This window comes from Cololabis saira, chromosome 20 (genome assembly GCF_033807715.1).
Source record: "Cololabis saira isolate AMF1-May2022 chromosome 20, fColSai1.1, whole genome shotgun sequence".
Taxonomy (NCBI): domain Eukaryota; kingdom Metazoa; phylum Chordata; class Actinopteri; order Beloniformes; family Belonidae; genus Cololabis; species Cololabis saira.
The window spans coordinates 33,545,650-33,655,627 of NC_084606.1; the positions used below are offsets into that span (position 1 = coordinate 33,545,650).

Genomic DNA, 109,978 nt, shown 5'->3' on the forward strand with positions numbered 1-109,978 from the left:
TATATATATATATACATATATACATACATACACACATTATAATGAATATATCAGCTATGAAAACGGTCTGCCCTTAAAAATAATAATAATTATCATATATGCTGTTGTATTAATTGCTGTTTATATGTTTAATTTTTTTTTATGTTCTAATTTAGTTAGTTTTTTTTTTTTTTTTTTAATAGTCTATGAAGAAGGCACCTCACTACTCCAGGATCAAATTTTCATACCTAAAATTTGTGGGTTTTTTTTTAAATAAATTATTTTTATTATAATTTATTTTAATTAATTAATCTAATTTATTATAATATAATTATTATTATAATTTTATTTTAAAATAAAAAAAATGTTTAAATTTAATGCCGAAGCATGATGTGTTAAACAATTGTTAAACACATCATGCTTCGGCATTAAATTAAAAAAAAAAAAAAAAATTTAAATACTCAAAAATTTTAGGTATGAAAATTTGACCCTGTCTGTAAAACGCCACCATATTCTGATCTGAAACCACTAAACCTCCTCATAGCATTTTACATTTACAATCATTTAGCATATTTAATTATTGAAAGATTGGTTTGGTATAACAAGGTTTACTCGTCTTTTCACATTTATCTTTATCTACGTTTGTATTTTCTCAGTAAACTTGGCCGAGTGCAGACCTGCTAACTTAAACAATAATGAATGTGTATAAAAAACCCATTTACAGGCACAGTTCTATTTATTACCCTATTTACAGATAATTATTAAAATATACTTTATTTTGCATTAGTCAGGGCCTCGGACAGACATGTGTCGACATGTTCATAGATGTGTGTAATTCTCTCTTCCTCCCAGGAGATGGCGCACTAACATTACATTGGTTGCCACTGCGGAAGTAGATGTACACATATCATACTGTATGTCTGTGGCTTGTGCAGGGAGATAAGACCCCACACAGTCCTGACGTCAGTTAAGGCCAGGATGCTGCCCCAGATAGTGACGGCATGTTTTTATTTTTTTTTATCCCTCTAAGTGAAACCAGACGTTCCACATGTTAAAAGTTACCCTCTCACGGACCATTTTCTGCATTTTCCCTACAAGGAAACAAGAGAATAACTCAAAGAGGTTTAACATGGCGTTTGTTTTATTTTCTGAAATACATTTTTTTCGATGAGAGCAAATAGCATAATAAGGAAACAGTTGTAGGAAACAGTTGATAAAAAAAAAAGGCAGATTCAGCCTGTATTACTGAGGCGTATGGTACAGATTAACAGTAAAAGAGTAAACAAACATCTGCATTAAACACTGTACATGTTTTGGATCATTTTTCCTTTTCTATGCAAAGGAAAATAAGACAGTTTTAGTTAGTGGCAGTGTATTAGTTAGCTGCAGTGGATTAGTCAGCAATAGTGGCAACATGTCACAGGAGGCACAAGAACAAAGATGCATATTAAACAGAACCAAAAGGGCATTTTGAAAAAAAAAAAGAAAAGGAAAACACACCGTGAAGAAGGTTAAAGTTCACACTTGGGTCTCTGGTACACAACAGATGTTAATGTTTGAACTATTAACTAGTGCAGCAGACCTCAACTTCTGCTTTTTATTGCTCTTTTACATACATGTTTCTCCTCCTTTTTTTCACCCTAAATTTGCATTATTTCATTCCTATATTTTCATGCTGCCCTACAAAGAACACACAGGTGTCCAGGTGAGAAGCTGAAGGGTGGGGTTAAGGTGTAGCAGTGACATTCTTGCTAACCCCATGCTATAACCAATGCAACCCATTTACTCTCACAGCTTGTTGTGCACAACAGGGTCTGACAACACAAGTGTGAAAACCATAAAGAGACAAACGAAGCTCTGTGGTGAACGTGTGAACGTGTTAACTTGGGTAACTTAGGCAGGTCTGCACTCTGTCAAGACTTCCTTGCACAACTTCTCTCTTCCCACCCAACACTTCCTCATTTGAGGAGCACATTTTCTGTTAAACTTTAGAAAATGCTAGAAAACAGAAGCTAGACCGATGCACAGGCTCTTTTGAATCAAATGGTGACAATATTAACGTGGTGTTATTCACCAGATATAATGTTTACCATTTCATACACGTTTTTGGTGTTTTTACATGCTAAAATTAGCGAGTTAACACCAAACACATCACACGGATGAAGATGCTGGGAATGTCAGCCGATATTTATTCATGAGAATGAGCACTAATTAAATTAAACTTCTGGATCTGAAGTGATGAAAAGTGATCACTAAAGTCCGGATGGACTGAGAGTGTCCGGAGAAACTTTAACGACTACAAAGGTGGACCTGAAGATGTGCCCTACCATCAGGAAGCTGGTGTGAGCATCGTATAAACAAAGCCAAGGATATACTTTTATAAAACTAAAGCTACAAGAATATTGCACCGAGACTAGATGTTCTACAATGTCTTCATAAAAGATGAACAATTTATCAAAAATATCAGTGTGTGAGTATATTTTTTACATGTGGACAGGGGAAGAAAAACAAACATTCAGGGTCAGGGTGAATTTCACTTCAAAGCTGAACAAACATCTGTGGACGGTGTGGAGTTTAAAGAACACGAGTATCTGCTGTTACATTTAAATCCCAAACTATTCAACCTAATCAAGAGTTGATTAGCTCAGAATGTCCACGTGTCTATAAATGGATCGTGGGACTGGCACCGAACAAGTGTAAAAATAAAGTACAGACAGAGAATAATATGAGAGGACCCTTGTGGCCGTGCATTTGCTTCACCTCTTCTTCTTTGTCCTCGGCTATGAAAACACCGAGCTGCGCTGGTTGGCCTCCCCGACTTTCTCGAAGAACATGAAATCCTGCAGAGCAGCACAAAAAATGTCAAATTAAATTAACAAAGAACCACTGACAGTTAATTATCCCACAGCTAATTAATAAGCAGTTAATTATGACCTCAGGTGAACAGCAATGTTTGACACAGCAGCAATAAGAACAAATACAAAGGGCAGATGTTTATCCGTTTTAGGAGTAAAACTGTGGAACTCATGAGATAACGACCTTAAACTAGCAAACTCGATAAAAGCATACAAGATATTATTCAAAGCAAAGGTAATGGACACATATATAGGAGCACAATAAGCAAACAAAGAAGAATGTACACATGCATGAGATTAAATGACAACTTAAATTGGTTTTGTCGGTTTTCCTTAGCATCTTTTCACTTTTTGTTTTCAGAGCTATCATTATTATTATCATTATTATTACTATTACTATTATTACAGTTATTATTATTATTATTATTATCATTATCATCATCATCATTATTTTTGTTATTATTATTATTATTATCATAATCATCGTCATTATTTTTGTTATTATTATTAATATTATTATTATTATCATCATCATCATCATCGTCATCGTCAATATTTTTGTTATTATTATTATTATTATTATTATTATTATTATTATTATTATTATTATTATTATGTGTAGCCTCATGATACTTCATTTGTTCTTTTTGTATACAGGACTGTCTCATAAAATTTGAATATTGTGATAAAGTTCTTTATTTTCTGTAATGCAATTAAAAAAACAAAAATATCATACATTCCGGATTCATTACAAATCAACTGAAATATTGCAAGCCTTTTATTATTTTAATATTGCTGATTATGGTTTACAGTTTAAGATTCCCAGAATATTCTAATTTTTTGAGATAGGATATTTGAGTTTTCTTAAGCTGTAATCCATGATCAGCAATATTAAAATAATAAAAAGCTTGCAATATTTCAGTTTATTTGTAATTAATCCAGAATGTATGACATTTTTGCAGACAGTCCTGTATTCTATTCTGTTAAAAGGTGAGCAAGACAAGCTTTATGCTTCAAGCCCAGACCTTTTCGGTCAAAATAATCACAATGTTGACCAGGGAAAAACCTGTGCTATCTTGTTTGTTGATTTTTATGTTTGTGATTGACCAAAATAAATATTAACTAACTAACTAAGTTGTGGTCACTAAGATCTGGGACGCACAATCAGGAAACAGGCGCCCATGAGGACAGCTTTCATCTTCACGTCCAAGTCCAGTGGGAACTGGATGCCAAAGTTGTCAGTGTCGGTGAAGACTTCCTTCAGGAGGCCGCTCCACTGCTTGCTGATGCGACCGATGGTGTGATCGCCATCTTTCCCCTTCAGCTGAAAACAATCAAAAGAAACACTGGTGTTCGTCACAAATGTTCTGCATGTCGACCTATGGAGTGAAACTGTGGAACAGTCTGAGCATGGAGCTAAAACAAAGTCAAAACATATCACCATTTAAAAAAAGATACAAAGAAACAATCTATTCAAAATACAGATGCGAATAAACATGTAGATATGTACATTTATTAATATATGTAGATATATAGATGTATATTATGGATATAGATATGTTATATGTAGGTATGTATATGGATATATTGAGTTGTATTATACGTAGAGTATTTGTGTATCTATATCTCCATTAATATATATATTGATTTATAGTTATATATATGTAGATATGTCGATAAATAGATTTATAGTATTTTTTATGTATATAATTGGAAGTAAATATATGAACCAATGTATATATAGCATATCTACTCTCATATAGTTATTAAAGTATATTGTTATACCATTGCTGTCTATTGTTCTCTATTATATTGTAGTATTATAGTAAAGTAATGATAATGTAATACTATGCATTATAATTACTTCTATTAGTACATACATACATACATACATACATACATACATACATACATACATACATACATAGTAGCACAACTAAATGATGGGTGTTTGTTTGTTTTCTTTTGTTTGCCTTGATTTGTTTGATTTGGACTATATTTATATATACATATAATTGAGTATTATATCACTGTATAGAACAGTTATTAAAGTAGGTATGGGTGTTTTATAAGTAAGCTTATTGAAACTCGTCTTATTATATGTAAGGATCAGAGTGCGAAATACGGGGGGGTTCGGGGGGGTCCGACCCCCCCGAAGGACTCAAAAGCCAAATTTAGGGGGGGTCTCAATGTTGTCAAAAAAATAAATAAATTAGGCTATATAATATAATATGATAATTTGATTGTCACTAATGGTCAATTAAATATGTTTAAGAGATCACCATATCAAGTATTCACAATTCCAAACTTTTATTGGTTTAACACAAGTCCTGCACCTTTATGTATGCAAATTAGCCATGTGCGCCAGCAAAGCGCAATGACGTAGGCCGGCTAGTTGAGATGCCACAATAACATGGCTAAGCGGAAGCTAACCCAGAGGGTGTCACTTGCACACTTTGGGTTCACATCAAAAAAGGTGTCAGTGGCAGCCAGAGATGAGGAGAGAGACGATGTCACAACAGAGGGTCCCGTTCCTCTCCCACCCTCTGTTGAAGGAAGTGAAGTCGAGGCCGAGAGCTCCGGGGCAGATGCTACTGCGCTCCCGCTGCTAGCAGTGACTTGCTTTAACTTAAGGTAAGAGGCCAGCCTGCTTAATATGGCCTGAACCCACTTGAGAGCTAATGTTTTTTTTTTAATTATTGTTATTATTATTTTGCGTTATGGCCTGTTATGAGTGTGATTTGTGAATGTGTAAGCTGCGTGAATCCACCTGTTGAGAGCCATCATGTTTTTTTTTTTCAATTTTGTGTGATCACCTGTTATGAGTGGAATTTGTGAATTTGTTCACACAGCTGTGTTAAAACATAATTTCCTGGATGGTTACATAACGTTAAATAATCAGTCATCATTGTGCAGGCTGAGGATCTCTTTAAGTGCACTGATTGCACGTCTCCGATAGTGGCATTTGTTGTTATTACTGTTATTTGAATGCACAATTCCTTTTCATTGTATTTTTTTTTATTTATCTAAAAAAATACATTAGCCTATTTGATTTGTTTATTCGTTTCTGCAATGCACTGGTCGTGCACCAGTGTCTTATACCTGGCATTTATTCATTAAGTGCACTGTGCACCAGTGTGGTGCCAATTAATGTCTTTTATTTATTTTAATTATCAGATTTAATTTGTAAATAACATTCTGAATCGTAATGCACAATTTTGCCTCCTATTAGTAAAACAACGTGCATCTAAAATGGTTAAAAGTGTGCGTGTATTTGTCATAGGCTATAGTAGGCTGATTGTATTGGTTTATTGCATAGGGCCACACTGTTTAAAAAACAAAAAACAAAAAACAAAAACGCGAGTTAGGGACCCCCCCGAATATGGATGGGTATTTCGCACACTGGTAAGGATGTTAGATGTAAGAATGTATGTAAGATTCAGGGGTAGGACTCGATAAGTGCTTACTTCATTCCTACTCCGTATATATATATTTGTATTCTGTTTTTTTTACTTTTTTGTACTCTTTTTTATCTTGCATGTTCGAAATAAAATCTTCAAATCAAATCAAAATAAAATCTTCGAATCAAATTCAAAATCAAAGTCAGTATGCTGTAAAGTTCTGTCAACATCTTTCTGCCAAAAATAAAAAAGAAATTCCAACTATTGCTTCGTTCCCATTCCCTCAGTGCAGATTTCTGTGTGCACCTCAAAGTTGACGTCCCCACAGCAGTTGCAGGCGAAGCAGGGCCCATCCAGTTTCATCACGGTCTCCTTGTTTGGTCCGAGGATGGAAAACTTTGGCAGACAAGGGTGCCAGTCCTGTTGGACGTAGCCCACGGTCGTCCCCGGCGGTGCCTGGACCTCCATCTGTAAATCACACTCTTAAACTTAGACATGCCACACACAATTAGGACGGTATCCTGACCTGGCAAACCTCAACTATAAATAAAGCATCACGAGGGGATGGAGTTCTTCCCACGCGACAGCAGGAATGGGAGCTGAGACTTTAACGGCTCCATTGTGAAACCTCGTAACAAAGGTAACGCATCTCACATGGTTCCTGTCTGAGAGGTGAACAGAGAGCTGCAGTATGTGAGAGTGGCGACTTGGGCCCGAGCCAGTGGGAACGCGCCGTGGACAGACCGCTATGATGTGATTAAACGGGGAGGGAGCTCTCAGAGGAGGGATGTCAGAGGAGGGAAGTCAAGGAAGTAATCAGGTTGGACAAAGAGCCATTCATGGTCCTGACTGAGCGCTGCAGGAGGAGACGGGTGCGCGGAGACGCAGATACACGACCGTCAGCAACAAGGCGGCAAGAGCATATTTACAACCGTTGCATTTTTATCAGACCTGGTTTTAAAAAAACTAAAGGATAATTTAAAAAATACATATTTCGATCTACATTATAGGTTATCACATTGCCTGCCTTTTTTAAACTGATCTGTAGTGTTTGAGGCTATCTCACAAGCCAATATTTCAAAATCTGCACAAAAAAAGCCAGAAATTCACTCTTAAATTATGTCACCATCTGATACTTGACTCCTTTTATTGATGAACTGTAGAAAAAAAAACAGAATGAAAAAAACCTGATCTGTCCTGTCCCACCCTGTCTGTGATTTGCAGTGGTACCACATGAAGACTCATTTTTAACTTTCACTGTGGAAGGACGTAAATGAATGAATAGATAAAATACACAGGTCTTAAAGATTTACTAAAAAGTAGTGAGCACTGATTTTCTTCTTCTTTTGTTTTTAATTCATGTTCATGTAAACATGAGACGAGTTACAGCTGAAAAATATTTGTCTGAAAGGATTTGTAAAAGAGCAGGCGCTTCAAAAAAGGATTTAAATGAAATACTTTGCATGATGCGTCGTCTGAGAATAGTGTAATATAAAGAATTGAAAAAAGTGTGAGTGCATGGCCGCATTGTTCACGGTGCTGCCGCTTTGAAGACAGAGAGGCAGACAAAGAGACTGATAGAGAGAGATGGACAGACAAACAGAAAGCGGGATAGAGACAGAGACACAACCAATCAGAGAAGCATGTGACGTAGCCAACGCAGCAACCAGCATCATCACAAGACATCCAAAAGGAGTGCAGTGCCAGCGCAGTTTTGCAGTCTAAAGATGTTTTCAGGGTCGTGGCTCTTGGACATTCCTGTATGATCCATTACATTAAGCCACCCCCACCCTCTCCCCCGTCTCCGCTGCAGCTGTTTCATGTGCTCTGTATTGATGGAAACGACTGGGAGGGGCACCAGATCCATTTTACACAAGAAAACTAATATCAAGTAAGTGGCCACCGCTGGCCGGGCTAATGATGCATCCTGGCTCTTCGCTTAAACGGGCCCTATTATGAAAAACAGGTTTTTTTCTTGCTTTAACATATATAAAGTGGTCTCCCCTCAGCCTGCCAACTCAGAGAAGGAGGAAAGCAACCAAATTCTGCAGTGTCTGTACAGCTGCCCGGATGAGCCGTCCAGTGTGATGTGGCTTCTACGAGCCGTTCAGATTCTGCACCCTTTCATTACATAACCAAAATGCAAACCACGCCCACAACTATAAAACCGTGTAACTGCATGCGAGCGTCCGACTATCGTAGCACTGCGTGACATCGGACGCTCTCTGTCCATCTCCCTCCAGCAGCTGCCACTTTATTGAGGTTTTTGTAGTGAAATGAGGAGGAATCATAGAGATAACTTCTCATTTCAACTAACTGGATCAGCCGTTTCCTACAGCTTTCAACTGGCTTTCAACGCGAGCGACAGGAAGAAAATAGAAGCAGGGCGTCCGGCGAATGTTCAGCTCAAAACGGCGCGCCGCATCGCGCTGCGGCCAGTTAGGACAGTTTAACAGAAAATAAAGCAATGGAATTGATTTTGTCGCTGACGCTCGCTCGCGTCGCATGAAGTTAAGACACGGTAACTCCGCCGCCGGGTCGGACCCCCCCGATTAACCCTTGAGCCCCCCTGAAGGACTCAAAAGCCAAATTTAGGGGGGGTCTCAATGTTGTCAAAAAAATAAATAAATTAGGCTATATAATATAATATAATAATTTGATTGTCACTAATGGTCAATTAAATATGTTTAAGAGATCGCCATATCAAGTATTCACAATTCCAAACTTTTATTGGTTTAACACAAGTCCTGCACCTTTATGTATGCAAATTAGCCATGTGCGCCAGCAAAGCGCAATGACGTAGGCCGGCTAGTTGAGATGCCACAATAACATGGCTAAGCGGAAGCTAACTCAAGAGTGTGTCACTTGCACACTTTGGGTTCACATCAAAAAAGGTGTCAGTAGCAGCCAGAGATGAGGAGAGAGACAATGTCACAACAGAGGGTCCCGTTCCTCTCCCACCTCTGGTGAAGGAAGTGAAGTCGAGGCCGAGTGCTTTGGGGCAGATGCTACTGCGCCCCCGCTGCTAGCAGTGACTTGCTTTAACTTAAGGTAAGAGGCCAGCCTGCTTAATATGGCCTGAATGTTTTTTTTTAATTATTGTTATTATTATTTTGCGTTATGGCCTGTTATGAGTGTGATTTGTGAATGTGTAAGCTGCATGAATCCACCTGTTGAGAGCCATCATGTTTGTTTTTTTTTTATTTTGCGTGATCACCTGTTATGAGTGGAATTTGTGAATGTGTTCACACAGCTGTGTTAAAACATAATTTCCTGGATTGTTACATAACGTTAAATAATCAGTCATCATTGTGCAGGCTGAGGATCTGTTTAAGTGCACTGATTGCACATCTCCGATAGTGGCATTTGTTGTTATTACTGTTATTTGAATGCACAATTCATTTTCATTGTATTTTTTTTTATTTATCTAAAAAAATACATTAGCTTATTTTGTTTGTTTATTCGTTTCTGCAATGCACTGGTTGTGCGCCAGTGTCTTATACCTGGCATTTATTCATTAAGTGCACCAGTGTGGTGTCAATTAATGTCTTATTTTAATTATCAGATTTAATTTGCAAATAACATTCTGCATCGTAATGCACAATTTTGCCTCCCGTTTGTAAAACAACGTGCATGTAAAATGGTTTAAAGTGTGCGTGTATTTGTCATAGGCTATAGTAGGCTGATTGTATTGGTTTATTGCATAGGGCCACACTGTTTAAAAAACAAAAAAAAACAAAAAAACGTGAGTTAGGAACCCCCCCGAATATGGATGGGTATTTCGCACACTGCATAGAGATAACTTCTCATTTCAACTAACTGGATCAGCCGTTCCTCATCCATGACCGTTTCCTACAGCGCTTTCAACCGGCTTTCACCGCGAGCGACAGCAAGAAAATAGAAGCAGGGCGCCCGACAAATGTTCAGCTCAAAACGCCGCGCCAAGCAGTTAGGACAGTCCAATAGAAAATAAAGCAATGGAATTGATTTTGTCGCTGACGCTCGCTCGCATCGCATGCAGTTAGGACACGGTGTTAGGACACGGTGCTAGGACACGGTGTTAGGACACGGTGTTAGGACACGGTGTTAGGACACGGTGTTAGGACACGGTGTAACTCCGTCGGCCGGAGCTTCCGCCATTTTTCCGTAGCGGTGTATCGCGTCATTCAGGCAGCCAATCAGCACAGAGCCTCATTATCATAGCCCCGCCCACTCAGAATCCTGCATAGATAATGAGGTTAGAGAATGGGAAGATAAAGACATGGCTCAGAGGCAGAATTTCTAATTTATTTATCAAAAACAATCAAAAGCTTGTTTTTAAGACATTCAAGGCCTGTTTAAAATAGGTATTAGATGCCATAATAGGTCCCCTTTAAGTCAGCCATCACGCCACCACACAATCTTTGATTGGGTGACGGATTTATTCCCCATCAAAGCTTCCTCAATCAGTCAATGAGTCAAATATTAGTCCTAATGCCGCAATAAAACCTCACCTATGTAACACGAATAAGATAAGGATATTTATCTACTGTGTATTTGCATTGATTGCTTGGGGCAGTTTGGCACTTCAGTTAAACATTGTTGGTTTACTGTAGGTGCGATGAATCAATACGAAGCTATTAACAACTTTGGAAACATTCACAACCGTCATTTATAAGCAAACACACACAAGTAGAAAGATTCAGACCTCTTGCAGGCAGCAGGGACACCAGCAAGAGACGCAGCGGAAAGGCCGGATGAGGCGAATGACCTCCCTGTCCATGACGTCCTTGATTTTCATGTCAAAGCTGCGCATGGAGCCGCAGCAGTTCCTCGTGCAGCAGTCGTTTTTCTCCTTGGCCTTGTAGATCTTTTGCCCGAGGCTGTTCTTTATCTCGTACTGATTGTTTGTCTCGAAGCCAATGAATGCTGGGTGCGGTTTGAAAACGGAGGGAGGAAAAGTTGAATCACAGCATATGAGTTAAACAGTTCAGCAGACATGTGGGACACTTCCTCATGATGACTAGTGAAATGAATGAATGACCAGTGAAAGAGAGATCGGTTTTACCTTCCAGGAGCTCAACTTTTTGATGGATCAGGATCTGGTCGATCTGAAACAAAACAAGAAAAAAGACCCACAAGTCCCGTTTAACACTTCAGAACATAATAATCTTGTTTCTCATGTGATAAACGTTGTAGACATTTAACATGAAATGCAATGCAAAGAAGTATGTCATGTATTTACATAAAACCACAGGCCACCGCCACTATCAATGTACTGTATGCACACATTTCTTCTCCTTTGAGTTATTTGCTTTGGAGCCAAAAAAAGCAACTTCAATTTATTGTGAGTTGGTGCTTCGTTAAACACCTCCAGATTGTTTTCACAAGAACAATACAGGACATGAACTTTGTGAATTCCAAGAACAGAGGTCATACTTTGTCTTGCCCGTAAAAAATGGTTTTAAGAAGCACAGCAAGATGCAGTAAACCAATTTGAATAATCATAAACAGAAGCCCGATTTCTTTAATTGTTTTCTAGTATAAACACCGTTTACGTTAACGTGTGAGATTTTATTTCAGCAACAGATAAGGGAACAATAAAAATTTTAAAAACAATGCCATGTTTCCTGTTCACGATGGGCAAATACTTAAAATAATGTTTTAGGGAGTTGCCTGATACAAGGAAGGAAGGAAGATTCAAACATGAGATATAACATTCCAGTAGCAGATCTAGACTATTATTTTACATGTGGTGGCAAACGGGTGCCAGGGCTCTGGACAGGGACAACATCAGCGCATTATGAAGAAATTCTATTCTATGTACACTTCTTTATGCTGCTTCTTGCAGGGTTTTGGGGAACGTCTTTAGATTAGGTTGCACTGGTGCACCCCTACGGGAGAGTATCAGGCCCACTGAAGAATTCTGACTTTAATATCAGAATTTAGAGATGGGTGATATTTTACCGTTCACGATATACCGTCAAAAAAATTCCTCACAATAAGAATTTGTCATCTAAAAACGATAAATTCCCGTTGATGACGTTTTTGTGTAAAGCTGATTTATGGTTCTGCGTTAAATCCACGCACAACGTACGTGAAGGAAGGAAGGAAGGAAGGAAGGAAGGAAGGAAGGAAAGAAACAAACAAGGAAAGAAGGAAGGAAGGGAGAAAAGAGGAAGGGAAGAAGGAAGGAAAGAAGGAAGGAAGGGAAAAAGGAAGGAAGGAAGGAAGGAAGAAAAGAGGAAGGGAAGAAGGAAGGAGAGAGCAGGAGGAAAGAAGGAAGGAAGGGAGGAAGGAAGGAAGGAAGGAAGGAAGGAAGGAAGGAAATGAGCCTGAAAGAAAGAAAGAAAGAAAGAAAGAAAGAAAGAAAGAAAGAAAGAAAGAAAGAAAGAAAGAAAGAAAGAAAGAAAGAAAGAAAGAAAGAAAGAAAGAAAGAAAGATAAATTCCTGTTGATGACGTTTTTGTGTAACAAACATGGCGGATCTGAGAGCGAGATAGATTTATTGTTACAAAGATGTTGAATTGGTATTTTTTTTATTGTCATTTTTATCGTTATTGGGATAAATGCCAGAAATTATCGTGATACATTTTTTAGTCCATACCGCCCATCCCTAATCAGAATTATGTTTTTTTTTCTTCAGTGGTCCTGATACTCTAACTTACATCCATTTGCACCTTGATATGTCTGGGAAAAAAAAGCAAAAAAACATAGTGATAGAATTACCAAACGCAGCTAACACTGTTACCACAGGATATGGTTAAATACAATTAGAGTAAAAATAAGATTAATTGTAAAGCTTCACACATCTAACCTTTTAAAACAGAGGATTTTTTCTTAAAGCACGTTATTTTATTGAGTATTGTCTTATGTGGCTACACTTGAATTTTGAATGGATAAGAAACACATATCACTTGGTTCAGCTGAAATTGAGGGTTGTTGTTCTGACTCCCTGCCATCTGTTTCCACCTCATCTTCATCACTTATGCATGAGCAAAATCACACGTATTTGTCCCATTTTCTGAACCTGACACCCTTTTGTCTTCATCCCTCCCACCACTGTCTTCTTGTTCGTCTTCTTCCTCGCGTTGTTGCTGCTCTGTTCCTCCCTCAGTGGCTCTCCCCACATCTGAACCTCCTGGATTCTCCTCCACTCTCTCTTCTTCATTTCTATCCCTTTCTTCTGCTGGCTTCTCATGGTCGCTCCTTCCTTTTTTGCTAAAATAAGTTATATTTCTGTTTTCAAATGTTGTCTTAGAGGACATGAAGCCTTGAGGCTGAAATCTAAACCTTTTCTGGCAACAAAATAATTATGCTTTCTGATTTGCCGATAGGTTGGCAACTCAAAACGTGCTCTGAGCTGCAGGAGCGCTGGGCTCATCGCAAAGTTTAAGATTAAGATTCCCAGAATATTCAAATTTTTTGAGATAGGATATTAGAGTTTTCTTAAGCTGTAAGCCATGATCAGCAATATTAAAATAATAAAAGGCTTGCAATATTTCAGTTGATTTGTAATGAATCCAGAATGTATGACATTTTTGTTTTTGTAATTGCATTACAGAAAATCACAATATTCTAATTTTTGAGACAGTCCTGTAAATAAATTTAACTTGAACTTAAAAATAATTGAAAATATCCCCTGTGGGGTGTGGAAGCTTATTTAACCAACAGACATTTGCCAGTCCGCTCTCTCCACCTTCATGACTGGAGGTCTGTCACACAGATAAGATGAAATACGCATCTGGGGGGGCATAACTAAGTATTTTAGGGGCCAAAGATTATCTTTTATAGTTTTAAAAAATTATAATTTCATGCCTTATTTCAATGCATTGGGGAGTTTTTGAGCTTCTACCGCGCGTCCATTGAGAGCCTGCTGACATACTGTATCACAGTCTGGTTGGGTAGCTGCAGCACAGCGGACAGGGAGACTCCAGAGGGGGGCCAAGACGGCACAGGAGATCGTTGGCTGCCCTCCCTCTTCCCTCCCACATGGACATCTACACCTCCCGCTGACTCAGCAGAGCCAGGAATATCATCAAGGACGGTATGGTACAGGGGTGTCAAAGTATGGAATACATATTCCCATTTAGCAAAAAAACGGTTTTAAAGGATGTCTGAAACACCACTTAATTTTTGTTTTGTAAATGGAACTGCTCCGGCATAAGTAATGGATGTGCTGAAAAATGTTATCGTCTTGTGTAATCTCCTTGAAATAATTTTTTGTTTTTGTTCATTTGGTTTGTTATTTAGTCATTTATTTTTTGTTTGTTTCTTAATTATTAAATTGTACTCTATCGTTTTTCATATATCCGATCATTTTTCTTTTGTGTAAATTCTTTGTAATTTTCCTTTAATTTCTATCATCTATTCATCGATATCATGTGACGTCACACAGTACTCGCAGCGCCATCTTTAGGACCGACTTTCTGCATTCCGTCTATCTGTTGTGCCGTGGGATGCGACAATAATAAGTCTAAAAAAACGGGATTGACCTTTTATCAGTGCTTTAAGTGGGCCGTGGGATATTGTGATGTTTAAATGTTCTTTTATTTTCTTCCTTTCACTCGTGTTGAAAGCCGGTTGAAAGCGCTGTAGGAAACAGTCATGATGAGGAACGGCTGATCCAGTTAGTTGAAATGAGAAGTTATCTATGATTCCTCCTCATTTCACCACAAAAACCACAATAAAGTGGCAGAAATAAATAATATCCTATTATTATATAGGTCCCAGAACATCGGACGGGAGGGAGAGAAAAGGTCCTGTAAGTGGGGGAAAAAAAAAACAATTAATAACTGCGTGTGGTGACGCAATCAAACAGCGAACAGCGTGGAATGAGCGGCGTGTTCATGGTGTTAAATGCAGCCAGCATGTCAGCATGTCAGATCATTACTGAGATGTGGGAAAAAAGCAGAGGACACGAGATCCAGGCTGAGTTGGATTTGGGAGAGCCGCTTGGTGATGGAGACGTCACGGGACGCACCGCGCAGGAGATCGGGAGCGCAAGATGAACATTTGCATTAATAATATAATAAATCATATTTTATATTTTATGTTTTAATAAAGTTTTATGGTGACATGATGATATGCTTTTACTTTCTAGAGTAGTAACGTTACTGAAAAAGTGAACTGCCTTCTTACTTTTCATTACATAAACGTATCCTGTGCAGGCAATTCAATGCTATTCATCACCAGACTGTCACTTACCTTTCTTGTTACCACGAACATTTTTTTGGCCTCCACATGATGAAGTTTGGCATCTTTAACCCATCATGATGTGAAGTAGCGGTAAGCTTTGGTACTTTAAAAGCTTTGAGAGCTTTGCCGGTGTATGGAGAAGGATTGTGGACCAGGTAGATATATATGTCCGCAAACGACAAATCTGGCAGGTTTTTGGCAGACTGGAGTGGAGTCAGTAATTGATTAGATATTAGATACGGATCGAAACCTAAAGTGTCAATTTTCTGTAGATACCATTGCTGTTCTTCGGGAGTTAAGTGAGTTATTAGGTGAGACGTCATATTGGCTGCGCGACAGAAAGGTCCTCGGTCGGTCCTCAAGATGGCGCTGACAACAAAAAATGTCACGTGACTGAAACCCATGAATAGATTTCTAACTGCTCATTTGTATATTTTGTTTTTATAAGTATGATATTAAATTTTATGTTAACTATAGGTGGAGGCACCTGATAAGCTCTTTTGACTTGATTTGTGTAATGTTTAACTGTGCAAATAAATAAATCTAAGGACAGCTCCCACCGTGGCATTGCACTGTCTGACCTGTTGCCCTCAGGGAGGCGCTACAGGTGCGCCAGGACCAGGACAAACACATTCAGACACAGTTTCTTCCCGAAAAGCCATCGCCACCCTAAACTTTAACATGACGTAATTACAGGGCGACCCCTCCAACTGGACTTTCTGCAATAATTTTAACGTGCAATAACAATACCTCCTGCCGTTCTATGTCATCTACATATACATCATACTTATATTTTGCACCTTTTGTATTTATTATTTATATGCATATTTGTTTCTACTATTACGTGTTGCACTGAATAGTGAGATACTCCAGTTTCATTCCACGTATGTATAGCTCACTGTACATGTGTAAATGACAATAAAAGGAATTCCATTCTAGAGTAGTCAGAGTAGCATTAAAATTAGGCGGGCAAGGGGGGGGCAGCTGGCCCCCCACTCAAGAGCATTGCCCCCCTGTAGATCCGCCCCTGCCACATTCCTGCATGTTTAAGCTAATGAACAGCGAAGGTTGTTAAAAATAAAATGATGATTTCTTTTTTTTTTTTTTTACCTTGTCTGCACACATATTAATGGTTGATACCATGCCGGTAAAAACCTAAGGCATATGTGCATTATAACTATATTTAATATACATATGCATACATACACATACATATATATACACACATACAAACCCAATGATGATTTCAATGTATTTAGTTGTTCTCATCCCCAGAAAAACTAAACTAAACCAGCGTCATCATTACTGGTTAGACAAGACACAGAACCCTGTAACTTTTGCAAACAAGCACATCCTAATTCCTTTCCTCTTTTTTTAAGCAGTTTGAAATATTGATATACTAAAGTTGGAAATATAGCGGAAGTGTCAGCTGCAGCTCATCTGCTTTAAAGTGGCTGTCTGTCATTCCGTTGCCAAAAAAGTGTCTGAGCTGCAGTGAAACATCAATGGGCAAGAGGAGGAGGACCGTTTGGACGGGACTGCTGATTTGGTAATTCAATGATTTGATCAGTCGGATTCCTCTGAACAACTGATCAGCGGCCAGATGAACTGCTGTGCGTGTCACAGAACGGACCCAGAGGTCGTCCAGGCATGACCCAAACACATCTGCCGCCAGATAAACGGACAGATGGAAACGACTGAAAATTAGGCCTGTGTTGAAAAAATCGATTTTCCGATTCTAAATCCATCCATCCATCCATTATCTATACCCGCTTTATCCCTTGCGGGGTCACGGGGGTCTGCTGGAGCCTATCCCAGCTCATTTCAGGTGAGAGGCAGATTCTAAATCGATTCTCATATTAATTCCTAAAAATCGATTCTTATGTCTAAAGATCGATTTTTTTTTTTTTTTTGCCAGGTGAACTTTAATCCCAGCAGTCGGACACAGTTTGTCATGACACTTCTGAAAAATGCCAGGTGCTCCATGGCAATATGTGTGCGTGGTGACAGAATAAATTAGATAAGCTAAAATGATTTGTTTACTGCATGAACTGTTGCAATTTCTTTCTTTTTTGCACTTTAAATGGATATTGAAAGGCCTGTTTGAGTTATTTATTTCTTAGTTATTTCACAATAATTATTGTGAAATTATTATTTCACTAGTAATTTTACAGTCATATAATTCAGGCAACAGCTCAAAAAACATTTTAAATAACACTAAGCCAAATCAATATCGAATCGGATCGAATCATGATAATCGATTTTGAATACCGGTATTAAGAATCGGAATCGAATCGATTCTTGACATTTGAATTGATATCCAGCCCTACTGTAAATGGTTAAACACTACGTACCTGCGTGAGATACTCCAGCCCGGGTGGGACCCCGACAGCCTGGGCAGGAGACCCGGCGGCGGGGGCCGGAGCCGGGGATATCCCCCCGTGCGGGCTTCCATACTCTGGCCCTTGACCCGGCTGATACATGACGGGAGCAGGAGGACCCTGATTGTAGCCCATGTTCCCCATGCTGAAGCCTGGTGGAGGGGCTTGACTGGGGTCTCCGTAGCCCCCCGTCGGAACGGGATACGGGGGCGCGGACTGGCCACCGTGCTGAGGCATCGGGTAGGGCGGCTGGTTGGGAGAGCCCGGGTAACCTGAAGAAAGAAGCAATGACATCTGCTCACCTTTTACAGATTTATGCTGTAACTGCGTTTATATGAAAAGAAATGATGCATCTTGAAATCTAAAGTGTATAGAAACAAAATGCAAAGGTCACAGCAGGTGTAAGAGATTCATTACATACGAGTCACAAAGAATCTTTGCAGGAGATGTTGATTTTTTTAATCAGATGTGAAGCGTAACTGTTAGTTTGTGATCTGTAACATTCATTATCAAGCGTCTTGTAACTTTTTCTGTTTACTTTGGTAATTGAGTTCATCTACAGTATTTATTGCTGGGGGATTTTGAAATATTTGGCTCCATTTGTGTATTTTTGCCATGTTTTGGTGAGAAGTTCAAGCTTGGTTTTTATGCAGCCGTTAGCGTTGGGTTGAGTATTTTCATGACTTTGTTACTCTGAGGTTTGGCTCTGTGGTAGTTGAGGCGGCTTTGTTTAACAGTCTTTTCCCTCAAAACAGAGTGGCAGAATGGCATTGCATAGTGATCTATTACGGGTAAGTTTTTTTAACTGCTGCACTCCATGATTTGTTTTTCGCCTTCCTCTTTCTGGGGCTTTCCAGGTCTAAAGGCTACACAGAAGAACCACTAAGCACCAGAGCTTTACCTCCCTTCAGAGGGATTCCTGCAGGAACTGTTTTGAGGAGGGAGACGTTACGCCCCTCCTCATCCCTGCTGACTTTTGCAAGAGCAATGCAAAAGTCCTGGAAGACAAAAGTAAGGTTGCTTACTGAAGATGGCAGTAGTCATGATGCGTGTATGTGTGGCTACGAGTCAGCCATAACCTGCTCATAACCGTCGTGTGTGATTAATGTAGTTCGTGTTGCATGTTCCTGAACGCACCACCAAACCAATAGTCAGCAGAGCCACAATGCCACAAAAACATATTTATAGGTGAGCAAGTAGCACAACACCACAGCCTCTACTGTGGTTTCTAAGGATCACATCTACAGATCTCATTCTGACTGAGCACAACCAACTCCACTCACTCCAGGTAAGAGCAGCATTGCTTTTTTTTTATATATTTTTATACCCGATCTTTTCCCATTTTTACCACCCCGTGCTCTTACCTATTGTCGCTTTTGCACTGGTACCACCTCAGCTCGGTTCTACCCGTTTTGCGCTTTCGCACTAGGGCTGAGACGTGTAAAGCCGTTCCAAGTCGGTACTTTTTTCTGTAACCATTTCAGCCAGGTTCTTTGCGGGCTGAGCAGGGACTATTTCTGACGTCACCACCCTCCACGCCTCTGATTGGTCAGGGGGCGGGGCCGTCAAACGTTTGAATCAGGAAGCGGGAGTCAGAGCGAGGCGACCCGCGACTCGCAGCGATTTTATTATAAAGCGCAAAACGTCTGTTTGGTGATCCAACTCTGAGGTGCAGATGTTCATAAACCTGGTGGCTGTCGAGAAAAAATTAAAAAAGCGATGTAGACGGGCTGTTTTACTCTCAGCCGCTCCCGGCTCCAGCTGATTTCTCATCAGCGCCGACACAACAAAGGTGTTGCGCAATCGAGTACGTCACAGCAGCTTCACCCAAACCTCCCCGCTTCTCCCCTGGCTGTGCGAAAACACACGAGTAGAGCCGTGTAAAGCCGCGCCGAGCCGAGTCGGGCCAAGTAAGTCCTAGTGCAAAAGCGGCATAAGTCATCCTCCACCAACCCAGTGAGGGCCCTGCATTGATTCCACTTTCCTCTTTCAATTCCTCTTTCCACCTAGGGGTAGTGACGAAAAGTAGTGTAGTGGCTATGAATTTGTCCCTACGTTTGTAGGGTTTTCCTAGGGACAAAAAAATTCCCCAGAATGCTTTTCGTCGTCATTTTCGGACTGAATCCAAAAAAAAAAAACATGGCGGACATTTTTTATTTTTTATTGAATAAAATCAATATTTTGAGATAGTTTCTGCATAAAAATGCGTTTTGATTACATTTCTAGCGAGAAATATATATTTTACTTTCATAATATTCATTCAGTGAATGTACATAATCACTCGTTTCCCGTTTGCCGAAGATCACGCCAGAATAAAGGGATTTATGGTTCTGCGTTACACCAACGCAGGCCTACGGCGTAGGTTACGTAACCTACGCTGTAGGGTCTGCGTCGATGTTATGCGGCGATCACGTCTGTACTCCGGCTGTGAGCTGCTGCTCCCCGGGGCCGGCGGGTCTTATCATCCCCGAAACAAATTTCTTAACAGGCGTTATTTGGATAAACTGAGCCCAGGTTGGGGATCTTAACAGTTACTTTTACGCCTGAAAAAATATTAAAACTTAATAAAGTGCCATATTAACAGCGCTACAACTGAAATTAAAACAGCTTTTGGCTCTCAGCTTCCTGATTAGGAATAGGGATGAAAACGAGGGGTAGTGGGAGTATTGGGACAGGGCCCTGGGAAGATCTCAAGTGCCCTAAAATCTGTCCCTTCTTTTTTAGGGGTAGTGAAGAAAAGAAGGGCGAGTGAAAGAAAGTAGGGCTAGTGAAGAAAAGTAGGGGATGTATTGGGATTGGGCCTAGCTACCAAGGGAACACGGGGAGAACATGCAAACTCCACACAGAAAGGCCCTTTCTCATGGGGGAACTAACACGCACTTCAGCGCCCACAGCGTCCCCGGCGGGAATTGGACCTTCTTGCTGTGAGACGGCTACACTACCTGCTACACCACAGTGCCTCGAGAGCAGCATTGCTGCTTTAAATTCAGTTTTTCTTTGAGCAGCATGAATGAATTATATTCAACAATTAAAAAGAAGAAGTGTTTTGGGGTATTTCACCTTAAAGCTTCTTTGTAAATCAGATGTTTACCCTTTTCTGCCCATGACAAAAGCATCTACTCAGCATTTAAAAAATCATCATAAAGAATGCTAAGAAACTGTCTTCAAGACATTTTAAGAATGCTGATCTCTCATCCGAGGTTTATCAAAAGTGCATATTATACTAATTTACAATTCATCCTTTAATTTTGGGAGCTATATTAGAAGATATACACAATTTTGGGTTTAAAACCAGTATTATTCTTGCAGCCCCTCTAGTCACAGTCTGGCTGAAACCGTCAGTTTGAGCTCCTGTCTCTTTAAGACCACCAACCTCAACCTCTCTTTTTAACAGTTGTATAAAAAGGTCAGCATCTGTAATTGTGTTTCACAGTTCCTGGTTGTTTAATCATACTTAAATTAACTTTCGGTGAATGAGTAAACCCTTGAGGAGTTTATTAAACAAAAGTGCCAAAGAGGATTCTGCAGTTAGAACTTCTGAAATCAGATTTTCTGTCATTTTCTTATTGTCAGTTACAAAAAATACAAAAAAAAATTAGGTAAATAAGAGATTAAATTGGGTTATGAGCTTTAATTCAAAACAAAACATCAGTCGACTGCCTGGAAATTAAATTTCACACTTATTTATTTAACAATGAATCAATACAATAAGCTGACCAATGAAAGAAGTTAAGATAATCATAAAGATGATTTTTCCTTTGTACACAGCGGTTGACTCATGTACACCTGTTTGTGGTTTTAAAACAGAACTGATGACGACAATGTTTTCCATGCTCCATTACCCTAAACCTCCAAAACCAGTTTCTCCACAGAAAAAAGTCAACTGAAAACGTTCCCATGTTTACATTTCTGCTTGATCTCTGCACACACCATTGGCATGGGTCTGCTGGGGTGTGTGTGGGAGATATTTTCTGTGGGTTTTAACATCCTCTCACTATCTACCTGAAATGGGAAGTGATAAAACGCCACACACGCAGGTATAATTCCCCTAATTTTAATGAAACAGAAACATCAGATCAGTGACTCTGATGACAAATGGGTTGATTTCAGAGGGCCTTTCAGCTGAAGCTCAGCAGTGACTTTAAACCAACATGTTAAATCCCACAAGCTCCAATTTAAGGCAAGGCAAGGCAAATTTATTCATATAGCACAATTCAACACAAGGTCATTCAAAGTGCTTTACATTGATATTAAAAGCAGCAAGACATAATTAGACAGTAAATAACAAATAAGATTGAAAAAATTAAGAATAAAATTATAAGAAAAGAAGTAAAATAATAAAAAGCCCAAGTTGTTAAAAAGTAAGGGCAGTAGAATACAGCAGGTAAGTTTAATTTAGGAGTACGCTTCAGTAAACAGTAATGTTTTTAGGTCTGATTTAAAGGAGCTGACAGTTGGAGCAGACTTCAGGTCTACAGGAAGTTTGGTTCGGTGAATTTAAACCAATTTGACAATTCTCTGCCACAATGCCTGTTTCCAGGTCTTATTTCACACAACTGACGAGAATTAAATTTCTATACAGTCAAAACGTACAAAGACCGGCTCAATGGCAAAAATTACGTTTCTATACAGTCAAAACGTACAAACACCGGGTCAAATACAATATTACAAAGTAATCTGTGCCGATTTGTGCGGTGAATCAAACCAATTTGACAATTCTACGTCACAATGCCTGCATTCAGGGCTTATCCATAACTTTGCGCAGTTTTCAAAAAGTATTTAATTTAAGAGTACGCTAAAATAACAAATAAAATGAAATAAAATGATAAGAAAAGAAGTAAAATAATAAAAAGCCCAAGCTGTTAAAAATAAGGGCAGTAGAGTACAGCAGGTAAGTATTTAATTTAAGAGTAGCTTCAGTAAACAGTAATGTTTTTATCCTGATTTAAAGGATCTACAGTTGGAGCAGACCTCAGGTCTACAGGAAGTTTGTTCCACCGGTGAGGAGCAGAATAACTGAACGCTGCCTCACCTTGCTTGGTTCTGGTTCTGGAACCACAACAAACCAGATCCAGATGAACCTCAGGGGTCTGGGAGCTCCATAGGAACTAACCGATCAACCATGTATTTTGGTCCAAGACCATCCAGGTCTTTGTAGACCAGCAGTAAGATTTTAAACTCTATCCTTTGACTCACTGGAAGCCAGTGTAGTGGTTTCATGACCGGTGTAATATGGTCCAGTTTCCTGGTGAAATATGGTCCAGTTTCCTGGTGTAATATGGTCCAGTTTCCTGGTGTAATATGGTCCAGTTTCCTGGTGTAATATGGTCCAGTTTCCTGGTGAAATATGGTCCAGTTTCCTGGTGTAATATGGTCCAGTTTCCTGGTGTAATATGGTCCAGTTTCCTGGTGTAATATGGTCCAGTTTCCTGGTGTAATATGGTCCAGTTTCCTGGTGTAATGTGGTCCAGTTTCCTGGTGTAATGTGGTCCAGTTTCCTGGTGTAATGTGGTCCAGTTTCCTGGTGTAATGTGGTCCAGTTTCCTGGTGTAATGTGGTCCAGTTTCCTGGTGTAATGTGGTCCAGTTTCCTGGTGTAATGTGGTCCAGTTTCCTGGTGTAATGTGGTCCAGTTTCCTGGTGTTTGTAAGGACTCTCCAGCGTTCTGGATCAGATGCAGCTGCCTGATTGATTTCTTGTTAAGGCCTGTAAAGATGCCATTGCAATAATCCAACCTACTAAAATGAATGCATGAATGAGTTTTTCCATGTCTTGTTTAGACAGAATCCCCTTAATTCTAGCAATGTTTTTTAGGTGGTAATAGGCAGATTTAGTGATAAACTTTAGATGGCTGTTGAAGTTCAGGTCTGAGTCAATAATCACACCAAGATTTCTGGCTTGATTTGTAGCTGTCAATGACATGGAGCCAAGGTGAACGCTGATCTTTTCCCTTTCATTTTTAGGGCCAAAAATGATCACCTCTGTCTTTTCTGCATTTAGCTGGAGAAAATTCTGCCACATCCACTCATTGATTTGATGAATACAGTTACACAATGAGATCAGGGGGCTGTAGTCATGTGGTGACACTGAAATATAGAGCTGTGTGTCATCCGCATAAGTATGGTAGGAAATGTTGTGATGTTCCATAATCTGAGCTAGGGGTAGCATATAGATGTTGAATAGAAGCGGTCCGAGAATGGACCCTTGAGGAACCCCACATGTGATCTTGGTTCTCTTAGACTCATGGTTTCCAAATGACACAAAAAAGGCCCTATCATGCAAGTAAGATTTAAACCATTGAAGCACAGTGCTGGTAAGTCCCACCCACTTTTCCAATTTAAATTATAGAAAAAAGTCTGGAAGCAAAATAAAAAAATCCCTTTTGTACATTAAGAAAAGTCTGAAGTCAGGGGAAGAAGTATGCACTGATATATGGGAGCTCCAGAGCTTCCTGTTGCTCCACCTACTTTCACATTCCCTTCCCTATTTTTCAGGAAGGAAAAGACACAAAAAAATATAAAGAAAAAAATTTGAACTAGGATACTGGCAGCATGTGTCTTCAAAAGCATGAGCACACGACACGGCCACACAATGGTACTTTCAATTTCCTGGAGCTCTGGTTTGTTTTCTTTTTCCACCCACGGGGATGACTCTGCATTACTAAAAACATGTAAATGTTGCTTAGCAGGAATTCTAGAGATACCCGTCACATTTCACAACCCTGGTAGCTTGAAATCTCTCCAGGCTAAGGGAAAAAACCCGGATAAGAGCAAGGTGCGGGCATGTTAAGTAAGGTCAGTGAGTGGAAACTATGAAACAAGATCCTCATCATTACAAAGGAATGACAAAAGCATCATCATGGGGGTGTTTTTTAGGTCATGAGCAGAGAAGCTTTGAAGAAAAACAAAAAAGTGCAGTTTTTAATTAAGAAAGTGAGACATGTTTTCAGTAACTTTAGTCACTTACCAGGAGCGGACATTATGGGGAGGCGGCTTTAAATGGAGAAAGACGACGTCACACTTCCCGTATCACTCCCTGGTTTTCTCTGGGAAACTGAGAGCCGAGAGGAAGAGGGGAGGGAAGGAGAGGAGGGGTTTGTGATACCAGCCAGAAGGATGGGAGGGGGTTTCAGAAATAATAACAATAGGGTCTTAATAAAGCTTGTCATGCCACTGACCCTCATTGCACAAACGTTTATGAGCGCGATTTTACTATCACGATTGCAGAGGCCAAGTGTGGCCAATAACCATAAAATATTATGCACGGAGAGAAAAAAAAGGAAACCCTGGAACAAGAAAATACGTTTTTTGTTCATGAAGCAGCAAGTTTTAGGTGTAAAAGCTGAAAGCAAACAAAGATTTCAACATGTTTTATCAAATGTGGAGCTGAGATCGTTACTTTTACCGCTTTATTTCACCCAAGCTGCTAAAACTAAAAGTATATAGTGGACTCAAGTACAGTCCGATCGTACTGCGAGGTCAAAGAAACTTTTTTTTAATTTAAATAACAATTTCTAACTCAGAATCTTCCGCATGCAAGCAAACCCTTCAGTGCTGGGTTTAACTCCTCATTCGCTGTTTACCCCAATGTACAGAAATCTCACCTTCTTTGCAACTGTCCCGACAGCAGTGAAAGTATAATCAAGTCAAGTGAAGTAAACGCTGAGGAAAAGACGATCGACGGAGTGAAAGATGCGTCTTGTTTCTTTCTCAACCTGTTTGTCGTTACTGCTGTTGCTATGGCCACGCCTACTGGCGGACCTTTCCTCCTCCTCACGAATCAAAGACATTTAATAAAGCTTCAGTGGACGGTTGATTATCCAAATATATATAGTAATGTATGGATTGTGTCTGTTTTGAGGGAAATGGTTTATCAACGGCCAAGTGATGTTTAACTGCTCTCTGTGATCGTTACAGTTGCAGATTTCATGTCAGGATCTGAGTTAATAACTGCAGTTACAAGTAGGCGGGGTTTCATCTGGCAGACGCAGTACCAGAAACAGCCACAAGAGGGCAGCCAAGATTAAAAAAATACAATCACTGTTGTCTGATCCAGCCTCTTGCCCAGGTGAGCACTGGAATATTTATTTTACTCCACATGCAATTGTTCTCAGGTGATTGATATCGTTTACAAGTTATTTCTAAATGATCACCATTTTTTTACTATCCTTCAAGATGAGATGAGATTTCAGGATACAGAAGTTACAGAGGAGTCAACATTTTTACTTATTTTCTTTCTTACTGAAATGTAAGTAAACAATTATAAAAAGTCATAAAACCTTTTTCCTGAAAACACTGCAACAAAATGGAAAACAGATGCAAAGTAAGAGAAAAAAAGCTACAGTTTTACTTTAGGGTCCAAAACATGAAAACAATATACATTGAAGCGGTTCAGAGTTGAAGCAGAATATGGGATCCGGTTTGGGAACCACAGGATTTCATCTCTGCTTTTTGCAGATGATGTTGTCCTGTTGGCTTCATCAGACCGGGACCTTCAGCATGTGCTGGGGCGGTTTGAGGCCGAGTGCGACGCGACAGGGATGAGAATCAGCACCTCCAAGACCGAGGCCATGGTTCTCCACCGGGAAAGGGTGGCGTGCCTTGTCCGGGTGGGTGGGGAAGTCCTGCCTCAGGTGGAGAAGTTCAAGTATCTCTGTGTCTTGTTCACGAGTGAGGGAACGATGGAGCATGAGATTGACAGACGGATCGATGCAGCGTCCACAGTTATGCGGTCGGTGTACCGGACCGTCGTGGTGAAGAAGGAGCTGAGTCGAAAGGCGAAGCTCTCGATTTACCGGTCAATCTACACACCTACCCTCACCTATGGTCATGAACTTTGGGTAGTGACCAAAAGGATAAGATCGCGGATACAAGCGGCCGAGATGAGTTTCCTCCGCAGGGTGGCTTGACGCTCCCTTAGAGATAGGGTGAGGAGTTGGGTCACCCGGGAGGAACTCGGAGTCGAGCCGCTGCTCCTTCACATTGAGAGGAGTCAGCTGAGGTGGCTTAGACATCTGTACCGGATGCCTCCTGGACGCCTCCCTAGGGAGGTGTTCCAGGCATGTCCCATTGATGACCCAGGACACGCTGGAGAGACTATGTCTCTCGGCTGGCCTGGGAACGCCTCGGACTCCCCTCGGAAGAGCTGGAGGAAGAGCTGGAGGAAGTGTCTGGGGTGAGGGAGGTCTGGACATCTCTGTTGAGACTGCTGCCCCCACGACCCGGTTCCAAATAAGCGGTGGAGAATGGATGGATGGATGGATGGATACACAGTAACAGTTAGAATAAAACATTTTTTACATCTTCTAAAATCAGTTGCTGCGGGATGGCAGGGACTGAAGGTGAAGCCTGCAAATGTGCAGGTGAGTGATGAGCGGATTCAGACCAGGTGGTTAATTGCAAAAGCAGGGCAGGTGGGGAGGAGAATTAGGGAGCCAGAAACTGTCATGCCACTGGGTTCATGACAAGATGTCTTCTTGTGTTACAACTCAGTGCTGAAATACATTTAATAATATAATAATAATGGATATCTCTACTGCTGGACTGGGTGATGTGTTAGGAATTAAATGATGCCAGATCATTTGATGGAAGTGAAAATGATCAACCTACAGAAGGTTGAATTCAACGAAACCCTGTAGATCAAAATAATTAATTTTGCTGAAATTTCACTGCAGCAACTCAAGCGGGTTCTCAGGAGTATTCACAGAAACATAATGTCCCAGTATGATGTCTCAGTGCACACAAGGCCCACTAGAGGACGCTAGGCCCACGGGCCACCCTCATGGTGCCTATCTCTGATTGTTTGGTCAGAGACATTCGCACCAGCGGCCGGCAGGAGGTGATTTTGTAGGTCTCTGGCAGTGCTGGTCCGGTACCTCGTTGCACTAAAGAGCAGATAGTGGTCTTATGTCACTTCAATATGCAGAACATAAAAATCCATGGTGGTGACCCCTAAAAAGGGAAAAGCCAAGAAGAAAATAAATTACTATAACATAACAAAATAACACATAAAAAATAAATAAATAAAAAAGAGAATAAAGGACACTTGAAAATCATAGTGTAAGATCAAGTTCGTTCAACCCCTGGGACATCAATCTGACACCATGGAGGGAGAATGTTTCATTTAATTTCCAATAAACTAGTGTGGAAATCACATTACAACAAATTATAAAATGCATATCAATAAATATGTGTGATTTGATTTTTACCCTAATTTTTGTATTTCTAGTTTAGCAGTGTACAGATACATACACGTCTATAAGTGTTTTCATGTACAACCTAAAAATAAACAACTGACATGGCATTGCAGTGGGGGTGCATTTTTTACCTCCCCCCCAAAAAATATCAGTGTCAGAGGATATTTTTAACATGTGGGCAGGGGAACAAAAACAAACATTCAAGGTCACGGCGAATTTCACTTCAAAGCTGAACAAACATCTGTGGACGGTGTGGAGTTTAAAGAACAAGAGTATTTGCTGTTAGATTTGATATAACATTCCAAACTAGTCAACCTAATCAAGAGTTGATTAGCTCAGAAGTCCACGTGTCTATAAATGGATCGTGGGACTGGCACCGAACAAGTGTAAAAATAAAGTACGGTAAGAGTATAATATGAGAGGACCCTTGTGGCCGTGCATTTGCTTCACCTCTTCTTCTTTGGCCTCGGCTACGAAAACACCGAGCTGCGCTGGTTGGCCTATCCGCCTTTCTGGAAGAACATGAAATCCTGCAGAGCAGCACAAAAAATGTCAAATTAAAGAAAGAAAGAGCCACTGAGAGTTAATTATCCCACAGCACGACCAGTTGTGGTCACTAAGATTTGGGACTCACAATCAGGAAACAGGCGCCCATGAGGACAGCTTTCATCTTCACGTCCAAGTCCAGTGGGAACTGGATGCCAAAGTTATCAGTGTCGGTAAAGGCTTCCTTCATTAGGCCGCTCCACTGCTTGCTGATGCGACCAATGGTTTCCTCGCCATCTTTCCCCTTCAGCTGAAAATTATCAAAAGTAACACCGATTTTCATCACAAATAGTCGATAATCTGTGAAGTCCTGCCAGAAAAAAACTATTATTTGTGTCCCATTTCCTCAAATTTCTGTGTGCACCTCAAAGTTGACGTCCTCACAGCAGTTGCAGGTGAAGCAGGGCCCCACCAGTTTCATCAGGGTCTCCTTGTTTGGTCCGAGGATGGAAAACTTTGGAATACAAAGGTCCCAGTCCTGTTGGATGTACCCTATGGTGGTGCCCGGCGGTGCCTGGACCTCCATCTGTAAATCACATGCTTAAACTTAGACATGCACCTAAATGCCACACACAATTAGGACGTTATCTTGACCTGGCAAACGACAACTATAAATAAAGCATCACGAGGTGATGGAGTTCGTCCCACTCGACAGCAGGAATGTGAGCTGAGACTTTAACTGCTCCATTGTGAAACCTTGTAACAAAGGTAACCCATCTCACAAGGGTTCCTGTCTGAGAGGTGAACATGGAGCTGCAGTATGTGAGAAACATTGGAGTATTCAGTTAAACCTTGTTGGTTTAAGTGTGATTAATCAATATGAAGCCTTTAACAACTTTGGAAACATTCACAACCGTCATTTATAAGCAAACACACACATGTAGAAAGATTCAGACCTCTTGCAGGCAGCAGGGACAACAGCAGGACATGCAGCGATAAGGCCGGATGAGGTGGATGACCTCCCTGTCCATGGTGTCCTTGATTTTCATGTCGAAGCAGCGCAGAGAGCCGCAGCAGTTCCTGGTGCAGCAGTCGTTTTTCTCCTTGGCCATGTAGATGTTTTGCCCGAGGCTGTTCTTTATCTCGTACTGGTTGTTTGTCTCGAAGCCAGTGAATACTGGGGATGGTTTGGAAAGGGAGGAAAAGTTGAATCACAACAGTTCAGCAGACATGTGGGACACTTCCTTGTGATGATGCAACGACCAGTGAAAGAGACATCGATTTTACCTTCCACGAGCTCAAGTTTTTGATGGATCAGGATCTGGTCGATCTGAAACCACATAAGGAAAAAGTCCTGTTTAACACTTCAGAACATAATAATCTTGTTTCCCATGTGATAAACTGTGTAGACATTTTACATGTAAGGCAATGCAAAGAAGATATGATATATTTACATAAAACCAAGGCCACCGCCACTATCAATGTACTGTATGCACACATTTCTTCTCCTTTGCCTGAGTTATTCACTTTGGAGCTATAAAAGCAACTTAAATGTATTGTGATTTGGTGCTTCATTAAAAACCTCCAGATTGTTTTCACAAGAACAATACAGGACATGAACTTTTCGAATTCCAAGAACAGAGGTCATATTTTGTTTTGCTCGTAAAAATGGTTTTAAAAAGCACAGGAAGTTGCAGTAAATCAGTTTGAATAATGATAAACGGAAGCCAGATTATTTAATTGTTTTCTAGGACAAACACATGTGATGTTTTATTTCAGCTCGACAGAGAAGGGAATATTGAAAATTAAAAAACAATGCCATGGTTCCTTTTCACGAGTGAGCACATACTTAAAATAATATTTTAGGGAGTTGCCTGATACGAGGAAGGAAGGAAGATTCTAACAGAAATATAACCTTTACCACTTTCCTACATGTTTAAGCTAAATGAAAGGCAATGGTCATTAAAAGGAAAAAGATGATTTAAATGCATTTAATTGTTATCATCCCGAGAAAAACTAAGTTAAACCAGCACTGTCATTACTAGTTAGACAAGACACAGAACAGCAAAACCACAGCCGGCCCAAGGCATGAGAACCGTTTTAGAGCTCCAAGGCCACTAGAGGGCGCCCAAGAGCAATTAAACAAAAATAAAGTAATTTATTTTTTCAATGTATCAAAATAGCGATTTCTATTTGATCAAAGATATATTGTTGTACAACAACACCATTTCAACAGAGTGCTGCTGCTGATGTAGACCTAGTGATTATTATTAATGCCTCCGGAACTAATGCTTCCTGCACCGGTGCCGCCAAAAATTAAAAAAAAAAGCGTAACGCCGGCTCCCGCCTCCCGACATGCTCACGGCAGATCCAACACACAGGTGGTCAGGCGAAATAATGTCGGAAAAAAGGACACATCCATCTGGGGCAGAGAAAAGAAAAGGAAGAAAGAGTAAGAGGAGAATTTTTTTTCATTAGTATAGTGGTTCTTATCTTTGTTTATTATTCTATTATTTATTTTAATGGTTTTATTATTAGGGCCCGAGAACTGACAGTGCGAAGGCCCTATTGTATCTGTAGGATTTTTTTTTTTTTGTTTGTTTGTTTTATTTTTATTTTTTTTTTTCCTTCTTCCGACGAAATGAGGGCCTTTTTGCCCCCCTAAACGTGCCCCAAAAGTCACCAAATTTTGTACAAAAGCCAGGCCTGGAGAAAAATTTGATATTTAATGGTTTGCATTAATGGGCGCGGCAAAATGGCTGTGTGGTGCCCCCTTCAAAATGTATACAATTATACAATCGAGCCCGTCGCCCCATATTGACATAGAAAAACAAAATTTGCTACACATGTACAACATGTCAAGACGCACCAAAAAGTCTCTTGGACCAATACCCTAACAACAACAGGAAGTCAGCCATCTTGAATCAAATGACCGATTGTTCGCCATTGTCACACATCATATTTGAACGAACTAGTCTTAGGGATTTTATCACACCGACTTCAAATTCCCTCAGAATCATCTTCAGACATTGGAGATGAAAAGTTATCAAAATCGTTTTCCTATGTTATTCCTGGTTACCGTGACAACGCAGCAAATTTCCATGTCTCGCCATGAAAAAGGAAGCTGCTATAACTTCAGCATACTTTGTCCAATCTGCACCAAATTTCTCATGCTTCATAAGTGACCCGCCCTGAACACACCTGCACTACATATTGACTCAGAATCATAGTGCCCCCTACTGGCAACAGGAAGTTATTACACATCATATCACGGACATTTTCAACCTGTCTCTGGCCCAAGCTGTCATCCCACCCTGCCTGAAATCAGCCACAATCATCCTGACCCCTAAATGTCACCCACTGCAACTCTCAATGACTTCCGCCCTGTAGCACTCACCCCAGTCATCACCAAGTGCTTTGATCATCGGCTGCCCTCTGCCCTCCCTGTCTGACATCTACAGCTCCCGCTGCCTCAGCAGGGCAAGGAACATTTTAAAGGGCAACACCCACCCCGGTTTCCACTTATTCGACCTGTTGCCCTCTGGGGGGCGCTTCAGGTCCATACGAACCCGAACAAACAGACTCAGGGACAGCTTCTTCCCCAAAGCTGTGAACTTTCTAAACCAATAAGCTACCTCACACTGTGCAATATTCTTCATCCATTCAAGTGCAATATTCTTCGACTCATTCATGTGTATTATTATCCTCTCATTCACTCATTTTCATAGTGTATGTATATATATTTATGTTTCCTGTTCTCATTTTGTTGTTTACACAGTCTTTGTTTAGATAGTCTTTGCATGTGTGCACTTTTACGGAGATGCTGCCTAATCTCATTGTACCAGTATAATGATAATAAAGGCTTTCTATTCTATTCTATTCCTAGGGATTTTATCACATTGACTTCAAATTCGCTCAGAATCATCTTCGGACATTGGAGATGAAAAGTTATCAAAATTGTTTTCCTACGTTATTCCTGGTTGCCGTGACGATTCGGCAAATTTCCATGTCTCGCCATGAAACAGGAAGCTGCTAAATAAGTGAGTCTGATGTCTTGTATTCTTCAGCTATCTAAAATACACAATTTTTTTATGATTTACCAGGCACATTAGGTGTATTTGCACAATGTATCGGTATCGAATCGGTATCGCCGATACCAGCCTGAATTTTAATCATTATCGGTTCGGAAAGGACATCGGAACAAAGAAATATTTTTTCTTTCCTTCAGTCTGCTGCAGCATGAATGTTGTATTTTTGGGGCAAAGTACCAGTCTGTACAGTTAGTGAGGCCAAGGCTATATCTTGCTGCTCTCAGCAGTTTTGGTTTAATCAAGTGGCCAAGGCTATATTTTCCATCACAATTCGTATTATTATTGCATTGGTATTACTTATGTTTCTGATTAATTTACAGCAACAGCATACTTTTAACGTGTAACACATTCATGAGTAGAGACATGTCAGGCTGTCACTAGGATGTGAACAACCCTGCCAGAGATGCATTGAGTTTATTCACATGACTACTTTCCATTCACTACCTACCTGTGTGAGATACTCGAGCCCGGGTGGGACCCCGACAGCAGAAGCCCCAGCAGCGGGGGCCGGGGATATCCCACCATGCGGGTCTCCATACTCTGGCCCTTGACCCGGCTGATACATGACAGGATCGGGAGGACCCTGATTGTAGCCCTTGCCTTGACTGGGGTCTCCGTAACCCCCCGCAGGATCGGGACATGGAGGTGCGGAGTTGCCACCAGACATCTGGTAGGAGCCTGGGTAACCTGAAGAAAGAAGAAATGACATCTGCTCACCTTTTACAGATTCATGCTGTAGCTGTGTTTATATGAAAAGAAATGATGCATTTTGAAATTTAAATTGTATAAAAAGAACATCAAAGGTCACTGCGGGTGTGAGAGAAAAATTAATTACAGACGAGTTACATTCAACCATAAATGCTGTGAAACAAGCTTTTTAGGAGATGGTGATTTTTTTATCACATGTGAAGCGTTATTGATCTCAGATCAATACGACATGTGAAGCAGCAACAATAACGTCCAATTCTAATCATGGAATCAAAAAATTACAACAAAAGGCATAATGCAGAGAAATCTCTACAATGACTGAAATGTTAATAAAATAGTGTCTTAGCTACTAGGAATTAAGAGTAATGTGTTTTTGTTATTATGCCCTTTTGTGTTGAAGTTACTTATGGATGTTAATAGTTTTGTGAAGACAGTAACTGTTCATTTCTGTTTGTTTACGGATCTGTTACATTCATTCTCAAGCGTCTTGTAAATTAAAAATGGTAAACCATTTTCCTTGGTCAAGACTAGAGCAGCTCGTCTCAAACAAAACTTTGTTGTAGATATGCTGCTAGACATACGCTGCAGGGAGACACCAACATGATCCACTGAGCGGTGCCCCTCACCCCTCCTTATCTCCTCTTGTTCTCTTTCTTTTCTTTAGATCAACCCTCAGTTGTTAATTAGAAGTATCTCATCACCATAACTGTTCTCCAATGTTCTTGTAGTTTGTTGTGCTGGTCTGTCGCCTATTTTTCTCTTCTGTGCGTGTTTGCAGGCCAGAGCTTCAGGAGCTGCATGATATCCTGCACTCCCCCCTTCTGACCACCTCAGTATCCATCCATCCATTTTCTATACCCGTTTTATCCTTTGTAGGGTCACTGGGGTCTGCTGGAGCCTATCCCAGCTCATTACAGGTGAGGGGCAGGGGTACACCCTGGACAAATCGCCAGTTTATCGCAGGTCCTTATACGTATATAGACAACCATGCATGCTCACACTCCACCCCAGTGTCTGATTTCTAAATTTGTCTATATAGTCATCCCTGTAGTACACCAGCTTACCATTGTGTGTCTCTCATCTCTGTTCTTCATTCTCTCTGTCTGATCTCTCTTTTCCTGCTCTGCCCAGCGAGACTCCCCCCTTATGAGCCAGGTCCTGCTCAAGGTTTTTTTCCCACCTAAAGAGGGAGTTTTTATTGCCACTGTTCGGCTTAAGGTTTTTCTCCCACTAGGGGAGGTTTTAAGGCGGGAATATACTCTACGCAGGTGGCTGCGTATCCTGCGTACCCTGCGAACGTGTCTGTTCATGCTCCACTGCGTACGTCGCGTACCACCCGAGTAGAGCATGTCATACCGATGGTGACCGATAGGGGGGCAGTAAGCAGAGCAACAGTTGGAAAAGCTACTTATATTAAGTAGCAGAAGTAGTAGCAGCAGCAGCGGTAGCAGATTAGAAAAACGAACACTTTTACAGGACAATATTGGATGATGTAGGAGATTATAACATCGTGTGAATGTGTTTGAATGTGTATGAATGTTTGGTGGTGGTCGGAGGGGCCGTTTGGCGCGATATGGCAGCCACGCTCCCGTCAGTCTGCAGGGCAGCTGCGGCTACAGACGGAGCTACCACCGGGGAGGATGTGTGTGAATTAATAATGATCTCTGTAAAGCTCTGGGTGCCTAGAAGGAAGCTAAAGAAAACCACAACATTATTATTATTATTATTACTCTTTTTTTAATGTGTATTACTTATTTATATTACTGTTTTACCCCCTTCCCTGTATGTGTGTGTGTACTTCTGCTACGTGAGTTTCCCCGTTGAGGGAGTAATAAAGGACTATTTTATCTTATCTTATTATTGCTTATTATTAAAAATGGATAGTCTTTCCAGACTAATTTATCCAGCATTCTCCTTACCCATCTCAACAAGAATGACGAAACAATAAATCCAGTTAATTTTAGGTTCATATGGAGAAGTAGATGTCAATATAAGAAAGATTAACATGGTAAAAAAAATGTATTGTTCCTAATATGATTCCAAGTCATTCATTTGCAAGTCATTCAATAGTATTTTTATTGAAGACAGAGTATTTAAAATAAAATAAGTCCCGTCAATTGACTCCCGGCTCCCGGCTCCGCTTCCTCCCGGCTCCGGGAGGCACCGAGGCTCGGCGCGTACCTCCGCCGGGGCTCAGGCACCGAGGCTCGGCGCGTACCTCCGCCGGGGCTCGGCCGCCGGGGCTCGGCCGCCGTGGCTCGGCCGCCGGGGCTCGGCGGCCGGGGCTCGGCGGCCGTGGCTCGCCATCCGCGGTACTCCCGGGGACTCTAGTCCCGCAGCACCAGTGAGTATTTTGACCGGAGAGATTATAAAATACCGGACTTCGGCATATTTTACCGGACAACGGAAACCCTGGGGGGAAGTTAAATATTGCATAAATATATGCACGGGGAACTTTCTCCAGGGGAGAGCAGCATAATCGTGCCAGCCGGGATCAGACCGGGAACAGCGATACTAGCGGCCAGAGCGAGAACTGCAGGTCGCGTACGCGTTCAGTGTCTTTTTGAGAACGTGCACGTCGACGCGTCAAATGTACGCAGGATACGCAGGATACGCGAGACGTGACGTCACGCGTATCCTGCGTCTCGCGTACGCGTTCTGAACTGCAAGTATAAACGCGGCTTTACCTGCCATTGTTTATGTAATAATGTTCCGGGTCTCTGGAAAGCGCCTAGAGACAACTGTGTTTTGTTCTAGACAGTATACACAGTAAATAAAATTGAATTGACAAAAGATTCACAACTGGATTACTACTCGCTACTTTTGACTGAGTAACGAGTGACTTTTTCTGTTTACTTTGGTAAATGGCTTACACTTGTATTGGGCTTTCCAGCAGTACTCCTACAGCATCAAAGCACTTCACACTGCAGACATTCACCCATATACATACTGGTTGTTGGTGGAGCTGCCATGCAAAGGCAATGGTCTGACAACCGGGAGCAACAGGGGGTTCAGCGTCTTGCCCAAGGACACATTTGGTGGGCCATTTTGGTGGGACACTCGGGCTCGAACCACTGACCTTCATATTCATAGGAGAACGCTTTACGCTCTCTTCTTCCATTTATTGCTGGAAGATTTGTGTGTTTTTGCCTGCGTGTCACTTATTTAGCATGTTTTGGTGAGAAGTTCAAGCTTGGTTTTTATGCAACCATTAGCGATGGGTTCAGTAGTCCTATTTTCATGACTGTTTCTTAGGTTTGGTTCTTTGGTAGTTGGGGCTGCTTTGTTTAACAGATTCTTCCCTCAGAGCAGGAATGGCAGAATGGCTTTGCATAGTGACCTATTTAAGTTTTTTTAGCTGCACATGATTTGTTTTTCCTCTTCCTGTTTCTGGGGCTTTCCAGGTCAAAAAGCTGCACAGAAGAACCAGTAAGCACTGGAGCTTTAGCTCCCTTCAGAGGGATTCCTGGAGGAACTGTTTTGAGGAGGGAGACGTTAAGCCCCTCCTCCTCATCCCTGCTGACTTTTGCAACAGCAATGCAAAAGTTCTGTAAGACAAAACTGAGGTTGCTTAATGAAGATGGCAGTAATCATGATGCATGAATGTGTGGCTAGGAGTCGGTCCTGCTCATAACCGTCGTGTGTGATTAATGTAGTTCATGCTGCGTTTTCCTGAATGCAACCAAACCAATAGTCAGCAGAGCAGCAATACAAGCAAAAACATATTTATAGGTGAGCAAGTAGCGCAACACCACTGCTAGTGTGGTTTTTAAGGATCGCATCTACAGATCTTGTTCTGACTGAGCACAACCAACTCCACTCATGAGAAACTTTCGCGTGTTGGTTGATTAGGATCCAAACGCAGGAGAGACCAGGAGGCAGAAGTTCCAAAAGATGGTGATTTATTAATCCAAAAACAAACCAAAAGCGCTGCTGAGCAGGGTTAAGAAAAGGGCTTTCAAGAAACTGACAGGACACGAGTAGGGTGGAAACCTTACGGACCAGCAGGGAGCAAGGGAAGGACAAGACAAGATATACACAGAAGGGTTGACGAGACACAGGTGCAGACAATCAGGGCAGGTGGGAACAAGGGAAGTCAAGACAGAACCGAAACACAGACACGGGTTTCAAAATAAAACAGGAACTGAAACCAAACCATGACATTTTTAATCTCCAGGTGAGAGCAGTGTTGGGCCACAGTCCTATGTGAACATGGGAAGCCTTAATTTCAACTTTAAGGCCCAGCTCTGAGGCCTCATTCTGAGACCAGCCTCGATTTCTCAAAGCTGACCACATGGTTTGAACAAAGGAAATTAAGGAATGACTCCAAAGCCCAACGGGCTTTGCAGTTCATCGCCTTTAGAGGTGTCAAAAGGGGGCGGGATTGAAGTCACGCGCGTACAGTAAGGAAAGGGAATCTTTCAGCAGGCCCTGCTGATGCAAGGCTTGTCCCCGCTGGTGGTTAAATAGCACTGGCTTCCCGAACCTCGTGCTCTTTTCTTCAAGGTTTCCAAGCTCTTCCATGGAGCTCTCCGTGAGTTACAAATGCTACATGCTCGCCAACACAGAGACGAGGACAGCCAAGGAAAGAGCAGCTCTTCACCAGGACCCCCTGCGGAGCGTAACCTCCCAGCTGTCCACCAAGGAACGCTGGTCAGCTTCCCAAATCTCGCTCTCTCCGATTTTCTTCACCGTAAGGGAAACATCTACTACACCTCATCTCCAATCACCGTGACCAGCATCAGCCGAGGAGCATCCCACCAGCTGTGCTCGTGAAAGCCCACTCGCCCACCCGGGTTAAAGCGGATTTACCCTCAAACGTTCCGACAAAGGGGGACAGGGACCGTGCGCACCGAGACAACGTGACCAGGCTAAGATGAGCAGGAAAGAGGGGCCGCCCGGCTGCCAGCGGCGCTGCATCATTTGTCTCCGAGAGGCAGAAATAGAGAGGGAATGGGTGCCACTCACACTGAGCCACCAGTGGGAGCGTAAAATCAGTAACCTGTGGACCGGGGCCAGAACCAGGAGTTTGATAAAGGTACCGGTTGGTGAGAGACCACACCCATTTCCAAAGCGGTTGGCGTGATTGTGTTTGCATTGTTGGTTTGCTCATGACTGTGTAAAGTGCCAACGGTCTCTCATGCAGACCAACGGCCGTTACGTTTGTGTACTATATTGTTACGGTGGTGAGAGATCACACCAGTTTTCCTTTCCTTTTTACTAACCCACACGGACAAGTTAGTACCCCGGCCATCAGGCCTCCGATACTTTCAGTCCCCACTGGGTGGAGAAACCTTCCCCCCGTAGATTTGAAAAGCGCGCGTCTGCTATCTCTCTTTGAGGTCTTACGTGACGTGATGCTGTTCGCCATTTTCCTTTTGGTCCACATTGCGTGACGTTGTTCGCCATTTTGGTTTGGTCCACGTGACGTGACGTTGCTCTGACGCACACACACATACTGACGCACACACACATGCGCTGACACCCACACACACACACGTAGATGATCTGAAGTTTGTGTTTACTGTTAGTTAGTTATTGTTTTTGTGTAGTTTAGCCATCAGAATTGATGGCGTTGTTTTATTATCTTTTAACAATTGTGTAAGTGTTTTTTTGTGTTTAACACTTGATTCATTTGAATGAGAGAAGTTGTTTGTGTTTATTTTGTCACATTTGTCACAACTGCCGGTTGCAAAGGTCTGTGCTCGGACTCCTCCCTTCACTGTTATTCTGTAACCACCCCCCCCCCCCGCAACAGGCTGGCACATATGGAATACCAGTTACTTTGAGACTGATTTTGCTGTTTAGTTATTATTTTCCTAATAAGTTAAGTTTTCATAAATAATCTTCTTAATAATTATTAATAATAATCGAAAGACAATTATTAATAACTCTTTAATAACAGAACCAGGACCCCCTTTTTGGCACAACAGCAGCATTGCTACTTTAAATTCAGTTTTTGTTTGAGCAGCATGAATGAATTATATCCAACAATAAAAAATAAGAAGTGTTTTAAGCTTCACTGTAAATCAGATGTATTCCCTTTTCTCCTGATGACAGAACCGTTTACTCAGCATTTAAAAGATTATCATCAAGAATGCTCATCTCTCCCATCCCAGGTTCATCAAAAGTGCTGGATGAGGAGTGAGGATTCTGTAGTTAAAACTTCTGAAATCAGATTTCTTTCGGTCATTTTCTTCTTGTCAGTTATTTAAAAAAAATATATAGGCTATGTAAATAAGAGATCGAATTGGGCTGTGGGTTTTAAAATCCTCTCACGCACACATCACATCTACTTGTAATGGGAATTAATAAAACGCCACACACGGAGGTATAATTCCCTTCATTTTAATGAAACAGAAACATCAGATTAGCGACTGTGATGATACATGTGTTGATTTCAGAGGTTTCTGGCCGTGCCTTTCAACTGAAGCTCAACAGTGACATTAAACCAACACGTTAAATCCCACAAACTACAATTAAGTTCATTAAAAAAAAATCTGGAAGCAAAATACATTTTTAAAACCCCTTTTGTACATTAAGAAAAGCCTGAAGTCGCACAATCATGAAAAACAAGATCCTCATCATCATTACACAAGAACGACAAAAGCATCAGCATGGGATTTTTTTTTTTAGGTCATGAGCAAAGAAGCTTACAAGAAAAACAAAAAAGTGCAGTTTTTAATAAGAACGTGAGACATGCTTTCAGTTAAATTAAATTAAATTAAGTCACTTACCAGGAGCGGACATTATGGGGAGGCGGCTTTAGATGGAGAAAGACGACGTCACACTTCCCGTATCACTCCCTGGTTTTCTCTGGGAAACTGAGAGCCGAGAGGAAGAGGGGAGGGAAGGAGAGGAGGGGTTTGTGGTACCAGCCAGAAGGATGAAACAAGCAAAATAAAGATTTCAAATATGCTAAAACAAAGATGTTTTATCAAATCTAAAGCTATGATCATTACTTTTACCACTTTATTTCACCCAGGCTGCTAAAAGTGTAAAACTATATGATGGACTCAAGTACAGTCAAATCCTACTGCAAGCTCAAAGAAACTTGTTTTTATTTAAGGAACAATTTCTAAATCAAAATCCTCCACATGAGAAAAAAATAAATAAATCTTCCACATGCAAGCAAATCCTTCAGTGCTGGGTGTAACTTCTCATTAGCTCCTGTTTACCACAATGATGTACAGAAATCTCACCTTCTCTGCAACTGTCCCGACAGCAGTGAAAGTATAACCAAGTGAAGTAAACGCTGAAGAAAACACGATCGACCGAGTGAAAGATGCGTTTTGTTTCTTTCTCAACCTGTTTGTCGTTACTGCTGTTGCTATGGCCACGCCTACTGGCGGACCTTTCCTCCTCCTCACGAATCAAAGACATTTAATAAAGCTTCAGTGGACGGTTGGTTATCCAAATATATATACTAATGTATGGATTGTGTCTGTTTTGAGGGAAATGGTTTATCAACGGCCAAGTGATGTTTGACTGCTCTTTTGTGATCGTTACAGCTGCAGATTTCAAGGCAGGATCTGATTTACGGTAATGGATTAAATGCAGTTACAAGTGGGCGGGGTTTCATCTGGCAGACGCAGTACCAGAAACAACCACAAGAGGGCAGCCAAGATAAAAAAATACAATCACTGTTGTCTGATCCAGTCTCTTGCCTAGTTGAGCACTGAAGTATTATACTCCCACTCCACAATTCTTCTCACGTGATTGATATCTTTTTCAAATTATTCCTAAATCATCTCCATTGTTTTATTAACCTTAGAGATGAGATGAGATTTCAGGATATAGAAGTTACAGAAGAGTCTACATTTTTACTTATTTTATTCTTACTAAATTGTAAGTAAACAGTTATAACAAAAGTCGGTTACTCATTGTGTCATACACTTTAAAAAAAAAAATTCCATTACAAAATGCCCAGACATGAAAAAATAGGTAAAAAAAACACCAGCCTTTCCTTTACTATCATAAAATACATAATATTTTGGAAAATGCAACATTTTCAAAACTTTCTAGAAAACACTTCAATAAAACAGAAAACAAATGCAAAGCAGGAGAAAAAAGCTACAGTTTTACTTTAGGGTACAAAAACTGAAAACAATATAAAGTGAAGCAGTTCAGAGTTGAAGCAGAATATGCTTTGCCGTCAGCAATGATAATGGAAACAAAAGGAGGTGCGTTCATGGCCTCTGCTTCCATGGAAATGGTGCAGCACATCCATATTTGAGACATTAGGACAGCAGTTTTGTATCACTTTTGGACTTCTAAGAAGGAGGTGGACAACCAGATGGAGACGTCTGTCATTTCCATACAATGTCTATACATTTACAAAGTTTAAACCACTTTGGCGTTCCTGTAAGGACCCTGAATGTTGTCAGAGGCTTGTAACAGCAATTTATTTTGATGTAGGTTGATTGCCAACAGTGCTAACAATAATAGCTATTATGCTGTAACTACACAGTAACAGTTGGAGTAAAACATTCTTTATATCATCTTAAATCAATCGCTGCTGGATGGCAGGGACTGAAGGTGAAGCCTGGGTATATGTGCAGGTGAGTGATGAGCGGATTCAGACCAGGTGGTTCATTGCAGAAGCAGGGCAGGTGGGGAGGAGAATTAGGGAGCCAGAAACTGTCATGCCACTGGGTTCATGACAAGATGTCTTCTTGTGTTACAACTCAGTGCTGAAATACATTTAATAATATAATAATAATGGATATCTCTACTGATATGGACAGGGTGATGTGTTAGGAATGAAAGGATGCCAGATCAGAGGGTTGAATTCAACACCATGTAAATCAAAATAATTCATTTTCCTGAAATGTCACTGCAGCAACTCAAGCGGGTAGTCTGGAGTATTGGCAGAAACATAATGTCCCAGTATGATGTCCCAGTGCACACAAGGCCCACTAGAGGACACTAGGTTTGGTTGTTTGGTCAGAGACATTCACACCAGGGGCCGGCAGGAGGTGATTTTGTAGGTCTCTGGCAGTGCTGGTCCTGTACCTCGTTGCAGATAGTGGTCTTATGTCACTTCAATATGCAGAACATAAAAATCCATGGTGGTGACTCCTAAAAAGGGAAAAGCCAAAAAAATGACTATAAATTAACAAAATTACAAATTCAAAAAATAAATAAATATTCATTGTTTTCTTTAAATAAAAAGGAACATTTGAATTTCATAGTTTGAGATAAAGTTCGTTCAACCCCTGGGACATCAATCTGACACCATAGAGGTGGAATGTTTCATTTCATTTCCACTAAATTAGTGTGGAAATGAAATTACAACAAATTATAAAATACACATCAATAAAAATGTGTGATATGATTGTTACCTTAATTTTTGTATTTTTCTAGTTTAACAGTGTACAGATACATACATGTCTATAAGTGGTTTTGTGTGCAACCTAAAAATAAACAACTGACATGGCATTGCAGTGGGGTGCATTTTTTACCTCCCCCCCAAAAAATATCAGTGTCAGAGGATATTTTTAACATGTGGGCAGGGGAACAAAAACAAACATTCAAGGTCACGGCGAATTTCACTTCAAAGCTGATCAAACATCTGTGGACGGTGTGGAGTTTAAAGAACAAGAGTATCTCCTGTTAGATTTGATATAACATCCCAAACTATTCAACCTAATCAAGAGTTGATTAGCTCAGAATGTCCACTTCTCTACAAATGGATCGTGGGACTGGCACTGAACAAGTGTAAAAATAAAGTACAGACAGAGAATAATATGAGAGGACCCTTGTGGCCGTGCATTTGCTTCACCTCTTCTTCTTTGTCGTCGGCTTCGAAAGCACAGAGCAGCGCTGGTTGGCCTATGAGTCTTTCTGGAAGAACATGAAATCCTACAGAGCAGCACAAAAAATGTCAAATTAAAGAAAGAAAGAGCCACTGAGAGTTAATTATCCCACAGCACGACCAGTTCTTGTCACTAAGATCTGGGACTTACAATCAGGAAACAGGCGCCCATGAGGACAGCTTTCATCTTCACGTCCAAGTCCAGTGGGAACTGGATGCCAAAGTTATCGGTGTCGGTGAAGACTTCCTTCATAAGGCCGCCCCACTGCTTGCTTATGCGACCGATGGTTTCCTCGCCATCTTTCCCCTTCAGCTGAAAATAATCAAAAGAAACACTGGTGTTCATCACAAATAGTCAATCATCGTGTCACTATTGGACTTCTAAGAAGGAGGTGGAAAACTAGATGTTAAAAATATGCTCTGACACTGTGAAGTTCTGCCAAAAATAAAAAAGTCCAATTATTGTTTGTGCCCATTTCCTCAGATTTCTGTGTGCACCTCAAAGTTGACGTCAGCACAGCAGTTGCAGACGACGCAAGGCCCCTCCAGTTTCATCAGGGTCTCCCTGTTTGGTCCGAGGATGGAAAACTTTGGCAGAGAACATAAGTGCCAGTCCTGTGTGATGTACCCTATGGTGATGCCCGGTGGTGCCTGGACCTCCATCTGTAAATCACATGCTTAAACTTAGACATGCACCAAAATGCCACACACAATTAGGACGTTTTCTTGACCTGACAAACAACAACTATAAATAAAGCATCACGAGGTGATGGAGTTCGTCCCACTCGACAGCAGGAATGTGAGCTGAGACTTTAACTGCTCCATTGTGAAACCTCGTAACAAAGGTAACGCATCTCACATGGTTCCTGTCTGAGAGGTGAACATGGAGCTGCAGTATGTGAGAGTAGGGGCTTGGAGTATTCAGTTAAACCTTGTTGGTTTAGGTGTGATGAATCAATATGAAGCCATTAACAACTTTGGAAACAATCACCCTCATTTATAAGCAAACACACACAAGTGGAAAGATTCAGACCTCTTGCAGGCAGCAGGGACAACAGCAAAGCGCGCAGCGTAAAGGCCGGATGAGGTGGATGACCTCCCTGTCCATGGTGTCCTTGATTTTCATTTCGAAGGGGCGCAGAGCGCCGCAGCAGTTCCTCGTGCAGCAGTCGTTTATCTCCTTGGCCTTGTAGATGCTTTGCCCGAGGCTGTTCTTTATCTCGTACTGGTTGTTTGTCTCGAAGCCAGTGAATACTGGGGATGGTTGAAAAGGGAGGAAAAGTTGAATCACAACAGTTCAGCAGACATGTGGGACACTTCCTTGTGATGATGCAACGACCAGTGAAAGAGAGATCGGTTTTACCTTCCACGAGCTCAAGTTTTTGATGGATCAGGATCTGGTCGATCTGAAACCACATAAGGAAAAAGTCCCGTTTAACACTTCAGAACATAATAATCTTGTTTCCCATGTGATAAACTGTGTAGACATTTTACATGTAAGATAATGCAAAGAAGTATGTCATATATTTACATAAAACCACAGGCCACCTCGCCACTATCAATGTACTGTATGCACACATTTCTTCTCCTCTGCCTGAGTTATTCGCTTTGAGCTATAAAAGCAACTTAAATGTATTGTGATTTGGTGCTGTTTAAAAACCTCCAGATTGTTTTCACAAGAACAATACAGGACATAAACTTTGCGAATTCCAAGAACAGAGGTCATACTTTGTTTTGCTTGTAAAAATGGTTTTAAAAAAGTAAATCAGTTGCAGTAAATCAGTTTGAATAATGATAAACGGAAGCCAGATTATTTAATTGTTTTCTAGGACAAACACATGTGATGTTTTATTTCAGCTCGACATAAGGGAACATTAAAAATTAAAAAACAATGCCATGGTTCCTTTTCACGAGTGAGCACATACTTAAAATAATATTTTAGGGAGTTGCCTGATACGAGGAAGGAAGGAAGATTCTAACAGAAATATAACCTTTACCCATGTCCTACATTATTAAGCTAAATGAACGGCAATGGTCATTAAAAGGAAAAAGATGATTTAAATGCATTTAATTGTTATCATCCCGAGAAAAACTAAGTTAAACCAGCACTGTCATTACTAGTTAGACAGGACACAGAACAGCAAAACCACAGCCGGCCCAAGGCATGAGCGCCGTTTTAGAGCTCCAAGGCCACTAGAGGGCGCCCAAGAGCAATTAAACAAAAATAAAGTAATTTATTTTTTCCATGTAATAATCGCAATTTCTATTTGATCAAAGATATATTGTTGTACAACAACACCATTTCAACAGAGTGCTGCTGCTGATGTAGACCTAGTGATAATTATTAATGCCTCTGGAGCTAATGCTTCCTGCACCGGTGCTGCCAAAAAAAAAAAAAAGCGTAACGCCGGGCCCGCCTCCCGACATGCTCAAGGCAGATCCAAAACACTGGTGGTCAGGCGAAATAATGTCGGAAAAAAGGACACATCCATCTGGGGCAGAGAAAAGAAAAAGGAAGAAAGAGGAATAGGAGAAAAATGCCGCCATAAAGGTATGGTGCATCATGGCTTGCCTGGTAGGCTCATGATTATCAAAGAGATTTGTGTGAATAGCAAATTAGCTATCTAGTTAAAAACAGAGAAGTGTATCTTTTAACAGTAACTTAAATCATGCTTACATGTTTGTTTTGTGTAGCTTTAACTTTGAGTTGTTTCTCGAGGTTGGCCTTACATATTTCGTTGTTTTTTTTTGTCTGTTTGTTTCTATAAAACAAAGTTTTTACTAATGTTTAATAGCAATAGACATTAACATCACTATTTGCGAGCGATATGATTTTGCATAAGGCCAGCCATTCTCAGCCATTCTCAACCTTGCGGTCGCGAGATGACCAAATCATGTTGAAAAAAATATATGCGTTGGTCTCAAACAGGGATATATTACTAAAAACCAGTTGGAGTAGTCTGTACACCTAAACAACAACAAACCTGTCTAACTTTCTGATTACTTTCATCGGAAAAGAATATTTATGTTTTTAAATACCTGACATGTTTCAGCGATTACTTCCGCCTTCATCAGAGTCACCTCTGATTGAAGTGCCGCCTTTGGTGACTGATGAAGGCGGAAGTAATCGCCCAAACATGTCAGGTATTTAGAAACCTAAATATTCTTGTCCGACAAAAAGAATCAGCAAGTTAAATTGTAAAGCCATGGACAAAATTAACTTTATTAAATCGGTATTACTTATGTTTCTGATTATTTTACAGCAACAGCATACGTTCAACGTGTAACATATACATGTGTAGAGACATGTCAGGCTGTCACTAGGATGTGAACAACACTGCCAGAGATGCATTGAGTTAATTCACATGACTACTTTCCATTCACAACCTACCTGTGTGAGATACTCGAGCCCGGGTGGGACCCCGACAGCGACAGCCCCAGCGGCGGGGGCCGGGGATATCCCACCATGCGGGTCTCCATACTCTGGCCCATGACCCGGCTGATACATGACAGGACCAGGAGGACCCTGATTGTAGCCCTTGCCAAACCCTGGTGGAGGGGCTTGACTGGGGTCTCCGTAGCCCCCTGCAGGATCGGGACATGGAGGTGCGGACTTGCCACCGTGCTGAGACATCTGGTAGGGTGGCTGGTGGGTAGAACCCGGGTAACCTGAAGAAAGAAGCAATGACATCTGCTCACCTTTTACAGATTAATACAGTAACTGTGTTTATATGAAAAGAAATGATGCATCTTGAAATTTAAAATGTATAAAAACAACATGCAAAGGTCACTGCAGGTGTGAGAGAAAGATTCATTACAGACAAGTCACATTCAACCTTAAAGGGGACCCCCATGACTTCAGTGCCCACACCCTGGGTGGGGTTGGTGAAAGGGCCTTTCTGTGTGGAGTTTGCATGTTCTCCCCGTGTTCCCTTGGGTAGCAATGTGAGCTATCCTCACAAAAACTTGCACACAGTCCTGGGCTATATATGCCCCCTCTGGCCAACAGGGGCGCCAGATGGGGTGGGGAGGATCCGGCCGGAATAACGTGATCCTTCCACGCGCTACGTCCGGCCGGAGAAACCCCACCCTGTCTGGTGAAAAGATGCGGCCTGTTCACTCCTCAGGTTAAGGAGGAGACCTGAGCTCAGTGCAGGGCCCCCCGGGGTTGGTAGAGGATGGCAATGCCCAGGACTGTAGCTTAGGTAGGAACACTGGGTGATATAATGGGGGAAAAAACCGGGATAAAAATATTTAAAAAAAAGAAAAAAGGTTTCTTCCCAGCTAAAGAGGGAGTTTTTTATTGCCACTGTTTGGCTTAAGGTTTTTCTCCCACTAAGGGAGTTTTTACCTGCCATTGTTTATGTAATAAAGTTCTGGGTCTCTAACTGTAACTGTATTCACCAAATCAATGAGTGGATGTGTCAGAATTTTCTCCGGCTAAATGCAGAAAAGACAGAGGTGATCCTAAAAATGAAAGGGAAAAGATCAGCGCTCACCTTGGCTCCATGTCATTGACAGCTACAAATCAAGCCAGAAATCTGGGTGTAATTATTGACTCAGACCTGAACTTCAACAGCCATCTAAAGTTTATCACTAAATCTGCCTATTCCCACGCTAGAATTAAGGGGTTTCTGTCTAAACAAGACATGGAAAATACTCATTCATGCATTCATTTTCAGTAGGTTGGATTATTGCAATGGCATCTTTACAGGCCTTAACAAGAAATCAATCAGGCAGCTGCAGCTGATTCAATATGCTGCCGCCAAAATCCTTACAAACACCAGGAAACTGGACCATATTACACCAGGAAACTGGACCATATTACACCAGGAAACTGGACCATATTACACCGGTCATGAAATCACTACACTGGCTTCCAGTGAGTCAAAGGACAGAGTTTAAAATCTTACTGCTGGTCTACAAAGACCTGAATGGTCTTGGACCAAAATACATGGTTGATCTGTTAGTTCCTATGAAGCTCCCAGACCCCTGAGCTTCATCTGGATCTGGTTTGTTGTGGTTCCGAAGAACAAGAACCAAGCAAAGTGAAGCCCTTATTTTTTTAACAACTTATGCTTTTTATTATTTTACCTATTTTCTTATCATTTTATTTGTTATTTAAGCATACTCTTAAATTAAATACTTTTTTAAAACTGCGCAAAGTTATGGATAAGCCCTGAATGCAGGCATTGTGACGTAGAATTGTCAAATTGGTTTGATTCACCGTACGAATCGGCACAGATTACTTTGTAATACTGTATTTGACCCGGTCTTTGTACGTTTTGACCGTATAGAAACGTAATTCTCGTCAGTTGTGTGAAATAAGACCTGGGAACAGGCATTGTGCCAGAGAATTTTCAAATTGGTTTAAATTCACCGTACGAATTGTTACAGATTACTTTTGTAATACTGTATTTGACCGGGTCTTGGTACGTTTTGACCGTATAGAAACATAATTCTTGCCATTTTAAGAATGAGATGTACCTGCTGTACTCTACTGCCCTTACTTTTTAACAACTTGTGCTTTTTATTATTTTAACTCTTTTCTTATCATTTTATTTCCTTTTATTTTTTATTTATGTTTTAATTGTGTCTTGCCGCTTTTAATGTTGATGTAAAGCACTTTGAATTACCTTGTGTTGAATTGTGCTATACAAATAAACTTGCCTTGCCTTGCCTTACTACTCGTTACTTTTGACTGAGTAACGAGTGACTTTTTCTGTTTACTTTGGTAAATGGCTTACACTTGTATTGGGCTTTCCAGCAGTACTCCTACAGCATCAAAGCACTTCACACTGCAGACATTCACCCATATACACACTGGTTGTCGTCGGAGCTGCCATGCAACGGCACTGATCTGACAACCGGGAGCAAGTTCAGCGTCTTGCCCAAGGACGCATTTGGTGGGCCATTTTGGTGGGACACTCGGGCTCGAACCACTGACCTTCATATTCTTAGAAGAACGCGCTACGCTGTCTTTCATTTATTGCTGGGAGATTTGTGTGTTTTTGCCTGCGTGTCACTTATTTACCATGTTTTGGTGAGAAGTTAAAGTTTGTTTTTCTTTTAACCATTAGTGATGGGTTCAGTAGTCCTATTTACATAACTGTTTCTTAGGTTTGGTTCTTTGGTAGTTGGGGCTGCTTTTTTTAATCAGATTCTTCCCTCAGAGCAGGAATGGCAGAATGGCTTTGCATAGTGATCTATTTAAGTTTTTATAGCTGCTGCACTACATGATTTGGTTTTGCCTTCCGGTTCCTGGGGGTTTCCAGGTCTAAAGGCTACACAGAAGAACCAGTAAGCACCGGAGCTTTAGCTCCCTTCATAGGGATTCCTGCAGGAACTGTTTTGAGGAGGGAGACGTTACGCCCCTCCTCATCCCTTCTGACTTTTGCAACAGCAATGCAAAAGTCCTGGAAGACAAAACTAAGGTTGCTCACTGAAGATGGCAGTAATCATGATTACATAACATAAGTGTGCGTGTGTGATTTTTTATCTGAGCGCAACCAAACCAATAGTCAGCAGAGCCACAATGTGAGCAAAAACATATGTACAGATGAGCAAGTAGCACAACACCACAGCCTTTACTGTGGTTTCTAAGGATCACATCTAAAGATCTTGTTCTGACTGAGCACAACCAACTCCACTCATGAGAAAGTTTTTAATCTCCAGGTGAGAGCAGCATTGCTACTTTAAATTCAGTTTTTCTTTTAGCAGCATGGATGCATTATATTCAACAATAAAAAAGAAGTGTTTTGAAGTATTTCACCTTAAAACTTCTTTGTAAATCAGATATCTTCCCTTTTCTGCTCACACCGTTTACTCAGCTAAGATTATCACCAAGAATGCTCATCTCCCATCCCAGGTTCATCAAAAGTGCTGGATGATGAGTGAGGATTCTTTAGTTAAAACTTCTGAAATCAGATTTTTTTTCGGTCATTTTCTTCTTGTCAGTTATTTAAAAAATAAATAAATGAGAGATTGAATTGGGTTGTGGGTTTAACATCCTCTCACGCACACATCACATCTACTTGTAACAGGAAGTGATCAAATGCCACACACGCAGGTATCTACCTGTTCTGTTTCATTTTCATGAAACAGAAACCTAAGATCAGTGACTGATTTCAGAGGTTTCTGGCCGTGCCTTTCAGCTGAAGCTCAACAGTGACCTTAAACCAACACGTTAAATCCCACAAACTACAATTTAAAATCGGTTTACATAATCTGGAAGCAAAATACTTTTTAAAAGCCCCTTTTGTACATTAAGAAAATCCTGAAGTCGCACAATCATGAAAAACAAGATCCTTATCATTACACAATAACGACAAAAGCATCAGCATGGTTTTTTTTTTTTTTTTTTAGGTCATGAGCAGAGAAGCTTTGAAGAATAAACAGAAAAGTGCAGTTTTTAATAAGAAAATGAGACATGTTTTCAGTAACTTTAAGTCACTTACCAGGAGCGGACATTATGGGGAGGCGGCTTTAGATGGAGAAAGACGACGTCACACTTCCCGTATCACTCCCTGGTTTTCTCTGGGAAACTTTCTCTGAGAGCCGAGAGGAAGAGGGGAGGGAAGGAGAAGAGGTTTGTGATACCAGCCAGAGGGATGAAAAAAAAAATTAAACAAAACGAAGATTTCAAATATGCTAAAACAAAGATGTTTTATCAAATCTAAAGCTATGATCATTACTTTTACCACTTTATTTCACCCAGGCTGCTAAAAGTGTAAAAGTATATGATGGACTCAAGTACAGTCCGATCCTACTGCAAGCTCAAAGAAACTTTGTTTTGTTTTTATTTAAAGAACAATTTCTAAATCAAAATCCTCCACATGAGAAAAAATAAAAAAATCTTCCGCATGCAAGCAAATCCTTCAGTGTGGGGTGTAACTCCTCATTAGCTCCTGCTTACCACAATGATGTACAGAAATCTCACCTTCTTTGCAAATGTCCCGACAGCAGTGAAAGTATAACCAAGTGAAGTAAATGATGAGGAAAAGACGATCGACGGAGTGAAAGATGCGTCTTGTCGTTTCTTTCTCAACCAATGTCGTTACTGCTGTTGCTATGGCCACGCCTACTGGCGGACCTTTCCTCCTCCTTCAAGACAGGATCTGAGTTATGCAATGCAGTTACAAGTGGGCGGCGTTTCATCTGGCAGACGCGGTACCAGAAACAACCACAAGAGGGCAGTCAAGATTAAAGAAATATATATATATACAATCACTGTTGTCTGATCAGTCTCTTGCCCAGGTGGAGTATTTATTATACTCCACATCCAATTCTTCTCCGGTGATTGATATCGTTTTCAAATTGTTCCTAAATCATCTCCATTGTTTTATTAACCTTAGAGATGAGATGAAATTTCAGGATACAGAAGTTACAGAAGAGTCTAAATTTTTACTTATTTTTTCTTACTAAAATGTAAGTAAAAAAATATAAAAAAAAGTCATATTAAAGTTACTCATTGTGTCACACACTTTTTTTTATCTTTTTTTAATGTTATATTCCATTACAAAATGCCAAGACATTAAAATATAGATACAAAATAAACACCAGCCTTTTCTTTACTATCATAAAACATATTATATTTTGGAATATGCAACATTTTCAAAACCTTCCAGAAATCACTACAACAAAATATAATACAATTGCAAAGTAGGAGAAAAAAACTACAGCTTTACTTTAGGGTCCAAAAACTGAAAACAATATAAAGTGAAGCAGAGTTGAAGCAGAATATGCTTTGCCGTCAGCAATGATAATGGAAACAAAAGGAGGTGCGTTCATGGCCTCTGCTTCCATGGAAATGGTGCAGCACAACCATATTTGAGACAGTACGACAGCAGTATTGTATCACTATTGGACTTCTAAGAAGGAAGTGGACAACCAGATGGAGACGTCTGTCATTTTCATACAATGTCTATACGTCTACAGAGTTTAAATCACTTTGGCGTTCCTGTAAGGACCCTGAATGAATGTCAGAGGCTTGAAACAGCAATTTATTTTGATGTAGGTTGATTGTTCACAGTCCTAAAAATAATATCTATTATGCTGTAACTACACAGTAACAGCTGGAATAAAAAATTCTTTATATCGTCTTAAATCAATCGCTGCTGGATGGCAGGTTAGTGAGGATAGTGGAGCTTATATAGCTTCTTGATTGCTGAGAAGCTGCAACTGGGAGAGCAGGTGAGTGGAGTGAGTGACGAGGTGGGCGTGGCTGGCAGATGGGGTGAGCACGAGAGAGGGGAGTGGAAAAGTACTGAAGGCAGATCAGAGCGGAGGACTGACCATGACAGAACCCCCCCTGAAGGGACGGCTCCTGACGTCCCAAAAAGCAACACCAAGCTGGGTGGGAGAAGGGGGCCAGGAGAAGGGCCTAATACTCTTCAGAGCCAGACCAGTCCATCACCTCAGCTGGGTGAGCGGAGGGGGTCAGGGGGAGGGAACTCTCGTTGTCCGAGGATGAGTCCTCGGAGGAGGAAGAGACCCCCTCCACCTCCGAGACGACCGGCATGGAAGGGACCGATGGCCCAGGATGAGTAGCCCTAGCAGAGGAGGTTGACCTGGAGGGTAGGTCAAGGTGTTCCCGATGGAAATCTGCGATGAGACGAGGGCAGAGGATGTGACCAGCAGGGACCCATGACCTCTCCTCCGGACCATAGCCTTCCCAGTTAACGAGGTATTGGAGCCCCCAGCCACGACGGGGGGAGCGCAGCAGGCGATGAACAGTGTATGCTGGTCCTCCATCGATGAGACGAGGAGGAGGTGGGGGAGGAGGAGTGGGGAGCACCAGTGGGCTCCCCAAAACTGGCTTGACCTGAGAGACATGGAAGGTGGGGTGGATGCGCATGGTCCGGGGGAGTTGAAGTCTCACTGTGGCGGGGTTAATGACCTTCAAGATGGGGAAAGGGCCGATGAACCTGGGAGCCAACTTCTTAGATTCCACCCAGAGAGGGAGATCCCGGGTGGAGAGCCAGACCTTCTGGCCAATCTGGTAGGTCGGCGCCGGTTGGCCAACAAGCAGTAGCGGTCCGAGGCTCGGAGAAGGGCTGCTCGAGCTTGGGTCCAGGTGCGGCGACAGCGACGGATGAAGGCCTGGACGGAGGGGCAGGTGATCTCTCCCTCAAGTGCCGGGAAGAGTGGTGGTTGGTACCCGTAGCAGCATTGAAAGGGGGAGAGACCGGTGGCTGAGCTGATGAGGGAGTTGTGGGCGTACTCGACCCACAGGAGTTGCTGGGACCAAGAAGAGTGGTTCCATTACACCACACAGCGTAGTGCTGTCTCCATTTCCTGGTTCATGCGCTCCGTTTGGCCATTGGATTGGGGGTGAAACCCAGAGGACAGGCTAACGGAGGCCCCAAGCTAAGTGTAGAACTCCCGCCAGAAGATGGAGGTGAACTGCGGACCCCGGTCAGAGACCACATCTATGGGAAGAACATGGAGACGGAAGATGTGGAGCAGGACCAGCTGAGAAGTCTCCTCGGCAGAGGGGAGTTTGGGAAGAGGAATGAAGTGTGCCATCTTGCTGGACCGGTCAACAACTGTGAGAATGACAGTGTTACCACCAGAAGAGGGAAGACCAGTGACAAAGTCCAGGGAGATGTGGGACTACGGATGCTGAGGCACTGGGAGCGGATGCAGAAGCCCAGCAGGGGACTGATGAGAGGGCTTGTTTTGGTTACAGACAGGACAGGCATTGATGTACTCGCGAGTGTCCTCCTCCAGCGTGGCCCACCAGAAGCGTTGCTTCAGAACATTGCAAGTCCTCCGGATCCCAGGATGACAGGAAAGCTTGGAGGCGTGAGCCCACTGGAGGACATCCGATCTCAGAACTGGAGGAACAAACAGACGGTTAGGGGGACAGGCGCTGGGACCAGATTGGTTTTCCACCGCAGCTCTCACTCTCTCCTCCACCTCCGAGGTCAGTGAAGCAATCACACAGGGGGAAGGAAGGAAGGAGTCGGCCTCTTCCCTACACTCCCCCTCCCACAGGGACTGCCGCGACAAAGCATCAGGCTTGACATTCCAGGATCCGGGGCGATAGGAGAGGGAGAAGTTGAACCGGGTGAATAAGAGGGACCAGCGGCCCTGGCAGGAGTTTAGTCTCTTGGCGGTCCGGATGTACTCCAAATTTTTGTGATCGGTCCACACAAGGAACGGTAGTCGGGTCCCCTCCAGCCAATGGCGCCACTCCTCCAGGTCGTCAGGAGAAGAAGGAACAGGGATGGAGCTTCTGATCCGAAGCGGCCCGCTGAGACAGGATGGCTCCCACGCCGATATCGGCGGCATCTACTTCCACGACGTACTGGCGGGCAGGGTCAGGAACCTGAAGGATGGGCGCCGACGAGAAGCGTGCCTTGAGGGTCTGGAAGGCCTCGTCACCCGCAGGGGTCCAGCGGAAAGGCACCTTGGTAGATGTGAGGGCTGTGAGGGGGGCGGCAACGGTGCTGTAGTTGCGGATGAAGCGGCGGTAGAAATTGGCGAACCCCAGGAAACATTGCAGGTGCTTGCGGGAGTCCGGGATGGGCCATGACGTGACTGCCGAGACCTTGGATGGGTCCATCTGCAGGCTTCCCGGACCCACAATGTAACCCAAGAAGGAGACAGATGAGGCGTGAAACTCACATTTCTCGGCTTTGACGAAGAGGGAGTTCTCGAGGAGGCGCTGGAGAACCACCTGAACATGATTGACATGCTCCTCATGGGACTCGGAGAAGATAAGAATGTCGTCCAAGTATACGAATACAAAGCGGTCGAGCATGTCTCGAGGCACGTCATTAACCAGGGCTTGGAAGACGGCAGGGGCGTTTGTGAGACCGAAGGGCATCACCAGGTATTCGTAGTGGCCGGTGGGGGTGTTGAAGGCAGTCTTCTAATCATCACCTTCCCGGATGCGGACCAGATGGTAGGCGTTGCGAGGTCTAGCTTGGTGAAGATGGTGGCCCCCTGGATGAGCTCAAAGGCTGAAGAGACGAGGGGGAGTGGGTAGCGATTCTTGATGGTGATGTCGTTGAGGCCCCGATAATCAATGCATGGCCTCAGTGTCTTGTCTTTCTTTTCAACAAAGAAGAAGCCTTCCCCCGCAGGAGAATAAGAGGGCCGGATGATGCTTACTGCCAGAGAGTCATTAATGTAGGCTTCCATAGCCTCCCTTTCAGGGCGGGACAGAGAATAGAGGCGGCCCATGGGTGGCGTGGTGCCAGGCTGAAGATCAATGGCACAGTCATATGGGCGATGAGGAGGCAGGGATGTGGCCTTGGCCTTGCTGAACACCCCTTGAAAGTCATGGTATTCGGAGGGAACCCCGGTCAGGGTAGGCGTGGTTCTGGAGCAGGCTGAGTGCTGGGGAAGGCCGGCGTGTCTCAAGCAGATCTGGTGACAGGAAGGGCTCCACCCCAGTATGGTCCCCGCAGCCCAGTCAATGTGGGGGTTATGACGGCGGAGCCAGGGGTACCCCAGAATCAGAGGAATGTGGGGAGAAGACAGAACATTGAATTGAACAGTCTCATGGTGGTTGCCTGAAAGTAGCATGGGTACCAGGATGGTCTGATGGGAGACAGTTCCCAGGAGGTGTCCATCGAGGGCGCGAGCGGGACCGGACGAGGCAGGGGAATGCGTTCTATCCCCAACTGAAGTGCTAGCTCCTCATCAATGATGTTGGCGTCGGCCACAGAGTCAATGAATGTAGCTAAGGGATGAGACCTGTCAGAGAGGAGGAAACTGGCATGAAACACATGTCTTTGATGGGGGACAGTCTTAGGAGAAGTTTGGCTCAACAGTATGCCCCCCCCTACTGGTGAGCCCTGGCTTTTACCGGACAGCGAGGGATGAAATGGCCGGCCCGACCACAGTATAGGCAGAGGTTAGCCTGTCGGCGTCGTTCCTTTTCCTCTGGGGAGAGACTGGTGCAACCCAGTTGCATGGGTTCAGGTTCCTCCACCTGGGCTCCAGCAAAGGAGGCGGCACCAGGAGCTGAGGTGGTCTCCCGTAGTCGTGCGGGAGGGTTCCCACTGGCTGTTCCCCGTCTCCTCTCACGACGTCGAGCCTGGATACGGAGGTCCACTCGGATGGCCAGCTCGATCAGTCTATCAAGAGTTGGAGGGAGATCGTGAGACACTAGTTCGTCTTTAATGTAGTCAGCCAGACTGTGGAGGAAGGAGTCACGGAGGGCCGACTCATTCCAGCCGTTCCGGCGGGCTCGAGTGCGAAAGTCAATGGAGAAGTCAGCCACCTTCTAATTCCCCTGTTGAAGGCTCAACAGGTCACAAGCTGCGTCCGACCCAGAAGCTCCCATTTCAAAAACCTTGCGAAGCTCCTCGGAAAACGCCTGGAAAGTGGCGCAAGCCGGAGTCTGCCTCTCCCACTCTGCAGTCCCCCAGAGACGGGCGTGGCCCGTGAGGTGATTGATGGTAAATGCCACTCTGGCTGCCTCAGTGGAAAACGTGAGGGGCTGGGGAGCGAACAGAATAGAGCAGTTCGTGAGGAAGGGGTTGCAGGGTTGTCTTCCGTCAGGTTCGAAGGTCAGGCACCAGAGAACAGGAGACAAGGCAGAGTCCAGGAACAGGTAGGGTCGGCAACGGGAGGTCAGGGCGGAAAACGCTGGAGAGTCTTGCATGGCAAAGAAACAATCTGGCAGTGGACAAAGAGGAGAGTGGAACTTATATAGCTTCTTGATTGCTGAGGAGCAGCAGCTGGGAGAGCAGGTGAGCGGAGTGAGTGGCGAGTTGGGCGTGGCTGGCAGATTGGGTGAGCACAAGAGAGGGGAGTAGAAAGTACTGAAGGCAGATCAGAGCGGAGGACTGACCATGACAGTTTCATTTCATTTCCACTAAACTAGTGTGGAAATCAAATTAAAAAAAATTATAAAATGCACATCAGTAAATATGTGTGATATGATTGTTATTTCATTTTTTTTTATTTCTATTTTAGCAGTGTATAGATACATACATGTCTATATGTGTTTTCATGTGCAAGATAAAAATAAACGACTGACATGGCATTGTAGTGGGGTTCAATTTTTTACCTCCCCCCCAAAAATATGTCAGAATATTTTTCTTACATGTGGGCAGGGGAACAAAAACAAAGATTCAGGGTCACGGTGAATTTCATTTCAAAGTTGAACAAACATCTGTGGACGGTGTGGAGTTGAAAAATCACGAGTATCTGCTGTTACATTTGAAATAACATCCCAAACTATTCAACCTAATCAAGAGTTGATTAGCTCAGATGTCCATGTGTCTATAAATGGATCTTGGGACTGGCACCGAACAAGTGTAAAAATAAAGTACAGACAGAGAATAATATGAGAGGACCCTTGTGGCCGTGCATTTGCTTCACCTCTTCTTCTTTGTCTTCGGCATCGAAAACACAGAGCAGCGCTGGTTGGCCTATCCACTTTTCTGGAAGAACATGAAATCCTACAGAGCAGCACAAAAAATGTCAAATTAAAGAAAGAAAGAGCCACTGAGAGTTAATTATCCCACAGCACGACCAGTTCTTGTCACTAAGATTTGGGACTTACAATCAGGAAACAGGCGCCCATGAGGACAGCTTTCATCTTCACGTCCAAGTCCAGTGGGAACTGGATGCCAAAGTTATCGGTGTCGGTGAAGACTTCCTTCATAAGGCCGCTCCACTGCTTGCTGATGCGACCGATGGTTTCATCGCCATCTTTCCCCTTCAGCTGAAAATATTCAAAAGAAACACTGGTGTTCGTCACAAATAGTCAGTATACTGTCAAGTTCTGTCAACATCTTTCTGCCAAAAATAAAAAAGTCCAACTATTGTTTGTTCCCATTCCCTCAGTGCAGATTTCTGTGTGCACCTCAAAGCTGACGTCCCCACAGCAGTTGCAGGTGAAGCAGGGCCCCTCCAGTTTCATCAGGGTCTCCCTGTTTGGTCCGAGGATGGAAAACCTTGGAAGATAAAGATGCCAGTCCTGTTTGATGTACCCTATAGTGGTGCCCGGCGGTGCCTGGACCTCCATCTGTAAATCACATGCTTCAACTTAGCCATGCACCTAAATGCCACACACAATTAGGAAGTTTTCTTGACCTGGCAAACGACAACTATAAATAAAGCATTACGAGGGGATGGAGTTCGTCCCATGCGACAGCAGGAATGTGAGCTGAGACTTTAACTGCTCTATTTTGAAACCTCGTAACAAAGGTAACGCATCTCACATGGTTCCTGTCTGAGAGGTGAACATGGAGCTGCAGTATGTGAGAGTAGTGGCTTGGAGTATTTAGTTAAACCTTGTTGGTTTAGGTGTGATGAATCAATATGAAGCCATTAACAACTTTGGAAACATTCACAACCGTCATTTATAAGCAAACACACACAAGTAGAAAGATTCAGACCTCTTGCAGGCAGCAGGGACAACAGCAGAACATGCAGCGATAAGGCCGGATGAGGTGGATGACCTCCCTGTCCATGTTGTCCTTGATTTTCATGTCGAAGCAGCGCAGAGCGCCGCAGCAGTTCCTCGTGCAGCAGTCGTTTTTCTCATTGGCCATGTAGATGTTTTGCCCGAGGCTGTTCTTTATCTCGTACTTGTTGTTTGTCTCGAAGCCAGTGATTGCTGGGGATGGTTGAAAAGGGAGGAAAAGTTGAATCACAACAGTTCAGCAGACATGTGGGACACTTCCTTGTGATGATGCAAAGACCAGTGAAAGAGAGATCGGTTTTACCTTCCAGGAGCTCAAGTTTTTGATGGATCAGGATCTGGTCGATCTGAAACCACATAAGCAAAAAGACCCAAAAGTCCTGTTTAACACTTCAGAACATAATAATTTTGTTTCCCATGTGATAAACTGTGTAGACATTTTACATGTAAGGCAACGCAAAGAAGTATGTCATGTATTTACATAAAACCAAGGCCACCTCGCCACTATCAATGTACTGTATGCACACATTTCTTCTCCTTTGCCTGAGTTATTCGCTTTGGAGCTATAAAAGCAACTTAAATGTACGGTGATTTGGTGCTTTGTTAAAAACCTCCAGATTGTTTTCACAAGAACAATACAGGACATGAACTTGTGAATTCCAAGAACAGAGGTCATACTTTGTTTTGCTCGTAAAAATTGTTTTAAAAAAAGCACAGAAAGATGCAGTAAATCAGTTTGAATAATGATAAACGGAAGCCAGATTATTTAATTGTTTTCTAGGACAAACACGTTTTATTTCAGCTTGACAGATAAGGGAACATTAAAAATTAAAAAACAATGCCATAGTTCCTTTTTCACGAGTGAGCACATACTTAAAATAATATTTTAGGGAGTTGCCTGATAAGAGGAAGGAAGGAAGATTCAAACAGAAATATAACCTTTACCACTTTCCTACATGTTTAAGCTAAATGAACGGCAATGGTCATTAAAAGGAAAAAGATGATTTAAATGCATTTAATTGTTATCATCCCAAGAAAAACTAAGTTAAACCAGCACTGTCATTACTAGTTAGACAAGAAACAGAACAGCAAAACCACAGCCGGCCCAAGGCATAATCGCCGTATTAGGGCTCCAAGACCACTAGAGGGCACCCAAGAGCAAATTAGCTATGGTATCTAGTTAAAAACAGAGAAGTGTATATTTTAACAGTAACTTAAATCATGCTAACATGTTTGTATTTGAGTAATTTTAACTTTGAGTTGTTTCTCGAGGTTGGCCTCACATATTTAGTTGTTTTTTGTGTGTTTGTTTCTATAAAACAAAGTGTTTGCTAATGTTTAATAGCAGACATTAACGTCACTATTTGCGAGCAATATGATTTTGCATAAGGCCAGCCATTCTCAACCATTCTCAACCTTTCGGTCGCGAGATGACCGAATCATTTGGAAAAAAAAAATAAATGTAGTTTCCGACCGCACTGAAGCAGGACGAAGGGCAGTTGGTCTCAAACAGGGATATATTACTAAAAACCAGTTGGTGTAGTCCGTACACCAAAACAACGACGAACCTCGTCTCATGTCTGCCCTTCTCATTCAGACTAGTGATGTGCAGATCAATACTGAAATATCAATACTTCCGAAACCAGATCTGTATGCTCTAAAATCGATTCTCAAATGAAAATATCAATAGTTTTGATACTTCAGTCATTTGTGGTAATGTATATCATTAACAGGAATATGGTGGAAAGTAACTAAAATATTCAGATTTTGTCTAAATAACACGCTGCTGGTAGGAACTACTTTTTTTCATTTGTATAGTGGTTCTTATTTTTGTTTATTATTATCTTATTTATTTTAATGGCTTTATTATTTTACTTAAGATCTTTTTTTAGTGATGGAAACACCTTTTTCAAACACTCTGGTTTTTCGGTTGTTGTTATAGCTTGGTTATATTGTGAATTATAACGCTACCTCATTATACTTCAGAGTTTCAAATAAATAGCTACTGTAAATAAGTGACTCTGATGTCTTGTATTCTTCAGCTATCTAAAATACACATTTTTTTTCCCATTTACCGGGCACATTAGGTGTATTTGCACAATGTAGCCTATCGGTATCGGTGTCGCCGATACCTGCCTGAATGTTACTCATTATCGGTTCGGAAAGGAAATCAGAGCAAATAAATGTTTTTTCTTTCCTTCAGTCTGCTGCAGCATGAATGTTGTGTAAATCAAACCCAGGCCACTCTTGTAGCTGGATGTGCTACCATTTGAGATTAAAAACCATATGTGGCACCCTGAACATGATTCATCATTCATTAATTGATATTATTTGTGTTGTGGAAAAACCTATTAAACAATCTTTATAATGTTCATTCCAACTAGGTGAATAGGTGGACTGAAATTAAGTGTGAAAGATACCAAGAATACTCCTTGAGAAATTATCCAGGTTTCAGTAGATTTATTTAAACAGTTGCATGCAAAAGGGTAAAAACATACACCAGGCGTCTTGATGCAGAATGACAATGAAACAAAGGAAGCATAATGATTTTAAGCCATAAAGGATGATTCATTCTTATGATTCGAGTAAAAAAAATATTTTTTAAGGTAATTGTTAATCTTTTTGGGGCAAAGTACCAGTCTGTACAGTTAGTCGGGCCAAGGCTATATCTTGCTGCTCTCAGTAGTTTTGGTTTAATCAAATGGCCATGGCTATATTTTCCATCACAATTTGTATGATTATTGCATTGGTATTACTTATGAATTTAAATTGCTGATTATTTTCGTCAGACAATAATATTTAGGCTTTTAAATACCTGACATGTTTCGGCGATTACTTCCGCCTTCATCAGAGTCACATCTGATTGAAGTGCCGCCTTTGGTGACTCTGATGAAGGCGGAAGTAATCGCCCAAACATGTCAGGTATTTAAAAACCTAAATATTCTTGTCCGACAAAAAGAATCAGCAAGTTAAATTGTAAAGCAATGGACAAAATTAACTTTATTAAATCGGTATTACTTATGTTTCTGATTATTTTACAGCCACAGCATACTTTCAACGTGTAACACATACATGAGTAGAGACATGTCAGGCTGTCACTAGGATGTGAACAACACTGCCAGAGATGCATTGAGTTCATTCACATGACTACTTTCCATTCACTACCTACCTGTGTGAGATACTCGAGCCCGGGTGGGACCCCGACAGCGACAGCCCCAGCGGCGGGGGCCGGGGATATCCCACCATGCGGGTCTCCATACTCTGGCCCTTGACCCGGCTGATACATGACAGGATCAGGAGGACCCTGATTGTAGCCCTTGCCAAACCCTGGTGGAGGTGCAGAGTTGCCACCGTGCTGAGACATCTGGTAGGGTGGCTGGTTGGGAGAGCCCGGGTAACCTGAAGAAAGAAGCAATGACATCTGCTCACCTTTTACAGATTAATACAGTAACTGTGTTTATATGAAAAGAAATTATCCATCTTGAAATTTAAAACGTATAAAAACAACGTGCAAAGGTGACTGCAGTTGTTAGAGAAAGATTCATTACAGACAAGTCACATTCAACCTTAAAGGCTGCGAAAGAAACTTTGTAGGAGATGTTTTTTATCACATGTGAGGTGTTATTGATCTCAAATCAATATGACATTTAAAGAAGCAACAATAACGTCCAACTCTAATCATGGAATCAAAAAATGACGACAAAAAACAAAAGGCATAATGCAAAGAAATCTCTAATGACTGAAATGTTAATAAAATAACGTCTTAGCTACTAGGAATTAAGAGTAAAGTGTTTTTGTGATTATGCCCTTTTTTGTTGAAGTCACTTGTGGATGTTAATAGTTTTGTGAAGACAGTAACTGTTAATTTTTGTTTGTTTACGGATCTGTTACATTCATTCTCAAGCGTCTTGTAAATTAAAAATGGTAAACCATTTTCCTTGGTCAAGACTAGAGCAGCTCGTCTCAAACAAAACTTCGTTGTAGATATGCTGCTAGACATACGCTGCAGGGAGACACCAACATGATCCACTGAGCGGTTCCCCTCACCCCTCCTTATCTCCTCTTGTTCTCTTTCTTTTCGTCAGATCAAACCTCAGTTCTTAATTAGAAGTATCTCATCACCATAACTGTTCTCCAATGTTCTTGTAGTTTGTTGTGCTGGTCTGTCGCCTATTTTTCTCTTCTGTGCATGTTTGCAGGCCAGAGCTTCAGGAGCTGCATGATATCCTGCAGTACCCCCCTCTGACCACCTCAGTATCCATCCATCCATTTTCTATACCCGTTTTATCCTTTGTAGGGTCACTGGGGTCTGCTGGAGCCTATCCCTGCTCATTACAGGCGAGAGGAAAGGGTACATCCTGGACAGATATCAAGGTTTCTTCCCTCCTAAAGAGGGAGTTTTTATTGCCACTGTTTGGCTTAAGGTTTTTCTCCCACTAGGGGAGGTTTTACCTGCCATTGTTTATGTAATAAAGTTCTGGGTCTCTGGAAAGCGCCTAGAGACAACTGTGTTTTGTTATAGACAGTATATCAATAAAATTGAATTGAAAAAAGATTCACAACTGGATTAGACTTCGCTACTTTTGACTGAGTAACGAGTGACTTTTTCTGTTTACTTTGGTAAATGGCTTACACTTGTATTGGTCTTTCCAGCTGTACTCCTACAGCATCAAAGTACTTCACACTGCAGACATTCACCCATATACACACTGGTTGTCGGTGGAGCTGCCATGCAACGGCAATGGTCTGACAACCGGGAGCAAGTTCAGCGTCTTGCCCAAGGACGCATTTGGTGGGCCATTTTGGTGGGACACTCGGGCTCAAACCACTGACCTTCATATTCATCGGAGAACGTGCTACGCTCTCTTCCATTTAGTGCCGGGAGATTTGTGTGTTTTTGCCTGTGAGAAGTTCAAGCTTGGTTTTTATGCAACCATTAGCGATGGGTTCAGTAGTCCTATTTTCATGACTGTTTCTTAGGTTTGGTTCTTTGGTAGTTGGGGCTGCTTTTTTTAATCAGATTCTTCCCTCGGAGCAGGAATGGCAGAATGGCTTTGCATAGTGATCTATTTCAGTTTTTTTAACTGCACATGATTTGTTTTTCCTCTTCCTGTTTCTGGGGGTTTCCAGGTCAAAAAGCTGCACAGAAGAACCAGTAAGCACCGGAGCTTTAGCTCCCTTAAGAGGGATTCCTGGAGGAACTGTTTTGAGGAGGGAGATATTACACCCCCCCATCCAAGACAAAACTAAGGTTGCTTACTGAAGATGGCAGTAGTCATGATGCGTGAATGTCGAGTCGGTCCTGCTCATAACTGTGTGTTTAGTGTAGTTCATGCTGCATTCCCTGAATGCAACCAAACCAATAGGCAGAGCCACAATGTGAGGAAAAAAACATATTTACGGGTTTTTGTCACGTGTTGATTGATTAGGACCCAAACGCAGGCAGGAGTTCCAAAAGGTGGTGATTTATTAATCCAAAAACAAACCAAAGGCGCTGCTGAGCAGGGTTAAGAAAAGACACAAGAGATTACAAAAAAAAACTGACAGGACACGAGTAGGGTGGAAACAGTACGGTCCAACAGGAAGCAAGGCAAAGACAAGACAAGATATACATAGAACGGTTGATGAGACACAGGTGCAGACAATCAGGGCAGGTGGGAACAAGGGAAGTCAAGACAGAACCGAAACACAGACACGGGTTTCAAAATAAAACAGGAACTGAAACCAAACCGTGACATTTTTAATCTCCAGGTGAGAGCAGCATTGCTACTTTAAATTCAGTTTTTCTTTAAACAGTATGGATGCATTATATTTAACAATAAAAAAGAAGAAGTGTTTTGAGGTATTTCACCTTAAAGCTTCTTTGTAAATCAGATGTCTTCCCTTTTCCGCTCATGACAGAACCGTTTATTCAGAATTTCAAAAGATTATCATCAAGAATGCTCATCTCCCTGAAATCAGATTTTCTTTTTCTGTCATTTTCTTCTTGTCAGTTATTTAAATCCCACAAACGACAAGTTAAAATCGTTTTGCATAATCTGGAAGCGAAATTTTTAAAAATCCCTTTTGTACATTAAGAAAAACCTGTCGCACAATCATGAAAAAATTAAAAAAGTGCAGTTTTTAATAAGAAAATTGAGACATGCTTTCAGTTAAATTAAGGGGAGGGAAGGAGAGGAGGGGTTTGTGATACCAGCCAGAATGATGGGAGGGGGTTCCAGAAATAATAACAATAGGGTCTTAATAAAGCTTGTCATGCCACTGACCCTCATTGCACCACAAACGTTTATGAGCGCGCTTTTACAATCATGATTGCGCAGGACAAGTGTGGCCAATAACCATAAAATATTATGCAAGAAGAAAAAAAAAAAGGAAAGCCTGTATCAAGAAAATACGTTTTTTGTTCATGAAGCAGCAAGTTTTAGGTGTAAAAGCTGAAACAAAACAGAGATTTCAACATGTTTTATCAAATCTAAATCTATGATCATTACTTTTACCACTTTATTTCACGCAGGCTGCTAAAACTAAAAGTATATATCCTACTGCGAGGTCAAAGAAACTTTTTTTTTAATTTAAATAACAATTTCTAACTCAAAATCTTCCGCATGCAAGCAAACCCTTCAGTTTAACTGCTTATTAGCTCCTGTTTACCACAATGTACAGAAATCTCACCTTCTTTGCAACTTTCCTGACAGCAGTGAAAGTATAATCAAGTGAAGTAAACGCTGAAGAAAACGACACGTCTTGTGGTTTTTTTCTCAACCTGTTCGTCGTTACTGCTGTTGCTATGGCCACGCCTACTGGCGGACCTTTCCTCCTCCTCACGAATCAAAAACATTTAATAAAGCTTCAGTGGACGGTTGATTATCCAAATATATACTAATGTATGGATTGTGTCTGTTTTGAGGGAAATGGTTTATCAACGGCCAAGTGATGTTTAACTGCTCTTCTGTGATCGTTACAGATTTAGTTGCAGATTTCAAGGCAGCAGGATCTGATTTACGGTAATGGATTAAATGCAGTTACAAGTGGGCGGAGTTTCATCTGGCAGACGCAGTACCAGCAACAGCCACAAGAGGGCAGCCAAGATAAAAAATTAAATGAAATACAATCACTCTTGTCTGATCCAGTCTCTTGACCAGGTGGAGTATTTATTATACTCCACATGCAAATTCTTCTCACGTGATTGATATCGTTTACAAATTATTCCTAAATCATCTCCATTGTTTTAACCTTCAAGATGAAATGAGATGAGATTTCAGGATACAGAAGTCAAAATTTGTACTTAATTTTTTCTTACTCAAATGTAAGTAAACAATTATAACAAAAGTCATATTAAAGTTACTCATTGTGTCACACACTTTTAACATGTTTTTTTAAATAAATTATACTCCATTAAAAAATGCTCAAACATGAAAAAATAGATACAAAAAATAAACACCACCTTTTCCTTTACTATCATAAGACACATTATATTTTGGAAAATGCTACATTTGAAAAAAAAATACTTTCCAGAAATTGCAACAAAACAGAAAACAAATGCAAAGTAGGTGAAAAAAGCTATAGTTTTACTTTAGGGTCCAAAACATGAAAACAATATACATTGAAGCAGTTCGGATTTGAACCAGAATATGCTTTGCCGTCAGCAATGTTAATGGAAACAAAAGGAGGTGCGTTCATGGCCTCTGCTTCCATGGAAAAGGTGCAGCACATCCATATTTGAGACAGTAGGACAGCAGTATTGTATCACTTTTGGACTTATAAGAAGGAGGAGGAAAACTAGATGGAGATGTCTGTCATTTTTATACAGTGTCTATACATCTACAGAATTTAAACCCCTTTGGCGTTCCTGTAAGGACCCTAAATTTAGGTTGAGGCTTGTAACAGCAATTTATTTTCGATGTAGGTTGATTGCGCACAGTGATTTTTTACATCTCCCTGAATGATTGTAAATAGGAAAAGGAATAACTAGGAATATTTTCCAACTTTATGGGTAAAACTTGTTTTAACTACCAACTGTTTTTTTAAACATGATAGTTTTCAAAAAATACGAAAGGATTCCATTATTTAAAAATAAAACACAAACACAAAACTGCAAGACCTCAGGAAACCCCAGCAAAACGGTGATATACAACACTTTGGAAAAAGGTTTTCACAAAAACCAGCAGAATGTGTTTTGAAAGGTGGGGTTGGCATCAACTAAAATGGGGCATCCTTTGGTAAATTTGTTATAAAAAGATGACTTATTACGGGTTAAATTTAATGATGGTTTACAAACTGCTACATTTCTCAAATATTTATTTATGAGCAAGAATCAGAGCTACAAATGTCAGGAGGTGTCTTTTTGTGTTACAACTCAGTGCTGCTGAAATACATTTAATAATATAATAATAATAATGGATATGTAATAAAAATGATATGGACAGGGTGATGTATTAGGAATGAAAGGATGCCAGATCAGAGAGTTGAATTCAACGACACCCTGTAAATCAAAATAATTAATTTTCCTGAAATTTCACTGCAGCAACTCAAGCGGGTACTCAGAAGTATTGACAGAAACATAATGTCCCAGTATGATGTCCCAGTGCACACGAGGCCCACTAGAGGGCGCTAGGTTTGGTTGTTTGGTCAGACACATTCACACCAGCGGCCGGCAGGAGGTGATTTTGTAGGTCTCTGGCAGTGCTGGTCCTGTACCTCGTTGCACTAAAGAGCAGATAGTGGTCTTATGTCACTTCAATATGCAGAACATAAAAATCCATGGTGGTGACCCCTAAAAAGGGAAAGGCCCAAAAAAAAAATTACAACATAATAAAATAACACCTTAAAGAAAATAACATAAAATAAATAAATGAGAGAATAAAGGGAAGACTTTAAATTTCATAGTTTGAGATAAAGTTCGTTCAACCCCTGGGACATCAATCTGACACCATAGAGGTGGAATTGTTCATTTAATTTCCACTAAACTAGTGTGGAAATCATATTACAACAAATTATAAAATGCACATCAATAAATATGTGTGATATGATTGTTACCTTCAAAAAATGTTTTCTATTTTAGTAGTGTATAGATACATACATAAGTGTTTTCATGTCCGCCCTAAAAATAAACGACTGACATGGCATTGCAGTGGGGTTGCAAGTTAATTTTGTTTGGGGATGCACTTGTTTGCACAGGGAACAGTGAGTCTATATTTGGTACCTGCTGAGATGCCCGGTACTTATAGGGCTCTGGACTTGGGCGGGGAATGAAGAAAATTATTAAGCACACGCACACACACAAGCACACACCCAGGGGGGGAGAGAAACACACAGGAGTCATTAAACAGCAAATTATGTCCAAATGTCAACACAGATGTGGAATGATAAAGCTTTGGTATTCTCTGATTTGTGACTTTACTATTGTGTAATTGTATTCATTCTGAAATAACTAAAAACTTCACATTCCTTTGAGGAAAAAATATAGATAAAGATATACAGTGCCTTGCGAAAGTTTTTGACCCCCTTGAACTTTGTGACCTTTTGCCACATTTCAGGCTTCAAACATAAAGATATAAAACTGCAATTTTTTGTAAAGAATCAAAAACAAGTGGGACACAATCATGAAATGGAACGAAATGTATTGGATATTTCAAACTTTTTTAACAAATAAAAAACTGAAAAAGTGGGCGTGCAAAATTATTCAGCCCCTTTACTTTCAGTGCAGCAAACTCTGTCCAGAAGTTCAGTGAGGATCTCTGAATGATCCAGTGTTGACCTAAATGACTAATGATGATAAATGGAATCCACCTGTGTGTAAACACGTCTCTGTATAAATGCACCTGCACTGTGATCGTCTCAGAGGTCCGTTTAAAGCGCAGAGAGCATCATGAAGAACAAGGAACAGACCAGGCAGGTCTGAGATACGGTTGTGGAGAAGTTTAAAGCTGGATTTGGATACAAACGATTTCCCAAGCTTTAAACATCCCAAGGAGAACTGTGCAAGCGCTAATATTGAAATGGAAGGAGTATCAGACCACTGCAAATCTACCAAGACCTGGTCGTCCCTCTACACTTTCAGCTCATACAAGGAGAAGACTGATCAGAGATGCAGCCAAGAGGCCCATGATCACTCTGGATGTACTGCAGATGTCAGAGGTGACCTACAGCTGAGGTGTGGGACTCTGTCCATACCACAACACTCGTATACTGCACATTTCTGGCCTTTATGGAAGAGTGACAAGAAGAAAGCCATTTCTTAAGGATATCCATACAAAATGTCGTTTAAAGTTTGCCACAAGCCACCTGGGAGACACACCAAACATGTGAGACCAAAATCTAACTTTTTGGCAACAATGCAAGACGTTATGTTTGGCGTAAAAGCAACACAGCTCATCACCCTCAACACACCATCCCCACTGTCAAACATGGTGGTGGCAGCATCATGGTTTGGGCCTGCCTTTCTTCAGCAGGGACAGGGAAGATGGTTAAAATTGATGGGAAGATGGATGGAGCCAAATACAGGATCATTCTGGAAGAAAACCTGATGGAGTCTGCAAAAGACCTGAGTCTGGGACGGAGATTTGTCTTCCAACAAGACAATGGTCCAAAACATAAAGCAAAATCTACAATGGAATGGTTCACAAAAATACATATCCAGGTGTTAGAATGGCCAAGTCAAAGTCCAGACCTGAATCATTTGGAGAATTTGTGGAAAGAACTGAAAACTGCTATTCACAAAAGCTCTCCATCCAACCTCACTGAGCTCCAGCTGTTTTGGAAGGAGGAATGGGCAAAAAGTTCAGTCTCTCGATGTGCAAAACTGATAGAGACAAACCCCAAGCGACTTACAGCTGTAATCGCAGCAAAAGGTGGCGCTACAAAGTATTAACTAAAGGAGGCTGAATAATTTTGCACACCCAATTTTTCAGTTTTTTATTTGTTAAAAAAGTTTGAAATATCCAATACATTTCGTTCCACTTCATGATTGTGTCCCACTTGTTGATTCTTCACAAAAAATGTGTTTTATATCTTTATGTTTGAAGCCTGAAATGTAGCAAAAGGTCACAAAGTTCAAGGGAGGCAAATACTTTTGCAAGGCACTGTATATTAAGTCACTATCATAGATCATGTAATCTTAAAGATTTAGCGATGGCAGAAAGGTACATAATGTATTTAACAGCCACTAAATACACAGATAAAAATGATAACTCATGATTAATGTACTCAGCAGTATTTTGGGGCATTAAAAAAACTTGGGTGAATTTTGTTTATTGGCGATCAGCTACCTGGGCTGAATTTAGAGCCTTTTGGTTGTACATATACCATACCGTATTGGTCTAACTTGTTATATAAAGAGTAAAAAAATAACACTCAAAATTGTTGGCAGAAATGCACACTTCTCCAGCGCTGAATTGAATACTGTCAGTGTTCATTTAAGATCAGTGATTCTGCTGTGTGGAGTCTCCGACTACCACTTCTGTGGAGTTCAGCTGGAGCATCTAGTCACAGCGCCAGACCAGCCAGCACTTCGCGGGACAGACTGTCCTCGTTGCAGATCCAAAACAAAGATCGGCTGTCAACATCTGTTTAAACTGGGTTCCAATCCATCATTTCCTGAATTATGTTAAAAGCCAGATTTATTTTATTCTAACAACCAATATCATATTCAACCATTTTCTCTTCACATCTTGAATGATTGGTTGGACAGATGACGGGTCATTATCCGTCGGCATCGGTCCCTGTCACACTTGTACTAACCAAGGGAAGTAAAGTCATTTTTCTACTTCAGTTAAAATTACTTGTGTCACTCTCTCTGACAATAATCTTCCTATATGTCTCTCTGTCTCTCTTTTTTTACCACGTACCATGTGCACAGGTATGCATGTTCAGGAGGCTCCCAGGCATGTGACTTATTATAATCAAGTCTGACTTTCATGAGGCGGTGATGAATCCAGAGTAGATTTGTTGTAGATTTCCATGAACGAAGCCCAATAAATGCGAGGTGCCCAGGTCAAGTCCAAATCATCACCCCACCACCACCGTGCTTTCATGTACTTTCAAAGTGGAAGGTACTGTATGTTGTGTTGATAAAATGATACAATCCCCATTAAACCAAACTAATGGGGTTGTATTTGCCATCTCCACTTTAAGTACACAGATTAAGGCACTTGAGCACAGTTTAATAAAGAATTTTACACTTTAATTACGTCCTCTTTTCTTAATCTTTTACGATAACTAAATCTAGTCGTAGCCGTACTTCTACACTAAACTCAAACCCAAACTCCAGCGTTATAAGTCGAAGTGAAATCCAAGAAAGCATCCTCATTTTAGGGATTTGCTTGCATTGTTTTGTGGGCATTAGTCTCTATATTGTAATAAAACAACCCACATGTCCCACACACCCAGTCAGAAGCTCCTAATGAGGCCTGTCTCTGATAATGAAGCTAATCAGCGCAGCCTATCTGGCCTCTGCCCCTGCTGAAATGCTGCCGGCCTCGCCGTGGTTTATTTATACTTGCCCGATCTATCAGCACAAGCTCTATGTTTGGCGAGCCTCTGTTCCAAAATAGAAATAATTAGGACGGGTCGGAAAAAGAGGAAAAGTGAAAACGTGTCTGAATGCGCATTCCCGCCCCGTGCTCTGCCAATCTCTCCATCCACCCCGGCTACTCTGTCTCCCCTCTGTTTTGTTTTGTGGAGACAGAGGCAGCAGGGAGGCCGGAGGAGGAGGGGCGCTGGGGATTGTGTGTGGTCTGGGTAGGGTGGTGATCTGCTAGTGAAGTCGGGCGAAGCAGGTTCTCCAGATTACCACACACACCGGGGTCCTGATACCATCTTTGATGTCTGTCTGAGTTTCTTTTTCTTTCCATTCTCTCATAGAACAGCGGCAGATACACATGATTGGACTGGATTGATTGATTTGAGAACTGACTTCTGGTAGATCACCTCTGGTTAATCATTATTTGGGCAGATTTAAAAAAAAAACATAATTTATTGCTTACTTTGTTTAATTACATGAGTTTTTAGATCTAATCTTTGAGTTGAACATATGTGCTTTCCATGTCTTATCGACCACTCAGGTCAAAATCACCTTTCTTACACAGATTCAAACACTGGTCGGTCCCAATCTACAAAGTTTGTTTTTTTGAGTCTAAGAAGCATTTTTTTTCTTTTATCATATTATTATTAATATTATTTCTTTATTTGGTATGGACATCAATTACATAGGACAAACCAAATGCAGTTTGAGTGTTTTAGCATACATGTCCAAGTAATTTGGTGAATAGGCTCCAGCTGATCCAGAATGCAGCAGCGCGAGTACTGACAGGAATCAGCAGGAGAGACCACGTCTCTCCAGTGTTAGCGTCGCTCCATTGGCTACCTGTAAAATTCAGAATTCAATTTAAAATTTTATTACTTGCATATAAAGCCCAAAACGGCTTAGCTCCGCAGTATTTACAAGATTTGATAGTGCCTTATGTTCCTGGCAGAGCTCTCCGCTCCCAGGGTGCAGGTATGCAGATATGCTGCTATAGGCTTATGCTGCAGGGGGGCACCGACATGATCCGCTGGGCGGTGCCTCTCACCCTTCTTCTCCTCTCCTCACCTTTTCCCTGCCTCTCTTCTCCATTACCATTTTTATTTATTATAAATATCTCATAGCTATCATTTTTGTCCATCGTTCCTGTAGTTTCTTGTGCCGGCCCCCCTTTTTTCTCTTTTGTGCATGTTTGCAGGCTGGAGCCTCGGGAGCTGCGTTCTGGCCTGTGTGTATTGAATTGAATTGAATTGAATGCTAATTTACAACACTTGTCCACCGGAGGCTTTTAAAAAAGTACAGACAATAAAATATACAATAAAATTAGAGGATGACATAAGATATAAAGCAAAGACAACATAATTCAAGAGCAGAACCAGACCTGACCTATTCATGTTGGCACTGTTGTTTAGATTTGAGCCATAGTTTGAGTCCTCTGTTGAAAATATTGCCACGCGTTTGTAATTTTAAATTAGTGGGTAAAAAAGTCCAGAGTTTTGCACCCTTCACAGAAAAGACAGACTCACCAAGAGAGGTCTTATACTTTGGGATACGACAATCCCCATTGGTGGAGGCCCGTGTGGTTAATCTACCTAATAACTACTTCAGAGAACAGGGGGGGAACATGATTATGGAAACATTTAAAACCAGTTTAAGACTACTAAAATTGACAAAGTTTTCAAAAGTGAAAAGGTTGTGTTTTCTTAAAATTTGACAGTGGTGCCATCTCATAGGTTTCTGATCCGTAATTTTTATTGCCTGCTTGTATAATGATATTATAAGTTTTAGAGTTGTTGGAGAAGCAAATGATGTGATGCAATATGACAAATGTGAAAAGATCATTGCATGCATGTATAATCGAGCAGTTTGACATGACAAATTCCTTTGAATATAACGAAGTAAATTTAGTTTTGGTTTGACCTTCTTGGAAATTTGTTTAACCTGACTGTCGAATTTTAAATCAATTTTTTTATTGTCGATCCATACCTTGATATTTAATTTAATTTATTTTATTTAATAGGGACAATGCAGGTTTACATGTGTTCACATTAACTCATTACAAACAAGCCAATGTGACTGATGTTCTGCATACAGAGATTGTAGCTATTGCTAGTTTCCATCTCCTGTCCCTAGTTAGGCTTTTAGTAAAAGAAAACGAAAGAAAGGAGAAAAGGAATACAAAAATACATTCCATTTTCAACATGCAAAGCTATATCCTATTTACAATTCTCAGCTTGCAAGAGAGCACCCTATTAGCGGTTACAGGTGATTAAAAATGCGTACATTTCTGATTTTGCTTCAACCAGTCTTTGACATTTTTAGTAAAAACCTTAAAATCTTGAGTTGTTTTTATCTCAGTTGGCAGTGTGTTCCACATTTGAGAGCCCTTTATAGAGAACGCTGACTGCCCAAAGGAGGTCTTACGGCGTTCAACCTTACAGTTACCACTTGTTGTTCCCCTGGTGATCCTACCACTATTCTGCCTGCTAACTAACTTACATAAAACATCTGGTGCTAGGTTCTGTAGACACTTAAAAACCAGTTTGAGTGTAGAAAACTTTAAGAATAAAATACGTCATTAGCAGCCCTATCACGTATAGAGAAACACATGGAGACAGTTTTCTTTACATTAAGAGTTAAGACAGCTCAAGCCATTTATGAATGTTTAGTAGTGCCTGTGTCAGCTGCTCGCCTGCCAAGCTTGGTGTTTTTGCGGACACGTAGATGACAGTGTCATCAGCATACATCTGGCAGTTGACACGCGGACAGCAGTTTGGTAAGTCATTAATGTACATGGAAAACAACAGTGGTATACAACACACAATTACATTGTAGGATTAGACGTCTTCTCTTAAACGACTTTGACACGTGGAGCATGAGGCCTGGAGTCAACCTAACAAAAATCAGATGAATATAAATCTATAAAACCAATCATGTTGACTCTTACATCAAGTAGATTTACACAAGTGCAAATATATCAGGTGAAACCAAATGCAGACCAGAACCCGTGAGTGAACTTGGGACACCTTTGTCAATTGTCATCCCATTTTCTTCTGCTCAGTTCAAACTTTTCTTTTTGGTCTAAAATTGCTTAAATAGTGATAAAATAGCTTGGAAGCTGGAAAAATGGATTCAAAATGTCTCTTCCTATACGCGTAATCTACTGTGCATTCATGGAAGAGATGTGTAATCGGCTCATAAATTCTGGTTTTACATGTTTTGCCACACCTATTATTGACTGTTATTATAACTGCAGCAACTGTGGTCATTTGTTTTTGTGAATTGATTTTATTTAGGATTCCATCTACTAATTATCCTTTGTTGCTCTAATTTTCTTTTGTAGTAAAATTGTGCTTTTACAGATCATTGTTTCTAATGTTCTGAGTCCCCTGGGCTTGTCCTGCATAGGACAGGAGCTCACTATCTGCCACTTCATTTGTAGTGATTTCCAGTAAGTCACTTGTAATATGAAGCCAGTTGTAAGTCGTTTTGGATGAAAGTGCCTGTTAAATGAGTTAAATGAGTGTAAATGTAACTTTAGAAAAGAAAATGGAAAGCTGAGCTTTAATAGCCTGATCAGACATCATCCATAGTTGTGTTCATGGTTAGGCTTCATTTCCAACGTATGCTTTGTTGAGCAAACATGGGAAGGTGGTTTTAGAGACCTGTCAAGTGATTCAGTCGGTGCATATCATGTACTGTAGCGCATGACCCTGCATCTGCAATCAATCGTGTGACGTTAACACCAAAATGACGTGAAGACTCCTGATTACAACTTAGTGAGGTGTGTAATCTGAACACCCCAGCAATCTACTGACTCAGAAAGTCATGCAGTCTAAAACAGCCAATAGATCAAGTAAAGGTTTAGGGTAATTCAGGTTTACACTTTTGACCCAGAAAACAGTTCTCAGGAGGACAAAGGAAGGCTGCATACAAGTGGAAGCATGACAATTACAATTAATGTACTTTCTATCTCTTACAGATCTAATATTAATGATAATATTTCTGGCTTGACAGTGTTGTCAAGTGGTAATCTCATGCTACTGTTGTCTAAACCTTGTTCTTGGTGCTGCAGCTGTAAATGAAAGCAGGGAAGTTACTAACAGACACGCCTGTTCTTATTGTCATTTATCAGTGTTACCAGAGGTGTCAAGTAACGAAGTACAAATACTTTGTTACCTTACTTAAGTAGAAATTTTGGTTATCTATACTTCACTGGAGTAATTATTTTTCAGACGACTTTTTACTTTTACTCCTTACATTTTCACGTAATTATCTGTACTTTTTACTCCTTACATTTTAAAAACAGCCTCATTACCGTACTCTTTTTCATTTCGGCCTTTAAAAAAAAACTATCCAGTTAAATTGTGAATTTGGTTGTGGTTGTGGCACAATGAAGGATGTTCTTGTCCAGTTTTGTTCTTACATCCGTTCCCTCAGATTCCTGCAACTAAACTTGGATGTACATTCCAATAAAGGTTAGGATAATTGATAACACGCCTCTGAAGTTTGACTTTTTGCACCATTACAATACTTATAGGCAACTAGTCATCATATCTGCTGCTCTCTGAAACACATGTTAATGCTCAATAGTACACATATATGGTTCTTTAATATATTTGCATTATACTAAGATGCATTCATTTTCAATGGCGTTTGTCCTTAATGGCTTTTTTCCCCCTTACATTACTTTTACTTTTATACTTGAAGTAGTTTTGAAACCAGTACTTTTATACTTTTACTTGAGTAAAAACTTGAGTTGATACTTCAACTTCTACAGGAGTATTTTTAAACTCTAGTATCTATACTTCTACCTGAGTAATGAATGTGAATACTGAAGACACCTCTGAGTGTTACCCTGTATTATTATCATTATTATTATTATTACAGAGTCATATTGTGTCATTAACTTGAAAGGTAACTTGAAATCCACTTCTGTCATGATTTATAAGCTTTGGGCAAGGTTTGAAAGCTAATATAATTGGATGCACCGAGTAGTTTCTCCTCCTTGTTTTTGTATGTTTTCCTCCTGATTTTTAAAAACTTCAATTGTCTGTGCTAGTTTGTCATTTCACCACTTCCTCGCAGGAGATGAGAATTGACTACAGTCCCGCTCTGCAAATAGTGAAGATTTGTTTTTGCAGTTTTACCTCGGCTCTGTGAAACTCTGAAGACTGAAAATGCCTGATCTAACTGAAGACAGATCTCACAGAAACACTCGGTTTCATGAGGACTTTGATCCTCACAAATAGGATAAAACTGAAAAGGAAAAAGGATTCTGGTCACTGACCTTACAGGGTAATATCTCTTCCAGCTCAGTATCAGCAACACCTTGATGGTATGTGGGAGTGTATTAAGATTATTTATGTTGCTAATAAAGATGTTACTGTTCTTGAAAAAATCAGGTACTCTAGTCGTGGAAGTACTGAAAGGTTCTATCAAAGATGGCAATATTTCATATCCCATGTTTCAAACGTAAAAGTGTTACCCACTTAGTTAGTGCTTGGCACTCATTCAGGTGTTTTCATATACTTTTTATTTCCTTTTTGCAATTTTATTTATGTGTGGGTGTGTATTTGCATTATGGTGTTTAGAGTAATAGTTTAGTGAGCTGTTTTCTTTTTCTTTTATTTATTTATTTATTTATCTATTTATTTATTTATTTATTTATTTATTTATTTATTTATTTATTTATTTATTTATTTATTTATTTATTTATTTATTTATTTTTCTTTTTATTTATTTATTTTCTATTTTTTTGCGTCATTAATTATTATCCTGCTATAATTTTATATCCATTTATTTTTATTTTATTTTTATGTTTCTATGTTGGAGGGGTTAAAAAAAGGGAAAAAAAATGTGATTTTCTCTTAGTGATACTTGGTACACTACGGTCACTGAATGCAGTGTTCTTTCTATTGTTTTTTTTCTTCAAAATAGTTATGAAGATGTATGTACCATTGTTACTTTGGCTATTGATCTCAATAAAAAAATAAATAAAAAAAAAAGATGTTACTGTGTTTTCAAGTTCATTCAAATGTAAAACATATTTTGTTTTGTGTATTTACATATTCCTCTTTTCAAAATATGGACAACATAAACATGCAAGAATTGCACATTGCCGTTCTTTCCCAATGCCATACAGATGTTCATTCCCTTTATTCATTTCTCCCCAACTTTCCAGGATTACCTGCAGTAACGATTTCAGTAGATCCAAAAGCCAAAACCAGCTCAAACTGGCCCGGGGGTGAGTCCACAGACAGAAAGCTACAACATCCTTGACAAAGTGGCCTTATCAAGCTCCCATCTCTCTCCTTGGGTGTGTGTGTGTGTGTGGGGGGGCCGGGAGTCCGGAGGGTGATGTGTTATGTGTATGTACGTACGTGTGTCGAGGCATGTTGTCATCACTTAAGAATGGCTATAGAAGATGGAAACAAATGACAATGGTGGCCAGCAAGGCGGCAGATTTAATTGCCGTGTCTGAAGTCAGTCTCTCTCTTTCTCTCTCTCTCGCACACACACACACACACACACACACACACACACATGCATACATACACACTTAGCCTAAACAGCCCCATAATAGTCCCATAATAAAAACCCACCCTTGATGCGTGGCTACAAATACCCTCCACACCGCCTTAACGCCACAGACTCACAAAGTTGCAAACCAAGATTGTGAAGGATAGAAATCCACAGAGAAACCAGAAGAATGAAGGTAGGGAACGGTTTCATTTTTAAGCTTTTTTTCTCCCCCTCTGTGCGTGTGACTGGATCCTGACAGTGAATAACAGTCTGTTGCTCTTTGTCATTGGGTTTTTATTCCATCCAGATGCCTTGCTCCAGATGTGTACTGTCTTTCTTGGCTGTTTACCTGCTGCTGGAGGAAATAACTGCAGCTGTTTTACCAAGCCGTTTCAAAAACAAAAGGGTAAGCCTTTTGCTGGAGAAACAAAACTGAACAATTGAAAGGATTTAGTATTGCAGTCTTAATGATATACTTTCTCTTGGCAGGAAGTTAACTGGCTGGACCAAGAGGTCTTTTCCCGCCTGTCTCATCTCTCAGATGCGGGAGACCTTTCCGTCGGGGATGCAGGAGAGATGAGCAGGGAAGCTGACAGTCGTCCCCCACGTTCAGGGGCTCTCATCGGCCCAACAGAGCACCTTTCCTCCCAGTTCCAGATCAAGCATAAACCCAATGAGAAGAGGTGAGTCCACAGGACCAGGCGTTTACACCCGTGTGGGATAGTTCCAGAGGTGTCAAGTAACAAAGTACAAATACTTCGTTACCTTACTTAAGTAGAAATTTTGGTTATCTATACTTCACTGGAGTAATTATTTTTCAGACGACTTTTTACTTTTACTCCTTACATTTTCACACAATTATCTGTACTTTTTACTCCTTACATTTTAAAAACAGCCTCGTTACTCTATTTCATTTCGGCCTTTAATAAAAACTATCCAGTTAAATTGCTCCATCCGGATAGAGTGAATTTGGTTGTGGTTGTTTCAGACGTTCTTGTCCAGTTTTGTTCTTACATCCGTTCCCTCAGATTCCTGCAACTAAACTTGGATGTACATTCCAATAAAGGTTAGGATAAATGATAACATGCCTCTGAAGTTTGACTTTTTGCACCATTAGAATACTTATAGGCAACTAGTCATCATATCTCCTGCTCTCTGAAACACATGTTAATGCTCAATAGTACACATATATGCTTCTTTAATATATTTGCATTATACTAAGATACATTCATTTTCAATGGCTTTTGTCCTTAATGGCTTTTCCCCCCTTACATTACTTAGTACTTTTATACTTTTACTTGAGTAAAAAACTTGATACTTCAACTTCTACAGGAGTATTTTTAAACTCTAGTATCTATACTTCTACCTGAGTAATGAATATGAATACTTTTGACACCTCTGGATAGTTCTACAACCCATGAAATGACCAGCACGATCGAAAATGAAATAACTTCAGCAGCTTACATCAGTTTTATGTCAGCCAAAACATCAATACATGTGGCAACTTATGATTATGATTATGATAACCATTCACCCAATACTGACATTTCAGCAGGAAATATGCAGATATCAATTGTTAAATCAATGAAAAATGTATTTAAAGTTATTGTTTGTTTAAGTGCTAGAGTAAGTTCATAATTGAAGTTTAAGAGGGGGACGTTCAGAATTAGACATGAGAGGATAATGTTGCAGAATGAATGACGCTGAAAGAGTATCTCTCTGATTGTTGTGTCTGCAGGAGGAAAGTGGCCCCTCTGGATCCCATCGGCCGCTTTCAAATGTCCAGTTTCAGAAACCCAAAGGTAAGCTACAACCGAAGCAATAATTATTATGGTTATTTCATTGGCTTAGGTTTAACTGCTCTACTTTGGAAGGAGTTGAACTTTGTTAAAGTGCTTTTAGATGGCATTTGTCATGATTTGGTGCTATAATCAATAAAACTGAATTGAATTAAAAAGAGAAAGATTGCACTGTAAGGTTATATTTGATGTTAAATTCTATGATCAGTATTGTGCATTTCCAAAGCATTTAACATGCATTACAACGGCATGCTATTTTTATGTAAAACTGAGTACACATGAGCCTGAAGACCTCGGGGTGCAAGTGTGGTGCTGATTTGATGAGAATATCTTCCGACATTCACAAACTCAATTATGTTTCATGGCTAGTCGAGGTTTTCCATAAATCTAGAAGCTATTTCTAATCAGAACAATTGCTTACCTTTAATAATTCACAAGGACTTTGTTCAAATCCAAGAGGAACCAAACACTAACATCATCTTTTTTTTCCCCAGGATGAGCCAGAGATCCACAAAGACGACTACAGGAACTAAATCAACGGTTGTCCAACTTTTTTCTACAAATTCATGTGTAAACTTTGTATATCTTAATATTTATTCATTATCTATTTGTATTTACTGCAATACTAAGCAAGATTGTTGCTGACGATCCCCCTCTAGTGGCGGGAGAGGAACATGACGTGCCAATAATAAATAAAGAAATAAAGAAGTGAAACTGTTCAAAATAGTCTTTTCTATTCAAACAAGTCTAACACTATCATTTCAAAGAATTTTATTTTCCAAGCTACAATTAAAGAAAACAATATTAGACTGCAGAAAATATAGAATTTGCTTGAGTATTCTCTTCACTTTCACATATGTACAGTTGTCAAAGAACAGGATATGTACATAGAATTGAAATTGTACAGAAGAGTGCAACTGCTACTAAAGACTTGCAAAAACTCTCCCAACAAAAAACAAAACAAAAAAAGCACATGGTAAAAACAAAAATAAACAAATGCCAAAACCTACGCAGCCTCGACTTTTTTTTTTCTTTTTTTCTGTACACTATAACTTGCTCCTGGCGTGAGACAATCTCGTGTCCTTCCTCTGATGCAGGTGCATCTGTAATCCCGTTTCTCAGAAAGCTAAGAAATAAACCATAACGTGAAATAGTAAAACAAACATCTTACAACCATTTTTATAAACAAGCTTCAGCGCCACTTTGAAAAAAACAAAGCACCGTAACCAGTTGTCTTACAGCAATGTTAAGCCCCTTCTTTTCAGATGACTTGACAAAACACACACACACACACACACACACACACACACACAACAAAAAATTAAATATATTCTGCCGTATAATTTGTTCATGGTAGATGGCTCATCAGTGATTAATGAGCCAGAAAAGAAAAGAAAAGAAAACTTAAAAGTTCGGTCATGAATAAATGCAGCCATGAACAGATTTTTTTTTTCAACTGTAGCTCAAATTCCCCATCGACAGCCATGCCTGCAGCCAAAACCATAGATAAGAATTAGTATTTTCAAAGTGCTTGGCTGAAACAGTTGTCTTGTATGCAACTTAAAATAAAAAAAAAAAAAAAAAAAAGAAATCAGCTCCATGAAAGATTTTATACGTTGAATTATTTCTTAAAAAGGAGTGAGAACTTTACATTTTCAGGTTCAGTGGTGATCACTGACAAAGAAAAGACCCTCAAAATAAATTTGAATCGAAAGAAAAAAGGAGAGAAAGAAAAAAAAAAAAGAGCTGCCCATCAAGCAGTATGACGTATTCCAAACAAATGACGGGAGTGACATTTTCCATCCCTCAAGAAATACAATATATAAGCTATAGTTTTGTCAGTGTGTAAAACTTGCATTGGTTTTTAAGTTTAGAAACAATGGCATTGGTTTTTTAAGTTTAACAAACAATGGCTAAGAAACTGTGAACTGTACTCATTCAGAGGCTAATTTACAAGACAAAAAGCTCCCTGAATGAGTAAGAAATAAGTAATAAAAGATGCATGTGCACATCACCAGCACAGTAGATAACGCCAATTAATGGAGGAATCATTAAACAAATTATTCTCAACCATCACTGTCTTCCGTCCAGTTCTTCACAGTAGCCAAAAAAAAAAGAGAAAGAAAGAAAAAAACAAAACAGGGATTAATAAGAATGGTTGCGATTGTCAAAATAAATCCCATCAACTGACGATGCAGTTGTCGTCCATGTGATTATTTAGGCTGTTTTGGCTCTAGGCATCCAAGTAAGCAAGTGTCAGAGAACAGCAGAAACAGGAGGGGTGCTCCTCCCTTCAGTCCCCGTCACCCCTAAGTGTCCTTTTTGTGCCCCGACGACCGCCGCAAGTCTCTGCACTTGTGGCAGTAAAAGATGTCTGGAACATTTGACTTTTTGATCTTCGCACATGACAAATGCACCCATATGCTGCACTGGTTGCATTCGATCATAGGTCGTCCCGCGAATGGTTTCCCACAGTAACAGGTAATCAAGTCCCATGAATCGTCCCCTGTTAAGAAAAAAAAAAAAAAAAAAGAGATATGCGTTAGAGGACATTGTGACTGAAAGATGGTTTTTCAGCCAGTGTGCCTTAAAGTAGCACAATTTGCAGTTTGCGAGTCTCCCCCTATGGGCATGGAGGTTAAGTCACTTCCATGAGTATGAATTTGTTTGGACTGGACTTTAGTTTTTGTCATGAAACCTACTGTAGCTCTGTGTGTCATTGCTGTAAAGCAAAATGCCATTGTCTTAAGAGATGATCAAGACAGGAGTCCAAAGTTACTAGCACTTTGAGTGTTTTTTGTTAAGTAGGGACTGATACTCAAATATTCCCTCAAGTGAAACTAAAAACGTGTATTTTTTTTGTTGCACTGCTTTAAGCATTAAAAGTGGACAGTATGCAACAAATGGTAGTTCAATACTAAATGTTCACAAATAAAATGCAGGGGAAAAAAAGCACAATATCATACCTGACTCCACCATAATGTCTTCATCTGCAATCCATGTCTCGCCCTCACTGGAGCTCATCTCTGTTTCCCTAATGGATTCGTCTGGCTGCATTTTCCCCAATCCCTGCATGCTTGAGGTGGGGCCCCCGTGCAGCTCCAGCTCCTCTCTGTCAGCTTTTACATCGGTGTGTGTATTCCGCGCCTCGGAGTCCGTCTCGCTTTGAACGGCTGCGCTCTTGAGCTTCTTTGCTTTGGGCTGTTTGGAGGGGTTTTTGCTGCGCTTGATGCGTGCCCTTTTCTCGCTTTCGCTGCTGCCGCTATCTGCTGCAGTCACAGCAGAGCCAAGAGACAGCTTTTTCAGTTTTTTGTCCTTCTTACGCTCGGCCTTTGTGCTGGCCTGGTTCTCGTACAGGGAGTCTTTCAGGCGCATCTTGTCCAGGAGAGTGCTATCAGAGTGCATGCGGCGAACATTTTTGCCCTTGTTTGCTCGAGCTTTGCGGACAAAGGTGTGGATGGTGTGGATGTCGGAGCTCCCGTCCGGCCAGGTGTTACCCATGGAGCTGCTGCCTCCACCACCTCCATCTCCCGACAACCCGGAACTGTGAGCAGAGCTGGATGAAGTTGGGGACCAGGAACTTTCCTACATTAAAAAAGAAAAGAAAGATCAAACTTAAGCCTTGTACAAGACCAATGACAACTATAAATGTAAAACATAGGGAAAGAAAATTAACATTTCACCACAGCTAACACTTAATAGCATGTTTTAATGCAAACCAAAAGGTGAGTGATGCAAACTCTAATGTGAAAGAGTAGAATGTGCTAACAAAGGAGATTTATATACATACATTATGTATTATTTTAGGTGTTTAACGTATTGCATCTATCCCGGAACCTCATTTCATTACATTGTGTATGTATGTATGATACATACATACACAATGTAATGAAATGAGGTTCCGGGATAGATGCAATTTTTGCCTAGGGTATGTGCAACGTCGTTCACTGCTGCTTGGTTTCTCACTAATTTTATTGTGGTATTGAGTCTGATATCTGTTGCTGTCTGTATGTGTTGATTGTATGTGTTTTTATACGCTATGCATGTATTTGGTGCCTAAAACAAATTTCCCTAGTGGACATTAAAGTATAACTCAACTCAATACATATAACTGATCTGTCTTGAGACATTTTCTGCTACAGATGACAACCAAACAAGAAACCAATCAGACACATTTGCAGTGAAAAGATACTAAGGGTAAATATTTTTCTAATTTGTGCACATATTGCAATCTCAATGCTGAAACAACATTGTGCAGTCCCAATAACAATAATAATACACTTTCTAATTCACAGCTTACCTCTTTTGGACTTGGGATGTACCCGGCATAAGCCAGGACAAAGCTGCAGAACTTGTTGAAGTCTTCCACGGTTCTCTTTTTCCTCTCTGGAGGCTGCAGAAATACAAACACACACTTTAGTGAGGGGAAGTGCTGAACCAGACACAGCAACAAAAGGCTCGAGTAAACTCCAAACACCATCAGCAGTATCACAAGCTACTCACCAGAGGTTCCGTTTTACATGTCAACAGTGAATCTGGTGGGACAGAAAAAGCAAACTTGTAATGAATTTGTTTCCACCAAAACGTGAGAGTTTATTCCCGAGAACAAGGCAGCGTGGGCTAACATTAGCCCGCTAACAAGCCATCACTCCAGGATTATTATCATCGCCATTAACTCCGACCTCATGCAACACTCGCGCTTTTTTTTTTTTTTTTTTTGGTTCCCTTAAATCACTAAAAGACATTTATCGATGACTTTTGTCACGAAACGACTCCATAATCAGCCAAAGTGGAGGTTTTCCTCCCTGTTGTTCAATAGCCGCCACTCGGTCTCCATCTTTGAACCTTTACGGTTTTAACCCTCATAGCTGATAGACGAGCGGAACGTCGATTAAAACCCGCACATGTGCGACTAAACTGTGACATTAAACCCGGGGTGGTGGAGCTTTATCCGGGGGGTTTATCCACCACTTTAACCCCATCTGCTAGCGGTAGCTGGAGCTAACAGGGCTCGGGGTTTTGCACCTGCAACCACGACCACAGCACAGCCAGACCGAGACATTTAATCGGGCTGAGACTGGTGTTTATTGTGGGTTTATTCCCGGGGGAGATGAGCTGATCCACCGGGCTCAGAGCTGCTAGCACCATGCTAACAGCGGGCGTGTCAGCCCACAGGCTTCACATACTGCTCAAATTAAGACACATAGTGTCTATAAATGAGCTTATTTGGCGTTTAAAGGTGTTGTTTTCCGTGTATGGGTGATCTGGAGGATAACCAGCCAGACATTACACCCTCAGGTTAGCCGGTTAGCTCTGCGCGGCTAACGCTGACACTAGGTTAATAATCTACAACAATCCAGACCAAATACGAGCGGTATTCACATTGACATGAGGTTATTAGGCGTTTAAAGACAACATTTGGTGTCAGTCAGACAGAAAGCAAGTGTTATTAACAGTAAAAACGTAACACTGGCAAAGTGGTCACAACTTGAGCAGTTTTAACGCCTCAAAAACTGCATTTACAGTGAAAATAGAAGCACCACGTCGTGGTTTTTAGGTGGAATAAGTTAAAAGCGGTTGGGGGGGAGACGTACCTTGGTGATCGGACATTATGTCGAGCATTGTGGCCTCGCCGCCGAGGCCTCGGAGCAGGGGGAGGCAGCTTGCGGGGATAAGGGGCTCCTTCCCCGGCCTGGCTGCGCCTCCTTCCCCGGGAGGTCTGGAGACTCAGCCCCGACCACCAGAGACTCCTGCTGGGGCTGCCTCCCTGCGAGGGGGAGCTGGGGTAGATCCTTGATCGGAAAAACACAGTCCGTCCGTATTAATTCCCCTATCGCTTAACGCGGTGCACTTAAATCTACCGTGGCACTAATAAGACCGCGAACAGCAGGCATTAAACCTCTCCAGCGGGTACGCGCTTGTTAAGTAAGTGCGGGATCCGGTTGCATATCCATTATGGGAAGTTATCAGATTAAGTTTTTTGGTTCCTTCGGTCAGCATACAAACGACTAGAGTAGAGTTCAGGTTTTATTCTGCACGATCTTCTTCTCCCTGCGCGGCAGAAGCCTCTTGCGGAGCAGGCGCTAGATTGGATCGCCCAGCGGGACGCAGCGGGAGGGATGCTTCGCTCTGATTGGTTGATGACATTACAACGGATGATCTGATTGGCTCTTAGAGGCGGAGTGGGCGGGGTCAGTCATCAAAGCCGATCTAATCTGCCACTAAAACCTCCTGACGTTCCTACCAAGATTCTTGTAATGAATGCTGGGTAACGTAGTTTTTGTGTGGTCATTTGTCGTCAGTTAGACTGGAATCCTAAACGTTATTACACTTCATTTCCCATGTATTAATAGATATTGAGTCACGGGAAGTATGGGATATGGAGTTTGTGAACCTCAAACATTCTACATAGCAAAGCATGCAGGATTTACATCAAATTTGTACGCGAAACATAGCTTGCGACATCTTTAGGTACACTTTTTTATTCTTGGGTTTTAACCATATTCGAGGAGGGATTGTTCCCTCTGATTTCTGCGTAGCTTAATAGGTTGGCAATTCAGAGGCATGCTAAGTAGCTAAAGCTATCTATGTCTGTTATAGGCAAGTGTTACCATGTTGTCGGATTTATTGCAAGGTACTGATCCTGGAGTGTTTCTCATAATCCAAGGTACATTTTTGAATGTTGTTGAAATTAAGTATCAGTATGTAACCGTAGACAAAAATGGTGGTGTAACATCTGTGTATTAATAGATTCTTGTAGTTGCTCTGGAAGACACCTCCTAAAGAGCTTCATCAACGCTGCCCTGAACAGGTATTTTACCAAACGAGTTTGTGATCAGTTTATACTCTTATCATTTGTCCAGTCCCTTATATATATTTATTAGAAGAATACGTTTAAATATCTCTTTTTACACATGTTTTAATGCTAGGGAGGAGGATGTCCAGGTCCTCTGTTTTGATGTGAATGAAGACGAGCTGAAAGATGGACTGAAAACATCAATCATTCAGAGGTAAACTGGTTATCAACGGAAATTATATCGATTTTTGTTGTGTTGTTAATTATTTAACAATTTAACATTGGAAACATCCACTGGTTTCAAGTTATCCACCCTGTATTTGTTTTTCTTTTTGTGTGTCATTTCAAACTCTGGACTTTTGACTTGTCAAAACTTGTCAGGCATATTTTCAAAGTGTTTGTATATTTTTCTACACTTATTTTTTTAGAGTTCATAATGCATGCTGCCAAAGAATACATCATCCAGTGTGTACTGTTTACTGCACATTTGATTTGTACAATTCGCTGATATAGCAGTTGTTAGTTCATAGTATGCCACTGTAAAAGTGATTATGCTACAGCATAATCACTTTGTGAGCGGCTTCTGCTGTACCGGCCAATTTGGGTCTTAGAATACAATATGTGAGATATACGAGTTAGTTTCACACTGGAAATTTTCCAAAAGTAGGATACTATCTGTGTATTTAATGCATACTGCAGAATATGCAATTGCTTGTAACCTACATACTGCGTATGTGTAATGGTGTAATATTTATTTTTTTTTAAGAAGGCCTTGACAGTGTTTGAATTAAAAAAAAAAAAAGATTCAATGTATTTCTGCAATCAAAGGTACATTTAATTATCTATCTATTATTTCAGGCTTCATATTTGCAACGCTTACCCAGACCCCCTTGCATGGACTGATTCCCCAGCTTTTACAGTGCACCAGTTCAATTTAGAGGGAGTTGCACATCTGATAAAACAAACCTCACACCCCAAACCAACTGTGTTAGTAATCGATTCTCTGTCATGGATATTGAGACACGCGAGTCCAGCTGATGTCTGCAAAACACTTCAGCAACTCAAGAAAGGTGAACAATAATTGTTATCTGTTTGTCAATGTCATATTGAGGCTTTTGTGTAGCTTACCTTGGATTTAGGTGTGACTCAAGGTTTAAGAGTTAATTCTGTGTTTTAATCTTTATCTTTCATACAAAAGCAAAGGAAAAGTCCATCTATATTTGCTTTACGTGATGAAATTATCTCAAGTGGACTATTTTAATGTAAAGAGAAGCTGTAAGATGAAGTATTACTTTCTCTATTTAACACATACTTTGTGTTTTCATTAGGGGGAGCTGTGAGAGCTATTATTGGCCTTCTTCATGGAGACATGCATCAGAGGGGCACTGTAGGAAGTGTCTGCCGCTTGGCTACCTCAGTGATCACTGTGGCACCTGGAATAAAGGGAGAAGAAGCAGTTGCAAAAATAACTAAGCGCTCAAAATCAGGGAAAGTCATGCAAGATGTAAGGAGCAGAAGATTTTTTTTTTTTGTTTCTGCTCCCATCATGTTGCAAATTACTGATCACGTCTCTACTGTCCATAGGAGGAGATATTCAGCATCAAAGAGGATTTTACAGTCACCATACAAAGTAAGCCCAGCCCTACTGGACATAAACAAAGTGACGCAGAGGAACATCAGGTGCGATTTATCAGATGCATGGTACCTTCTTGTTATGCATGGGTGGACAGAGTTTAAATTGTTATATTTGTTTTTCTACAGGTGGACCCAACAGCTAATTTGACCTTCAATCTTCGGCTGTCCGACACAGAGCGAAAGGCTAAGGAGAAAGTTGCACTTCCCTTTGTCTTCAGCAAAGAGAAGTCAGTAGATTTTTCACATATATATTGAAGTGTCTAAGTTCTTTTTAAAAGAAATTAAAAACATTGTGTTTTTTAATCTTACAGGAAAACAGCTCTGCTCCACTCAGGCCCGGGTTCAGGCAGAATTCTGTATGAGCCTGATGCAAATGATGACTATGACCAGGAGGACCCTGATGATGATCTTGATGTCTAGGATTAACAATTAAAAGTTATTGATCACACAGTTTCATGTCCTTCTTGCCATTTAAGACACTGCGCTATTTCTGTCAGTAGACACTCAGTTTTCCATCATATCATCGTATGTAACTGTGGTGATATAAAACAATGTTCTATATTTTTAAGAAATGTTTTTTATCTGTATAAATAAATGTTTTTGTAATTTTATTCAACTTTTTTATTTGTTTTTCGTTTTGCTTGTCAGTAAATAATTCAAAAGATTGTATGTTCAAACCATTGCTCTAAAGTGAGTCACATTACACAGAATTACCTCTTTGATTTTAAGGGGGAGGGGGAATACGAGGGGTATTAAAAGTAAATCTTTCAGGGATTTAATGCATTTATGTTATACCAATTTTTTTCTTTTTATCAATGTTTCCGTAGTTCCACTCTTCCTAAAATGTTCTGATACTGTGTACAGTAGTATAGCCTTAGATTATAGTGAAACCAGAAAAATTGTGTGAGGGAGGATCACAAAGAATGTCTTTTTGCCAAACACTATCAGTTGTGTGTCTTATCTGGATTTTTGGGTACCATAACTATACAGATTCCTGATGTCTTAAAATAGTTATTTCCCCTGTCTCATTATAATTGGTAATTTCAGGAAATATGAATTTTCTTATAATATAAATAATTTCATAGGTGTAAGAACTTTTAGTATTACCCAGCAGTTGGCAAGCCCATATCTGTATAAACTACTGTTTAAGCCCCCCCCCTGCCAAAGGTTGTAATATGCGTTGTGGCAATTATTATAACATAACCCAGAAAGTTGTTCAGTAAAAGAAAAGTGATATTTAACGAAACCACCTGAGCTCAGTGAATGTTTTTTTCATGTTTTATGGCGTTGTAAGTTTACATTACACTGGAATAATGGGTTCAGTGACACCAATTAAGGGAATCAGAATCAGAATCATGTTTATTGGCCAAGTCAGGTCAAACGAGACAGGGAATTTGACTCTGGTTATTTTCGCTCACTCTACAGTAAATAGACAAATGACAGCTCTTATTAACATATATACAATTTTTTTTTAAAGTGAAAGGTGCAGCAGTATGAGGTAGACATGGTTATGTAAAGGTGCATTGTTACAGCATATAATTGTGGTTATTATTATTGTTATTATCATTAGGCAAGGCAATTTTATTTGTTTTGAACAATTCAACACAAGGCAATTCAAAGTGCTTTAAATCCACATTAAAAGCGGCAAGACACAATTAAACAGTAAAAATAATATGAAATAAAATGATAAGAAAAGAGGTAAAATAATAAAAAGCACAAGTTGTTAAAAAGTAAGGGCAGTAGAGTACAGCAGGTAAGTATTTCATTTAAAGGAGAATGAGGCAAGAATAAGAAATGAGACTCATTAGCGCCACGACGACCGTTGGGGTTACTGCAGCCAACAGCGAAGCCGGCACGGGAGCGCGCACGGACTCCTCAGCAGTAGTGGGCTTTGAGTGGCGCTGGGTCGTTTGCCGGCTGTGGAAGAATCCATGTCTGGATCCACCGCGCTCGTCTTCTTCCTGTATCCAAGCCGCGCGCCGTCGAGAACGTGCGTGCAGCGTCATGTGACGTCACATCCGCAGGACAGCCCAGGAAATTCGGGCCCAAAATTACAGCACATTTTGCAGCACACAGCCTGTTCAAGGCAAAGGAGAGATACGCTAGAGGGCTCATTCTTTTTGGTTTGGAACGCTTCATCTGACACTATTACTAGAAAACTTAAAACGTATACGCATTTTTTTCATAAATCCTGCCTCATGCTCCTTTAAGAGTAAGCTCCAGTAAACAGTTGTAGTGGCCACTCACTCACTAGCAGGACACTGTTTAGTTTCAGTGGGTTAGAATTCACAAGAATCTAGCCGTTATTAATGATGATGATGACTTTTCAGTTAGTGTTCTGTTACTGTTGTTCTGTTACGGGCAGTTGAAACGAGAGACTGAAATAAACAACACAAGTTTTTCCTTCGTCCACAAAAAGCGTTCTTCAGCTCGTTTGTTCCCAAACTCCTACGAAGTAATGTTTTTAGGCCTGATTTAAAGGAGCTGGCAGTTTGAGCAGACCTCAGGTCTACAGGACGTTTTATTATCGCACAGTGATTGATTACTCTGATTACTTACGGAAGAGTATTAGGGCCATGCAGGAGAAAACATTTTTGAGAGGGGAAGGTTTTTTTTTAGTGGTCACTTCGAGAAAAAAGTCAGAATGTCGAGATTAATGTTGAAATACAATTTGGAGAAAAAAGTCGAAATGTCGAGATTAATGTTGAAATACAATTTCGAGAATAAAGTCGAAATTTCGTAAATAAAGTCGGAATTTCGAGAATAAAGTTGAAATACATATCGACTTTTTTCTCGAAATTGTACTTCAACATTAATCTTGACATTTCGACTTTTTTTCTCAACATTTCGACTTTTTTCTCAACATTTTTTCTTTTTTCTTTAATCATGTAGATACCATGTATTCTATTCATGCTGCTGTTTATTTGCTTTGTTTTTGTTTTTAGACTGCAATCATGTATTCTGCATATTTTAAATCTTTGTACAATCTTTTGCTGTATTTTACATAGGTAGAGGCCTCGTATAAGCCCCTTGGGCTTTCCCTCAGCCTAGCACATTACAAATTACTCTTTTACATTTGTATGTTACTTGTTCTGTTTTTTATACTGTGCTGAATAAAATAAATCTAAAAATTTCAACTTTTTTCTCGAAATTTTACTTCGACATTAATCTCGACATTTCGACTTTTTTCTCGAAATTTTACTTCGACATTAATCTCGACATTTTGACTTTTTTCTCGTCATTTCGACTTTTTTCTCAACATTTCTCGACCTTTTTCTCGAAGTGCATAATGAAAAAAAAATCTTCCTCCTCTAAAATATTATTTTTATTTTTCTCCTGCCTGGCGCTAATACTCTTCCGTAGATTACTTGAGTACTTTTGATTACTCTGTCACCAAGAAAGCAAAAGCTCGAATTTAGCTTCAACTGCTTCAAACATGTTATGTTTCAAAACTTCAGGCCGAAAGACACCAGACTCTGATAAAACAAACCTCACACCCCAAACCAACTGTGTTATTAATCGATTCTCTATCATGGATATTGAGACACGTGAGTCCAGCTGATGTCTGCAAAACACTTCAGCAACTCAAGAAAGGTGAACAATAATTGTTATCTGTTTGTCAATGTCATATTGAGGCTTTTGTGTAGCTTACCTTGGATTTAGGTGTGACTCAGGGCTCTTCCGTAGATTACTTGATTACTTTTGATTACTCTGTCACCATGGGTGCAGATCCTGGGGGGGACGGGGGGGACATGTCCCCCCCCAATTTCTGAAAAACATGAATTGTCCCCCCCAATAAAAATACCCTAAATGATTCAAAATTGAACAAATGTATTTTCTGACTTAAAGGTTGAATATGTAGAATATTTATTAAAAATATATTTCTAAAAAAATAATACATCCACGGTGCGTTTTGAGGTGTACAGAATGAAAGTATTGCTACTCCATACATTTTTTTTTTTAGTCTGAATTAATATTTTTAAAATTTTTGACGGGCTCAACAATTACTTTTTGTCAACAAACCCTTAAAATTATGATTTAGGAATATAACAGTTAACTAAGCAGTGACACACACTGTTGGCTGTTTAGGACAAATAAACAAGAAAGGTAAGCACATAAATGATTCCCTGTGCAGTATTTTTTGGCGAGCCTTTACCAATTTATGGCATGGTATGAGTTGCATATTGGCAAAAAATTAAAAATTAAAATCACGTTGGTGTCCCCCCCAATCCTGACATTGGATCTGCACCCCTGTCTGTCAACTTTTTTCTCAACATTTCGACTTTTTTCTCAACATTTGGACTTTTTTCTCGAAATTGTACTTCGACATTAATCTCAACATTTTGACTTTTTTCTCAACATTTCGACTTTTTTCTCGACATTTCGACTTTTTTCTCAACATTTCGACTTTTTTCTCGAAGTGCATAACGAAAAAAAATCTTCCTCCTCTAAAATTTATTTTTCTCCTGCCTGGCCCTAATACTCTTCCGTAGATTACTTGATTACTTTTGATTACTCTGTCACCAAGAAAGCAAAACCCCGAATTCAGCTTAAACTGCTCCAAACATGTTATGTTTCAAACTCCAGCCACCAGCCTCCTCCATGGAAACAGCCCCGCTCGTCCACGTAGCTGTGTGTTTTCCTTCCACGTGGACGTGCTGCGCGCCCCCGCGGCCCCGGCGCGCCCCCGCGCCGCGGAAGTGACGGCACGGCGGCGATGGCGGCGCGCAGCTCCATTCCGGCTTTCCACTGGACTACAAACTGATCTCCACCGGACCGGCTGGGCTTCGGGGGGAAACTTCTCCAGGACCGTCTCGTCTTCGGATGCCGGGCGGACCGAAGCGGCCCTGAAGCGGTGCTCGTCAGCGGAGGCTCCAGCGGGTGTTTTTGGGGCTGTTTTTGTCCTCGGTTCAAGGTGGTCACCCTGTCGAGCTAGCGGTTAGCTCCGGGGAGCTAACGTGCTAAGCTGCAGAGCTGCAGTCGTCATCCAGCGGGGTTTCTCTCCACCAAGTCTCCACCACCACAATGCTGCTCGTTTAATGCAGTTGGAGCCGCAAGTGTGCAGAGCGAGGTCCTCACACGTTTGCTCGGCCTCTGGTAAACCCAGCTGCTACTTTTGGCGGCTAAAAGACTTTAGTTTCTTTTGTTTTTTTTCTTCCTGTCTTGAACTGTGCAGCAAGTCGTGTCTGTAATCGCAGCAGCAGCAGCAGCAACTCTGCTGGAGAGCCTTTTGCCTGTGAGTTTGAGTTGCTGTGGGGTTTCAACATGCTGAAGACCCGGCAGTGTTTGCTCGGCATCCGCACTTTCCTCAGCGTCACGTCCAGATTATGGGGCTTCATCATGTACATCCTCAGGAAGCACCTGCGAACGGTGAGAAGTTTGGGCTGTTTGGCCCGTGGTTGCCCCTCGCAACAATATTGAAGTATGAAGAAATTTACATTGCCATTATTGCAGTTTCTTACACTCACATCCACCTGTACAGGTACAGGGTTGACCCTCACGGCTGCCACACAATCTACAACTTATGTTTTTAAATATTCAGTCTTTTATAGTTCAGCACCACAAACTAAGAGTTTTTCATAAACTGATTTAAATTTAAGGTGTTTAACTTATTTCTAACACAAGTTCTGTAAAACTGTCACACGTGATGATAAAGTGCACCAAATGAAAAACTAGATAAGTAATTTCTACAAATAGTGAGAAGTTTCTGTCAAAATCTTAAGACGCTTTATAGTTGATTTTGTGTATCAGGCTATAGATAGATGTAAGCACCTGCGAACGGTGAGAAGTTGGGGGCTATTTGTCCTGTTGTTGCCCTCACAAATGATTGAAGTCCTTACATTGCCATGATTGCAGTTTCTTACACTCGCATCCACCTATACAGGTACATGGTGCCACACACTCAACAAAGACACCTTGTGCCAAATTATGTTTTTAAATATTCAGTCTTTTATAGTTCAGCACCACACTGGCTAAGAGTTTTTCTAAACTGATTTAAATGTAAGGTGTTCAAGTTCTGTAAAACTGTCACACGTGATGATAAAGTGCACCACATTTTTACAAGCTGGTTAAAGTATTGAATTGAAGCTACAGCTGTCACTAGTGTTTGCATGTACTGTATATTGATCTGTAAGAAAAACTAGATAAGTAATTTCTACAAATAGTGAGAAGTTTCTGTCAAAATCTTAAGACGCTTAAGCACCTACGAACGGTGAGAAGTTTGGGGCTGTTTGGCCCGTTGTTGCCCTCACAACAATATTGAAGTCCTTAACATTGCCATGATTGCAGTTTCTTACACTCACATCCACCTATCAGAGGTGTCTTCAGTATTCACATTCATTACTCAGGTAGAAGTATAGATACTAGAGTTTAAAAATACTCCTGTAGAAGTTGAAGTATCAACTCAAGTTTTTTACTCAAGTAAAAGTATAAAAGTACTGGTTTCAAAACTACTTAAAGTATAAAAGTAAAAGTAATGTAAGGGGGAAAAAAGCCATTAAGGACAAAAGCCATTGAAAATGAATTTATCTTAGTATAATGCAAATATATTAAAGAAGCATATATGTGTACTATTGAGCATTAACATGTGTTTCAGAGAGCAGGAGATATGATGACTAGTTGCCTATAAGTATTGTAATGGTGCAAAAAGTCAAACTTCAGAGGCATGTTATCATTTATCCTAACCTTTATTGGAATGTACATCCAAGTTTAGTTGCAGGAATCTGAGGGAACGGATGTAAGAACAAAACTGGACAAGAACATCTGAAACAACCACAACCAAATTCACTCTATCCGGATGGAGCAATTTAACTGGATAGTTTTTATTTAAAGGCCGAAATGAAATAGAGTAACGAGGCTGTTTTTAAAATGTAAGGAGTAAAAATTACAGATAATTGCGTGAAAATGTAAGGAGTAAAATTAAAAAGTCGTTCTGAAAAATAATTCAGTGAAGTATAGATAACCAAAATTTCTACTTAAGTAAGGTAACTAAAAAAAGTATTTGTACTTCACACATGTACTTTGTTACTTGACACATCTGCCACCTATACAGGTACATGGTTGACTCTCACAGCTGCCACACAATCTACAAATACGCCTTGTGCCAAATTATGTTTTTAAATATTCAGTCTTTTATAGTTCAGCACCACAAACTAAGAGTTTTTCTAAACTGATTTAAATTTAAGGTGTTTAATGTATTTCTAACACAAGTTCTGTAAAACTGTCACACATGATGATAAAGTGCACCAAATGTTTACAAGCTGGTTAAAGTATTGAATTGAAGCTACTAAGTAATTTCTACAAATAGTGAGAAGTTTCTGTCAAAATCTTAAGACGCTTTATAGTTAATTTTGTGTATCAGGCTATATATAGATAGATGGATAGAGGTTGGGGGCTATTTGTCCTGTTGTTGCCCTCACAAATGATTGAAGTCCTTACATTTCCACGATTGCAGTTTCTTACACCACATCCACTCTCACAGCTGCCACGCTCCGCACAGATTACCAGTCTGCACACTAAAACTGCTCAATATTCTGCATCAACAAAGACTCATTGTGCCAAATTATGTTTTCAAATATTCAGTCTTTTATATTTCAGCACCACACTGGCTAAGAGTATTTCTAAACTTGATTTAAATTTAAGGTGTTCACGTATTTTTAACACAAGTTCTGTAAAACTGTCGCACGTGATGCTACTACAACTACTGTCATTTAGCGGACGGTTTTATCCAAAGCAACTAACATCTGAGAAAACAACACAAGCACAAAATCACATAGCACTTAAAGAGCACTAGTTGTAGTTTCAGTATTGAGGTGAAGCTACGGCTGTCACTAGTATTTGGATGTATATTGATCTGTAAGAGAAACTAGATAAGTAATTTCTACAAATAGTGAGAAGTTTCTGTCAACATTTTAAGACGGTTTATAGATGATTTTGTGTATCAGGCTTTATATAGATAGATAGGTGTAATAAAGAAGTTTCCATTGTCTATCAAAACTGTTGCAGATCAATTTAAATTTATTTTATTTCTTGCCTAATCATCAATATGATTAAATTGATTGATGGACTGATTGATTTAGCTCTTATCTCTGTTTCCGTGTGATGTGATTGTGTGACAGAATGACCCAGCCAACTGCAGTTCAAAGTCAACACCATGCAGGTCCAGTTAAACTACGCGAGTCACCTGCTCAGAAATGCAGCTACAATAAAACATGGCATTTAAACACAGTCCACCTGCTTGTAACTTAGACATACACACAGGGGCTGCACAGGGGCTGCTGGGTGTGCATATGTGGTGTAATATGAGTGAACTTCGACTCTAGCAGCGTATCAAACGAACAAAGCTTGGAGGAGTGCCCCGTGTGTTGTAATCATGTTGCTGCTCCAGGTTTGTCTGCAGTTTATCAACAATCCCTGTGAGTGAGTTGTTCAGTCCATGCTATGGCTGAAGTGAGAGGGATTATGTCAGCACAGAGAGTGCACTGTTCTCTCCCTCAGTTTCTCTCATTCTCACTCACAGTTTAGCTCTGTTGTTTACAGTCTATGATGCACTGGAAGAGTGTCATGAGCCATGGAGTGGCTTTGATATTAAGCATTGTAATGGAAGTGACACTATAGACAGCCCGGAGGAGTTTTCAGAGTGTGGTGGGGGGGGAAAATGACTTACAAAGTTTGATACAATTAGTGTACACCTATAATAACCTGTTTTATAAAACTAATAGCCCTGTTGTTACTCTCCTTTGTGAATCAGGCCCCGATGCAAAGCAACCTGATCCAAAAAGTAGGATGGATAAAGGCTTGATTAGATTATGAACATTAGAAGCTGATCATAATCCCACGGACACTACTTTGTGTACTGTCAACAAATGACGAGACGATGGTTTATTAGTCTTACTGACATCAGTGTTACATAATGGCTTTGTTCATTGTCCCGCCTGATGCTGTAATACAGGAATGGATAATCCACGGATAACTTTTAATGGTTGATTGTACCACTGAAGAGATTACTTTTATATGTTTTTGGTCTAGTTTTATTTCTATTTTATTTTGGTTATCTAAACATGTTTTTTTTTTTTTTATTAACTGGCCAAAATGTATAATCAGAACAGAAAAGAAGATTGACCAGTAACTCAAGACGGTAATGGAAAACAAAATAATTGAATTTTTTTTTTTTTTTTGGGCAGTCTCCAGTAAATTATTTCTTGTCCTCTGTTTTTAACTGAGTTGTCCTAGTTACAGATGCACAAACAACACATGACTCCTACTTATTGGTGTTACATGTAAATTTATTGATTGAAGATTTTTCATTATTACCGTTCAAGTGTTATGATAATCGAAACAAAACTATTTGATACGTTAATTATTGCTTTAGTGTAAAAGGAGAGGACTGTTTGCAGGCCAGGGTCCATCCACATTAGGCCTGTGTTGAAAAAATCGATTTTCCGATTCTAAATCGATTCTCATATTAATTCCTAAAAATCGGTTCTTATGTCTAAAGATCGATTTTTTTAATTTATTTTTTTCTTCTTTTTTTTTTAATTTTTAATTTATTTATTTTTTCCATCATTTTCGCCAGGTGAACTTTAATCCCAGTAGTCGGACACACAGTTTGTCATGACACTTCTGAAAAATGCCAGTTGCTTCATGGCAATATGTGTGCGTGGTGACAGAATAAATTAGATAAGCTAAAATGATTTGTTTACTGCATGAACTGTTGCAATTTCTTTCTGTTTTGCACTTTAAATGGATATTGAAAGGCCTGTTTGAGTTATTTATTTCTTAGTTATTTCACAATAATTATTGTGAAATTATTATTTCACTAGTTATTTTACAGTCATATAATTCAGGCAACAGCTCAAAAAAACATTTTAAATAACACTAAGCCAAATCAATATCGAACCGAATCATGATAATCGATTCTGAATATTAAGAATCGGAATCGAATCGATTCTTGACATTTGAATCGATACCCAGTCCTAATCCACATCCCCCTGGATGCTGTTTGAGCTGCAGAGCTAAGTGAGTGGGGTCTCGGTGTGGTGCCCAGCAGCTGCTGCTCTAGCAGGCTTCCCCTGAGTTCCCTCTACCAGGTAGCAGGAGAGGGAGGGAGGTCCTGGTCACAGATAAGGTACCAAGCAGCTGAGGCTCAGAGCTCAAAGTCACCCTGCAAGTCTTACTTTCAATGTTAGCCCCATGCTCTGGTGACACCCACTGACAGCTGTGAGGATAAAAATAACCCTGTGAGGAAAAGTGCAGGGTTCCTGGGCAAGAGCGCCACTCGGAACGATCCTTGTAGTCATTCTGGTCGGAGCAGAGGGAAAAAATTACTTCAGAGGACCTGCAGGGTGGATAAAATCAACTTCAATTCATTATTTTAACAGTTACAACAACTGGTTTGTTGTTTCATCTGGTCATAATCAAAATCATGTTTTTTTTTGCTCAACATTAAAATCACCTTTTAAGACACTTTAACTTATTGAACCGCTGCCTTTCACCAGAAGACAGCTGAGATAGGTTCCAGTAGACCATGACCCTGAATAACATATATGGATAATGGGTTGGTGGGTTATTCACTGACTTTTGAAGCACGTTGCATTTGTCAAACTTCACACAAAAATTTAGAAATTTCCATTGTAATTTAAAATTGTGGATTAAAAACCTTAGACTACATGGAAACAAGTCAGACCTGCTGTTGAAATAATCCCTCCGAATGTGTTTGACGAGGAACACCAGCATGACCTCGATATTACTCGGGAATCACTCACCAAGTGGAGTCTATACCTGAACTGCACATGTTCACAAAAACAGAAGACAGAATATGTGGCAAAACATTTTCTCATTTTCGGTCATTTTGATCACTCGGAGCCAAAATTAAATAGTGATTGAAATTCAATTAATTGTACAACCACACTGACTGCAGTTATGTTTAAGTGGTGAAATAATTTCTAATTTTGTGTGTACATGGCATAAAATTACACATTTTTATGACAAAGGGTTAGATATGTTAAAACACCGTTACTCCATTGCAAATGAAGAAGACACGTTTACTTCTAGGTAGCAAATAGAGATCAGAGGCTTTTGTGGACTTCTCACTTATCTCCTTTTAGCGTTACCTCATCCTGGATTGCTATTCTCAATATGTTGTATTGTTGCTCTTGTCTTGTGTGGACAGTCCATCTCACTTTCCCTGTCCATTTTCAGATAATCCAGTATCAGACGGTGCGATACGACACCTTGCCCCTGTCACCCATCTCCAGAAACAGACTCAGTGAGTATACAATTGTCTCCATGCTATGACACCTCCGTCAGGGCTGCTTTGTAAACCTGTTAAAAATTGCTATCATAATTGTGAAAATGTGTAATGACCCTCTTATGACCCTATTTTCATTATCCTTTATGTGCAATTGAGACACTTTAGTTTTGGTTGCATAGGTCAAAATGTAGAAATAAAAAAAACTTAAATTAGTTTGTGGAGGAGGAAGTGTTTGTGCTTAAAGGAAATTATTTCATAAACGGCAGCCCACGTTTCTGCACAAATACGTTTCCATGAGCTTTACCACTTCCTTACCTCAAAAGTGTATGACCACCACAGATCAGACAGACTTCTTAGATTCATAATCTTGGCTACCATCTCCTCACAAAGGCAGCCAGATCAACTGCCTCAGACTCATGTTTGTGTTGACTTGGCTTTATACTGTTAAGATGGATAAGATGACTGTACAAACCGCAGTTATGCTGCTTTGTTTAGTTTTTTTTTTTTTTGTATTTTCAATAGATCAGCTGTGTTTTGAGTGGTTATTTGTGTCTTTTGGACTTTTGTTTAGTGCGCACCAACAGAGAATAATATTTATCACAAGGCTCCAGCCCTGTTCCTCAGAAGGACAGCGAGTCCACATTCTTACATCATTACAACAGAAAGACAATAATTTTGAGGAACAAGAATGAGTTTGAGTTTATTGTACCTGAATTTCCCCTAGACAACAGAAGCACTTTAAAGGAAATGTTGGCGTATTGCAGAACTATAAATGCCCTGAGTGAAATTAGAGGAGGGCCTGTTAACTACACAAATTATATGTATGACTCAACCCCAATTCTGAGAGTTACATTTCTTGACCCACTGATGGGTACATTGCCGTATTTGAGTATAAAGTATAAGTTCAGGTAGATGCCAGAGCCCCTTTTTAAAATTGTGGCATTTTGACCAAAAAAAATAATTTAAAAGTAAATATTTTTGACTTGAATTAGAGTGTGACCAGAGAGCCTCATGGAGAGAAAATCCAAATGTTATAGACACCACGTTTCTGCCTGCGTGCGTGCGTGCGTGTGTTTGTGTGTTCGCATATTCTGAATGAAATTCCCTTCCAAGGATTTTGTTTAATTTTTACCTGATTATCCTCTCCCTCCACTGACCTCGGCTGGGGATCCAGCTCCAGTCTGCACTGGATGAACGATTCTTTTACATGCTCATAGCTGCAATGCAGATACTTCTTTTGGTACCATGTGCAGGGAATTAAAGCAACGCTGTCAAAAATACTTTACAAGTCTCCGGGTCACGTGGTCGTCAAATGCACATCCCGTCAAAGTCGATTTAAAACATTGTTTTGTCTTGTTTTATAAATAATTCCTTTTTTATGTTGACTATAAAACATGTTTCTATCCAGTTCTCCCTCATGACAAAGACAGTTTAGATTGTTCTGGATCAGATTTAATTTTCTTATGGATCTCACTGACTTTACATGCATTTAAAGTGTATCAATCACAACAGCGCAGCTAGGTTTAAGAATCCGTCATTACATAATAATACATCCTAGAATGTAATATAAACTCAATTTAAATTAAATTGGCATCTAGTAACCCCTGGAGGTTTTAGGGGATTTCAAGAATCCCTAAACATCTGTTGATTATTAAACTACAAACCCCATGATGAGAAAACCTTTTGCTTCAGAGCTACAGTAATGTCCTAATATTGGCAAAAGCATTACTATGTTTAAAATAAGTTGCTATTGTTTGAAAATAAGGCAGTAAAAAAGAAAGAATGGAGAGTACAGACACAGATTACAGCTGTTTTCAGAAACGTTGTTGCTCAGAGGGTACACCTGTAACCCTGGAGGTTAAGCTTATTCAACATGGTTCAACATTTAACCTTGTTTGGTTTCTTGCTTGGACACTCCCTTTTTTTCTCCATCTATCATTACTTTCTTGAGTCTCTTAGTCGTGTCTACAATGCCATCCATTGTTGCTCTGTCAGTTAATTTTATCACTGTTGATGTGTGATACAGTAATGCTTGAAAGAGATGCCTGGGAAGATACTTGAGTGGTTCTTGCTGACAATAAAGATGGGAGACCCCCAGAGCTACACAATGCGCTCTCTAAAAGAAATCCAATATTTCTTTTAATTAAAATCCAAATGGATATTTCAACATTAGTAAAGTAATTTGTGCTGCTTTAATTAACAGGATGCACCTAAATCACACTTAAAGGGCAACATATTTAAAGGGACCTTTATGTATTGTTTTCTCCTTGAAAATGCATCCAGCACTGCTGTAGTACATCCAAAATAATGTTTGACATTGTTTTCCTGGCAAAGGAAAGACCATCTCTTAAAAGGACATTATCTGGATGGCTGCTCGTTGCCTTGTAATCTCAATATTGGCAACATTGGTGGCATCACAGAGGTGCAAGTTATTTTTTACAAATGCTAGTTTTTGAACTGTGACACTGATTGAAAAAACTTGCAAAAAAAAAAAGGAAAAACTTGCAATACGCTTTTAATATCTTATATAATATGATCCCATGCTCATGTTCACCTACACAAATGCCCCGCCCAATGTTTTACAAGTGTCCTTATTGTCCAACAATCCAGATGCAGTGAAGAGGAAAATTCTGGTTCTGGACCTGGACGAGACGTTGATCCACTCTCACCATGACGGGGTCCTACGACCCACAGTGAGACCTGGCACGCCGCCAGACTTTATCCTTAAAGTAAGAAGATTATACTGAATATGTATCATTAAACAAGCACATTCAAGCGTAAACCCTTTGTGTCTATATTAACTGGGTTGTTCTGGTCACCTTCACACGCAGGTTGTCATCGATAAGCATCCAGTCAGATTCTTTGTACATAAAAGGCCACACGTTGACTTCTTTTTAGAAGTGGTGAGTTTCAATTTTCTCTGTTACGATCATTCTTACTGTAACATAGTTAGAATTGTAAAGCACTCAAACATCAATGTATTACATACAGGACTGTCTCAGAAAATTAGAATATTGTGATAAAGTCCTTTATTTTCTGTAATGCAAAAATGTCATACATTCTGGATTCATTACAAATCAACTGAAATATTGCAAGCCTTTTATTATTTTAATATTGCTGATCATGGTTTACAGCTTAAGAAAACTCAAATATCCTATCTCAAAAAATTAGAATATTCTGGGAATCTTAATCTGTAAACTATAATCAGCAATATTAAAATAATAAAAGGCTTGCAATATTTCAGTTGATTTGTAATGAATCCAGAATGTATGACATTAATTGCATTACAGAAAATAAAGAACTTCATCACAATATTCTAATTTTCTGAGACAGTCCTGTAGAACTGTTACCGTGTAGGATGATAAACCAATATTGGTTTTGTATAAGGCGCCGTCATGTGCTCCCTAAATGCTGTCACGTACACAGGTGAGCCAGTGGTATGAGCTGGTAGTTTTCACGGCCAGTATGGAGATCTATGGCTCAGCAGTTGCAGATAAACTGGACAACAACAGGAACATCCTGAAACGCAGATACTACAGACAGGTACTGCCCTACCCTGCTTATCTATGTGTGAATATTTATAATATTTGAGGCAGTGAAATGTTTTATCCTCTGTCTTTTGTGGTTGTTCTGTTTGTGGTATTGACTTCAATGATTTCTGTCTCTTGCCAGCACTGTACATTGGATCTAGGTAGTTATATTAAAGACCTGTCTGTAGTACACGATGACCTGTCCAGTATTGTTATCCTGGACAACTCACCTGGTGCTTATCGTAGCCATCCAGGTAAACCCTTAATTCTCCCTTGTCCGTTCATGTTGTACACTCATGTCCAGAGAAAATACAGGCTACATGAGTTTTATATTTCTCTAAAAGTGTGACCTAATAGGGTGATTATTGTATTAAATTCAATTTAGAGTTGTCATGGTTATTAGTGTATGAAAAAGAAAGTACGCACCATCCTATTTAAGGATTTGTCCATCAGGACATAAGAAACAAGAGAAAACATCTGGTTTTTGTTAGATCTTACAATCAGGTAAATGCAGCCTCTGACATCATTCGTTCAATAACAAACTAAGCCAAAAATCATAAGCGTTTAACTGCTACTTAACAGCGTAAGTAGCAGCCGTGGGCTGTTATGTTATTCATCAATTGCACTTGATCAATTCATTTGTAATGATGTGATCACCTCTAAAAAAGCAGAAGTGTTGGCGCTCCGTTGATCTGGAACATTCAAGTGTGTGTTTAACATGAGGAGGAAAGACTATCTTAGAGAAGCAGTCAGCCGTCTGCTTTTTAAACATACACTGAGGAAAGGTGGAAAGCAAAATCCACTGCTTCCATTCACTACTATGATGTTTATCATATTAATAGGACATTGATGTGGTGATGGCTCAATACATGTTAATGGGTCAATGACGAATAAGGATTTTCAACAGGTCAATTTTAAAATAATTAAAAAAAAGAATATCTATTGCAGTAGGTCAAACATTAAGAAAGTTGTGTACAAATACATTCATATAAAAATTTTAAATTAAGTGATTTCAGAGTTTTTTGTCAAGATGAATTGGCACTAGCCTTAAAAAAAGTAATGTGGTGCAACCATGATTCATATTAAAATAAATTAATTTCCTTAACATCTTGACATCTTTTTTTTTTACAAGTTTCCAGTATTATACAAAAATGGTTGTTTTTTTTAATGATATTTCATAAAATGGACATCAGTCAAAATATAAATGCAAATGTGTTGCAATCTTACACACTACAAGACACTTCAGAAACCATGCCAGATAGGGCAGAAGATTGATTTAAATACATTTAGAGTGATTTCAAAAAAGTTTTCAAAACAAGAGTCATGGTCGGACCACATGACATTTTGACGCTTAAAACAACAACAAAATCCCAAATAACTAGTATTTTTTTGTAAAATTAAAGTGAGTCCATATGTGGGACAGGTAGTTCATATATATATATATATGGTATTTTTTATCCATTTAAACCTTTTTTGAATTGAAAAAAAATCTGTTTTTCAGAAAATATAGGTGTCACGTCATTGACCCTAATATGATAAATCTCTGACTGTAATGATTAGAGATTAGAGTGATATGCTTGATTTGATTTACTGTCCTTTGGGCTCTGTCACTTTGACAGGCCAAGTGTTAATTAAGACACTATTCATGTCAGCCCAAAGGAACTCTAGGCGTGAGTGCGGTCCACTTGGATCAGTGAACGCAACCACACTCAGCTGTACCGAGACATCTCTGACAAGGTGGTCTCAGCACGGCTTATTGGTGAACTCTGATGCACTCAGTTTGTGGTGTGAACGCTCCACAACCTCGACTACACCCCACAACAGGGTGTACTCTACATGTTTGAGCTAAAAAAAACCTTCCTTAGACAGCTGAGAAGTGAAGGAAGTAACGCTAGCTGTCATAGACAAACACCACCCAGCCAAAGTCACGCTTCTTTTCCAAACTGTTCAGTCTGCCAAGAATGGTACCAAAAAACTGACCAATGACAGCACTGACTGTCGTTTCATGGCTCCTGGTGCTGCATGAAAATGATATGATGAACACAAACTAACTCCCAAAATTAAGGAGTGTAATCTATGTTAAAATGAGCAAAGTGTGCAGAACTTTAACACAAACACAGCATATTAGCTCTGACACTTCCTATCAGCTGTCAAGTACAGTGATGATGGTTGAGGAGTCGCACTTTGTACTCATTACGTCATCCATGAACTGTCTGTTGGCCAAACCCAGTCAAGCGACTGCCGCTGGTCCCTGCAGACTTCCACTCTGGTCCTGAATGATCCATATATTGAATGAAGTTGAGACATGTAGCAAGACAACAATCCCAAACACACCAGCAAGTCCACAACACTCTGGCTGAAAAAAGAGAATCAATGTGTTTTCTTTTTTTTAAAGTCTTGTCAAAGTCCAGGTGCAGTGGGAAAGGTCTAAGAGGACCTTAAGAGAGCTGTGCATAAACAGATGCCTGCAAACCTTAATGAAGTGAAGCAACATTATGAAAAAGTAGGACAAGTAATTGCTGCTAAACATGATTCTACACGTCATTTAGTCATATGATGTACCTAGTTTTTACAAACAAGCTTCTTTATTTTTTACTTGGCATTTGTGGAAGTTTGTGAAAAATCTGTGTAAAATTATAATTTCCAAATTGTTTGGAAATGGCTTTTAAATCCAGGCCAGGTTAATATAGTTTGTTTTTTTGGAGGGGGTGGGGTTAACACACACTTGAATCCAGGAAACTACAAAAACGCACTGCTTCTTTATTTCTGCTCTATTTTATATTAAAATGACAATAATGTTAGGTCATGTATTGTTTTATCTGTGGTTGCGTTCACCTAATTTTAACACCTGGTAAGCTCAAGATGATTTTGTCGTCATTGGAAAATATCAAAAGTGACAGAGGGTTACTTCCTTTTACATATGACCATTTCTACTGTATTTATATAGTGTGTGTATACAATGTATATGAAGCTTTGCCTTATTGCAAAGCAATGTTGTTATAAAAAGGAGTACATATAGGTCAACAGGATGTTTTTACCACAAGGCTGGGGTTGTAAATGCTGACTGCTCTCCTTTGGTTAGTCTCTAGAGAGAAGCGTAAAATCACAACTACAACCATTTCACTGGCATGATTTCTGGTGTTTTTTTGTTTTTCACTCCAGATAATGCAATACCCATCAAGTCTTGGTTCAGCGACCCTAGTGACACAGCACTTCTTAACTTGTTGCCTATGCTGGATGCACTAAGGTAAGAGCTGTTATAAAGTGGCACAAATATTATGCACACACACTCTTCACTCACTTTTTTTTTTTTTCACTAATGGATGTTGAATGCACACTTTCTGAATCAAACATATCTGTGGTAATTTAAATATCTAAGGTCACATGCATATCTGACTTGCGTATTTCAAGTTGTCGGTATATTTTAACACCTACCACATTTTTCTGTGGACACTTCGTTGACCTTGCCCTGAGTAACAAGAAACTCCAAAGGTGTTGCATTATTCTTCAGTAATAAACTGCGTGGCATTCCTGCTGCAAATACAAAAATGTTACTTCAGGCTTTCCACTTGTTTACTAACAATGACTGCGTTTCCATGCATCAATAACCCTTTTAAACCCGAATATTGGCAATAACCCGAATTTGCACGGCCATGTAAACACCAATAACCCCTTTGAATAACCCGAATTTGCTGCTATTCCGGTTTTTAAAAACCCGAATATGACCCCTGGGTTACTCCTTTTAAAACCCAAATATTGGGTCATGTAAACACCAAACAGAATATCTCCATCAAACGGAACATGAATTTGTTTTCTGAGCAGGCTCTGTTCGCAAGGAATCCTGGTCTTTTGAGTCCAGGAAGTTCTTATAAACACGGAGAAACGCAAGACCACGCCACACTTTTGGAGTGAGGAGGAGACTAATCATTTTACAAATGTAATGAAGGATATGAACATTTCTGCATTTGTAGACTGTAGAAAGTACGGGGATAGCGAGTTTTAAAAGAAAGGTGAGCGAAAAGTTGCGCGAAGCAGCATTTGTTTTGAATTTGGATACAGGAAGAAGAAGCAGAAATGATGGGAATTGCGTCATCACGTTCTCCGCGCGTCGCTGGTTTGATCCAGATATCCCAAATGATTAATTACCATGTAAACAGAATATTCCGAATGTTTCAGTAACCGGAATATTAGCAATAACCCGAATTTTGACTGCATGTAAACGTAGTCATTGTCTTCCTAAATATTCCCGAACCATTATTTTAATGACCAAGACTGTACAACTTGCAAGTAGTTGAACTGAGTTGTCTCTCTGTCCCGCAGGTTCACTGCTGATGTCCGCTCCGTCCTCAGTCGAAACCTCCACCAGCATCGGCTCTGGTGATTGGCTGAATCAAGAGGGTTGGGTGTTGTTGACCCGCCTCTTCCTCTCTGCTGGCCTCCATCCTGCCTTCCATTCCCACTCAGACGACCCGCCAGCCCTCTCTGAGCCTCTCAGATGTCTCCCGAGGAGAAGAGGGTTGGGGCGACCGCCTAACTTGGGATGATCAGTGCAAGGATCACCAGAACCCAAAAACTACTGGGGAGGGAGTGGGAGCCAGCTTGTTTTTTTGTTTTGTTTTTTTTCCTTCTTGATTCTTTATTTGTATTTTTTTTTTCCAAAACAAAATGGAGTCTCTGCCTTATAGCTCCTGATACTGACTGTGTGCATATGGAGGTAAGCTTGTGAATGTGAGTTGGAGTATGCTTGACGTTAGTCATTTTTAAACTTTTTTGAAAATTGGGAGTGAGAAAAAGGAACAACGAAAGCAACAAAGACGATTGAATATCAATATTTCTTCCTTTTCTCCATCATCATTGCACTTCAGCCTGACAACTCAATTTACTGTCCAGCCCTCTCAAAAGCAAATGAGTTGGGAAAACGGAAACCTACCCCTTTTTTCTTTTTTTCAAACATTTTATCTCGGCAGTAATTCGTTTATTCCTCAAGGTACTTTTTTTTTTTCCTCCCCAGCAAGAATGGACTGATTTATATAATGTAATTAACGGATCTTTGCTTGCAAAAAACCATCCAGATGCATCTTTTTTTCCCCGGCCATAACTGTCAGTGTTTTTCCCAAAACTTGCCATGGGACTCGGTGATAAGGACTTAAAAGTTGTGAGAGAAAAGAATGGCTTGTAACAGTACATGGACTGCCATGCCGCCTTTCCATATCTGATTGTTTCTCTGAATCCATGATATATGATGAAATGAATTTCACACACCGTGACATTTTGCGCTCTCCCTTTGCCATTTGATGCCCTCCTGATTTAATCTAATAGGAATTGCACTTATTTTTTTTTCCCTCTGTTTTTTGTTGCAGTTTGTTTTCAGTTTGACTCAAATTTGCAACCTTGCCTGTTTTTTTTTCTTTCTTTTTTCTGTTTTTTTTTATTCCATTCCCCTGACTGTGTGGGTTCAACTATAAGACCCCTATCTTTAAATGCCTTCTGAACAATGTCAGTCTCGTCAAGGCTCACAGCGGCTTCTTATCAGCTCTGTCTCCATGTCTGTGTTACTAATAAAACACTTGTCAGTATCAACCAGTCACTCTTCAGTATTTTTCTTTTAATTCTTATAATCCTGCAGTGTTTTCCTCATATTTGGGCCTTAATGCTTCGTTGCTTCGACTACCAGCTAACAGCTACTGTAGGATAAGGAGCCAGAATTCAGTTCGATTTTGCTGCCACCATGTGGTAGAACAGGAAACTGCACCGGCCTGTCCAGTTTTCTTTCTTTTCTTATTTTTTTAAGGCTTTTCCAAACTCCACTGGCCTTGGAGGCAAAGCCAATGGTTGAAGTTAGGGTTATTCTTGTATGGTTTCAGATTACAAGTAACAGTAAGTTTTTTTTCTTAAAAATGGGTGTTCCAGTTGATGGTTCTATTTTATTTTATTTTTTTGAATGTAAATGACCTCATATGAGTCAATTTTATAGGAATGTTGCACATTTCAGTAATCACACAGACTTGATCAACATAAGTTTTCTGTTTGTAAGGCTGAATTTTAAATTATTTGTTTTAAGTTGCTAGGTTTTTTGAGCATTTTCAGCAGAGCTAGTTTAATCTCATGCAAAAAGTAGATGATTGTCTATCACATTTTATAGTCTGTAATGTGATGCTGCTCCTCTGGAAGAAACCGGTAAGCTTCAGGAATGGATGTTTCACATCTGAGTACTTTTTGATAATGAATGTCACATTTCAGCAATTAAATGTTATACATTAAGTCCTTGTGTAGGAAGTGACTACGATGTGAAAACTCTGCATCAGTTTTGGGATTTTACATATTGATTTTCTTTCACTACCTTTTACAAATTTTTTGTTGAAAGTGGTTTAAAAAGCCCTTAATTTTTGTCAACCTTGTTAAATTTTACTTTATTGCACAGCTCTTCCTTAAAGATTATTTTTTTCTGTAAACCTCTGATTTTTCTTGCTTTACTCTGCAGCCCAAAACATCAGGACAAAAACCAATGATCTTTTACAATCAAGATAATCACTTGTTAGAACTCTGCAGAAGCTTTTTGTTCCGTCTCTACAGTATATCTGGTAATTCAACAAATAAACCTCATTTGAAATAGAAGTAGTTTCAGTGTGCTATAACACAGGAGTGTATCCGATCAGCATTTTTACTTTTGGCTTTATTGTATGCAACTTATAGGTATTCTTGACACCATTTGACTGAACAGACTTTATGGGGCAGTTTTAGATCATATCAGTTCATGATTGAGGTTAAGTAAAATGTAATAATGATGATATTTTTTGAGAAAATATCTGGAAGAATGACTCAATCAGAAGTTGAGCCAGGGCCTCAAGAGACTGAAGAATAGAAGGATCTGTTACAAATTATCTTAAAAACAAGATTATTATTACAAAAAGGAAAAAAAACAGAAGAATGAAACCTCCACTATGCAATAGACCAGATGACGCCCCATGTTGAAATGACCAAAAGGTTTCAACACAACCAAATGACTGAGCAGCAAAACTCATAAACTCAACTATATGATTAGTTGACATCCACTTTGAAAAATGTTATTGGGAAATTACTGGTAACAAGTACTGTAGGTAATTATTTTATTTCCGCATTCTGACTAGTCACCTTAGAGCTGTCAAATCATATGAGCATGTTGGTTGAATGAATCATTGAGCTTTCGTCTATTCTGCAATAGATACATCAGCTATGTTCTATGAGTGTTTCAGGAAATAACCATTTTAACAACATTTTCTCAATTATAATTATCAAATTTGTTTATACTTTAAAAAACAAAAAAAAGAAAGGAATTACCTCAAATGTAACGCTAAAGAACCCAGGAAATACACAAAGTAACCTACTATATATTTCAAAAAAATTATTACCAAAATGTATTCTAAATTCTAAATTAAAAAGGAAGCATACTACAATACATGAGGA

At 40.3% G+C, this 109,978-nt stretch overlaps 7 protein-coding genes across 8 annotated transcripts; 2 read left to right on the forward strand and 5 right to left on the reverse strand.

The window, feature by feature from the left end:
* Positions 1-1,098: 1,098 nt before the first annotated feature.
* On the reverse strand, positions 1,099-25,546 carry LOC133420079 (phospholipid scramblase 2-like). The gene is made up of 8 exons (XM_061709647.1): positions 25,395-25,546; positions 24,758-24,844; positions 17,766-18,064; positions 11,283-11,325; positions 10,923-11,143; positions 6,542-6,703; positions 3,997-4,158; positions 1,099-2,819 (listed from the first exon to the last, which is right to left on the reverse strand). Exons 2-8 carry the CDS (start codon positions 24,768-24,770, stop codon positions 2,760-2,762), a joined length of 960 nt encoding a protein of 319 aa, XP_061565631.1. The 5' UTR covers positions 24,771-24,844; positions 25,395-25,546; the 3' UTR covers positions 1,099-2,759.
* A 285-nt stretch (positions 25,547-25,831) lies between these two features.
* On the reverse strand, positions 25,832-40,961 carry LOC133420084 (phospholipid scramblase 1-like). Its single transcript, XM_061709653.1, has 9 exons — positions 40,474-40,961; positions 40,009-40,095; positions 33,012-33,250; positions 29,760-29,802; positions 29,429-29,649; positions 28,897-29,058; positions 28,621-28,782; positions 28,437-28,516; positions 25,832-27,741 (listed from the first exon to the last, which is right to left on the reverse strand). Exons 2-8 carry the CDS (start codon positions 40,019-40,021, stop codon positions 28,487-28,489), a joined length of 870 nt encoding a protein of 289 aa, XP_061565637.1. The 5' UTR covers positions 40,022-40,095; positions 40,474-40,961; the 3' UTR covers positions 25,832-27,741; positions 28,437-28,486.
* A 126-nt stretch (positions 40,962-41,087) lies between these two features.
* Positions 41,088-50,783, reverse strand: LOC133420080 (phospholipid scramblase 2-like). Of its 2 annotated transcripts, XR_009770576.1 has the most exons (8): positions 50,546-50,783; positions 46,480-46,757; positions 44,452-44,494; positions 44,122-44,342; positions 43,587-43,751; positions 43,240-43,401; positions 43,056-43,135; positions 41,088-42,352 (listed from the first exon to the last, which is right to left on the reverse strand). XR_009770576.1 is itself a non-coding variant. In XM_061709648.1 (7 exons), exons 1-7 carry the CDS (start codon positions 50,556-50,558, stop codon positions 43,106-43,108), a joined length of 912 nt encoding a protein of 303 aa, XP_061565632.1. In that variant the 5' UTR covers positions 50,559-50,782; the 3' UTR covers positions 42,371-43,105. The 2 variants fall into 2 exon arrangements, 1 of the variants encoding a protein (XP_061565632.1); XM_061709648.1 differs by lacking the exon at positions 41,088-42,352 and having other exon boundaries at positions 42,371-43,135; positions 50,546-50,782.
* Positions 50,784-56,660: 5,877 nt separating this feature from the next.
* LOC133420085 (phospholipid scramblase 1-like) lies at positions 56,661-61,874 on the reverse strand. The gene is made up of 6 exons (XM_061709654.1): positions 61,649-61,874; positions 58,784-58,826; positions 58,454-58,674; positions 57,919-58,080; positions 57,616-57,777; positions 56,661-57,511 (listed from the first exon to the last, which is right to left on the reverse strand). The coding sequence occupies exons 1-6, from the start codon at positions 61,841-61,843 to the stop codon at positions 57,482-57,484; spliced, it is 813 nt and encodes a 270-aa protein (XP_061565638.1). The 5' UTR covers positions 61,844-61,874; the 3' UTR covers positions 56,661-57,481.
* Positions 61,875-80,077: 18,203 nt separating this feature from the next.
* phf23b (PHD finger protein 23b) lies at positions 80,078-85,393 on the reverse strand. The gene is made up of 5 exons (XM_061709643.1): positions 84,918-85,393; positions 83,827-83,858; positions 83,624-83,716; positions 82,290-82,908; positions 80,078-81,829 (listed from the first exon to the last, which is right to left on the reverse strand). Exons 1-5 carry the CDS (start codon positions 84,943-84,945, stop codon positions 81,633-81,635), a joined length of 969 nt encoding a protein of 322 aa, XP_061565627.1. The 5' UTR covers positions 84,946-85,393; the 3' UTR covers positions 80,078-81,632.
* Positions 85,394-85,691: 298 nt separating this feature from the next.
* On the forward strand, positions 85,692-88,365 carry elp5 (elongator acetyltransferase complex subunit 5). Its single transcript, XM_061709650.1, has 9 exons — positions 85,692-85,794; positions 85,924-85,990; positions 86,074-86,134; positions 86,253-86,333; positions 86,978-87,189; positions 87,448-87,623; positions 87,704-87,799; positions 87,881-87,981; positions 88,066-88,365. The coding sequence occupies exons 2-9, from the start codon at positions 85,936-85,938 to the stop codon at positions 88,172-88,174; spliced, it is 891 nt and encodes a 296-aa protein (XP_061565634.1). The 5' UTR covers positions 85,692-85,794; positions 85,924-85,935; the 3' UTR covers positions 88,175-88,365.
* Positions 88,366-92,429: 4,064 nt separating this feature from the next.
* On the forward strand, positions 92,430-108,115 carry LOC133420087 (CTD nuclear envelope phosphatase 1A). Its single transcript, XM_061709656.1, has 8 exons — positions 92,430-93,124; positions 98,954-99,020; positions 101,616-101,734; positions 101,837-101,908; positions 102,432-102,548; positions 102,678-102,789; positions 105,698-105,782; positions 106,856-108,115. Exons 1-8 carry the CDS (start codon positions 93,020-93,022, stop codon positions 106,914-106,916), a joined length of 738 nt encoding a protein of 245 aa, XP_061565640.1. The 5' UTR covers positions 92,430-93,019; the 3' UTR covers positions 106,917-108,115.
* Positions 108,116-109,978: the final 1,863 nt, after the last annotated feature.

Coding starts and splice junctions, on each gene's coding strand:
- LOC133420079 (XM_061709647.1), bottom strand. Junction 11,144..11,282: donor AAAAGTTGAGCTCCTGGAAG/GTAAAACCGATC, acceptor AACCGCACCCAG/CATTCATTGGCTTCGAGACA. Junction 6,704..10,922: donor GTCCCTGCTGCCTGCAAGAG/GTCTGAATCTTT, acceptor TGTGATTTACAG/ATGGAGGTCCAGGCACCGCC.
- LOC133420084 (XM_061709653.1), bottom strand. Junction 29,650..29,759: donor AAAACTTGAGCTCGTGGAAG/GTAAAATCGATG, acceptor AACCATCCCCAG/TATTCACTGGCTTCGAGACA. Junction 28,783..28,896: donor GTGAGGACGTCAACTTTGAG/GTGCACACAGAA, acceptor GATAATTTTCAG/CTGAAGGGGAAAGATGGCGA.
- LOC133420080 (XM_061709648.1), bottom strand. Junction 44,343..44,451: donor AAAACTTGAGCTCGTGGAAG/GTAAAACCGATC, acceptor AACCATCCCCAG/TATTCACTGGCTTCGAGACA. Junction 43,402..43,586: donor GTGCTGACGTCAACTTTGAG/GTGCACACAGAA, acceptor GATTATTTTCAG/CTGAAGGGGAAAGATGGCGA.
- LOC133420085 (XM_061709654.1), bottom strand. CDS start 61,843: ATGTCTCAGCACGGTGGCAACTCTGCACCTCCACCAGGGTTTGGCAAG. Junction 58,081..58,453: donor GTCCCTGCTGCCTGCAAGAG/GTCTGAATCTTT, acceptor TGTGATTTACAG/ATGGAGGTCCAGGCACCGCC. Junction 57,512..57,615: donor TGGGCGCCTGTTTCCTGATT/GTAAGTCCCAAA, acceptor GCTGCTCTGTAG/GATTTCATGTTCTTCCAGAA.
- phf23b (XM_061709643.1), bottom strand. CDS start 84,945: ATGCTCGACATAATGTCCGATCACCAAG. Junction 83,717..83,826: donor CATGTAAAACGGAACCTCTG/GTGAGTAGCTTG, acceptor GTATTTCTGCAG/CCTCCAGAGAGGAAAAAGAG. Junction 82,909..83,623: donor ACATCCCAAGTCCAAAAGAG/GTAAGCTGTGAA, acceptor TTTTTAATGTAG/GAAAGTTCCTGGTCCCCAAC.
- elp5 (XM_061709650.1), top strand. CDS start 85,936: ATGTTGTCGGATTTATTGCAAGGTACTGATCCTGGAGTGTTTCTCATA. Junction 86,135..86,252: donor ATCAACGCTGCCCTGAACAG/GTATTTTACCAA, acceptor TTTTAATGCTAG/GGAGGAGGATGTCCAGGTCC. Junction 86,334..86,977: donor AAAACATCAATCATTCAGAG/GTAAACTGGTTA, acceptor CTATTATTTCAG/GCTTCATATTTGCAACGCTT.
- LOC133420087 (XM_061709656.1), top strand. CDS start 93,020: ATGCTGAAGACCCGGCAGTGTTTGCTCGGCATCCGCACTTTCCTCAGC. Junction 101,735..101,836: donor CGCCAGACTTTATCCTTAAA/GTAAGAAGATTA, acceptor CTTCACACGCAG/GTTGTCATCGATAAGCATCC. Junction 101,909..102,431: donor TTGACTTCTTTTTAGAAGTG/GTGAGTTTCAAT, acceptor TCACGTACACAG/GTGAGCCAGTGGTATGAGCT.